At 41.7% G+C, this 101749-nt stretch overlaps 2 protein-coding genes and 1 pseudogene across 10 annotated transcripts; 2 read left to right on the forward strand and 1 right to left on the reverse strand.

Moving 5' to 3' along the window:
- Positions 1 to 11228: 11228 nt before the first annotated feature.
- On the forward strand, positions 11229 to 30407 carry LOC126077146 (zinc finger protein with KRAB and SCAN domains 4-like). 5 transcript variants are annotated; one of them, XR_007517663.1, is made up of 8 exons: positions 11229 to 11285; positions 11578 to 11693; positions 13652 to 14136; positions 15838 to 15985; positions 18063 to 18145; positions 20286 to 20409; positions 21384 to 27528; positions 29267 to 30407. XR_007517663.1 is itself a non-coding variant. In XM_049886189.1 (7 exons), the coding sequence occupies exons 3-7, from the start codon at positions 13714 to 13716 to the stop codon at positions 22247 to 22249; spliced, it is 1644 nt and encodes a 547-aa protein (XP_049742146.1). In that variant the 5' UTR covers positions 11229 to 11285; positions 11578 to 11693; positions 13652 to 13713; the 3' UTR covers positions 22250 to 27760. The 5 variants fall into 5 exon arrangements, 1 of the variants encoding a protein (XP_049742146.1); XR_007517669.1 differs by lacking the exon at positions 11578 to 11693; XM_049886189.1 differs by lacking the exon at positions 29267 to 30407 and having other exon boundaries at positions 21384 to 27760.
- A 9158-nt stretch (positions 30408 to 39565) lies between these two features.
- On the forward strand, positions 39566 to 46034 carry LOC126061982 (HLA class I histocompatibility antigen, alpha chain G-like; annotated as a pseudogene).
- A 7063-nt stretch (positions 46035 to 53097) lies between these two features.
- Positions 53098 to 83029, reverse strand: ZSCAN12 (zinc finger and SCAN domain containing 12). Of its 5 annotated transcripts, XM_049886735.1 has the most exons (5): positions 82724 to 83025; positions 81466 to 81951; positions 77663 to 77807; positions 66404 to 67550; positions 53098 to 58933 (listed from the first exon to the last, which is right to left on the reverse strand). In XM_049886735.1, exons 1-5 carry the CDS (start codon positions 82832 to 82834, stop codon positions 58813 to 58815), a joined length of 2010 nt encoding a protein of 669 aa, XP_049742692.1. In that variant the 5' UTR covers positions 82835 to 83025; the 3' UTR covers positions 53098 to 58812. The 5 variants fall into 5 exon arrangements, with proteins under 5 accessions (XP_049742692.1, XP_049742682.1, XP_049742703.1 ...); XM_049886725.1 differs by lacking the exon at positions 53098 to 58933 and having other exon boundaries at positions 58942 to 67550; positions 82724 to 83029; XM_049886746.1 differs by lacking the exon at positions 53098 to 58933 and having other exon boundaries at positions 58942 to 67550; positions 82873 to 83016.
- Between the last annotated feature and the right edge of the window lie 18720 nt (positions 83030 to 101749).

Here is a 101749-nt window from a genome sequence, read left to right on the forward strand (position 1 = left end):
TCTACGAGGAGATATGGACATGCAAACAAGTAATTACATGATTGACTTGGATGTGAAATGAAAGGAAATAAAGTTAATATTTGTAAATAGATTAGGGTCGTGTGTGGAACAAGGTAAATAAAGGCTTAGCTGCTAATCGAAAGGTTGGCAGTTCCAACCCACCTGTGGCAGTCGGCTTCTGTAAGGATTACAGCCTTGGAAGCTCTATGGGGGTAGTTCTACTCTGTCCTGTAGGGTCGCTGTGAGTCAGAATCGCCAGCAACGGGTTTATTAGACAGAATTGGTGGCAGAAAAGAGAGGAAAACTCCTAAGGAGCAGAATAAGGAGTAGGAGTTTAGCTTGTCAAACTCTAAGAGCCTATTCATTACTTTATTCAAAATTTAGCTTTTCCTTTTAATGCTTTTGTATATTCTGAAATTGTTTTCTTATAATTTTCTTCTTTACATCAGGATAATTTCTGTCGATTTTATTGATTATCTTTATTGCTTTTGTTTCTCATATACCATTCATTTTTTGTTTCTGACATTCCTAGCCTTCCACAAAGGGACCGCAGTCCAGGACATTTACTTGGTTAGATGTACACTGGGGAAAGGAGGAATACCCAAACATTTTTAGGACCGTTTCACACAAAGTCTGAGTTGATATTATACCGAGGTACCCAAAGGGTCACTGTGACTCCCCCTTAGAGTGCAGACATATGGGGGCCAGAAGAGATGAAGTCCTGGCCTTGATCAGGCTCATACTGAGTTCACGGACACCCCTGCCTTCACTGGTCATTTCTCTCATCTCTGAATGTAAAACTGGAATGGTTACACCTGAGAGTTGGAGTAACCCCACATTGATTCTTTGGGCTGGGGGATAACAGCTATCATACTGGAAAAAGCCGAGTGGCAGCTTCTGAAACTGCCACCCCTGCACCAGCCAAAATAGTAAATTAAAAAAATTGTTTTGCTTATTTATTTATTTATTTATTGTGCTTTAAGTGAAAGTTTACAAATCAAGTCATTTTCTCGTACAAAACCTTATGCACAGCTTTCTGTGTACTCCTAGGAAACCCTGGAGGCATAGTGGTTAAGTGGTACGGCTGCTAACCAAAAGGTTGGCAGTTCAAATCCACCAGGGGCTCCTTGGAAACTCTATGGGGCAGTTCTGCCCTGTCCTATAGGGTCACTATGAGTCGGAATTGACTCGATGGCAACACATTTTTTTTTTTTTTATGTACTCCTAGCTGCTTTCCCCCTAATGAGATAGCACACTCCTCTTTTCCACCCTGTATTCCCTATGTCCATTCAGCCAGCTCCTGTCTCCCTCTGCCTTCTCATCTCACCTCCAGACAGGAGCTGCCCACTTAGTCTTACGTGTCTACTTGAGCCAAGAAGCTCACTCCTCACCAGTATCATTTTCTGTCTTGTAGTCCAGTCCAATGCCCGTCTGATGAGTTGGCTTTGGGAACAGTTCCAGTCCTGGGCTAACAGAAGGTCTGGGGACCATGACCTCTGGGATCCCTCTTGTCTCAGTCAGACCATTAAGTCTGGTCTTTTTATGAGAATTTGAGGTCTGCATCCCACTGTTCTCCTGCTCCTTTAAGGATTCTCTGTTGTGTTCCCTGTCAGGGCAGTCATACGTTGTAGCTGGGCACCACCTAGTTCTTCCGGTCTCAGGCTGATGTAGTCTCTGGTTTATGTGGTCCTTTCTGTCTCTTGGGCTCATATTTACCTTGTGTCTTTGGTGTTCTTCATTCTTCTTTGCTCCAGGTGGGTTAGGGCCAATTGATGCATCTTAGATGGCCGCTTGCTAGTGTTTAAGGCCCCAGATGCCACTCACCAAAGTGGGATGCAGAACTCTTTCTTAATACATTTTGTTGTGCCTGTTGACCTAGATGTCCCCTAAAACCATGGTCCCCAGGCCCCTGTCCTTGCTACTCTGGCCTTTGAAGCATTCAACTGTATTCAGAAAATGTCTTTGCTTTTGGTTTAGTCCAGTTGTGCTGACCTTTCTTGTATTGTGTTGTCTTGCCCTACACCTAAAATAGTTCTTATCTACTATCTAATTAGTGAATACCCCTCTGCCTCCCTCCCCACCCTTGTAACCATCAAAGAATATTTTCTTCTGTGTTTAAACTATTTTTTGAGTTCTTATAATAGTGGTCTCATACAATATTTGTCCTTTTGCAACTGACTAATTTCACTCAACATAATGCCTTCCAGATTCCCCCATGTTATGAGATGTTTCACGGATTCATCATTGTTCTTAATTATTGTGTAGTATTCCATTATGTCAATATACCATAATTTATTTATCCATTCATCTGTTGATGGACACCTTGGTTGCTTCCCTCTTTTTGCTATTGTAAACAGTGCTGCGATGAACACGGGTGTGCATATATTCATTCATGGGAAGGCTCTTATTTCTTTAGGATATATTCCAAGGATTAGGATTGCTGGATCATATGGTACTTCTAGCTTTTTAAGGAAGCACCAAATCGATTTCCAAAGTGGTTGTATCATTTTACATTCCCACCAGCAGTGATTAAGTGTTCCAGTCTCTCCACATCCTCTCCAACGTTTATTATTTTGTGTTTTTTGGATTAGTGCCAGCCTCATTGGAGTGAGATGGTATCTCATTATAGTTTTGATTTGCATTTCTCTAATGTCTAATGATCGTGACCATTTCCCCATGTGAAGTGTCTGTTCATATCCTCTCCCCATTTTTTAGTTGGGTTGTCTTTTTGTTGTTGAGTTTTTGCAGTATCATGTAGATTTTAGAGATAAGACGCAGATTGGATTTGTCGTAGTCAAAAACTTTTTCCCAGTCTGTAGGTAATCTTTTTACTCTTTTGGCGAAGTCTTTGGATGAGCATAAGTGTTTGATTTTTAGGAGCTCCCAGTTATCTAGTTTCTCTTCTGGTGTTTGTGCATTGTTAGTAATGTTCTGTATACTGTTTATGCCATGTATTAGGGCTTCTAGCATTGTCCCTATTTTTTTCTTCCATGATCCTTATCGTTTTAGATTTTATATTTAGGTCTTCGATCCATTTTGAGTTAGTTTTTCTGCATGGAGTGAGCTATGGGTCTGGTTTCACTTTTTTGCAGATGGATATCCAATTATGCCAGCACCATTTGTTAAAGAGACTGTCTTATTCCCATTTAACAGACTTTGGGCCTTTGTCAAATATCAGCTGCTCATATGTGGATGAACTTACGTCTGAATTCTCAATTCTGTTCCACTGGTCTATGTATCTGTTGTTGTACCAGTAGCAGACTGTTTTGACTACTGTGGTGGTATAATATGTTCTAAAATCAGGTAGAGTGAGGCCTCCCACTTTGTTCTTCTTTTCAGTAATGTTTTACTTATCCAGGGCCTCTTTCCCTTCCACATGAAGTTGGCAATTTGTTTCTCTATCTCATTAAAAAACACCATTGGAATTTGGATCAGGATTGGCATTGTATCTATAGATCGCTTTGGGTAGAATAGATATTTTTTACAATGTTGAATCTTCCTATCCATGAGCAAGGTATGTTGTTCCACTTATATAGGTCTCTTTTACTTTCTTGCAGTAGTGTCTTGTAGTTTTCTTTGTAAAGGTCTTTTATGTCTCTGGTTAGATTTATTCCTAAGTATTTTATCTTCTTGGGGGCTATTGTAAGTGGCATTGATTTGGTGATTTCCTCTTCGAGGTTCTCTTTGTTCATGTAGAGGAATCCAACTGATTTTTGTATGTTTGTCTTGTATCTTGATACTCTGCTGAACTCTTCTTTAGTTTCAGTAGTTTTCTTGAATATTCTTTAGGGTTTTGTGTATAAGATCGTGTCATCTGCAAATAGAGATACTTTTACTTCTTTCCTACCAATTTGGATGCCTTTATTTCTTTATCGAGCCTAATTGTTCTGGCTAGGGCCTCCAGCACAATGCTGAGTAAGAGTGGTGATAAAGGGCGTCCTTATCTGGTTCCTGCTCTCAAGGGGAAGCTTTCAGACTCTCTCCATTTAGGATGATGTTGTCTACTGGCTTTGTATAAATGCCCTTTATAATGTTTAGGAATTTTCCTTCTATTCCTACTTGCTGAGAGTTTTTATCAGGAATGGGTGTTGGACTTTGTCAAATGCCTTTTCTGCATCAATTGATAAGATCATGAGGTTCTTGACTTTTGTTTTATTTATATGATGGATTACATTGATTGTTTCTCTAATGTTGATTTTGAGTCATCCCTGCACACCTGGTGTGAGTCCCACTTGGTCAAATATTTGGTGAATTATTTTTTTGGTATGTTGTTGAATACTATTGGCTAGAATTATGTTGAGGATTTTTGCATCCAAGTTCATGAGGGATATGGGTCTGTAATTTTCTTTTTTTGTGGTGTCTTCACCTGGTTTTGGCATCAGGGATATGCTGGCTTCATAGAACGAGTGTGGGAGTATTCCCTCCTTTTCTATGCTCTGAAATAGCTTTTGTAGTAGTTGTTAACTCTTCTCTGAAAGTTTGGTAGAATTCTCCAGTGAAGCCCTCCAGGCCAGGGCTTTTTTTGTTGTTGTCTTTGGGAGTTTTTTGATTACCTTTTCAATCTCTTCTTTTGTTATGGGTCTTTTGTTAGTTGTTTTACCTCTGTTTGTGTTGGTTTAGGTAGGTACTGTGTTTCTAGAAATTCGTTCATTTCTTCTAGATTTTCAAATTTATTAGAGTATAATTTTTCATAGTAATCTGATTCTTTTAGTTTCAGTTGGATCTGTTGTGATATCACCCATCTCATTTCTTATTCGGGTTATTTGCTTCCTCTTCTGTTTTTCTTTTGTCAGTTTGGCCAATGGTTTATCGGTTTTGTTAATTTTTTTCAAAGAACCTGATTTTCGTCTTGTTAGTTCTTTCAATTTTTTTTTTCTGTTCTCTATTTCATTTAATTTTGCTCTGATTTTTATTATTTGCTTTCTTCTGGTGCCTCAGGGTTTCTTTTGTTGCTCTCATTCTATTTGTTCAAGTTGTAGGGATAATTCTTTGATTTTGACCCTTTCTTCTTTTTGTATATTTGCATTTATTGGTATAAATTGACATCTAAGCACTGCTTTAGCTGTGTCCCAAAGGTTCTGGTAGAACGCGTTTTCATTCTCATTGAGTTCTATGAATTTCTTTATTCTGTCCTTAATTTCTTCTACAACCCAGTAGCTTTTGAGTAAGGTGTTGTTCAGTTTCCAATTATGCCTTTTAATTTTTTTTAATGGAGAGGTTAATGCCACCCTTAAAGATAAAAAGAATGCAGGGATGGTGATTCTCATCATCGCCTCCCTTTAATTCACCAATCTGGTCCCTACAAAAGTCAGATAGATCCTGGAGAATGATAGTTTACTGCAAACTCAACCAAGTATCAACCCAGTTGCAGCTGCAGTGCCAAATATGGTATATATTCTAGAGCATATTAACATGACCTCAGGTAGAAAACAGTCATTGATCTAATAAATGCATTCTTTTCTGTACCTTTCAGAAAAGAGGAACAGAAGCAGTTCATATTTGCATGGGATGGACAAAAGTTTACATTTTTGGTTGTTTCCTATGGGTTAAGGTAGCTCTCCTGACCTTGATCATATTATACTCAGAAGGGATCTGGACTATTTGGAAATCCTAAGGATATCATCTTGGTTCACTTTATTGATGATATGCTATTCAGACCACATGAGCAAAGCTTGATAATATGTTGGAGACCTTGATAAGGTACATGTGCTCCAGAGGGTGGAATATATACCAAATGAAGATTTGGGGACTAGACACATAAGTGAAGATTTTAGGTGTCTAGTTGTCTGGGAGGTCGTATGATAGAATTTTGCAAGACCAACAACTTATTCATTGCAAATACCTTTTTTTCAACAACATAGTGATTATACACATGGACCTTGCTGGATGGAATACACACACAGGAATGAAATCCACTATATCTGTGGAAAGAGACAATGGAGAAACTCAATATCATAGTTAGAACAAGGCCAGGGGCAACTGCAGAACAGACCATCAATTGCGCAAATACAAGTTCAAATTGAAAGTGAAGAAAATAAAAACGAGTCCACAAGAGTCAAAAGTATGGCCTTTAGTATATCCCACCTGAATTTAGAGAGTATCTCAAGAATATGTTTGATGCATTGAACACTAATAACTGGAGACCAGACAAGTTGTGGTATGACATCAAGGGCATGATAAATGAAGAAAGCAAAAGGTTATTAAAAAGACAGGAAAAAAAGAAAACACCAAAATGAATGTCAGAAAAGACTCTGAAACTTGCTCTTGAATGTAGAGTAGCTAAAGAGAAAGGAAGAAATGATGAAATAAAAGAGCTGATGGGAAGATTTCAAAGTGTAGCTTGAGAAGACAATTTATTATAATGAAATGTGCAAAGACCTGGAGTTAGAAAGCCAGAAGGGAAGACCACGCTTGGCATATTTCAAGATGAAAGAATTAAAAAAAAAATTAAACCTCGAGTTGCAATATTGAAGGATTCTATGGGTAACAATTGAATGGCACAGGAAGCATCAAAAGAAGGTGGAAGGAATACACAGAGTCACTGTACCAAATAGAATTGGCCAATGCTCAGCCATTTCAGAAGGTAGCATATGATCAAGTACTGACAGTATTGAGGGGAGAAGTCCAAGCTGCACTGAAGGCACTGCTGAAAAACACGGCTTCAGGAATTGGCAGAATACCAATTGAGATGTTTCAACAAAAAGATGCAATGCCGGAAGCGCTTACTCGTCTATGCAAAGAAAATTGGAAGACAGCTACCTGGCCAACCAACTGTAAGAGATCTATATACATGCCCATTCCAAAGAAAGGTGATCCAAAGGAATGTGGGAATTATCAAACAATATTATTAATATCACAGGCAATAAAATTTTGCTGAAAATAATTAAAAAACAGTTGCAGCAGTACATCAACAAGAAATAACCTGAAATTCAAGCCAGATACGGAAGAGGACATGGAACAAGGTATATCATTGCTGATGTCAGATGGATCTTGGCTGAGAGCAGAAACTACCAGAAAGATGTTTACTTGTATTTTATTGACTACACAAAGGCATTCAACTGTGTGAATCATAACAAATTAACATTGTGAAGAATGGGAATTCCAGAACACTTAATTGTGCTCATGCAGAACCTGTATCTAGATTAAGAGGCAGTCGTTCAAACAGAATAAGGGGATACTGCGTGGTTTAAGGAAACCCTGGTGGCATAGTGGTTAAGAGTTCGGCAGCTAACCAAAAGATCGGCAATTTGAATCCACTAGCTGCTCCTTGAAAACTCTATGGGGGCAGTTCTACTCTGTACTGTAGGGTCACTATGAGTCAGAATCAACTAGACTTGACAGCAATGTTTAGTTTGCTTTGGTGTGGTTTAAAATCAGAAAAGGTGTGTGTCAGGGTTGTATCCTTTCACCATACTTATTCAATCTGTATGCTGAGCAAATCTGAGAAGCTGGACTATATGAAGAACTCAGCATCAGGATTGGAGGAAGACCCATTAACAACCTGTGATATGTAGATGACACAACCTTGCTTATTGATGAAGATCAAAGACTACAGCCTTCAGTATGGATTACACCTCAACATCAAGAAAATAAAAATCCTTACAACTGGTCCAGTAAGCAATATTATGATAAAAGGAGAAAAGACTGACGTTGTCAAGGGTTTCATTTTACTTGGATCCACAATCAATGCCCATGGAAGCAGCAGTCAAGAAATCAAAAGGTGCATTGCATTGGGCAAATCTGCTGCAAAGACCTCTTTAAGTGTTAAAAAGCAAACCTGTCACCTTGAAGGTACGTCTGTCCCAAGCCATGGTATTTTCAATCACCTCATACTTATGTGAAAGCTGGACAGTGAATAAGGAAGGCTAAAGAAGAATTGATGCTTTTGAACTATGGTATCGGCCAAAAATACTAAATATACCATGGACTTACAGAAGAACAGACAAATCTATCTTGAAGAAGTATAGCCAGAATTCTCTTTTGAAGCGAGGATGGTGAAGACTTCATTTTTCTTATTTTGGTGTGTTATACAGAGGGACAAGTCCCTGGAGATCAGTGAAAAAGAGGACGACCCATGATGAGATGGACTGACACAGTGGCTGCAACAGTGAGCTCAAACGTAGCAATGATTATGAGGATGGTGCAGGACCAAGCAATGTTTCGTTCTATTGTACACATGGTCACCATGCAATGGAACTGACTCGGCACCTAACAACAACAACAGCTGTCTGGGACATGCCAGGCCATCTTCTCCAAACTAAAGAAGAAACTATTGCATCTCATACTTCCACCAATAAGAAGGAAGCATGATGCCTAGTTTGCTTCTTCAGGTTCTGTTGTTGTTGCTAGGTGTTGTCAAGTCAATTTCGACTCATAGGAACTGCATGTAATAGAGCAGAACTGCCCCATAGGGTTTTCTTGCTGTAATCTTTATGGAAGCAGATTGCCTGGTCTTTCTCCTGCAGATCTGCTGGGTGGACTCAAACTGCCAACTTTCCAGTTTGCAGGTGAGAACTTAACCATTTGCACCACAAGCGTTCCTTCTTTAGATTCTAGAAGCAGCATATTTCACCCTTGCGAAAAATTCTCTGAATCATTTACCAGGTGACAATGAAGCCTGCCAGATTTGAGTGGGTTCCAAGGCAGGAAAGGACTCTATGTGTGAGGTCCAGGCTGCAACACATATAGCATTGATGCTTTGGCTGTATGAGGGGGTATTGCTGGTGTTGCAGGTGTCCATTGTGGAAGTCATCTGTGTGGAGTTCATAGCAAGCCTGAATAAGAGAAACACAACATATACCACTATGGTTCTGGAGCAAGGCGATAGCATCCATAGTGAATTGTACACTTTTTGAAAAATAACTCCTCATGGCACAATGGTTAAACACTCTAGTGGAATAAGTTTGTCACTCAGGTGATCCACCAGGGGTCTCCTGGTTCTCCCCTGTACAATCTTTATATAAAATGGACAAATGCAACAGCCACATCCTGAGAGGACATTAGTGACCAGAGGATTAGACTTCTCAGGGATGAGTGTCTGGGTTACTCACCTAGACCATGAGAGACAATAGCCAGGAATGAGGGGAATATGGAATAGGTAGTATTGAAGGGAGACAGTGAATATTCTTTATGGATATGCTACAGCAGTGGGAGCTGTAAGTCTTTCTACTAGTCTACACTTATAAATTTCCACAGGAACAGAGCAGAATTCTGGAATAGCTGTACCTATTTCTAATTATACCACGCAAGTGATCAAGGGGTAAACTGTAGTGTACATTTTGATACCCCACTCATAACAGTCCCTTCAGAACTGAGGCACTCATTTCCCCAGCTGTCTGGAGAGTTGGTGGCTAATGGTTCTTAGTTGAACCTCTCTCTGGGAATTGACCTCAGCCAAAGAATTGCCTCACAAGAGGCCACACCCCTTCCATGCTGAACACCTTGCATTAAAGCAGGAAAATTTTAAAGGGCTGTTCTAGTTCTTGAGCTCCTGAAAGGATCACCAGGAGCCTCTCTTGTAACTGGAGTTCAACTGCTCAGTCTGGTCTTTTTTCCTTCCTCATGAGTGTAATTTCTGAGAGCACATCTCAGTAAAATTCCTGAATTCAAATCTCAGTCTTGAGTCACCTTCTTGGGAATGCAATCTAGAACAGTTCTCTTCCTCTGTGATTTCATTCACTTTCATAGGCTTAAATACTATTGCTCTGTTTCTAACCAGAGTTTTGAACCCATTCAAACCCCTGCTGAGAATTTTGCATTTCGACCCCAGATATACGGAATCAGAATCTACATTTTAACAAGATCCTCAGGTGAATTGTGTGTATAGTAAAAATTGAGCAGCCATAGCACTTAGCCACTACACCACCAGGGTTTCCGGTATATCATATACAAGGGATTTAATACAGGGATGGAGTTACAGGGTGATGGAGAGGCTGAGGAACCAGATAAACAATGGTGAGGCAACCCAGAGATCAGCAACAGTAGGAAACTGATATCTTAGAGCTGGAGGGACAAAGGCAGGCAGTGGCGGTTGAATCACCCAACAAAAGCTGGATCATGAAGAACATTTAGTGAGAATAATGGTCTCACTTTTAGTGATATCAAACAAGAGGAGTTTGAGGCACTGAAGAGACATAACCATTGAATTGATTCTGACTTATGGAGACCCCAAGTGCTTCAGAGCAGAACTATGATCTTCAGGGTTTTCTTGGCTATAATCTTATGGAAGCAGATTGCCAGGCATTTCTTCCATGGCACTGCTGGGTGGATTCGAACCACTGTCCTTTTCGTTAATAGCTGAGAGAGAACAGTTTGTACCCCCCCCATGAACCTATATCCACAAAACCCAATGCCGTCGTTATAATAAATCCTAACAACTGGTAGAGCAAGTTTTTGCACCTCCTTCAATTGACCAAAAATTCCTTCACTCTTTCATTAGTTCTTATAAATTTAGCATCAACTAGTCAAGTTCCATGGAACACACTATTGAGATTTTGATTGGCATTACAGTGAATTTGTTTATTTAGAAAGGAATGACATTGAGTCCCTCTATACTCAAACATGGTATGTTTCTCCATTACCTATCATTTCCTTAAGAAATAAGGCTTTGTAATGATTCCATTAAGGTATCTTATTATTTCTTTGCTCCTGGAATTGCTATCTTTAAAAAATTACATTTTTTCTTGTGATTGTGGGGAATGCAATTGTAAATATGAATGGTTTTATCTAGCAACATAACTAAACTCTCTTATTAATCATCATAACTCGAGTTCCGATTATCTTGGGTTTTTCTGTGTAAACAATTCAGAACGCTCTTTAAAACATGTATTTATATTCAGTGTTTTAATTAGGTAATGTAATCAGCTCTAAAATTAAACATATACTATAAACGCGTACAGTAGCACTCTTCCTCTCACACTTGTCCCCTGCTCACCCGGTTCCTAACCCTTCACCTCTCACAGCCCTCTTTTCTTATGTATTGCTGTACAGCTTCTTCGTGAATATGCAAACAAATATAATTTAAATTCTTATTCACTTCTCTCTTTTCGCAAATGTAGCAAACTATAAACAGAGTCATGCACCTAGCTTTTCTCTCTTTGCTATAGCTGGAAAAATCATTTTTTTAAAAAGTCTGTTTAACAGCAATAGACTAGGGGAGGAGACCGGGTGGTGAGCTAGCAAACGACAGAGTGTCAGTCAGGGCCGTGGCTAGAGAGGCCCGGAAGCGGCCTCCGTGCCCCGCCCCGCGGGTGGTTTGCTAGTTTTGGACACTTTGTGAGTATGGGGTGAGTGAGGGACCCTGGTTGGGCACCCGCTTACTGGTGTGGATTTAGGTCTCCTCGCGTGGCTCTCCTCTGGCGATGCGTGCAGTTCTTTGGGTCCCTGGGTGGAGTTGTGTTTACGGTTAGGGGAAACCCCTCCTTGGGGAAACCCCTCCGTCACCAGCGCTCTGCAGCCGGGACCCTTCGGGAGGGACACCCCGGCGAGGGGCGTGGAGGAAGGGAGTGCGCTGTGTGGCCGGACGGGGTTGGGCCTGGGGTCCCCGCGGGGAGCCCACTGTGGGTGCCCCTTGTCCAGGGTCTTTTCTAGGAGTCTGGGTCAGTGCCTCACGGCGTTTGGAGACTGGGGATTCTTGGGTCACACTCACAGACAAGCCTTGAAAATGGGAGCCGTTAAATTTTGCTGGAGACAAGGTCAGTACCAAGGTCTTAAAATTACTATTGAAGTACTGGAAAAGAGCTCGAACTTTGGCGTCAGACCGCCTGTTTCGAATCCTGCCTCTGCCACTTATTGGCTGTGTGACTTTTGGCCAGTCCTTTAACCTCTCTATGCCTCATTTTACTGCTTTGTAAAATGGGGATAATGATTATGACCTAATTCACTGGGTTGTTGTGAGAATTAAATGAGTAAATATGTGCAAAGCCCTTAAAATAGTATCAGGCACAGAGTAAGCACCATTTAAAGATTTGCTATAATTATTTCTAATTGTGGAATATTATCTTTATCATGGTATCTGGCTTTTGCTGCTGTTCCTTTGAATTTTAGTGCCATTTGTCAGTTTTTTTTGTAAGGCGATCACCTATATTTTAGTAGGGAAAAATGAGATATTCTTAAGAAGAGCCTCTCCCAAAGCAAAAACCCAAACTGATTTGTGTTGTGTGTTGTGATGCTCAAATTCACAGTGGCATCCAGGCTTGAAGGTGCCTTTTCCTTGGCTTTTTTTGATTCAAGAAGAGCAAGAGAGGTTTTTAACAGTTAAGAACTAGGACCCCTGGTGTGAGCAAACATCTTGGGTCCTTCACAGTCTAGAGATCTGCCAGCTCTTTAGGGAAGAATTGGAAGCACTTAATAGACTGGAGACAATAATGAAGGCCTGAGCCATGGAGATGGCAGTGAGAATGGAGAAAAGGGAACAGATCTGAGAGACATTACAGAGGTAGAAGAGATTGGACCAGGTGATCCAATGTGACAACTGAATGAGAAGAAAAGGTCAAAGATGATTCCGAGGAAACATGGTGGGTGGGTGGCACTGCTGTTTCTAGAGAATGCCACACTGGGGAAGGAGTAGATTAGGAGGGAAGAAAACCAGCGTGGCTTTGAACATATTCAAAGTAGGCTAAGCCCTACTTCCAAGCTAAGTGTAAATTTCGTGGCAAGCCTCACAACAGAGACAGATGGAAGCCTCACCAGTATGTAACCAGGGTTGAGAAATTCAGTTCTATTTCTTCTGATCCATGTCCTGCCTCTTTTCTTTGTCCTTTCCCTAACATTGGTGTCTTGACAGCAGGTAACTGGTTGCTTTCAGTTGTGACTGTTGGCAACCCCACATTGGCTGTAATCTTACGTTAAGTAGATCACTTTTTTTCTGGGGGGCTGCTGGGTGGATTTGAACCACCCACTTTTCACTTTGTAGCTGAGAGCAAACCATTTGTGCCACTCAGAGACCTTCTTGACAGCAGATAAGGACCCAGTATTAGTTTTCTATTGCTGCACAACAGCTTGCCACAAATCTATCAGCTTAAAACAATACCCATTTATTATTTCCCAGTTCTGTAGGCCAGAAGTTCAGGCAGGCTCAGCTGAGTTCTCTGCTTGGGGTTCTCCAAGGCTGAAATCAAGGTGTTGGTAGGGCTGAGCTCTTACCTGGAGGCACTGGGAGGGATCTGCTTTACAAGCTCATCGGGACGTTGGTAGAATTCAGTTCTTTGCAGCCTGAGGATGCTAATTCATCGTATTCAGAGTCTTAGGGATTAAGGCAAGAAATCTTTGGGAGACATCTTAGAATTCAGCCATCCACAGACCATGGTTGTTAATAGGACAGCTCCAAGCCAATCACTGTGAAGGGCTTCCTAGAGAACACAGGAAGTGGCCTGGGTCTCTGCCAAAGGTCTCCTAGCCCAATCTCAACTTCTCTCCCAATTAGTTCAGGAGTAGGGAGGAAGGGGAGCGGCCAGCCCACCCCCAGGACATCCTTTGAGATGTTTACTATGGGATTCAGGACTGGGGTAGTGCGCAGGCTGAAGCTGCAGAGGCATTTGAACAAGGGGAGAAAATCTCTGCAGTTGCTCCCCAAGGGTGTTGCGGGCCACTGGGCATGGAGGGAGGGGACCCTTGCAGTTTCACTAGTTAATAGCGATTTCCTCCTTTTCAGGAATCTTCTGCAGAAATACAGCTCCCAGCTAGAGTGAGGCCCGAGTACCACCTTGGCCCAGGATGGCAAGAGAATCGAGGCAACGCGCAGCCCTGGACGCCCAGTCTACAGAGGACCAGACGAGACTCCTGACCGTGAAGGTGGAGAAGGAGGAAGCCTCCGCCTTAGCAGAAGAGACCTGTTTGCCCGGCAGTCCGGCACCGGGCCGCGAGCGCTCCCGCCAGCGCTTCCGGGGCTTCCGCTACCCAGAGGCTGCAGCGCCCCGCGAGGTGCTGGACCGGCTCCGGGAGCTCTGCTGGCAGTGGCTGCAGCCTGAGATGCACAGCAAGGAACAGATCCTGGAGCTGCTGGTGCTGGAGCAGTTCCTGACCATCCTGCCGGGGGCGCTGCAGAGCTGGGTGCGGGAGCAGCATCCGGAGAGTGGGGAGGAGGTGGTGGTTCTGTTGGAGTATTTGGAGAGGCAGCTGGATGAGCCGAGGCAGCAGGTAGGGACAACTAGCTTAGTACCTGAGAGCTGTGTATTCTTTCTTCCTAAAATCTCAAGATTGGAGTGAGGGGCATTCCTTAAGATCCAGGGGTTCTGAATCTTTTTCTGTACCATGAACCTCTTTGGCAGTAAAGTTAAGTCCCTGGACTCCTTCTCAGAATAATATTTTTAAAGGCATAAAGGAAAATATAAAGGGCTACAAAGAAAATTAATTGTGCTGAAATACAGTTAGCAAAATATTAAATTTGTGATGCAGTTTTTTTTTATTAACACAGTAAAAAGATATAGGGCAGGTATAATGATTCTGGCAATTTCAAGGTGGTAATAAGCAAAATTACTTTGGAGATTATTTGCCTGGTTGTCATGTGATGTGAAAACATCTGCAGTTTCTATTGGTGACAAAGTCAGAGGTACAGCTCAGACTACCTTGGTTTGTTGCTTGCATTCATAATTGAAGGAAATGCTAAATTTCACTTAAAAAAACCAGTGCCATGGAGTCAATTCTGACTCATATTGACCCTATAGGACAGAGTAGAACTGCCCCATAGAGTTTCCAAGAAGCAGCTGGTGGATTTGAACTGCTGACGTTTTGGTTAGCAGACATAGCCCTTAACCACTACACCACCAGGGTTTCCAGATTTCACTTAGAGGTTAGTAAAATGAAAAATACATTTTTTCCTTCCTTTGTCATGGACCACTTGGGAAGGAGTCCATGGCCCACTGGTTAAGAACCCCTGGTAGAAATGGTTCATTTTTACCTGTATCTTCCTGCTTGTTGTAAGAGACTGTTTCCTCTTTGCATTTTCCTGTGTCCTTGTGCACATTCCTTCAGAGAATGAGACCAGAGTAAAGCCTTCTAATCCACGACCAGGAGTTCAAGGTTCTTGACTTGGACCTACTGCAGCTGAGCTGTGTAACAGTGAAAAGTCATTTCAAGTCTTTTAAGTTCAGGCTCTTCATTCTGTAGAAATTCTGAGCTGCATATGAATTAATGATCATGAAAGTGACTCAAAAACTGTAAATATATAACGTAATTTATAATTAAAAAATAATATTTAATTATAATTAAATGTAATTATATAATGTAATTTAACACAGGAGGCCCTGCGTTGGACAGTTTCACATAAAACCAAAACCAAACTGATGGCCGTCAAGTTGATTCCAATTCATAGCAACTCAATAGGACAGAGTAGAAATGCCCCCTAAGGTTTCCAAGGAGTGGCTGGTGTATCTGAACTGCCGACCTTTTGGCTAGCAGCCAAACTCTTAACCGCTACACCACCAGGGCTTCCACAGTTTCACGTACTGTGATCTTATATCAAGTCCCCCAAACCCTTTAAGTTAGAAACTTCTATTCTCATTTAGCACCATTTTCCAAAGGATTTTCATAAAAGCACAAATGTATATAATGATGGGGCGCAGAATAATTGTGAAAAGCATGGGCTCTGGAGTCATTTGGTCTGAGCTCCCCGTCTAGCATTGCCACTAACTAGCTGGGTGACCCTGGACAAACTTCTTAAACTCTGCTTTAGTTTCCCTATCAGTAAAATGGAGATCATAAAAGTTCCTACCTCCCTGGGTTGTTGTTCATGTTAGATGAGTTAATACTTGTAAAGCTCTGAGAAACAGTGCTAGGCACATAGAGAGCACTACAGAAGTGTTTGATGAATAAATGAAAATAAAAATTAATGACTTCTAGGTCCCAGGTGGTGACCGAGGGCAAGAACTGCTCTATTGCAAGATGGCACTGTTGACAGGAGCCCAGCGGTCACAAAGTAGCCAATTCCAGCCGATGAAGGCTCTGCTCAAGCATGAATCTTTGAGGTCCCAGCCCTTACAAGAAAGAGGTGAGGATTATCTTCTGGGCACTATGAATTCTACCGATTTCATCCAGTTTCCTGTCAGGGTCACCTAAAAGCTGGACCCATTGACAGTTACTTTATATGCCTATCACAGACTGACTTTTTTTTTTTTTTTGAGAATGAGACTAAAAGGGCAATTTCAAACACAGTGATGGAAAGCCTTCCTAACCAAGCCTGGACATAGTAAATAAGATTTTACTAAAGTTTGGGCTTGGAAAGAATTGATTTTTTTAAGAACACAGTGTCTCCATTCATTTAACACATCTTTATGGAGGTCTCCTATGTGGTAGCCAGTATTGTTGGCACTGGGGATAAAGCTGTCAGTGAGACAGATCCTTGCTCCAATGGAACTTATGTTTAGGGGAGACAGCAACTAACAAATTAATAATACAATTTCAGATAGTGGTTAAGTGCTATGAAGAAAATAAGGCAGAATCTGTAAAGCCAGCCAGAATACTCCACAGATCGTAGAACTATTGCAAAGTGAAGTGTGTAAATCTCCTAAACCATAGGCCTGTTATTAGAACAGCATGAAAATCCCTTCACAAGAAAAAGCTGTAAGTTCCAAGGTGTCCAGTCATATGCCCTGAACATGTGTGCAGGTTCCCAAGACACACAACACTGGGACAGGCCAGCCAATGTGTATTCTTCAACTGACCAACTTGCTTTCTGCCCCTTGCAAAGTTTGTCTCCTGTGGGGAAACCAGAACTTCTTTACATTTCTCTCTCTTTTGAATCTGAGAAAGTTCTATACAAGCAGACTCCCGTTTCCTTTTTTCTGGGCCCAGCCTTGTCTGACTTCGTAGTTTTTCAAAACCAAAGAAGAAAGTACCCTAACCAAAACTGAACCAGTTGCCTTCAATTTGATTCCAACTCATGGCGACCCCATGTGTTGCAGAGTAGAACCTGCACTCTGTGGAGTTTTCATGACTGTGGCCTTTTGAAAGCAAATGGCCAGGCCTTTCTTCTGAGGCACCTCTGGGTGGATCTGAACTGCCATCCTTTCTGTTAGTAGCTGAGTGCCTATCCAGTTGTGCCACCCAGAGGCTTCTAGAAAACACCCTGTTGTTATGTGCCTTCAAGTCAATTCCAACTCCTAGTGACCCTATAGGACAGAGTGGAACTGCCCCATAGGATTTCCAAGGATGTTTTCTTTTATGGGAGCATATTGCCAGGTATTTTCTCCCAAAGGGTGGTTGTGAATTTGAAACACTGACCTTTTACTTAGCCGCTGCGTGCTTAACCATTGTGCCACCAGGGCTCCTTAGAAAGCACCCTAATAGCTACTGAAGACATTTTAAGCAAACATCTTATTTTATCCCCCTGTTGTTAGTTCCCCTCGAGTTGATTCCAACTTGTGGCAAACCCGTGTATGCAGAGTAGAGCTAGTTTTTGAGGCTGTGACCTTAAGGAAGTAAATCATTAGGCCTGTTTTCCAAGGCACCTCTGGGTGAGTTCGAACCGCCAACCTTTTGGCTAGTAGCCAAGCACTTAACCATTTGTGCCACCTAAGGACCCCTATCTCAGCAAAATTCAAGACTAAAGGATCTTCAAACAGAGGGCTCTGTTTTCTTTTTTCTAATTTTTATTGTGCTTTAAGTGAGAGTTTACAAATCGTGTCAGTCTCTCATACAAAAACTTATATACACCTTGCTGTATGCTGCTAGTTGTTCTCCCCCTAGTGAAACAGCACACTTCTTCTCTCCACCCTCTATTTTCGTGTCCATTCAGCCAGCTTCAGACCCCTTCTGCCTTATCTCTCCTCCAGACGGGAGCTGCCCACATAGTCAGAGAGCTGTTTTTATTTTGTTTTGTTTTATGTTGCTTTCATTTCTCCATTCCTTCCAAGGATCCTGCCCATGGTTTGTGTCTCTGCAGGAGCACGCCTGCTCTCTTCAGGCCCTAGAAGTAGAGCTGGTAGGGATCAGGCATTTTGGAAAGAAACACTCTGTATAAATTTGTTTGGCAGGAATTTATTAACCCAGTTTTCGAACTTGGATTCCACAGGGCGGGGAGGCTGAATGCCAGGATAGATCTCACCCATAGCTTCTTTCCTTCTTAGTTCTCTGGGTTCCTGGTCTTGCCCAGGGTGGAAGCTGCAAAGAAGACACAGTGGTAGCTGCCAGGCTCATCCCAGAGTCCCAGGTGAGCTAGAGTCTCCCGTCTCTCCCCCAGAACTTTTCACTACTGTTGGTCTTCTCACCAAGGTCCCTCCCCACTCCTCCTCGACCCCAATCCGAGATTGTAAAAATGGCACAGGGATGTCTGACCTCATCTAACGGGGAGAGAATCCTTATCATCAGCAGCCCCAGGCTGATCCCCATGACGTAGAGGTCAGACACACCTCTCTTCTCCAATCTTTTTACCAATTCTGACACCAGCCGTCCCTCCCACGGCACTCTCTACTTCTCTCTTGGGTTTGATAATTCATTGCCACACAGAACTCACAGATCATACTCAACGGTTATGAGGTTTATTAGGGAAGTAACAGGTTATACCTCAGAACCAGGATCAACAGGCTACAACTCAGGATGAGGATCAGGAAGCCCGTAGGCAAAGTCTCCCTTCTTCAGTGCAGGACAGCTCTCTCCGCTCCTCTCCGTGCCCTGAGGACAGGCTCACTCAGCCCTCTGAGGAGAGGCTCCTCTCTTGGCCCTCAGTCCTTGGCCGCACTTGGGCCTGGCCTCTGCCCTGCTTGGGCAAGCCATACAAAGCTCTTTAGCTCTGCCAATAAGCTGCCAGATGCACCCTACTCTGCCAGTAAGCCTTGGCCCAAAGGCGCTTAGCTCTCTCTCGCTCCATGGATCCTCTGTGGGTTGGTGGGCCTTGCTCTGCCAAATGCCTGGAGGCACCCCACTCCACCAGCAAGCCTCCTGCCTGAAGGAGCTCAGCTCCCTCACTCCGTGGTTCAGCACAGCCTTTGTAGCCACCTTGTTCTGTGGGCTGGGAAGCCCACCGCGCCATCTTGCGCCGGTCTCCTGGTTCTGCTGCTCTGTCTCTGCTGCCGCTTCTTGTAGTCTCATACTGTCTCCTGTGTTATAGCTCTCTGTCTCCTGGATCTAGGAGGTTCTCAGCACAAAGACCCTGGGTCCTAAGGATGTGCCCCTTTCCTAGCTCTTTTTTCTTGGCGGTAGTGAGGTCCCCACCTCTGCTCTGGGATTGGCTCTCTTTTTAAGCCTAGTGGGGTGGCAGAACTGACCAATCCCCTTGTTAGGGTTCCATATACCTTATTTGCATGGTCCTAACCCTGCAAAGGTTCCATACACCTTATTTGCATTATTAGCAGGCTATCAAATCCCCTTGGTGGGCCACAGGCACATTATTTGCATAGTCCCTCCCACTCATTACAAAACTATGAATGGCTAAAAGGGCCATATTAAGTAATTGACGGCACTGCATAGATCCACCTGTGATTCAAGTTTTCCCGTCTATCCCAAGTTTGCTTATTACTGCCTGTCTTCGTTTTGGTGCCCATGTAAGAGGTATTTCCTGTTTTACTAATAGCTTGGAGGGCTGTCTGTGCTTCCCAGATCTTTTCTACTCCGTCTCTTTGGTCAGCCCCTTCATCTGTGGGATTTTCTTCTTGAACCAAGGGCGATTTAGCAAATGTTAACTGAGGATTTTTATGTGAAGCTGGTCTTGTTTTATTCCGTAAAAGTTTTTCAAACTCTTTGTTTTTAAAAAAGTTTTTACGGTAGTCATGTTAGTGAGGGACATAAAGACATGGACTCTGCCCTCAAGGAGCTCACACTTGAAGGGACACAGAAGGCCTGTCCTTTTGAGTCTGAAGTTATTTATGATACCACCTGAGCAATCTTTTCTTACCTGGATTTTCATTTCTCACCCAGTCTTGCTGGAAGATCTCAGTGTTTAAGGCACTTTAGTTCTCCATTTTTTTCCCACCTCAGACTTAGATTTCATTGTATCTTAAAAACTATTAATGTAAATAAGCCCCCACCTCTACCATGCCAAAAAAGCACAACATAAATCTTTTGAAAGTTTTGGATCTGGTCCACTCCTTTTACTTTGTTGGCCTTTATTTTCCAACTATTTTCACTTTCTAGACTGTTGTCTAGATATTTATATGAAAATACTTATCCTAATCTGTTTAATGTGGTTTTTGATAAAAATGTTACTAAAGATAGGGTTAAGTAGGTATGGTTGGAGAGGCCTCGCTCTCTTATTAAGTGGGACGTTCATTCTTTGCATATGCCCCTCAGGCAGTGTCCAGCTTTGTGAGTGACCTTGGGCAAGGGGAACTAGGTGGGATTACCTGTTGTTTCAGGGGTTGCTGAAAGTGGAAGATGTGGACCTGACCCTCTCCCCTGGGTGGCCACAGCTGGACTCATCTCAGGCAAACCTCTACAGAGACGAGAGGCAGGAGAACTGTGGCAGCCTCATCTCCCTGGGTAAGATGATGGGCACTCATTTCTCTTAAGCTTTCTTGGTGTTCTTTGTGTATTAGAACCTACTGGGCTATTAGATGCTTTGAAGCCCCATTATGTTTAGATTCAGAACTAACATTTCTGAAACCCAGCTACTAATCAGCTGTGTGACTAGTTCCTTAACCCTTCTGACCTTACCTTGTTCCTTGCCCTGGCACTTCTGTAGTCAGCTTAAGTGTGATATAGTAGATGCAGCCCCTTAGCACAGGCCTTACTCATAGTAAATGTTGACTTCCTTTCCTTCCCTTCTTAGGGCCTAACTGATGAGGAAGGCTGAGGGGTCTCTTCAGGAAATGGGCCATGAGACCATAGAGTGTAAGCACTAGAACGACCTTAGAGATGAGGGTGCAGAGGACAGAGGTTAGGTGACTTGTCTGAGTTCACATAGCTCATTGGTGGCACAGCAGGGGTTCCAACTCAGATCTCCCAACACCAAAACCAGTTCTGTTTTGCAGACCCTGCCATTTCCTGAGGCAAAGTAAAAAATGACTATCTTTTCATTGGTCAGTGACCAGTTCGAGTCATCACTTTTCCTGTTTCTTACAGAATGCTTCAGAAACCCTTTTACTTGCACTTTTTACTTTGGCCTTCTGCTCAGCCCTTTTAGTATCTAATCCTAGGGGTATGGCCCTGCCTTACTGTTCTTAGAGCTGAGAGCCTCTGCATGTATCCCCCCCACAGTTCTTCATCCTCACCACCCTCCTCCACTCCCTTCGCTCCCAGTTGTACCCTTCTTCCGATGCACCCATTCCCAGTCTCAGGTCTCCCTCCTCTACAGCACTTCTGTTCTCCCCTGTATTCCTGTCTGTACACTCGCACTCAAGTCCCCCTCCTTGGCATATGCAGACCTCCGGAAGTCTTGCCTCCCTGATACGCATCAAGAGCTTTCCTCCCATGACAGGGCATTATTGACAGTCACCCGTCATTTGTTGTTTCAGGTGGTGAAATACGGACTAAGATCAGCAACTTGCCTCCTGAAGATGAAAATCTAGTACGAGAGCCTCGGGAGCTCCCATGCCACCTGGGTGAAGACATTGCCAAGATTCCTCCATGTGCAGAAGCTGGTGAACAGGAGGCCAGGGTACACAGAAAGCAGAAAAATGCCACAGGAAGTAGGCGGCACTACTGCCATGAATGTGGAAAGAGTTTTGCTCAGAGTTCAGGCCTGAGTAAACACAGGAGAATCCACACTGGGGAGAAACCCTATGAATGTGAGGAGTGTGGCAAGGCCTTCATTGGGAGCTCTGCCCTTGTCATTCATCAGCGTGTCCACACTGGTGAGAAGCCATATGAATGTGAAGAATGTGGCAAGGCTTTCAGTCATAGCTCGGATCTTATCAAACACCAGAGAACCCACACTGGGGAGAAGCCCTATGAGTGTGATGACTGCGGAAAGACCTTTAGCCAGAGTTGCAGCCTCCTTGAACATCACAGAATCCACACTGGGGAGAAGCCCTACCGGTGCGACATGTGTGGCAAAGCCTTTAGGCGGAGTTCACATCTGCTGAGACATCAGAGGATCCATGGTGGGGATAAAAACATGCAGGATTCTGAACTTGGAGACACCTGGGAAAGTCAGGGCAGAATGGAAAACCAGTGGGAAAATGCTGAGGCTCCCATATCTTATAAATGTAATGAGTGTGACAGAAGTTTCACTCGGAATAGAAGCCTCATTGAACATCAAAAAATTCATACTGGTGAGAAACCCTATCAGTGCAATGCATGTGGAAAAGGCTTCACCCGAACATCATACCTTGTCCAACATCAGAGAAGCCACGTTGGGAAAAGAATTCTATCACAGTGAGCCATGTAGTACATGCCAAAGGTGGTGCTCATTCCCCATGGGACCGAAGCCACCCTGGAGCTCCTCCTGACTCCAGAAATTGTAGGCTGGGGCTTTGTTTACCACTGAATATAATCAGGTGTTAGACAATATAGAGTCTGATTAGGAAGAATTATCTCCTATAAGGTGATGGGAAAAAAAAGAAAAACTTGTTTAATAGGAGGCTATGAGACTGGTATCTCAAAGAGGTAGGACCTAAAATAGTTTGTTTTAATCCGGTGAACTTAAATGGGCTTCCATACTAGCTGCTCACTCTTAGCCAGTACTTTGTTATATCCCCTGGGTGGATGACTGTGATTAAGCTGTTCCGACCATTTCATCCCACCTGTACCTATAATGAGGAAACCCTGGTGGTGTAATGGTTAGGGGCTGTGGCTACTAACCAAATCCACCAGGTGCTGCTTGGAAACTGGGACAGCACTACTCTGTCCTATAGAGTCGCTATGAGTCAGAATTGACTTGACGGCAGTGGGTTTGGTTTTGGTTTATAATGAAGGAACGGTGGCACAGTGGTTAAGCACTCAGCTGTTAACCAAAAGGTTGATGGTTCGAACCCGCCAGCCATTCCGTGAGAGAAAAATGTGGCAGTCTGCTTCCATAAAAGATTACAGCCTTGGAAGCCCTGTGGGGCAGTTCTGCTCTGTCCTGTAGGGTTGCTATGAGTCGGAATCAACTCAGTAGCAACTGATTTGGTTTTTTGGTTTCTATACCTTGATGAATCCTCCAAAAGTTAGATTCATGAGGACTTATACTCCCCACTGTGCCTTGCACATAGGCGCTAATAAACCTTTGGTAAATGTATCAGAGAGATTACCTTCATAGATTTGAAAATCTGATGCTGTCTAGATTTCGGAGGAATTTCTCACTAAAGCCATTTGTGCTTGTATCTAATTCTTTGAAGTTCTAGGTTCTGGGTCAGTCTAGCCCCTGATGTAAATTCTGAGATGCTCAGTAGCTTGTTTCTCACTTTTTAGGCCTCTTTGGCCTAATCAGGTGCCCCTAAAGCTCCAGACACTACCCTTTCCTCTCCTCCCACTGTGTACAGACTACATCAAGGTTGTGTCCCCCAAGTGCAAACTTCCTTTGGATCAGTGAATTCACGCTAAATATTTATAACAAGTAGCACGTAAGGTTTCAAAACTGCCTTAGTAGTGTGTGACAGTGTTTATCTTCTTATATAATGATTCCTGCATCGCTTGTGTGGTGCTAGCTCCTCAATTATTCATGTGAGAACATTAGAAGTTCTTGTTACTGCCTCAGGCTAACTACTTTTCTCTAACACGCTTTTGTAGACCATCTTTTTTTCCTCATGGTAGTCAAAATTTCAGTCTTGTGAATTCAAGGGAGGAAACGTGATTGTTTAGTCAGCTCTATAAATAGCACTGGTTTTTTTTTTTTATATAAGTAGTATTTATTATGTATGTATTTCAAATGGAGTTGCTGCTACAGAAGTCTTTCAGGATAGCTGCTTTCCTGCAAACTTTTTTGTTAGTGTATCACTTCTTATTTATAGAAGTATGCTTTTGTTTTTGCATCTAGAAACCAAGTGAGAAACCAGCAATCCCTTCCCATTTACAGTATCAGTCTAAGACTCTGGGATTTGGATGTAGCAAGGTTTCTTGCTCACCTTTCACAATTAGTGGTTTAGCCATTGTGATATATTCCTGCATGCTGTTTTTTTTTTTTTTTAGGAGTTGAGTCATCACCCAAAATTACTTGCAGATTTATCCATGCCCCTGTTTTTATGCCAATTGCCAAGACTTGGTACTTCAAGGTTTTCAGGATCTAGGACAATGAAAACTCTAGGGATCACAATGAAATATTGTCCCATCTGCAACCAATTATGGGTATAGCGCAGGGCTGAGCAGCATTTTTTTCCATTGTGCATGGAGTCACCATGATTTAGGGATGACTTGATGGCAGCTAACAACAACAGGGGAAAGAAATCTAACAAATCCTAATGTATTTTTACATGCACCACAGATGGCATCCCATACTTGATACATTTTTTATTCCAGGTGGTTTCTTGTATATATTATCTATTCCCATGGGCATGAAATGTGCAGTGTAACTATTAAATTTGTGTGTACATTGCTTAATCTGCTTTTGTAAAGCCTTCACCATATGATGTGCCCTTCAAAATCTAATATTTAGAAGCCCAGTGGCCTGACCATCCAGCAGGCTCCTTAATGAGGGCCCATGAGTCTATGTGCTTTAGTCAATGTCAGGCTCTGTACCAAATTGATGTTCAGCTTAACTGCACAGTCTCCAGTGCTTTAGGCAGTTTACTAACATAACAGTGGATGACTTCATAATGTGGATTTACCACTAATGTAATGTGGATTTTCCACATTAGAGATGGACTGTTCCATCAGTGAACCATGCTTCATTATCGGGTTATACCTGTTGCCCAGTCCTCCATAGGCCAGTGGTTTGGGTAAAGCAGCAGATGATTACATCTCTCTGCCTACCATCTCTTGTGCTGTTTGTTAAGGCCTCTGCATCCAGATTTGGTCCTCAAATAAATGTGCTGTCTCTATTTCATATGGGGACTTTTTTGTACTTGCTTACTTTTTGGGATTTTGGTTCAGAAAAGACCCTTTACAGGATGAGAAGTCATCACTTTTTCTTTGGTTTGATGATCTCTATTTATTAGCGTTCAATAACAGCAATGCAGTTGCATCTCAAAGGGCTGTACTCTTCAGAGTTGGAGGAAAGCCTTAAGTGGAAAAGCCCAGGGCCCACTGAATAATCAGGGGGTTTCACTGCCAAAGGCTACAACCAGCTGTTGATTAATTGATTAAAAACACCTGCAATTTCATGTTTTTGATAGAGGAGAAAGGCAGTGCTTATTGCACACTTAAATGAACTGCTTCCAGGGCCTCCATTCAAACGTAGCTGCATTTTTGGTGACTTGATTCACAAACTGTAGGAAAATTCTCAGGTTTGAAATGTGTTGTCTCCAGTACTAAAGATGCCAATGAGATGTGGGGCATCCTTCTTTGTCACTGTGTGTCACATAAAGTCAGTGATTCTCCGGAGTTGTTTGTGGGCCCAGATCTCAGGCCTGATCTTTTTTTTTTTTTTTTTTTTAATCTGTCAAGGTATTTATTTGTGTAATGAAAAGCTTTTAAATTTCTCAAGTTCCAATGAATTATTGTAATTAAGGGTGCATTCATTAAAAAGTATCACTAATGAGAAATGTGGCATCCCTGGGTGGTACAAACTGTTAACATGCCCAGCTGCTAACCAAAAGGTTGAAGGTTTGAGTCCACCCAGAGGCCCTTGGAAGAAAGGCCTGCCAATGTATTCTGAAAAGCCAGCCATTAAAAACCCTGTGGAGCACAGTTCTATTCTGACACATATGAGGTTGCCATGAGTCAGTCAACTCGATGGCAGCTGGTTTTTAATGAGAAATGTGGGCAAAAAGAAAGAAGAGCATATAAAATTCTAGCAAAGCAAGTGATACCAGGTTAGACTTGCTTAAGGCAAGAGTCTGGCCCACTTTCATGGTTAGAACACCCCTTGATTTCTGGGTCTAGCCAGGCCTAATCTTATTTCAGTTTGAGAAACCTAAGTAGGGAGTCTCTGGTTCCTGTATCCATGTTATCACACAAGATGTAATTGGGGGCTATGATTTTTCCTCCCAAAAGTCTCTTCCAGGGTAGGACTTCTGGTACTGTCAGTATGAGGAGGGTAGGAAAGTCTTCCTGTAGAAAACAATTAGGAAAATGACAAAAATAATAAAAACAAATATTTGAAATCTGTGGGAAATAAAGACAAATTTGAGAAGAGCTTTAATCCTGAAAGACTACTACTACATTGGGTAAGAACTGCAATTTTGTGGCCTCCTCCTAGTGTGGACTCAACTCAGTGACTCATTTCTGATGAAACAAAGTAGAAATAATGGTGTGGGACTTCAATTATTAGGTCATAAAAGGCACTGTGTTTTTCTGCTTGGCGTCTCTCTCCCCCTTGAATTATTCGTTTTGGGAGAAGCAGCTGCCATGTCATAAACACATCCGCCTATGGAGGGGCCCACGTGGTGAGGAATTGACGCTTCTGGCTAACACCAAGTAAGGAACTGAAGCTTTCTGCCACCAACCACATGAGTGAGCTCGAACACAGGTCCTCCAGAATTAAACATTCAAATTATTACAGTTCCATCTGACATCTTGATTGAGAAACCTTTAGTGAGAACTACCTAGCTAACCTGGTCCTGGAGTTCTGGTCCTCAGAAACCATTGGGGATAATAAATGTTTGTTGTTTTAAACTGGTAAATTTGATATAATTTGTTACACAGCAATAGATGACTACTACAGACATTTGGTACCTGAAAATGTGATGCTGCCATAACAAAAACTTTAAAATGTGGAAATGGCTTTGGAACTAGTCAGTGGGCAGGAGCTGGAAGGGCTTTGATAAAAATATTAGTCAACACTGAAGAGTCTGGAGGAAACTATTTGTAAAAGCAAAATGTCTTTTGAGGAGGCTATCTGTAAGGGCTTAAAGTGAGGAAAACCTTACTGGAAACTGAAGGAAAGATGATTTTTGTTACATAGCGACAGAAAGTTAGCAACACTATTGCCTGCAGTAAAGTGGAAAGTAAAAAACGTGCCTAGTAAAGTGGATGACCTAAGAAGATTTCTAGGCAAAATGTTAAAGGTGCCACCAGTTTTTGCTGCTCAAAATAAATTGCTAAAGGAAGATTTATTAAACTAAAAGGTTCAGAATTCTGGCTTTAAAGATTCCCAGCCTCTCCAAATGGTGAATAATGCTAAAAATAAGAAATTACTTCCTAGCAAAGATCAAATCCAAGGCACTCTCAAGGAAGCAGTAGATGAAGCTGAGGGCAAGATACAAACTCCTTTGCCAAAACCTCAAGAGGATCAAGTTGGTGTCACAGAGTACAGTTTAATCAGACAACAGGCCTTCAAACGAGTTACGAGTGTGCCTCAGATTCTCTCAAACAATAAGCGTTCTAAGAAGTTTAAGGATGTTGATCCTTAGCAGTCTTAGCTGAAGCCTAAGGTACAGAAAGCCTTATCTCTAAGAAATTTGTGGGTGTGGATTTTGTCTAATGGAATGAATTCAACAAAGTTTTTCATAGATCAGCAGAAACATCACACATTTTGAATAAAAGGAACAGAGATGGTACTAAATGTGAAAAGCAGCCTATGGAGCCCTAAATTCTACTGGCAGGAAGCAGAATGAAAGAAGTATGCAACAACAAACACAGGTAAAAGGATGGATCACTCAGCATGTAGAACTAAGATTCCAGAGTATAGAGTCAAGAGCCATGGAGCATTATTCCCAGGCAGGGGTAGGGCTGGGTCCTAACCAAGGAATTTCGAACATTTGCCTGGATGGATTTTAGCATTGTTATGTGGCTCCTTTGTCCCCTCCCTTTTCCTGTTTTTAAATGTCCACAATGGTTATCCTATGCCTGTCCCACTGTGGTGTGTTGGGGCGGTGGGGGTGGGGGGTGGGGTGGCGTGGGGTGGAGGACAGGAGATAACTTGTTCTTTAGTTCACAGTACTTCAGATCATGGATAACTGTACTTGAAGCACTGTTGTTGTTGTTAGGTGTCATCGAGCTGGTTCTGACTCATAGCGACCCTATGCACAACAGAATGAAACACTGCCATGTCCTGCACCATCCTTACAATTGTTGCTATGCTTGAGCCCACTGTGTCAATCCATGTCGTTGAGGGTCTTTCCTCTTTTTCACTGACCCTCTACTTTATCAAGCATGATGTCCTTCTCAAGGGACTGATCCCTCCTGATAACATGTCCAAAGTATGTGAGGCAAAGTCTCACCATCCTTGCTTCTAAGGAGCATTCTGGTTGTACTTTAAGAAAGATTTGTTCGTTCTTTTGGCAGTCCATGGTATATTCAATATTCTTCACCAACACCGCAAGTCAAAGGTGTGAATTCTTCTTCAGTCTTCCTTTTTCATTGTCCAGCTTTCACATGCATAATGAGGCAATTGAAAACACCATGGCTTGGGTCAGGTGCACCTTAGTCCTCAAGGTGATATCTTTGCTTTTTTAACATGTTAAAGAGATCACTTGCAACCAGTTTGCCCAGTGCAGTGCCTCCTTTGATTTCTTGACTGCTTCTTCCATGGGCATTGAAGCAGTGTACCCAAATAAATATATTCCAGGAGCCTTATCACACTGGAACCTGGAGACTAGAATATCCATGAATCCTACAGATATACATAAGTGATTAAATAACTGGGGGAGGATATACAAATCTGTACAGAAAAATTCTAAATAATTTAGGTAGATATTCTGCCCTCAAGGAATTGGAGCATAATTTCTTACCCCTTAAGTGTGGACTTCGCATAGTGGCTACTTCCAAAGAGTACAGTACTAGCGGGGGGAGGTGGGAAGGGGAGGGGGTAAAAAAGTAATTTCACAGTGGAGACACCTAGGAAAAGGAAACTACTTTAGTCAGGTGATCAAGGTTAACCTCAACAGCGATGAATCAAGTAGGTATTATATACCCTTGATAGGTTGTTGAGATATCTCTGTGGACTTCCCAAAAACTCATATCCCCCATCTAACCATGAGAAAAACATCAAAATGAAATTGAGAAACATTCTACAATATATCTGACCAGTACTCCTTGAAATTATTAAAGGTCATCAAAAACAAGGAAAGTCTAAGAAACTGTCATAGCCAAGATGAGCCTAAGGAGACATAACAGCTAAATGTAATGTGATACCCTGGATGGGATCTTGGAACAACAACAACAAAAAAGACATTAGGGAAAAACTAATGAAATCTGAATAAAGTATTGTTTAGTTAATTACAATGTATCAGTATTGCTTCATTATCTGTGACAAATGTACTATAAGTAAGGTAAGATGTTAACAACATATAAATCTAAAATCATTCTAAAATTTATTTTAAAAGATATGCTCAGAAAAGGAATAGGGAGTACAAGGTAAAAATTACCTACGTTTTAGTTTTCCCAGGTGTTGCCATCAAGAGGGTAGAGAGACCGGTTATGTGAGAAGAGATGGAAACCTCAGAGATGGCACGAGGCTCCTGAGCTCTCCTCCAACGCCTCCTCCACCCAGGATCCTGGCCCCTGTGGAGTCCAGGGCTGTTGAAAGGAATCTTCATCGCCACATTGATGCCTAGACTCTGGGTCAGCTATCTCTGCCAGCCTTACCGCGCAAACCCCTCCAAAGCTACTCAGACTTCAAGAGAGCAGAGCGCATGCGCCCCCATATGGCCACAGGGCTAAGGACGGAAGACCACAGATTCATTTCGCCTCCCCACGTGATTCCCCCTTTTGGTTTTCTCCATCATTTTTGTTTCCCACTTGGTCTATTACTATCCCAAAGAAGGAAATATGGCAAGTAAAGTACTGAAAATCTAAATATCTGAAAACTTCTTCAGGCTACTTTGCCACTTATATTTCATTTACAATTCTGTGTCGGAAATAATTTTCCTCCGAATCTGGAAGGCATTTCTTCAATGTCTTCCAGCTTTCAGAGACATTGCTTTTTGTTCCCTCTTTTTATTTTCAGGATCTCTTCTTTTCCATCCTCTTTTTGAAATTTCATTGTAATGTATCTTAGTGTGGATCTCTTTTCATCTAATAAGAATTTGATTGGGCATATTTAAACTATAAACTTTTATCTGTAATTTGTAAGACACTTATTTTAATTATTTTAAATCATTTCCAACTCTCAATTCTTTTTGAAACTTATGTTACGAGGTTGTGTTGGAATTGCTTGATTTACAGTATAAGATTCTTGTAGTTTTCTCTCGTTTGCCATCAATTTTCCATTTTGTACTGCTCTGTCAAAGTGTGACATGTTGTAATTCATCTATTTTTTTTCATTTCTATGATCATATTTTAATTTCCAAGACCTCTTCATTGTTTTCTGTTTGTATTTGACTGTATTTTTTTAATTTGTTATTGTTTCATAAATGTCACATATTTTCTTACATCATTTAGAAATTAGTGATAATAGTGACAGGAGACCTGTGAGGTCTCATGGTCATCTGCTTTCATAATATCATGAACTTTTCCCTCTCAGCACTTAGCTCAGTAGTGATTTTACATTTATCTTTGTAATTTTTTTTTTTAATAAATGCTGGTTATGTATTAAATTGTGTCCTCCAAAATTATGTATTCCCAATCCTAACCTCTGTGCCTGTGGTTATAATTGTAATTCCTAAAAGAGAAATTTGTGTCAATATGCAAGCACATTGAAATTGTCTTTATTACATTAATGAGACAGGATTAGTGTATGGTCTATCTTGAGTCAATCTCTTACAAATATAAAGAGAGCAGATTAGGAGGCAAGGCCAAGACGGCAGCGTAGACAGATGCTTCTGGTGATCCCTCTTACAACAAAGACCTGAAAAGACAAGTGAAACAATTTTACTTATGACAAGCTAGGAGCCCTGAACATCAAAGGCAAAGTTAGAAAATGGACTGAGCAGCAGGCAGAGGGAGAGACGGTTCAGAAGTGGAGAGTTGCCAGAGCTGAATCGTCAGAAACCCTCAGGCACCATTCCTGAGACTGACTGCAAGGGGTTGGTGGTAGCGTTTGGCCAGAGTTTCCTCAGGGAGAAACTGGCAGCTGCACAGCCTACTTGCACCTCCAGAACCAGAAAAGAATGGCACTCTTGGCGAAAGCTAAGTACTTGAGTATATTTTACTGTGGCCCCAGCCCCCAAGCCAGTTCCAGTGGCTGTTGATTTCCCTGGGCCTGAGATAGGCTCTGCTGAGTGCTCTGAGCCATTCTCCCAGCCTTGGAGAAGGGATAAATTCACAACTGCGGGAAAAGATAATCTGCCAGGTCCACTAAACTGTGGACCTGAGGACAGAAGCGGCTCCTGTCAGGCATAAAGGGTCCATGGACTTTGAATACCTCCCCCCCCCTGCATGGACCTGTGTGGGCCTATTTCAGGAGAATAAGCCCTTATTGGCAGACTGCAACTCTTTCAGCTGTGTGGTAGTGAGGTGGGCATTTGAAATTTGACACTGCTTTGCCTATTAAACAGTGTCCTCGGCTACCCACATCAGGGGCCTAAGGACTGGTGTCTCCACTCAGGTCACCCAGCCACCTGCGACAGGGGTCCAAGGAAAACAGGTACCTCCCAGTCCTTACAACCAAAAGCACTGGGTGCCCATGGTCCATGTGCAGAACCGACCCACCTGTGGTTTCTAGGGAACAGGGACGTACTTTCCTCATAGACACTCAGGGGACAGCTGTCAGCCCTCTGCTTTGTTCAGGGTGTGACCCTGCTGCAATCAGATACCTATGCCTACACCAGTCACCCCTGCCCCTCTAAGACTGTAGGACAGAGCCTGTACCACACACTTGATGACCAACTACCTAGACACCTGAGCTAAATCCATACAAGAAAAGTGAATGGACTCCTAGGCTCATATACCTGGTAACAGCTCTAGCCATCTGGTGACAGGACATTAGAGCTTCAAACGTGAAAATAATCAAGCTGGCCCACTCAAACAAGCTGTTTGAACATATCGAAACTAAACAAAGCAAGAAGCTAGGATACAGTAAGCAAACATAAATAATGCAATAACTTATAGATGGCTCGGAAACAATGGTCAATATCAAATCACAAAAAGCATGATTGCTTCAACAAGCTCTCAAAACAAAGAATCAAGGGATCTTCTGGATGAAGGTGCCTTCCTGGAATTACCAGATGCAGAATACAAAAGATTAACATACAGAATTCTTCAACATAGCAGGAAGGAGATCAGGCAATATGCAGAACAAGCCAAAGAACATGAAAAGCAGTTGAAGAAATTAAAAAGGTTATTCAAGAACATAAGGAAAAATTTAATAAGCTGCAAGAATCCATAGAGAGACAAAAATCCATAGGGAGACAGCAATCAGAAATTCAGAAGATTAACAATAAAATTATAGAATCAGACAACTCAATAGAAACTCAGAGGAGCAGAATCGAGCAAGTGGAAGGCAGAATTGGTGACCTTGAAGATAAAGCACTTGGCACCAATATATTTGAAGAAAAATCAGATAAAAGAATTAAAAAAAAAATGAAGAAAACATAAGAATCATGTGAGACTCTATCAAGAGAAATAAACTACGAATGATCAGAGTACCAGAACAGGGAGGGATAACAGAAAATACAGAGACAATTGTTGAAGATTTGTTGGCAGAAAACTGCCCTGAAATAGTAAACGATGAAAAGATATCTAAGATACTCATCAAACTCCACAGAAGGTAGATCTTAAAAGAAAGTCACCAAGACGTATTATAATCAAACTTGCCAAAATCAAAGATAAAGAGAAAATTTTAAGAGCAGATGGGGGTAAATGAAAACACACCTACAATGGAAAGTCAATAAGAATAAGCTCGGACTACTCGGCAGAAACATGCAGGTGAGAAGGCAGTGGGGTGACTTATACAAAGCATTAAAGGAAAAAAATTGCCAACCAAGAATCATATATCCAGCAAAACTGTCTTTCAAATATGAAGGTGAAATTAGGACATTTCCAGATAAGCAGAAGCTTAGGGAATTTCTAAAAACCAAACAAAAACTATAAGAAATACTAAAGGAAGTTCTCTGGTTACAAAATCAATAATAACAGATATCAACCAAAGACTAGAACACAGGACAGAGCAAGCAGATGTCAACCCAGAGAGGGAAATCACAAAAAGAAATCAAAGGGAAAAAAAAAAAACACCCAAAACAGGGAAACAGTGGTGTCATTATGTAAAAGAAGACAACATCAAAACAATAAAGAGAGACTAAGAACTGTAGTCATAGATCTTTCATACAGAGAGGAAGACAAGGTAATACAAAGAAATAAACTTTTGGTTTAATCTTAGAAAAACAGGGGTAAATATTAAGGTAACCACGAAGAAGATGAACAATCCTACTCACCAAAATAAAATACAAGAAAAAAATAGAGACTCAGCAGAAACAAAATCAACAACAACGAATAAAATGAAAAGACAATGTATAAAGATAAACTACTCAGCACAAAAAATTAAGTGGGAAAAAGAAACTGTCAACAACACACAAAAAAAGACATCAAAGTGATAGCACTAAATTCATAACTATCCATAATTATGCTGAATGTAAATGGACTAAATGCACCAATAAAGAGACAGAGAGTGGCAAAATGGATAAAAAATACACAATCTGTCTATATGCTGCTTTCAAGAGACACACTTTAGACTTAGAGACACAAACTAAAACTCAAAGGACGGAAATAAATATATGAAGCAAACAACAATCAAAAAAGAGCAAGAGTGGCAATATTAATTTCTGACAAAATAGACTTTAAAGTTAAATCCACCACAAAGGATAAGGAAGGACACTATATAGTGATTAAAGGGACAATATACCAGGAGGATATAACCATATTGAATACTTATGCACCCAATGACAGGGCTGCAAGGTACATAAAACAAACTCTAACAGCACTGAAAAGTGAGACAGACAGCTTCACAGGTATAGTAGGAGACTTCAACACACGATTTTTGGTGAAGGACAGGACATCCAGAAAGAAGCTTAATAGAGGCACAGAAGATCTAAATGCCACAATCAACCAACTTGACCTCATAGACATATACAGAACACTCCACCCAACAGAAGCCAAGTATACTTTCTTTTCTAGTGCACATGGAACATTCTCTAGAATAGACCATATATTAGGTTATAAAGCAAGCCTTAGCAGAATCCAAAATATTGAAATATTACAAAGCATCTTCTCTGACCATAAGGCCATAAAAGTAGAAATCAATAACAGAAAAAGCAGGGAAAAGAAATCAAACACTTGGAAGCTGAACAATACCCTGCTGAAAAATGTCTGGGTTATAGAAGACATTAAGAATGGAATAAAGAAAATCATAGAATCCAATAAGAACGAAAACACTTCCTATCAGAACCTTTGGGACACAGCTAAAGCAGTGCTCAGACGTCAATTTATACCAATAAATGCACACATCCAAAAAGAAAAAAGGGCTAAAATCAAGGAATTATCCCTACAATTTGAACGAATAGAAAGAGAGCAACAAAAGAAACCCCCAGGCACCAGAAGAAAGAAAATAATAAAAATTAGAGCAGAATTAAATGAAATAGAAAACAGAAAAACAATTGTAAGAGTTAACAAGACTAAAAGCTGGTTCTTTGAAAAGATTCACAAAATTAATAAATCATTGGCCAAACTGACAAAAGAAAAACAGGAGAGGAAGCAAATAACCCACATAAGAAACAAGATGGGTGATATCACAACAGATCCAACTGAAATTAAAAGAATCATGCCAGATTACTATGAAAAATTGTACTCTAACAAATCTGAAAACCTAGAAGAAATGGATGAATTTCTAGAAATGCACTACCTACCTAAACTAATACAAACAGAGGTAGAACAACTAAATAGATGAATAACAAAAGGTAATCAAAACACTCCCAACAAAAAAAAGCCCTGGCTGGGATGGCTTCACTGCAGAGTTCTACCAAACTTTCAGAGAAGAGTTAACACCACTACTACTAAAGGTATTTCAGAGCATAGAAAAGGAAGGAACACTCCAAGACTCATTCCACAAAGCCAGCATATCCCTGATACCAAAACCAGGTAAAGACACCACAAAAAAAGAAAATTATAGACCCACATCCCTCATGAACTTGGATGCAAAAACCCTCAACAAAATTCTAGCCAATAGAATTCAACAACATATCAAAAAAATAATTCACCATGACCAAGTGGGATTCATACCATGTATGCAGGGATGGTTCAACATTAGAAAAACAATTAATGGAATCCATCATATAAATAAAACAAAAGACAGGAACCACATGATCTTATCAATTGATGCAGAAAAGGGATTTGACAGAGCTCAACACCCATTCATAATAAAAACTCTCAGCAAAATAGGAATAGAAGGAAAATTCCTCAGCATAATAAAGGGCATTTACACAAAGCCAACAGCCAACATCATCCTAAATGGAGAGAGTCTGAAAGCATTCCCCCTGAGATCGGGAACCAGATCCTTCCTTTATCACTACTCTCATTCAACATTGTGCTGGAGATCCTAGCCAGAGCAATTAGGCTAGATAAAGAAATAAAGGGCATCTGGATTTTTTTAGATTGGTAAGGAAGAAGTAAAAGTGTCTCTATTTGCAGATGACATGATGTTATACACAAAAAACCCTAAAGAATCCTCAAGAAAACTACTGAAACTGGTAAAAGAGTTCAGCAGAGTATCAGGAGACAAGATAAACTTACAAAAATCAGTTGGATTCCTCTACGCCAACAAAAAGAATATCAAAGAGGAAGTCATCAAATCAATACCATTTACAGTAGCCCCCAAGAAGATAAAATACTTAGGAATAAATCTTACCAAAGATGTAAAAGACCTATACAAAGAAAACTACAAGACACTACTGCAAGAAACCAAAGGATACCTACGTAAGTGGAAAAACTACCTTGCTCATGGATAGGAAGACTCAACATTGTAAAAATGTTTTCTACCAAAAGCAATCTATAGACACAATGCAATTCTGATCCGAGTTCCAATGACATTTTTTAATGAGATGGAGAAAGAAATCACCAACTTCATACGGAAGGGAAAGAGGCCCTGGATAAGTAAAAAGCGTTACTGAAAAAGAAGAAAAAACTGGGAGGCCTCATTCTATCTGATTTAAGAACCTATTGCACTGCCACAGTAGTCAACGCAGCCTGGTACTGGTACAACAGATACACAGACCAGTGGAACAGAATTGAGAATCTAGACATAAATCCATCCACATATGAGCAGCTGATACTTGACAAAGGCCCAAAGTCAGTTAAATGGGGAAACGACAGTCTGTTTAACAAATGGTACTGGCGTAACTGGATATCCCATCTGCAAAAAAATGAAAGAAGACCCATACCCCACACCATGCACAAAAACTAACTCAAAATGGGTCAAAGACCTAAATATAAAATCTAAAATTATAAAGATCATGGAAGAAAAAATAAGGACAACGCTAGGAGCCCTAATACATGGCATAAACAGTATACAAAACATCACTAACAATGCGGAAGAAAAACTAGATAACTGGGAGCTCCTAAAAATCAAATACCTATACCCATCCAAAGACTTCACCAAAAAAGTAAAAAGACTACCTACAGACTGGGAAAAACTTTTTAGCTATGACATTTCCAATCAGCACCTGATCTGTAAAATCTACATGATACTGCAAAAACTCAACTACAAAAAGACACATAACCCAATTAAAAAATGGGCAAAAGATGTGAACAGACACTTCACTAAAGAAGACATTCAGGTAGCTAACAGACACATGAGGAAATGCTGACTATCATTAGCCATTAGAGAAATGCAAATCAAAACTACAACGAGATTCCATCTCACTCCAACAAGGCTGGCACTAATCCAAAAAACACAAAATAATCAATGTTGGAGAGGTTGTGGAGAGACTGGAACACTTACACATTACTGGTGGGAATGTAAAATGGTACAACCACTTTGGAAATTGATTTGGCACTTTCTTAAAAAACTAGAAATAGAACTACCATATGATCCAGGAATTCCACTCCTTGGAATATATCCTAGAGAAATAAGAGCCTTTACATGAACAGATATATGCACACCCATGTTCACTGAAGTACTATGTACAATAGCAATAAGATGGAAACAACCAAGGTGCCCATCGACCGATGAATGGATAAACTATGGTATATTCACACAATGGAATACTACGCATCGATAAAGTACAATGATGAATCCGTGAAAGATTCCATAACATGGAGGAATCTGGAAGGCATTATGCTGAATGAATTTAGTCAGTTGCAAAAGGACAAATAATGTATGAGACCTCTATTATAAGAACTCGAAAAATAGTTTAAACAGAGAAGAAAATATTCTTTGATGGTTATGAGAGTGGGGAGAGAGAGGGGTATTTACTAATTAGATAGCAGACAAGAACTATTTTAGGTGAAAGGAAAGACAACACACAATACAGGAGAGGTCAGCACAACTGAACTAAACCAAAAGGAAAGATGTTTCCTGAGTAAACTGAACGCTTTGAAGGTCAGTGTAGCAGGGGCGGGGGTTTGGGGACCATGGTTTCAGGGGACATGTAATTCAATTGGCGTGATAAAATCTATTAAGAAAACATTTTGCCTCCCACTTTGGAGAGTGGCGTCTGGGGTCTTAAATGCTAGCAAGCGGCCATCTAACATGCATCAATTGGTCTCAACCCACCTGGAGCAAAGGAAAATGAAGAACACCAAAGACACAAGACAATTATGAGCCCAAGAGACGGAAAGGGTCACGTAAACCAGAGACTACAACAGCCTGAGACTGGAAGAACTAGATGGTGCCCGGCTACAACGTATGACTGCCCTGACAGGGAACACAACAAGGAACCCCTGAGGACGCAGGAGAGCAGTGGAATGCAGACCCCAAATTCTCATAAAAAGACCAGACTTAATGGTCTGACTGAGGACTAGAAGGACCCTAGAGATCATGGTCCCCAGACCTTCTGTTAGCCCAAGACAGGAACCATTCCCAAAGCCAACCCTTCAGACAGGGATTAGACTGGACTATGGGATAGAAAAAGATACTGGTGAGGAGTGAGCTTCTTGGATTAAGTAGACATATGAGACTATGGGGGTAGCTCCTGTCTGGAGCAGAGATGAGAGGGCAGAAGTGGTCAGAAGCTGGCCAAATGGACACCAAAATAGAGAGTGGAGAGAGGATTGTGTTGTCTCATTAGGGTGAGAGCAACTAGGGGTTTATAGCAAGGTGTATATAAGTTTTTGTATGGGAGACTGACTTGAATTGTAAACTCTCACTTAAAGCGCGCGCGCACACACACACACGAAGCAGATTAGGACAAGGAAACAAGCAGAGATGGGAGAAGATTGATGCCAAGGCACATGGAGATCGCCAAGGAACCAGGAAGCAGAAGCTGAAGAGACAAGGACCTTCCTCCAGAGCCAACACAGGGAGAAAACCTTCCCCTAGACCCAGCACTCTGGATTTGGACTTGTAGCCTCCTAAACTGTGGGAAAATATATTTTTTTTTTGGTTAAAGCCACCCACTTGTGGTATTTCTGTTATAGCAACACTAGATGGCCAAGACAATGCCTATCTGCCTCATATACGCAAGTCATCCTGCTTATCTGGGAATAGGGAATTGATGGAAGATGAGTTAACAAGGCCTCTAAGAGAAAATGCCCTGGGTTCAATTTCAGCTCCACCACCTCCTTAACCACTCTGAGTCTCCCTCTCCCTATCTGTAAAACTGAATAACATATAGGCTACCTTATGACTTTTACAGAGGATTAATTTGACGAATGCAATACGTCGTTTGATTTCTTGACTGCTGCTTCCTTGTAAAAAAAAAAAAATTTTTTTTTTTTTTTTTTGTAGATCCAAGTAAAATGAAATCCTTGACAACTTCAGTATTTTCTCTGTTTATCACGATGTTGCTTATTGGTCCTGTTTTGAGGATTTTTGTTTTATGTTGAGGTATAATAAAAAAAAAATTTTTTTTCTTTTTTATAATCCATATTGAAGGCTGTAGTCTTTGATCTTCCAAAAATGTAAAATGATCCTCCCTTTTCACTACATTGTTCTATTTGGGAAAACAAATATTTTTCATAAAAATAAATCATTTTTGCTAAAATGCTGTTGTTGGGTTATTAATATTATTCTAAATGAGTTAATAATTTTTTTTGTTTTAATTTTTAACACGGTAAATGCCGATTGGAGTCCATGGGTGGTGCAAATGGTTAACAAATTCAGCTGCAAAACTAAAGGTTGGAGGTTGAGGGTACCTAGAGGCAATTCAGAAAAAGGCCTGGCAACCTACTCACGAAAAATCAACCACTGAAAATCCTCTGGGGCACAGTTCTCTGATACACGTGGGGTTGCTGTGAGTATGGGTCCGCTAAAAAGCAACTGTGTTTTGTTTTGTTTTTCAATATCAACAGATACAAACCATATAAACAATATCTCTTTGTTGTAAGAGCGTACAAGATTGGAAAGCAAAAAGTTTTAAAACCACCGACATCTTCCTGGGCACATACTCGAGACAGTGTGACAAAGAGTGATCCGTGCAGGAGGAGGGGGTCAGGGCAAAGACCCAGGTCTCCGGGATTGGCTCTAGGGTCTCAGGCCGCGACGGCAGTGTCAGGGTGGGGAGGCCTACCATTGTGGTTTCTCCCTCCCACAACCTGCGTCGTCTCCTTCTGCCTGGACACACATGACGCGTCCCGGTTCTCCAATTGGGTCCCCAATTTCCGGAGCAGCCAGTCACAGTCTCCGCGATTCCCGTTACAAGGTCGGCTCGGACCCGCCGGAACGCAGACCCTCCCTAGAACCCCAGCACCTGGGTCATGGTGCCGGGGACCCTCCTGCTGCTGCTCTCAGGTGCCCTGACCCTGACCCAGATCCGGGCTGGTGAGTACAGGGTCGGAAGGGAAACCGCCTCTGGGAGGGAGAAGCGAGGGGACCGCCCGGCGGGGACGCAGGACCCTCGGGGAAACCCCCTCCCCCGCCCCGGTCCCCCCACACCTACGTCCGGGCGCTGCTCCTCCCACCGCCCCTTCTCGGTCCCCCATAGACCCCAGACCTGGGAGCCGCGCAGAGAGGGGTTTGCGCGGCTCAGGCGCTCTCTGCCCCCAGGCTCCCACTCCCTGAGGTATTTCCACACCGCTATATCCCGGCCCGACCACGGGGAGCCCCGGTACATCGAAGTCGGCTACGTGGACGACACACAGTTCGTGCGGATCGACAGCGACGCCGCGCATCCGCGGACGGAGCCGCGGGCGCCATGGATCGAACACGTGGGGCCGGGGTATTGGGAGCAGCAGACACGGAGAGCGAAGGGCAGTGCACAGTCTTTCCGAGGGAACTTGCTGACCTTGCGCAGCTACTACAACCAGAGCGACGCCGGTGAGTGACGCGGCCCTGGATCTCAGGTCACGGGTTCCCTCGTCCCAATGGACCGGCCGCCCCGAGGTGGCGGGGTCCGCCAACCTCTCGACTTGGGAAGGTTCGTGGGCATTCGCTCAGGTTGCGCTTTCAGTTTAGGGGGAGACGGGCTCTGGCAAATAACCGCCTGTCGGGGCCGCGGGGACGCGACTGACTGAGGAGGCGGGGCCGACCGCGGGGGCGGGGCCGACCGCGGGGTGGGGCCGACTGCGGGGGCGGGGCTAGGGCCTCACACCATCCAAGTGGTATTTGGCTGTGAGGTGGGTCCAGATGGGCGCCTCTTCCATCCGTACAATCGGCAGGCCTACGAGGGAGCTGATTACCTCGCCCTGAACGGGGACCTGCGCTTCTGGACCGCGGCGGACACGGCTGCTCAGATCACCCAGCGCAAGTGGGAGGCTGCTGGGTTTGCAGATCAGGTCAAGACCTACCTGGAGGATACGTGTGTGGAGTGGCTGCACAGATAGTTGGAAAGCGGGAAAGAGACACTGCAGCGCACAGGTAGGAGGGACTACGGAGCGCCTCCCTATTTCCCCGGGGGCTGGGGCCCTGTCCTCATCCGTTGTCCCACAAGGAGGGAAGGAAAATAAGATCAATGCCAGAGTAACAGCCCCGCCCCCCATCCCCCCTACCCACGCGCCGTGGGCCAGGAGACGGATGAGTTGGCCCCGTTTCCACCCGTTTCCAGATCCTGTGTTAGAGCTTGGAGGACCTCTCTCCTGGACTATTAAAGGATCCAGTCTCTCAGAACAGTGGGGGAGGGAGATGATCCTGGCTGCGGCCTTGGGACCCAGTGTATCTGGAGGTCTGACTCCAGTTTTTCCGCGTTTCTTAATCTCTACCCATATCAGGACTAAAAGTCCCCGTTCTTCCCTTCAGACACCTGGAGCCTCCTACCTTGGGCTGGCTCACCTTGATACTAGAAATTTCCAAGGAATAGGAGGTTCTCTCACACTCTCATCCCAGCTGGTGTCTGGGTTTTACACGCCCTCCCCCAACCCCAGTTGCCCTGTCCATTCTCAGGATGGTTCTTGAATTTTCTGTCTCATATCCTCAGACCTCTTAAAGACACACGTGACTCACCACCCCATCTCTGACTGTGAGGCCACACTGAGGTGCTGGGCCCTGGGATTCTACCCAGCGGAGATCACCCTGATCTGGCAGCGGGATGGAGAGGACCAGACCCAGGACATGGAGCTTTTAGAGACCAGGCCTGCAGGGGACGGGACCTTCCAGAAGTGGGCAGCTATGGTGGTGCCCTCTGGACAGGAACAGAGATACACGTGCTATGTGCAGCATGAGGGCTGCCTGAGCCCCTCACCCTGAGATGGGGTAAGGGGGTGATAAGCGCAGAGCCTCTTCTCAGGGAAAGCAGGGCCCCTTCTGGACATAGCAGCAGGGTCAGGGCCCCTCACCTTCCCTTTCCTCCCCTTCCCAGAGTCCCGTTCTCAGTCCCCCTCCCTCATTATGGGAATCATTGCTGGCCTGGCTCTCCTTGGAGCTGTGGTGGCTGGAGCTGTGATCTGGAGGAAGAAGAGCTCAGGTAAGGAAAGGGTGGGGCTTGAGTTTTTTTTTTTTTTTTTTGTCCCACTGCAGGCTTTCAAGCCCCAGGTGGGAGTTTGCTTGCCTTCTGCCTCTACTGTGAAGCACTATCTCCACACCCATGCATACCCAGTCTGGGCCCTGTGTGTTAACATTTACTCTTTTGTAAAACACATGTGAACATGAGGACAGATTTTTCACCTTGATTCTGGTGATGGGGACCTGATGCCCACAGTTGCAGGTCAGAGGGGAAGGTCCCTGCTGAGGACAGACCTCTAGGAGGGTGATGGGTCCAGTCCCTGCACGTTTCTTCTGTTGTTGCTTCCTGATCCTGCCCTGGATCTGCAGTCAGTGTTCAAGGGTCCAGGACTAGTCGACTCTTCTAGGACCTCATGGTCCTGCCTCTTCCCTGGTCTTTCAAAGGACATTTCCTTCCCACAGGTGGAGAAGGAGGGAACTATGCTCAGGCTGCAAGTGAGTATGAAGAGGTGTGATCCCTGAGACCTCTGGAATAATGTAGATGAGAGCGCATAGGGAGTTCACCTACCCCATAATTCCTCCTTTAGGCTGACTTCCTCCTATCGGCTCTGACCAGATTCTGTTTTTTTTTTCTTTTCCAGGCAGTGACAGTGCCTAGGGCTCTGATGTCTCTTGAGGCTTCTAAAGGTGAGACTCTGGGAGCCGGATATGGGGGAGGGGTTGGGGCAGAGGGGACACGACAGGGTTATGGGGATTCTTTGTTTTTGGACATTTTGAGCATGTGCTGGGCGGTTCAGCATATCAACACTGACCCAAGAAATCAGCTACTGACCCAAATTTGTTCATGATTACTTTCTTCTATAGCATGAGACAGTTGCCTTTTGTAGGACTGAGTGATACAAGATTTGTTCATCCCCCACTTTGTGACTTCAAGAACCCTTGGCTTTCCTTTCCACGACTGGCATCTGGATGCGTCTGTTCCTGTCAGCCTAATATGAAATTGGAGAGAGACCAGCCCAGTTCCGCCTACCAGACCCTCCTCACACTGACCTGTGTCCCTTTCCTGATCAGCATTCCTGTTCCAGCAGAGGCAGGGCTGATAAGTCTCCATCCCCGTTGTAGCCTCCTGTTGCTCTGAGCTGCAGTGTCTCACCTCCTTGTTGAAAATGAGAGTCTGGATATTAATTTGTTTTTTCAAAGTTTTGCCATGAGGTGTGGTTGATGGGTTAATTAAAGGAGAAGAAAATTCTGAAAATTTAAGAAAGGCGATAAATGAAGACCTGAGAACCTTTCAGAATCCGATGTTTGCTGTGCTGAGTCTGTTGCAGGCAGGACAGGAGAAGACTATGGAGTAGCTGAGCCTAGATGGGGCCTGTGCCCAGGTAGTACTCAGTACTTCATGGGCTTTGACATGGTCACTCCTCGGCTAGGTCATCTTCATTGCTCTGTTGTCCTTGTCCCCTTAATAGAACCTTGTCCCACCAGGACCTGTGATCACAGGGACTCAAACATCGTCTGGGTCTTGTCTGTCTGCAGAGCAGTGGGCAGCAAGGGCTAATGTCACTGTGTTAGCCAGGGCTGAGACCTGGCCCAACTCTCAACTCCCATGGTTTATGTTGTTTATTTTTTGTGTCTTGGTCTTTATGGAAGAGTGTGCTTGTTCTTCTTCTTGTGCATGAGTTTTTTGTTCTTGGTCCCATCCTCCTCTGGGTATCCCCATCTCTGACAGCACTAGGAGTTGTTTTCCTGTCATTGTCCCCACAAGGCCCAGGGCGGCCCCTGCACACAGGAGTCTCTGTGGTATCGAGAAACCAATTTTCAGGCTAGTTCAGCTCTCGTTCTCCTTCTAGGACTGTTCCTGGATTATTATTTCCATTTTCTCTGCAACCTTTTTTAAAAGAACCAGATTCTGGAATCAGCAGAAAGGAGGGATCTGATAGTTTCTCATCTTGATAAGTTCCTGTTGTGTTTCCATCCTCTGCTCACCCACCCTCTCTCCCTGCTCTTAGCTCTATAATCCTAGTGCTGGCTCCTTCCAGACTGATGACTATCAAAAGCAGACTCTCATTTACATTCGCAGTTGATTGGAAAATAGGGTCCATAAGCCTAGGATTATTCTTTTCTGAAAATAGAAATGAAATTGTGTGCTATAGTGGGCGGGGTGGCATGGAAGGGAGGGAGAGCAGCCCCTGTGAGAAAAGTCCAGGCGGCATTAACGTCAGTGTGAGTGGATGTTGTGCTGCAGCTGCCACAAAACAGCCTTTGGTCTGAGGCTGGATTAATAAAGACACTGTCTTTAGAATAGGAAGGCGCTCTACGCTACAGGATCATTCATTCTACTGATATTTATTGAGTGCAGGCTATGTAACACACTTTTTACATCTGGGAAACATCAGAGAACTAAAAATGCAAAAATCGTCTTGTGGAGCATGTGTTCAGGTGGGGAGAGATAGACTATTGACTGTAAGCATAGAAACAAGCAAAGTATTTACGTTAAAAGGAAGTAAGTGCAGTGGGGAAGGGGACCCAGAGGGTGGCTGTGTGGGGAGGGGGAAGGTGGCTATGGTAACTTGGGTGATCCTTGTGGGCTTCCTTGAGGAGGTGACCTTTGAGGAAAAATTTGAAGGAAATGAAGGAATTAGCCATGAGGATGTCTGGGGAAATTCTTTCCATGCTGGGGGAACATCCAGTGCAGACACACTAGGGCAGGAGGGTGTCTGTGTTCTGGGAGCAGCGAGGAAGGCAGTGTGGCTACAGCAGAGTCACTGAGTGAGGTCAGAGGTACAGCCAGACCATGCAGGCCTTGAGGATGTTGGAAGAGTTTTTGACTTTTCTCTAGGTTAGATGAGTTACAAGACAGTTTTGAGCAAAAGAGAGACATGTTGCAACTTCTCTTTTAAAAGGATCACTCTGGCTGTTGTGCTGAGAAGAGTTGAGAGGAAGAGCAAGGCAATAGGGAAAACTGGGAAATTTGGATAGTATTCCAGCTACAGATGTTGGTTGCTTAGACCTGGGTGTGAGCAGTGCAAATAGTGGGACATGATGGGATTCTTGATACATGTTGAAGATGGACTTTAAAGGACTTCATAATGGATTGAATTTGGGATATGAGAGAGAGGAGTCAAGGAGGACACCAAATATTTTGGACTGTGCAAATAGAAGTATGGTGCTGATGTCCACAGAGATGGGGAAGACTCTGGAAGGAGCCTCTTTGAGGAGGGGGCATCACAGTCTGTCTCATTTTCTGAATCTGAGATAGACCTACAAGTGACATTGTCAAAGTGGCAGTTGGATACACTAGTCTGCAGTTAAGGAGAAATGTCTGGGCCGGAGAAGTAGATGTTGGAAAGTGATGCCACATCAATGGTATTTAAAGCCTTGAGAATGGATGAGGTAACAAAGGGAGTGATTAGCTATAGAAGAGAAAGGAAAAAGGACTGAACCCTGGACCCTCCAGTGCTAAATGATCTGATTAGCCCACACACCAAGAGCAGACTGCACAGTTCTAGAAGCACATCCAGAAAGTACATAGACCAGGGAGTCCCAACCTTTACTATGCACAGGAATCACCTGGAAATCTCATTAAGATTCAGGAAGTTTGGAGAAGAACATGAGATTCTGTATTTATAATAAGGTTGATGCTTTTGCTGCTGGTCTTCAGGTCACACTTTTAGTAGCAAGAACATAGACCAGGAATTCCCACATGGCTGTGCATCAGGTTCTCCTGTATAGCTTAAATAAGGGATTTCTGGACCCTGGGCCCAATACTCTAAGACAGTGGGTCTGGGGAGAGGCTTGGGTATTCTGTAACAAGCCCCACGAACACTCCTTGTGCTCAGCCAGATTTGGAACCACTGATGCCAGTGATCAGAGTGGTGCTCAGGGGGATGGAGGTTCTTAAAACCACATTAAATGTACAATGGAATACAAATTTTTATAATTTTAACATAAAGGAATTTATCTATATAATATTGGGGGCTCATCTCATTTTGATGAAATCGATAGAACCAGGTCCGAGACTACACAGGCAGGAACAGAATCCACAATCCCACCCTCAGTCGGGTCTCATATAGAAACCACGGCCGCTGCTGCTGGGTCAGATGCCACTGCCCACACCATTGACACCCTGATGCTGGACACCGGGCTCTATGACCAGTACGACTCTCACTGCTGCTCCCAGCAACTGGATGTCACTACTGCCATTCACACCACCTTTGCCAAAGTGCATTCCGCACAGTCCTAGCTTCTCTGGCAGCACGTCCTGAGTCAGAATCTGGCATATGGGCATCTGACTGGTGAAGCCTAAGCCCCATGCCCGTGTCCAACTGCACGAATGTTTAGGAAAGTGAGTTTTCCTCTTTCATGGAAGGAGGTGGTCTTTGCCTCCTATCAAGATTTTAAGTGTGGAATTCTCCTAATGTAGGATGAGTGTTCAGGTGCTGGAGGGTGGGAGGATCGGGGATGGAGAAAGAATGACAAATGACAATTCCTGAAATAGTGTTCTGGGACTAGGACTTGATCTGGTACATTGTAGGTATTTGATGGTGTTGGTCGGATGAATGAGTGACTAATAAATGACATTTTTTCACTTATTCCTTTGACGGTCTGTTATGGGATCCTGCTTTTGTCTACTCTGGTTTGTATACACAAATATGGGGTGTGGTATTGTGGCCCGGTGAAATGATTACCCAAAACATTTCCTGTCTTTGTCTCCTACTAGGATTAAAATATGTACTGACATATTAATTCTTATAGTTCCTTGTACCTGCACTATTTCTGGGGAGACGATCCATAACATTTATCAGTTTTTATGTGATCCCTGCAAAAGTTTTTTAAAAAATCCAAGTTTAGACACTGTGCTACTTAGTCTGGTCCATGAACAGCTGATCACAAACTGTTTTTAGCAGCACCAGTGATGTGATATAAATGCTCATCTTTTGCTTGGCTGTTAACCAGTCTGGGGCAAGATATGACAGAGGTTTACTTGCTTCTTACTCTCAATTTCTGTCTGTACCTCCTTGTGAGCTAGTAACAAACAGTTCACAGAGCAGTGCTGGTACACAGACCACCTTTGAATAACACTGGTTTAGACAACTTGTATTCCAGCACCTAAGCCCAAACCAAAAAAAAACCAAACCCAGTGCCACTGGGATTTCCACACCTAAACCCATTGTCAGGTAAAAAGCAGGAATCAGTCAGTAGTTAATGGGGATTTCTACCACCTTTATGTCACCTTTATGGAAACCCTGGTGTCCTAGTGGTTAAGCACTACGGCTGCTAACCAAAGGTGCCAGCAGTTCGAATCCGCCAGGCACTCCTTGGAAACTCTATGGGGCAGTTCTACTCTGCCCTGTAGGGTTGCTATGGGTCAGAATCGACTCGACAGCACTGGGTTTGGTTTTTGGTTTTTTATGTCAATTTGTCATACTGTGGCAGCTTGTGTGTAACTGTGATTCTGGAAGCTATGCCACCAGTATTTCACATACCAGCAGTGTCACCCATGGTGGACAGGTTTCAGCAGAGCTTCCAGACTAAGACAGATAAGGAAGAAAGGCCTGGTATCTGCCTCTAAAAATTAGCCAATGAAAACCCCATGGATCACAGCAAAACATTGTCTCATTACCAACAATCATGAAGATTATTCAGGACCAAGCAACGTTTTGTTTTATTAGGCATAGGGTCACCATGAGTTGGAGCACACTCAACAGCAACTAACAACAATAGGGATTCCATTTCCAGTGTATGGTAGGCTAGCTTTTGAGGCTGTCTCTTTCACTGAAAACAACTAAAAATAATAGATAAATTATAAGAAGCATCTAAATGTATAGAACAAGCAAGAGAATAATCATGTAGGCCAAAATACATATGTGGGCAGGAACCCAGGGAGAATAGTTATGTTTATTCTGAGGGCATTTGCCAACTCTGGGAAATCATAGCTTTGGATTTCTCAGGCTCACAAGCTGTAGGAGGCAGGAGATGATGCCCAGAGCTTGTCAGTTGGGGCATGTAATAGGAGACACCTCCACCCTAGAAAATCCGGGAAACCAAAGATTCATATCCTTAGAGTAAAAAGAAGTAAACATTCTCAGAGTAAAAATCCAAAAGCCTTACAGGGAACAGTAAGTACTCCAGAGATGGGAATAGTGACTGTTCCCACCAGCCGGAGAGGAAAACTTAATAATTCACTGGGCATTGGGTAAAGTATTCAGGAAAGTCTGTCAGTAGTGGGAATAATTAGCACTGGCCTAAACACAGCTCTGGTTTCACCTGTTGTTAGTGTTGTTAGCTGCCATCAAGTCAGCCCCTGACTCATGGCAACCCCATGCACAAAGGAAGGAAACACTGCCCAGTCCTGCACAATCCCCAGGATCAGTTGTGGATCAGACTGCTGTGATCCATAGGGTTTTAACTGGCTGATTTTCAGAAGTAGATTGCTGGGCCATTTTTCCTAGCGTCTTCTTCTGGAAGCTTAGCTGAAACCTGTTCAGCACCATAGGAACACACAAGCCACTACCGACAGACGGGTGGTGCTGTGCATGAGGTCCACTGGCAGGAAATCAGACTCAGCTCTCCCGCATGGAAAACTAGAATTCTACCACTGAACAGGGAAAACCGTGGTTTCACCTAGGGAATATTAAAATCAAGTCTTAAAAGGATCAGATAGCTTCCAAGTAACTTATCATGTCCCAGAAATATAAGCTCAAGATCATTTAACCCACCCAACCTACTGCCGTCGAGTCGATTCCAACTCATAGCGACCCTAGAGGACACAATCATTTATAGACATAAAAAACAACTAGCACCTAACAAGGTAAAATTGTAATGCCTGGGGAGGAAGGAGGTGGGGCTGGGGGCGTAAATGGCGTTGAGGTGGTGCAGTCCCTGTTCAAACTCAGCGCTGACCACTCAGTGGCGCGAGCAGCGGTGCAGGAGGCTGCAGCCCCGAGGCCTAGTTCCGGCCAGGCCGGCGGTCAAGGCAGGGAGGATAGATGCGGGGATTTCCCTCCCCGCACCGGCCCCCCCCCCCCCCCCCCCCGCCGCAAGCCTCTGGCTTCCTCTTTACCAAACGCGGAGTGTCTGGTTTCGACGGTGGCTGAACTCCCTTCCTCACCCTTTCTCCCACGCAGGTTCGTGGGCCTTTGGGAGCAGGAGAGGCAGAGGCAGCCCGAGGCCAAAACACCTGCCAGGCGCCAAGGAGAATATGCAACAGGTGTCAAAATGACTCCAGACTTGGGAAAACATAGGAAGAAATGGCAGTTCAAAATTTGCTGAAGTCTTTTCCATCAAACGGACCACCCTTAGCACAAAATGGGGAGAGGCCACATTTAAAGCTAAATTAGGGCAGAAGAGGCCCAATTTCAAACCAGATATCCAAGGAATCCCAAAGAAACCCAAGGTGGAAGAAGAAAATACTGGGGATTCTTTTGGATTTGATAGTGGTGATGAAGAGAAACTAACAGCCTCATTATGGGGAACAGAGAGATGTTTATGAGTTTTAGAAAGTGTAACAGTGTATAATCCAGAAAATCAAAGCTACTTGATAGTATATAAAGATTCACAGCTCATTGTTTCATCAGCTTGATTACTAGCCAAAAAGTTGGTGGTTTGATAAAGAAAATGTTCTATATTTTACTTTGATGAGTAGCGTCTAGGGTCTTAAAAGCTTGTGAGCAGCCATCTAAGATACACCACTGGTCTCACCCGGTCTGCAGCAAGGGAGAATCAAGAAAACCAAAGATGTAAGAGAAAGATCAGTCCAAAGGACTAATAGACCACAACCACCACAGCCTTCACCAGACTGAGTCTAGATGGTGCCAGGCTTCCCCCACCGACTGCTCTGACAGGGATCACAATAGAGGGTCCTGAACAGGGCTGGAGAAAAATGTAGAACAAAATTCTAACTCACAAAAAAAAAAAAAAAAAGCCCAGACTTACTGGTCTGACAGAGACTGGAGAATTTCGAGACAGACACACTTTTAGCTTAGTAATGAAGTCACTCCTGAGATTCACTGTTCAGCCAAAGATTAGACAGGCCCGTAAAACAAAATGAGACTAAATGGACACATCACTCTAGGGGCAAGGACAAAAAGGTGGGAGGGGACAGGAAAGCTAGTAATGGGGAACCCGAGGTCAAGAAGGGGAGAGTGTTAACATGTTGTGGGGTTGGCAACCATATTGTCATAAAACAATATGTATATTGCTTAATGAGAAGCTAGTTTGCTCTATAAACCTTCATCTGAAGTGCAATAAAAAAAATGTTAGTGGTTCAGATTCACCCAGAGGCACCTAGGAAGACAGGCTTGGTGATCTGCTTCTGACAGGTCATAACCTTGAAAACCCTATGGATCAGTTCTATTCTGCAACATGTGGGGTCTCCATGAGTCATAACTGAATCGACCCAACAGCAACTAACAACACCAACAACATATCTTTTTGGAAGTGGGTTGCCAGGCCTTTGTTCTGAGGCACCTCTGGATGGACTGGAACCTCCAACTTTTTGACTAGCAGCTGAGTACATTAACCATTCCCAAACCCCTGGGTCAGACAACAGGGCCAGAAGTCAGATTTGGGGTCAGCGTTGTAGGACCTTTACATTTAGGGATAGTTGGTGGCAGGGAGGAAGGTCTGAGACAGCAGATCCCTGTCTACTCAAATCCATGAAGAAGAATAAAAGAGGCAGTATGTCAGGGTCCTCGGTTCTCAGGGCTGGGAGAGGAAGGGGCCACCCTCCGGGCTCCAAGAGGATCCACCCTTGGTATTCGGAAGGATGGTGGTGGGATGCCTGGGGTCTGGAGGTCTGGGGAGGTGCAGAAGGACTGCTCTGTCGGGTTCCTGGGAGATGTTGGGCAAACACCTGGGCCAGGTCTCATTGTTGATCTCATTGTAGCCCACTACAATCTCCAGCCTCCATGCCACATCCTGCCCTCAGTCCTCCAGGAACGCCACTTCCATGGCCACCAGCGGAGGCTGGGGGGCGGGCAGCTCCCTGCCCATGAAGGGCCACCTTCCAGGTTGCCAGGGCTGTGGCCTTAGGCAGGTTTGGCTCTAGAGGAAGGGGAATCCCCTTAATCACCTTCCCTATACTCATCTCTTTCCCTTTCTTTATGTGTGTGTGTGAATTATACCATACCTTAGGTACAGAAAAAAATGCATAAAACTTAAGTACAATTTACTGATTAGTTATAAAACACACCTGTGTAATTACCATCTGTGAAAAATAGAGACCTCTACAAGCACCCCAGCCAGCAACTCCCCGTACCTCTCACCTAACAGAACGCATCCCTCCCAGCACAGGTATCCACTAAGCTGACTCCTTCCAGTGCCCCTTTCTTCTCTGGTTCCTTCCCAACCACGACTTTTTGCCTCTATCTCCTTAATGTCCCTATTTCCTCCCTCTCTTTGCTTCTCCAGGAGCCTCCCCATCTTCCTAGGTCAGTGACCCAGCATGCACTCCCTCCCCTGGGTTGGGATTGATTCCTGAGATGAGATGCCTTCATCCCTGCAAGTAGCAGCAAAACAAGTGACAAGGACCTGGGGGTCCAAAATCCGATCCTGACAGGGGAAGTTAGAAGCAAGGTATTTGAGAATGAGCCATGTGATACTGGGTTAGAATTGGACACATCAGTATGAACTCATGATTAACTATCGATATGGGTGAATATATATATATATCCTCACATATATGTAATCATAGATATGTATTGTACGTGGTGAGTATACATGTATTTCCTTGTTCTGTCTGCTAAGGTGGCCTAGAAGCAATGAAATCCCAATAGCAATGAGGAAACCCAGTGCCCATACTTGGTTTCTAATACCATCCTCAAATAAAAGGACCCAAGGCACCTTGGAGAAATAACTGACTCGATGGCACTGGGTTTGGTTTGGTTTTGGTTTAGGGCCGGGGCAGGGAATATACAAGATGAGTCTGGTGTATCTCCAGGAAGTAACAAAGTGCTCAAATAACAAAATCATGGGAATTTGTCAAAGTGACTCAGGAGCCAACTGAAACAACTCCCAAAGGCCAAAGTTGGAACAGCTTGAGCAACAAATAACACAGAATTGGATTATAATCTGAAATATAATACGAATATCCACAAATCCATACTGATATATATATAAATGATTTAATAAATAAATGAATGACGAGGATAGACAAACCTAAAGAGAGATGACAACTAAATGTAATGTGGTATCCTGGATGGGATCCTGGAACAGAGAAAGGACACTAGGGAAAAACTAGTTAAATCTGAATGAAGTATGAAGTTTAATAATAATGTATCAACATTGCTTCATTAGCTGTGACAAATGTACAATAGTAATGTAAGATGTTAACAACATATAAATACAAAACTATTCTGTCTGAGTCATCTAGTGTTGCCATAACAGAAATACCACAAGTCGATGGCTTTAACGAAGAGAAATTTATTTCCTCACAGTAAAGTAGACTAAAAGTCCAAATTCAGAGCGTCTGCTCTAGAGGAAGGATTTCTGTCGGCTCTGGAAGGTCCTTATCCTCAATCTTCCCCTGGTTGAGGAGCTTCTCTACTCAGGGACCTGGGGTCCAAAGACTCGCACTGCTCCTGGTACTGCTTTCTTGGTGGTATGAGGTCTCCTGTCTCTCTCCTCACTTTTCTCTTTTATATCTCAGAAGAGATTGCCTCAAGGGACAATCCAATCTTGTAGATTGAGTCCTGCCTCACTAACACAATTGTTGACCATCCCCCTCATTAACATCACAGAGGCGGGATTTAAAACATATAGGAAAACCACACAATACTGGGAATCATGGCCTGGCCAAATTGATACACACATTTTTGGGGGGACATAATTCAATCCATGACATTTTCTAAAATTTATTTTAAAAGATGGTATTCAGAAAAGGAATGGGGAATACAGGCAGTCTCCAGGTTACAAACCTCTGAATTATGTATAATCTGTAATTATGAACCAACACCTGTAAAGCCTATTATAACAAAAATGTGGGGTATTTGGCAACCAGTGTCACAAAACAATTTCTGTATTGTTTAATGAGAAACTAATTTGCTCTGTAAACCTTCACCTAAAGCACAATTAAAAAAAAAAATGCGAGCTATATACGATGGTTTGTAATAACAAATTGGTACTACATTACTATTATTACTGTATTATGTTAAAGATGTTCTAATGTAACTGGAAGTGTTTCTTTAATGTTTTTTATGCATAGAAAGGTACACTATTTACTAAAACAAACATTTAACTAGCTGACGTTAGATATATCACTGAACTGTTCCTAACTATTCTGACTTACATACAAATTCGACTTAAAGACAGATTTATGAGCAGAATTCATTTGTAATCCGGGGACTACCTGTACAGAATAAACCAGATAGTTATTTCCTTTGTCTGAGTAAATTGTTAGATAAAAATGCATCGCATTATTTCCAAACTGTCTGAACATAACTGTAGTTTCAGGTATTAATTAAAGTGTTAAAACTTTTAACCATTCTTCCCCCTTTTGATCTCCCACCAGTTCTGCCCATTGGCAATAGGAGCCTAGGGAATTAAATTTATAGCCTCCCTTCCCTGCTTACAGACCAGTATAGAGAAGAGCTGGTGTGAAGCTATGAGATGAGAGAGAAATGATGGGCTCACTAGTTCAGGGTTGAGCATTTGACCCAAATGGAGCTAATTATAGTCCCTTTCCTAGGATTTTGGATTTGGAATAGACACTCTTAAACTGGGTAGAGCCACAGCAGTGCCTTGGAAAGACTGGAACCATATTTTCGCTGTCACATAGATTGTGAGGCATAGAAAGCCTGTTTGCATCAGGAATATTGAAGTGTCCCCCAAGAGATGGATAAAAATAAGATGGAGAACCAATGAGTCCCAGTGTGTTCTTGAGACCTTATAAGATATCTTAGTATCCTTATACTACATTCCCCCTTTTTTCCTTAGGATAGCTCCAGTGGGATTCTGCCCTTGCAACCAAGAGACCTCTTTATAACCTGTGTGGTGTCATATTATACGGCAGGCAGAATAAAGACTCCCATAAAGATATCAACATCTTAATCTTGCAACCTTTGGATATATTACATGGCAAAATGGACTTTGATGATGTAATTAAGGTCACATCATAAAATAGAAAGATTATACTGGATTATCTTGGTGGCCCCAATCTAATCACATGATCCTTTAAAAAACTGAGAGCTTTCTGGCTGTAAGCAGAAGAGAGATGTGGCAAAGCAGATGAGGAAGAAGGGAAGGTGAAAGAGATTTGAAGCATGAGACTCAACTTGCTGTTGTTGTTTTTGAAAATGAAGGGGCTATGAGCCAAGGAATGCATGTGGCCACTAAAGAGTGAAAATGACTTCTAGCCAACAGCCAACAAGGAAATGAGGCAGTCAGTCCTGTAAGAACACGGAACTGAATTCTGCCAACAGTCTGAATGAGCTTGGAATCAGACTCTTTCCACGAATTTCCCAATGGCAGGCCATCCAGCTGACACCTTGATTCTGGTCTTACGAAACCCAGGGTAGAGAAATTTGCTGAGTCAACCAGGGTTTCTGACTTACAGAACTGTGAGATAATAAATTTGTGTTGTTTTAAGCCACTCTGTGGGCACTTGTTATGGCAGCAATGGAAAATAAATACAAGCAGCGTAGCATCACCTGGAAGCTTATTAAAAATCAAAATTCAATCTACTGAATCTGAATCTATATTTAAGATTACCTAGGTTTTTAGGTTTCTCTGCATACACTCATTTTTGAGAATCACTGCTCTGTAATACTTGCCTGCTATGGAAGTAAAAAAGCTGAAAGACAGTTATATTCACATTTGTAGCAAAGAAAGAAAAAATCAGGAACCCTGAAGACCAGATATATATAGATTTATTAGAGGGAATAGGGTTACACATTTGTGGAGCTGGTTGAATAGTCTCCACAAAGCTCCAAAGTCTATAAGCAGGCTGGAAACTCATAAGCATTAGCTGGAACCTATTGTCCATTCTTGTTGCCTCTGATCTTGGTGACAAGGGTATCCTATAAGAGCTGGGACCCTTCATCTCAGATTTAAATACATGCACCTGGATCAAGAGGCAGACAAACTGAAGGAAGACTCAAGGGGAAAGGAGAGCAATTGTAGGCTGATGCTGCTTCACCTAAGGTCCGGGATTGTTGTTGTTAGCTCCCAGCGAGTAGACTCCCAACTCATGGCAACTCCATGTGTTACAGGGTAGAACTGCTCCATAGGGGTTTTCTGGCTGACATCTTTACAGAAGCAGTTCACAAAGACTTTTTTCCACAGAGTGGCTGGGTAGGTTCAAACCATCAACCTTTAGGTTAGTAGCTCATTGCAAACTGCTTGCACCATCCACGCTCCTCATAAGTTATTCTAGAACATTAAAAACTTAATTCTTTTTATGATGCAAGTAAAACATTGGAGCCTAAACCTTAATAATACAGTTAAAAAAAATTACAGACCAGTATCACTTTTTATTGAGGAAAAATGCACTGAATAAAATAGTAGCAAAATCCATTACCATATTAAAAAACTAACTGCTACTCACAGCAGATCCGACCATGGGGGTGATCACATTATACGCTGACTGCCGAAACACTGAGAATCATGGCCCAGCCAAGATGACACACAATCTTAACCATCACATACACCATGACTAAGGTTTATTCCAGGAATGCAAGGTTGGTTAGACATTAGGAAATCCTTTCAGAGAATACAAAATAATAATGGCGTTGAGGAAAATAACGTGATCTCTACAGACGCTGAAAAAGTCTTTAACTAGATGTAGTACATCTTTTTATATAGTAGCTGTAACACCTACCAAAACAAAAAAATATTAGGGATGTACAGCAGACACAAACCCAGGATCCTGAAATAATCACTGCGAAGTTTTAAAATATGTGGCTACTGTATTTAGTTGAGCTTGGCTGCTAACCAAAAGGTCGGCAGTTCAAATCCACCAGCGGCTCCTTGAAAACCCTCTAGTACAGTTCTGTTCTGTCCTATATGGTTGCTATGACTTGGAATCGACTCAATGGCAAGGGGTTTGGCTTTTTGTTTATATTTAGTGACCCACTATAAAATATATAAGCCTTGTTCTATGCATGGATAGAAATTTGGCTGTTACTACCTTGCTGAAGGAGAGCTTCTAAAGATTCTTTCCTCTTTAGCTTATAGGTTTTCGAAGTGAAATTAATATGTAACTGAAAGTATTGACCCTCACAATATTATATCACACGTTATCTACAAGGGAAACTACCTCTGTCATTATCTGTCAATAGGCTGTATATATCTTTTTGTTTCTTAAAAAATAATAAAGTTTAAGCTGAAAATAGATACTCTGAAGGACACCTACATGGCTTTGTGTGGGAGGATAGAGAGGTAGTCTCAAATGTTTGGAAGTGGCCAGCAATTCAATGATGTTGGTTGTTTTCACTCTATTGAAACAATTGTGTGATTTCTGTGTCCTGGGGTACCCATACATGCCTATCTAGCCTTTAAAGAAAATATTATATATTTACAACAAACAATAAACAACCAGTACTACTGTCTATACTCGTTGAGTGAATTAAAAACATGAGATTAGAGTAGGCGTGGGGGAAACAGCACATCCTGCAACACGTAACTGTCCAGAAGATAGTATCACAAGTCCAGGGATGCAGGTAAACAGCATATTTCAAAAGTCCTGGTTGCTCTGGGAAGGGAAAACGAACTTCTGACTTTTCCTTTTCTTGACCCAAGACATTCAATGAATATTTTTACTGGCTAAAATGGGCAATTTAGAATACTCATTCCCCATACAACTTGTCCATTTACCTTAATGATGTTAATTTTTGTGATGTTGAGGTTGGAGCTCCGTCTATATGACTTCCCACAAGTCTCTCATTTTTAAGTGTCCCTCTAATATGGACTCACTGATGTTTATCAAGGTGCAACCTCTGTCTGAAGACTTTTCCGTGCTCATCATGCTGGCAGGATTTCTCTTTAGTGTGAATTCTCCAATGCTGAATAAAGTTGGTGATTCCATGGAATACTTTCCCACATTTATCTCTCTCCAGTAGATTCCCTGGTATATAGTCGGTCCTGACTTCTCAGTGAAGGCCTTCCTACATTTTTCACACAAGGTCCTATAAGGTTTCTTTGCTGAATGAAGGCATCTTTACGGTCATTACATTTATGAGGTCTCTCTCTTACATGGACTCTCTGATATCAAATAAGGCCACTAAGGCTGAAAGCATTCTCACATTCCTTACACTCATAGTATTTTTCCTTGTGGCGGATCTCCTGTTGAGAAAGGAGGGTCCCATTATATAAAAATAGCCTTTCCACACTTGTTGCTCTCAAACAGATTCTCTTCAGTGTGGACTCCTGATGCTGTGTAATGACCCACTAGTAACTAAAGCGCTTACTACACTTACTGCATTCATTGTTCTGTTCTATAGAGATCCCCCCACGTGATTCAGCATCTTAAGATTTTTTGTGTGTGTTACAGCCAAGTCCTTATTTCAATCTCAGTAACACACCTAAAAAAAAAAAAAAAAAAAAAAGCACAGACAATTCAGATGTCAGTTGTCTCTTCTGCAGACATAATGAGACTTGTGATGAAGAAGAGAGAGAGAAAAATAAAACCTAGTTTTACCTTAAGTATGCAGCCTATATCTCTAAACTGGCATCCCAACTTTGTCAAGTGCAAAGGAGGGCAGGGTTCAGTTTCAATGACAAGAGAGACAGCTGGGCAGAAAGAGTTTGGAAGAACATGGGAGATATTCTCACAAAATATGACAAGCAAAGAATCAGTAAGGAGTAATCCAAAGGTTAAGAAGTCAGTTTGAATCCAGAGCTGAGAAACAGGGAGTATCATGAAACCAAGACAGAGTTTAATATGCTAAGGATAGTTAAAAGGACCACTTACACTTAGTCTACTGCTGTAGACATAGGAAATGCTCAATAAATGTTTGTTGAGTGGATCATTAAACCAGGGGATATTCTTAAAGTTAACTTGAAGCGGTAGCTAGACTGGTTTCAAAATACATACTAATTTTATATGGGGGAATCAGTAAAGTGAAAAATTATGGGGGGGGGGTGGGGAAATAACTTTTCCAGGTAGTGTTCAGGACTAAAAAATAAGCACGCAACATTTTGAAGCTAAGGGAGTTGAACAGGCTGAGGAAAAAATGTTACAAATATGGCTGAACATTTCTCCTCAGGAATCAGGTAGATAACAAGGAGGTAGGCAGGGGTGAAGTTTCAAGGAAGCGGACACTACTAGTAAGCGTTCTTCAGAGTTTCCCTTGAGAGGCTCCTGTCTTCTGCCATTCTCTCCAGAGATCCTTTCTCATCAGCTTTCTGTTTTAAAAGGCAATAATGCTGAGAGTTACCCTGAGACAGGGTCTGAACAGGTTGAACCTGAATCCTTTGTGATTCCTGGGTACTATTCTGCCATAAGCAGAATAGCCTGGGACCTAAGGCAATGGGATAAAGTTGGTCTTAGAAAACCAAACTTAAAGCTAAACTCTTAGTAAAAATGCCCCCCCACACAAAAGTCTCCCAATATAGAAAGAGAAGGTTCCAGAAGTGTACATAAATAGCAGGGGGAATTAAAGCCTATGAGGGAAATGCTGGGTGACGGCTCCAGACACATCTGGTGGATTCTAAAGTTCAGTTTTGCTGTTTTCTGGGCTATTCCCAAAGCCTTTCAGTAGCAAAGCCTAAGTGATGATCCCAACCCTTCCCACCTGATGGCTTGTCCTTCGAGCTGTTTCTTCAATGTCTCCAGCATAATCTCTCCACATTCTGGATGGCATTATCCTACCCAGGTCGGCAGGCCCCTAATCAGGGTCAGGACCTGCTCCAACACCTGTTTCTGGGTATGTATTTTTGGTCTCAGCAACCCCTGAGCCAGCTGAGAGCTGCATGGGCTCCATCCATCTATCTCCAGGTGGTAACAACATTTGTCGAAATATTTGTGTTTTCTTTGCCAGCATCATTCTTGGTCCAGGCACAGTCCTCTTCCCCTAATGTCATTATTAGAGACCCTTCCTGCAAGAGGACTGCCATTCTGGAATTACAGAGCTCAGGAGAAGGTTCACTCCAGCTTGGGGTCCACACTGACTTTTCAGTAGTACTTCCTCATAGCTAGTCTTCTTCCTGAGGCATAAAACAATACTGTTAACAGAAACTTTAAATTTTGCTTAGCTTTTCTACCCAAGAACTCACTTACCTAGACAGTGCACAGAATGAAGGAACTGTGTCAGGAAGCTAAATAAGTTAAGAGAGAAAGTGGGAGTGGCTTACCAAAGTCGCTTTTACTTCTTGAATGTGCATTGGTTCCCAAGGCAAGAAAGTAAAGGCAGATCTGGGTAGGAGCTTTTATCCAAGGCTGGATGGACAAAGCAGTAGGGAAACTTTCAGCCTGGTTACAGGTAACTTCTGGCCCGGGGCTGGGGCATCTTGAGCCCAAACCATTTGAGAGCACGAAGAGTAGTAATCAAAACCATAGCAAACAATTATAAAGCACTTAACAGGTACAAAGCACTGTTCTAAGCACTTTACGTATACTGTAAAACCGGTGAAAGCCAGAACCTGTGTAAGGCGGAAGCCTCCAGAAAAGAAAACTCCAATATTTTCCACTGAACTGAGCAACAGAAATGTGGTAAGACCGCACCCTGTCAAAGGCAGAAAACTTGCAAAACCTGGAAAAACAAGGTGGTTCTGTGGAGTTCCAGCTTTCACAGTTTTCACTGTATTACAGAACTCATTTAATCCATATTATTGCTCAATGAGGTAGGTACTATTATTACCACCACTTTATATACGAGGACACCAAGGCAAAAGTTTACCTTGCTCGCCCAAAGTCACTCAGCTAGTAGTGGCGAAGCTGAGATTCGAATCCAGCAAATCTGTCTCAGGAAGACATGTTCCTAAACTCTACCTCAGGAATCCATAAGCAACCTGACAATTTCCAGAATCTACAGGAAGCTATTTTTTTTATTTTTTATTTTACAGGAAGCTATAAAGAATCCCTAAATTGCTTCTTCATTCTTTATTGGGGATGAAATGGGGAGATACCTACTCCTAAATCCTTCATTGATGTGGGCAGAACTGAGGCACTAGATCAAGGTGTAGGGCATGCATAGCTAGCTGGGAGAGGAATAATGAAGATCTAACCAGAAGTCAGAGGTTCCTAATGGTCTCCACTTAGGAATTCTTCTCAGGACACCCAAGACCAGGCCATTTGGGCTTAGGAAGATGATGGCAAACAAACATATCCCCCAAAGATCACCTTGAACTCTGGTAGGTGAAAGTTCTGGGTGTCTTGACTGATGAATTTTCAGACCCAGAATCCTTCTTCTTGAATGTGTGAAGAGAATCAGCTGTTTCCATGAAATCATGGGAAAACTGCTGGCTCTCAATGATGATCTTACAATGTAAACTAGGGAGCTAATCAACTGAGAAGTGAAAAAATGCTCATCATAGTTGGCTTTGTAAAATTCAAATTATATATATACATATATATAATAGAAATTGTATATACAACATACATAATACTATCAATATACATATCTATACATATAGATAAACGTATTAAAATATTATGTATGTATAGAGATAATGTGTGCAAACTCCTTATAGATTATACCCACAAACATTTGGAACTAGAGAGGAACCAAAGAAATTCATTTAAAATGATGAACTGCAGGAGCGGCTGTGCTATGAGAACTTTTCAGTGTGGACAGATATAAGTTGAGAAGGGATACAATAAGGTTACCAAATAACTATCCCTAAGTTGAACAAGGACTCACTGTTCAGATAAATTCTGGCCTTGTGAAGTCTGGAGGGGCACCATTTGAGCCATAAAAGAGGCAAATCTTAAGCAAATTAAACCACTATTTTACATAATATATAGTTATGTTTTGTTTTTAACCCAAGAAGTGGTACTGGCTGCAAATGTAAAATCACTTTTAAAAACTCGTTGAAGATATATAATGGGTTATTAACACTTGGGGACATATCTCTAAATCGTTGACTTGTATTAGAAAAGTCAAATATCTATGACAGCCAAAATAATGCAGAGAGTGGATTGTCATTCTAAGACTGGAGGATGATCCTTTCATATAAAGAGCCCATTTTTAAAGTAAAATGTCTGCTGAGGACACCCTCATTGTGCAGAGAACAAGAATTAGGGCTGATGTTTACAATGGCTAATCCTCATTCAAGATTTGGTAGGCAGAGAGGGTGATGATACCTTTGGTATTTTGACCCCAGAGCTTTGGGGTTTCTAAAATATTTTCGAGAATAGTGATAGGAGTTGAAAACTTTCTACAGGTAAGTACTCAAGACACTAAATACCACTGCAACACATGGTTTGTTCAACTGGAATAAATAATTAGAGGAAGTGTGTTACAGATGTTAAAAGCATGGACTCTGGAATCAGGCTGTTTGGCTTGAAATCTTGGCTCTACCACATACTTGTGACCTTGAGGAGCTTTAATTCATTGATTTCAGTTTCTCTAGCTGAAAATGAAATAATTTAAGGAAAATAAATTAAGTAAAGCATTTAGTTATGTCTGGCCCTTCGTAAGCAGTTAATAAATATATTATTAACAAATCCTTCACCATTCCAAAAGATGACCAGTAGTGGTGGCTTTGTTCTTACTGTTAACAACAATCAATAATCTACTGGCTATTAACAAAAGAGGATACTTCTGTACCAAGTACAGGAGTGCAGAGCTTTTCAAGTTTTTCTATCTGTGCTCTCCACATCTGTTCTACCCCACAGTTCAGATCTCTGCTCTATCCCATTCTCTTTCTCCATCACAAATTTCAGCAACTTTTTAATTCAATTTTTTGGGGGCCCATCTTTCATTAGTCCCTTTCTACTGCATGCTCTGGAACCTGTTTTCATCCAAAGCCTGTGTTTAAGCTCACTTCACTTTTCACTGCTTTTAAAAACTTGGGTCTCCCCCAACTTCATCAGGTGCTTTTTGCCTTAAAAACCCAGTGTCTTGTTTAACCTGAATCAATTAGAAAACAGAAGCCAGTCAACCTTATTCTCATTCTTAATGCTATTTTTGAGCTGCTGCTTTATGATTCATCATTTGAATGTTACACCGGTATGACTTCTCCTCACTTATTATCTTGTTATTCGACATTTTGCATTTACGGCTATAGTAAAAAATCTACTAGATGACTACTTTGTGCATTAACGATGTACATCTGGCAGTAACAGATGCCAAGGTGCGAGGCTAAAGTTATGTTTTGATGGTTAAGGTTGTCAGCTTGGCTGCGCCATGATTCTTAGTGGTTTGGCAGTTATGTAATGATGAAGTCATCATCCATTTTCACACACTAATCTGCATAATAACCTGGTCTTTGGAACCTAACCATATTGATAAGTGAGGTTTACTCCCATCTGGCTGCTGTGTTAATATTGACTGCCGTTACTTCTACATTAAACCTGCTTCACTTTCATACTCTCTTTCCATTCAGCCTCCTGTCATCACTGATGATTTCAAAATTCATGTAGATAAGCTGCTTCAAAGGTCCCAGATTCCTAGATCCTGTCATAGCACGTCTTTTATCCATAAAGGCTTACACTTGACTTCATTGCAAGGCATTCCTCTGTTCACTACACTCCCCAATGTAGCACTCTTATCCCATATCGAACATCTATCATGTCCTCTACTTGCCCCTCTGGGCCTTCAGTTTTTCTGTCCCCAATTTAGCCCCAATTAGTAACTTTACTTCACTATATGTTGTTGTTGCGTGCTGTCAATTCCAACTCCTACTCACCCTACATAAGTAATCCTTATTCTGGGTAACTAGTTTGATCTTTTTTGATGTCTACCTGAAAATTCCATGCCCCTCTACCTTTTTTTGGTATTGCAACTGTATTTAAACACAAGAAACACCCAGAATAAAATCCCCACATTTTAACAAGTTATGAATTATATCCTTATATATAATAGGCATATTTCATTGTTCTGGGTCTTTGTTTTATGGTCCTTTTGTAATATTAGGTATTAAGAGAATTAGATTAGGTAGGCAAATGGAGGTACATGTATGTGTTGAGAGAATATGTTAAGCAGAAGATGAACTGGAGAGACTCCAAGTCAAGACATGCAGAGGAATAGAAAGCAAGGTTAAGATAAGGTTTGCATTCCAGTGAGCAATCAGATTAAAAGGGGAGACTCTGAGGTTACTATGAAGAGTAATTTTAGTTTGGGTAACAGGTTTGAGAAATCTGATAAGCCGGGGAGTATGGAGAGCATCGATTTGGTAAGGTGGACATTCGCATGAAGGGTCTCGTCACTAAGTAAAGTCCCCTTCAATAAGAATTTGCATGAGAGTAAGCAGTGGGAGTAGGACAAGTAGGGAACAAGCCTCACATAGATGTAGCTACAGAGCTTTAGGCTCTCTTTAGGATTATTATGGATTGAATTATGTCCTCCAAAAATATGTGCTGTAAATCCTAACCTCTATGTCTGTGGTTATCTCATTTGGGAATGGGTTGTCTTTGTTATGTTAATGAGACAGTGTAGGGTGTATCTTGAGTCAATCTCTTTTGAGATATAAAAGAGATTAAACAAGTAAGTAGAAGCAAAGATGGGGGAAGAGAGATGTCCAGCCACATTGAAGATCTCCCAGGAGCAGAAGCCCACAGAGATAAGGACCTTCTTCCAGAGCTCAGAAAGAAAGCCTTCCCCTAGAGCCAGCACCCTGAATTCGGACTTCTAGCCTCCTAAACTGTGGGAAAAATAAATAGCCATCTATTTATGGTAGTACTGTTATAGCAGTATTAGATAACTAAGACAGGGATCCTTGTTTTCTCCAGGTAAAAGATGCCTTATGTGTGCAACCCCAATGTTGGTCTTATGATAAAGTCTAAATAAGCAGTTCTCAATTTATAAATGAGTTATTTTTCAATTGTTCATCTGCTTTTCCACGCTATCAACTCAGTGTTTTTCCATATAGAAAACAGTCATATCAATTTCAACTCCAAAAGCCAATTTGATACATAAACCAAAAAAAAAATCCACTGTCATCAAGTTGATTTCAAGTAAACTGTCCCATAGGATTTCCAAGGTGGTAAATCTTTATGCATGCAGACTGCCACATCTTTCTTCTGCAGAGCAGCTCGTGGGTTTGAACTGCTGACCTTTCGGTTAGTAGCTAAGTGCTTTAACCACTATGCCACCAGGGCTCTGAAATTTGACACACAGTATGTCTAAATTATAAAGCTAATAATATTATCATTTATATGGGAAAATATGTTCATACTTACTAATTAGAAAGTTGGGAACTAATCTATTCCTATAGCACTAGAGACTCTTAGTTCTAAGCCAGTGATGACATTCTGATGCTCTGTATGGAGGTTATGGATAGAGGGGTAACAGACAGAGATACTAGGGAAATACGGTACAGTATGTCACAAAGGTGGGAAAAAAGATGGAATAAAGATGCAGGGCTGGATAAAAAGGTAGTTATGAATGGGACTTATATAGCAGAATGGAAATCACCCTTTTTTTCTTTCTCCCCATCCCCTTTTGTCACTGTCTCACCACTTCAAACCCACTGATCAGAAAGAGGTGAGGGAAAAGGGGCTGGAGTTGGGTGAAAGCAGGGTTGAGGAGGTAGTCCCAGAAATTGAGGAGTTTGCTGTGGCAAGATAGCATGGGAAGGAAATAAGAGAACATCTCAGAAGGGATTAGGAATGATTTATGTAAATAAAAGATACACAAACCATGTGTACTTCTTTCTATGTGGCTTGCCTATTAAACACTGAAATAACCATCATCCAAAGAGGAAATTTTTACTCAGTAAGACAGGAAAAGTCGATCAGTTGTTGGTTAACTTGTTTTTCAGAAGCTGCAAGGGGTAGAATCATTAACCTCTGGGATATTTTACATACTCCAGAAGGTATGTGAACCAAAAATTTAAAGCAGTCCTCAATAGCAGTTATTAGAAAATTCAGAACACAATGATAACTATAAGGAAAGAGTTGAGGAACAAAGGTAGGGTAAGAGTATAACTGGTAAGACCACCAGCATTCCTCCAACTAAATAAACAAGGCCTGCACTGAGAAGACCTTTGAGAATCCTGGAATGTAGGTCAGTCTGTTTTTGGAAACACTTAAACCTGAGTAGGTCAAAAGACCATCTTGAAGCCCTAGTTTTCAGGCATGACGCTTATCTAATTCCCTGCTTCATTCTAAAAAGCTGGTGGCACATGTCCCCCGGTAGGGCTTTCCTTGTGCTAAGATCTGTAGTGGTTCCTTGTTTACAGGACTGTGCTCCGGCTTCCTTCACAGACAACAGCGAAAGCAGCTGTGATTCAATGCAATGTTTCTCAAATTTCAGAGTACATCAGGTGACTGTGGAGTTATGAAAATGAAGATTCTTACACATACCTTCCACTCACACCTATCGAAGCAGAGTGTCTGTGAGTGAGACTCAGGCATTTTACACAAGCTCCACAGATGATGTGGATGGTCATTAAAGTTAGGGAATCACTGGTTTAATGGACAGGACTTGAAGTTAAAACCAAAAAACAAACCCACTGCCGTCGAGTTGATTCCGACTAATAGCGACCCTACAGGACAGAGTAGAACTGTCCCACAGAGTTTCCAAGGAGCACCTGGTGGACTTGAACTGCCAACCTTTTGGTTAGGAGCCATAGCTCTTAACCACTACACCACCAGGGTTTCCAAGACCTGAAGTTAGAGACTTCCATTTCAGTTGCTGGTCTCTTCCTTTGTGTGACAGCTATAAAGCCATGTCACCATCTCCATAAGTATCTTCATTTGTCAGTGAAGAATAATTTCAAGTTACAGAGGCATTTTAGGAATTAAATGAGCAAAATACTTTATAACTGTCAAAGCTCTTTACAGTATTGAAGGAAATTATTGACCTCCCACAGTCTGTCCTCAAGCTATGTTTCCAACTTTAATGGTATCAATTTCCCAATTTGCAATCTCTACTTTAGGTAGATTAATCTTGTCACTGATGCTTCCAAACCACATTGCACTTTTGCCACTGGTTATATTTCATCCTAATGTTTTCTCCCTTTTGCCTTCCAAATCTGCCCATTAAACTCTTTTCTTTAATACAATCTTTCCTGACTACCCTGGGCAAAATTGGTGTCTGTCCTGTAGAATGTATAGCACTTACTGCCCATCAAGTGCCCTTTAATCCTATACTACTTTGAGCATCACCTGTATTGTCCTTTATTCTCATTTAACTAAATATGTGGAGCTTATATATTTTAAACTAGGTTGCAAACTGTGTCAGAAAAGGAATCTGGTGTTATGCTTCTGGTTCCCCACAGCACTAATAAAATGAGCAGCATGTAGTGGTTCTTTATGAAATATCTGAGGTTTCCTTATAGCAAAAATGACTGATGTTTTGCTCCAAATCATTACAAGGCTAGTATTTTCTCTCCAGCCTGCCCTGTGTGAGACAGCTTCCCTGCAATCATCACATAGGAACAGATTTCTCTCCTTTGTGGATAGCCTGATGTTGAATAAGAGTTGAGTTCTGCCTGAAGGATTTCCCACACTCTTTACATTTACATGGACCACCCCTACTATGGATTCTCTGGTGTTTACTAAGATCTGACCTCTGTCTGAAGACTTTGCCACAGTCTTCACATTGGTATGGTTTCTCCCCGGTGTGGATTCTCTGATGCTGAATGAGGCTGGTGATTCCTTGGAAGGCATTCCCACACTCATAACACTTGTAAGGCCTCTTTCCAGTGTGGATTCTCTGGTGTTCAGTGAGGACTGATCTTTGAGCGAAAGACTTCCCACACTTAACACATTTATAGGGTCTCTCTCCAGTGTGAATTTGTGGATGTTCTATAAGGCTTGTCCTCCGAATAAAGGCTTTCCCGCATACGTCACATTTGTAGGGTTTCTCCCCAGTGTGGATTCTCTGATGCTGAATAAGGCCACTCTGGCTGAAGGATTTCCCACATTCCTTACACTGACAGCATTTTTCCTTATGGTGGACCTCCTGATGGGAAACAAGAGATGAGTTATAAACAAAGGCTTTCCCACACTCACTGCACTCATAGGGTTTTGCCCCCGTGTGAACTCCTTGATGCTGAATAAGTACTGAACGCCGACTAAAACTTTTATTACAATGAGTACACTGATAAGGTTTGTCTCTTGTGTGGATCTTGAGATGGTGAAAGAGGCCTGCTTTCTGGCTAAAGGCTTTGCCACACTCATTACAGTGGCAGTGTTTCTCTCCTGTGTGAAGTCTCTGATGTTGATTAAGAGCTGACCAACGGCCAAAAACTTTGCCACACTCATTACATTTATACGGTTTCTCTCCAGTATGTATTATTTTGTGCTGAACAAGCACAGTTCTGCCACGAAAAGTTTTTCCACATTCTTCACATTTGTAGGGTCTGTCTCCAGTATGGATCCTCTGATGTTCTATGAGGCGTGAGTGCTCACTGAAGGCTTTTCCACAACTGTCACACTCATAACGTTTTTCTCCTGGACAGATTCTCTGTTGTTCAGTAAGATCTGAGTTCTCAGTCAAATTTACTCCATTCTCATCACATGTGGGCTGTTCATCTTCCTGCGAGTATCCAGAAGGATTTTCTAGTTTTTCTTCAGGTTCATGGGTTTCCCCGAACCCAGCAGCCATCTCACTTTCAAATCTGTTTGATATATCCCCATACGGTTCCACTTCTTCAGAAACTTCATGCTTTAGAATTAAATTCCTGTACTCATTTTCAGTCTCAACATCTGAAACTACAAAGGAATCACAAATGTTACCCAGCTGCCTGTGACAGCAAACAGCAGCCTCATTAGAGAACGATGAAAATTTTCAAATGAAAAACATAAAGTAATAACCTAGACTTTCTGTATGACTATAAAAGTGGACCTAATATATACAGTACTCCAACAATTGTTAAGGAATAGATCAACAACCCAAGAGAAAGTGGGCAAAGGAAAAATTGACAGTTTCCAGGAAAGGAAATACAAAAGCTCTTAAACATCAGATGCTCCATGTCACCACAAGGGAAAATTTAAACAATACTGAGATATAATTTTTCACCATTGGATTTGCATAATTAATTTGATATTACATTGTATATATGAAATGGATATAGTTGGTAGGAATATACATTATAAATCTCTATGGGGGTAATTTGACAATATCTATCAAATTACAAACGTATACATTCTTTGACCTAATAATTCCACTATAGGAATTTATGCTACAGATATACTCACATACATGGTTATTCACAGAAGTACTATTTATAATAGGAAAACACTTTAGACAAATGTCACTGCAGGGGACTGGCTAAGGTAATTGTGTTGTACATCCAAACACTTTAATACTAAGAAAGCTGTTAAAAATAAAATGTGCTACCAGACTGAGCCCAGCACAACTAGATGGTGTCTGGCTACTGCCACTGACTGTCCTGACAAGGATCAAAATAGAGGGTCTCAGGCAGTGCTGGAGAAAAATGTAGAACAAAATTCAAACACACAAAAAGACCAAACTTACTGGTATGACAGAGACTGGAGAAACCCTGAGAGTATACCCCCCTAATACCCTTTTAACTCAGTACTGAAGTTACTCCTGAGGGTCACCCTTCAGCCAAAGACTGGACAGGCCCATAAAACAAACAATAGTACATGTAACTCAACCACTAAACGGGCATACCAGTGCAAAGGCAAGGATGAGGAGGCAGGAGAGGACAGGAAAGCTGGATGAATGGAAATGGGGAACCCAGGGTCAAGAAGGGGAGAGTGTTGACATGTCATGGGGTTGACAACTAATGTCACAAAACAATATGTGTATTGTTTAATGAGAAGCTAATTTGCTCTGTAAACCTTCATTTAAAACACAATTTAAGGAGGTGGGGCCAAGATGGTGGAATAGACAGACGCTCCTGGTGAGTCCTCTTAGAATAAAGACCTGAAAAAACAAGTGAAACGGATATATTTATGACAAGCTAGGAGCCCTGGACATCAAAGGCAAGGTTAGAAAATGAACTGAGGGGCAGAAAGAGGAACAGATGGTTCAGAAGCAGAGAGGAGTTACGGGACCTGAATCGCTGGGAGCCCTCAGGCACCATTCCTGGGAGGGGCTGCAGCAGGCTGATACTAGCGTTCGGCTGCAGCTTCCTCAGGGAGAAGCAGCCAGCCACACAGCCTACTCACACCTCTGGAACCAGAAAAGAATGGCACTCTCAGCAAAAGCTAAGTAAAAAAAAAAAAAAAAAGTACCTGTGTATATTTTAGTGTACCCCCCACCCCCAAGCCGGCTTCAGCAGCTCTTGATTTTCCCAGGCCTGAGATAGGCCCTGTTGAGTGCCTAGAGTCATCCTCCAGGCCCTGGAGAAGGAATAAATTCGTAATTGGGGGAAAAGAAAATTTGCCAGGTCTACTAACCTGGGGAGCTTAGGACAGAAGCGGCTCCTGTCCAGGCATAAACAGTCCATGGACTTTCAGTACCTTTACTTCTGCATGGACTTCTGTGGGCCTATTTCAGGAGAATAGGCCATTGTTGGTAGACTATAACTGTTTCACCTGTGCAGTGGAGAGGTGGGTGTTTGATGTGTGACACTGTTTTGCCTATTAAACAGGGTCCTCACCTACCTACATCAGGGGCCTAAGGACTGGTGGCTCTACTCAGGTCACCCAGCCACCTGCGACAGGGGTCCAAGGATAACTGGTACCTCCCAGTCCTTACAACCAGAAACACTGGGTGCCCATGGTCCGTCTGCAGAACACGCTTTCCTCAGAGACACTTGGGGGGCAATTCTCAGCCCCCTGCCTTGTTCAGAGTGTGACCCCCTGCTGCAACCAGATACCAGTACCTACACGAAACACCCCTGCTCTCTAAGGCTGTAGGAGAGAGCCTGTACTGCATACTTGATGATCAGCTACCTGGACACCTGAGCTGAATTCATACAAGAAAAGTGAATGGACTCCTAGACTGATATACCTGATAATAGCTCTAGGCACCTGGGGACAGGATGTCAGAGCTCCAAAGGCGAAAATAATCAAGCTAGCTCACTCAAGCAACCCATTCGGGCATATCAAAACAAAACAGAAGTTATGATACAGTAAGCAACATAAAATAAACTAATACAGCAACTTATAGATGGTTCAGAGACAACAGTCAATATCAACTCACAGAAAGAAACAGATCATGATTGCCTCAACAAGCACTCAGAACAAGGAATCAAGGGATCTTCTAGATGAAACTGCCTTCCTGGAATTACCAGAGGCAGAATACAAAGGATTAATATACAGAACCCTTCAAGACATCAGGAAAGAAATCAGGCAATATGCAGAACAAGCCAAGGAACACATAGATAAAGCACTTGAAGAAATTAGAAAGGTTATTCAGGAACATAATGGAAAATTTAATAAGATGGAAACATCCATAGACAGACAGCATTCAGAATTCAGAAGATTAACAATAAAATTACAGACGTAGACAACTCAACAGAAAGTCAGAGGAGCAGAACTGAGCAAGTGAAAGGTGGAATTTCTGAAGATAAAGCACTTGGCACCAATATATTTGAAGAAAAATCAGATAGAAGAATTTAAAAAGATGAAGAAACCTTAAAAACCATGTGGGACTCTATCAAGAGAAATAACTGACGAGTGATTGAAGTACCAGAACAGGGAGGGATAACGGAAAATACAGAGAGAATTCTTGAAGATTTATTGGCAGAAAACTTCCCTGATATTATGAAGGATGAGAAGATATCTATCCAAGATGCTCCTTGAACTCCACATAAGGTAGATTTTAAGAGAAAGTCACCAAGACATATTATAATCAAACTTACCAAAACCAAACACAGAGAATTTTAAGAGCAGATAGGGATAAACGAAAAGTAACCTAAAAAGGACAATCAATAAGAATAAGCTCGGACTACTCAGCAGAAAAAAACTTAGCAGAAACCACGCAGGCAGGAAGGCAATGGGATGACTTATACACAACATTGAAGGAAAAAAATTGCCAGCCAAGAAACATCGAGCAAAACTGTCTCTCAAATATGAAGGTGAAATTAGGACATTTCCAGATAAACAGTAGTTTAGGGAATTCGTAAAAACCAAACCAAAACTAAAAGAAATACTAAAGAGAGTTCTTCGGTTAGAAACTCAATAATATCAGGTATCAACCCAAGACTAGAACACTGCGGAGAGCAATCAGATGTTGACCCAGACAGGGAAATCACAAAAATAAATCAAGATTAAAAAAACACTCAGAACAGGGAAACAGCGATGTTATTATGTAAAAGAAGACAACATTAAAACAATAAAGAGGGACTAAGAAATATAGTCATAGATCTTTCATATGGAGAGGAAGACAAGGCGATACAAAGAAATAAAAGTTAGGTTTAAATTTAGAAAAACAGGGGTAAATAATAAGGTAACCACAAAGGGACAAACTATCCTACACATCAAAATAAAATACAAGAAAAAACTAGAGACTCAGCAGAAACAAAATCAACAACAACGAATATGAGGAAAAGACAATATATAAAGATAATCTACTCAGCACAAAAAATTAAGAGGGGAAAAGAAACTGTCAACAACACACAAAAAAAGACATCAAAATGACAGCACTAAATTCATACCTATCCATAATTACACTGAACGGAAATGAACTAAATGCACCAAGAAAGAGACAGAGTGGCAGAATGATTAAAAAACACCATCTGTCTATATGCTGCCTATAAGAGACACACCTTAAACTTGAGAGACACAAAGAAACTAAAACTCAAATGGTGGAAAAAAATATATCAAGCAAACAACAATCAAAAAAGAGCAGGAGTGGTAGTATTAGTTTCTGAAAAAATAGACTTTAAAGTTAAATCCATCATAAAGGATAAGGAAGAATGCTATATAATGATTAAAGGCACAATATACCAGAAGGATATAACCATATTAAATATTTATGCACCCAGTGACAGGGCTGCAAGATACATAAGACAAACTCTATCAGCATTGAAAAGTGAGCTAGACAGCTCCACAATAATAGTAGGAGACTTCAACACACCACTTTCTGTGAAGGACAGGACATCCAGAAAGAAGCTCAGTAAAGACACAGAAGATCTAAATGCCACAACCAACTTGACCTCATAGACATGTACAGAACACTCCACCCAACAGCAGTCAAGTATACTTTCTTTTGTAGTGCACATGGAACATTCTCTAGAATAGACCACATATTTGGTCATAAAGCAAGCCTTAGCAGAATCCAAAACATTAAATATTACAAAACATCTTCTCTGACCATAAGGCCATAAAAGTGGAAATCAATAACAGAAAAAGCAGGGAAAAGAAACCAAACACTTGGAAACTGAACAATACCCTGCTGAAAAAAGACTGGATTAGAGAAGACACAAAGGATGGAATAAAGAAATTCATAGAATCCAATGAGAATGAAAACACTTCCTATCAGAATCTTTGGGACACAGCGAAAGCAGTGCTCAGGGGTCAATTTGTAAAAATAAAAGCACATATACAAAAAGAAGAAAGGGCCAAAATCAAAGAATTATCCCTACAACTTGAACAAATAGAAAGAGAGCAACAAAAACCCTCAGGCACCAGAAGAAAACAAATTAAAAAAATTAGAGCAGAACTAAATGAAATAGAAAACAGAAAAACAATTGAAAGAATTAATAAGACAAAAAGCTGGCTCTTTGGAAAAAAACAACAAAGGTGATAAACTATTGGGCAAGCTGACGAAAGAAAAACAGGAGAGGAAGCAAATAACCCAAATAAGAAATGAGATGGGTGATATGACAACAGATCCAACTGAAATTAAAAGAATCTTATCAGATTACTATGAAAAATTGTACCGTAACACTTTTGAAAACCTAGAAGAAATGGATGAACTCCTAGAAACACACTACCTACCTAAACTAACACAAACAGAAGTAGAACAACTAAATGATCCATAACAAAAGAATAGATTGAAAAGGTAATCAAAAAACTCCCCCGCCAAAGAGCCCTGGTCCGGACGGCTTCTCTGCAGAGTTCTACCAAGCTTTCAGAGAAGAATTAACACCACTACTACTAAAGGTATTCCAGAGCACAGAAAAGGACGGAATACTAACTCATTCTATGAAGCCACCATATCCCTGATACCAAAACCAGGTAAAAAAAAAAAAAAAGACACCACAAAAAAAGAAAATTACAGACCTATTTATCCCTCAAGAATTTAGATGCAAAAATCCTCAACAAAATTCTAGCCAATAGAATTCAACAACATATCAAAAAAATAATTCACCATGACCAAGTGGGATTCATACCAGGTATGCAGGGATGGTTTAACACTAGAAAAACAATTAATGTAATCAATCTGTAAATAAAACAAAAGACAAGAATCACATCATTTTATCAATTGATGCAGAAGAGGCATTTGACAAAGTTCAACACCCATTCCTGATAAAAACTCTCAGCAAAATAGGAATAGAAGCAAAATCCCTCAAGATAATAAAGTGCATTTATACAAAGCCAATAGCCAACATCACCCTAAATGGAGAGAGCCTCAAAGCATTCCCCTTGAGATCAGGAACCAGACAAGCATGCCCTTTATTACCACTTTTATTCAACATTGTGCTGGAGGTCCTAGCCAGAGCAATTCAGCTACATAAATAAAGGGCATCCAGGCTGGCAAGGAAAAAGTAGAAGTATCTCTATTTGCATATGACATAATCTTATACACAGAAAACCCTAAGGAATCCTCAAGAAAACTACTGAAACTAATAGAAGAGTTCACCAGAGTATCAGGATATACAATAAATATACAAATAGATTCCTCTACACCAACAAATAGAACACCGAAGACGAAATCACCTAATCAATACCATTTACAGTAGCCCACAAGAAGATAAAATATTTAGGAATAAATCTTACCAGAGATGTAAAAGGCTTATACAAGGAAAACTAAAAACACTTCTGCAAGACACCAAAAGAGACTTACATAAGCGGAAAAACATACCTTGCTCATGCATAGGAAGACTTAACATTGTAAAAATGTCTATTCTACCAAAAGTGATCTATAGATACAATGCAATTCTGATCCAAATTCCAACAACATTTTTTAATGAGATGGAGAAACAAATCAACAACTTCATGTGGAAGGGAAAGAGGCCCCGGACAAGCAAAGCATTGCTGAAAAAGAAAGTGGGAGGCCTCGCTCTACCTGATTTTCAAACCTATTATACTGCCACAGTAGTCAAAACGGCTTGGTACTGGTCCAACAACAGATACATAGACCAATGGAACAGAATTGAGAATTCAGACATAAATCCATCCACATATGAGCAGCTGATATTTGACAAAGTCCCCAAAGCAGTTAAATGGGGAAAAGATAGTCTTTTTAACAAACAGTGCTGGCATAACTGGATATCCATCTGCAAAAAAATGAAACAAGACCCACACCTCACACCATGCACAAAAACGAACTGAAAACAGATCAAAGACCTAAATATAAAATCTAGAATGATAAAGATCATGGAAAAAAAATAGGGAGAACATTATGAGCCCTAATACATGGCACAAAGAGTATACAAAACATTACTAACAATGCAGAAGAAAAACTAGGTAACTGGGAGCTCCTAAAAATCAAACACCTATGCTCATCCAAAGACTTCACCAAAAAAGTAAAAGATTACCTAGAGACTGAGAAAAAGCTTTTAGCTATGACATTTCCGATCAGCACCTGATCTCTAATATCTACATGATACTGCAAAAACTCAACTACAAAAAGACAAACAGCCCAATTAAATAATAGGCAAAAGATATGAACAGACACTTCACTAAAGAAGACATTCAGGTAGCTAACATATACGTACGGAAATGCTCATGATCATTAGCCATTAGAGAAATACAAATCAAAACTACAATGAGACTCCATCTCTCTCCAACAGGGCTGGCATTACTCCAAAAATACAAAATAATAAATGCTGGAGAGGTTGTCGAGAGACTGGAACACTTATACACCGCTGGTGGAAACATAAAATGGTATAACCACTTTGGAAATCAATTTGGCACTTCCTTAAAAAGCTAAAAATAGAACTACCATAGGATCCAGCAATCCCATTCCTTGGAATATATCCTAGAGAAATAAGAGCCTTTACATGAACAGATGTACGCACACCCATGTTCACTGCAGCACTGTTTGCAAAAGCAAAAGGATGGAAGCAACCAAGGTGCCCATCAATGGATGAATAGATAAATAAATTATGGTATGTTCACACAATGGAATACTACACATAGATAAAGAACAGTGATGAATCTGTGAAACATTTCATAACATGGAGGAACCTGGAAGGCATTATGCTGAGTGAAATTAGTCAGTAGCAAAAGGACAAATATTGTATAAGACCACTATTACAATAATTCAAGAAACAGTTTAAACATAGAAGAAAATATTCTTTGATGGTTACGAGAGGGGGAGGGAAGAAGGGAGGGAAAGAGAAGGGTATTCACTAATTAGATAGCAGATAAGAACTACTTTAGGTGAGGGGAAAGAGAACACACAATACAGGAGAGGTCAGCACAACTGGACTAAACCAGAAGCAAAGAAGTTTCCTGAATAAAATGAATGCTTTGAAGACCAGCGTAGCAGGGGTGGGGGTTTGGGGACCATGGTTTCAGGGGACATCCAAGTCAATTGGCATAATAAAATCTATCAAGAAAACATTTTGCATCCCACTTTGGAGAGCAGCGTCTGGGGTCTTAAACACTAGCAAGTGGCCATCTAAGATGCATCAATTGGTCTCAACCGACCTGGACCAAAGGAGAATGAAGAACACTAAGGACACAAGGTAATTACGAGCCCAAGAGAGCAACATCATGATAAACGGAGAAAAAAGTGAAGTTGTCAAGGATTTCATTTTACTTGGATCCACAATCAACAGCCATGGAAGCAGCAGTCAAGAAATCAAAAGGCACATTGCATTGGGTAAATCTGCTGCAAAAGACCTCTTCAAAGTGTTGAAGAGCAAAGATGTCACTTTGAAGACTAAGGTGCGCCTGATCCAAGCCATGGTCTTTTCAATTGCATCGTATGTATGTGAAAGCTGGACAATGAATAAGGGAAGACCAAAGAAGAACTGACGCCTTTGAATTGTGGTGCTGGTGAAGAATATTGAACATATCATGGACTGCCAAAAGAACGAACAAATCTGTCTCAGAAGTACAGCCAGAATGCTCCTTGGAGGCAAGGATGGCAAAACTGCGTCTTACATACTTTGGACATGTTGTCAGAAGAGATCAGTCCCTGGAGAAGGACATCGTGCTTGGCAGAGTACAGGGTCAGTGGAAAAGCGGGAGACACTCAACGAGGTGGACTGACACAGTGGCTGCAACAATGAGCTCGTGCATAACAACACTTTTAAGGATGGCTCAGGACCGGGCAGTATTTTGTTCTGTTGTGCATAGGGTCGCTATGAGTCGGAACTTGACGGTACCTAGCAACAACAACAAAAGACAGAATCCAAAATAAAAGACAGAAAGGGCCCCCTAAACCAGAGACTACATCAGCCTGAGACCAGAAGAACTAGATGGTGTCCAGTTACAACCGATGACTGCCCTGACAGGGAACGTAACAGAGAACCTCTGAAAGAGCCCGAGAGCAATGGGATGCAGACCCCAAATTCTCATACAAAGACCACACTTAATGGTCTGACTGAGACTAGAAGCACCCCAGTGGTCATGGCCCCCGGACCTTCTGTTAGCCCAGGACAGGAACCATTCCCGAAGCCAACTCTTCAGACAGGGATAGGCCTGGACAACGGGATAGAAAAAGATGCTGGTGAAGAATGAGCTTCTAGGATCAAGTAGACACTTGAGACTATGTGGACATCTCCTATCTGGTGGGGAGATAACAGGGTAGAGGGGTTTAGAAGCTGGTGGAACGGACATGAATAGAGAGAGTGGAGGGAAGCAGCGGGCTGTCTTATTAGGGGGAGAGCAATCAGGAGTATATAGCAAGGTGCATATAAATTTTTGTATGAGAGACTGACTTGATTTGTAAACTTTCACTTAAAGCACAAAATTAAAAAAAAAAAATTTAATAAATAAAAGAGTTACCGTCTGAGTGAAAAAGAGAAGAAAAATATGTCTCTGAATATGGAAAATGTATTTACATTAAAAAAAATCTCTGGAAGAACACACAAGAAACTAATAATAGTGACAACCTGTTTCACAGTAGGGGGATGAAAGCAGATGGCTGGGGAATTGTATGAAATGGAAATTTTTCACTGGATAACATAAATTTTTGTTTTTGAACCATTGAATGTATACCTATGTAAATAAACTAAATGAAAAAGAAAAAAAAAATAGAGAAAATAGTGATAAGGAAGGTACAGGGTCTTTACCCATTCACTACCTTTCAGAGTTTTGCCATATCTATTTTATTATTCCTTCTCTTTATAGGTGTACACAATTTTTTCCCCCTACGCCATCTGAGAGTTAGTTGCATATATCATGGGCAAAGGCTTTTTAATTGAGGAGGAGGGATATAGTCAAAGGGGAAGATAGTGGTAATGTCTGGTAGGATAAGGGCTAGCAATAGCAGGGAGGTCAGTGCAAAGGAAGATAACAGTAACAGGAATTAATATTAAATCAAACAAAACACAATCACTATTTGGAAAACTGTAAGTACAAAGAGAAAGAAGAATATAGTCTTTTTGAAGAATATTTTAAGAGTGGCACACCAGGCTGAGAATCTAAAAAACACCAAACCAACCCCAGTGCCGTGAGAATCTAGAGAGGTCTTTAATGATCAGAGAGAGTGTTGGCTACAAAAGAGCCCAAAATGCCCCGTTAACCCTGTCTTCCCCTTCTTCTCAAGATACATCTTTCTTCTTTACCTTGTTCCTGTTGGACTTCAGGGTCTGGACAGTCACACTTTAGTTTAGCTTTCATGGACTGAAGGGACATGCTGGGTTCTTGTTCTGTTCCTGGAGGTGCCATCTCCTGCAAGAACATTTCCTGTTCCTCCATGTGGACTGAGACCTGAGGAAAATGAGATATAACTGAGAGAGTCCCCTGGATAACAGAAAAGAAAAGGTATCCTATTCATGGCAGTGGGGAGAAAGGCCCATACCCAGCTCTCTGAAGCTTGGAATGATCTCCCTCCCAGAAATCAGCCTGTCATAATCCTACTCATACTTCAAGGTCAACATAAAAGCTGCCTCCTCTGAAGAATCTTCCCTTCCCTAGCTGGAAGCAAGTTCTCCTATTCTTATATTCTAACGTATGTTAGTTGTCCCACTTTTATATGTTTGTCTTATGCTCATAGAAGTGGAGAAAGCAAAGGGAAAAAGAAGGAAAAGGAGGTAAAAACAGGCAGAAAGAAGGGAAAAATAAAATTGAAAGAACAGGGAAGGGGATAAGTAAAGGGAAAAGATGGAGAAATGATAAAGAAGGAGAAGGGAACAAAGGAGAAAGAAAAAGAAAAGAAAGAGGTTGAAGAAGAAAGGAAACATGAAGGAGAGAAATCTCTTCTTTATTCACTCCCAGAAACTATTCCCAATGTCTCCACTCTTCTGAGGCCCTCATCCCACTTTTCTCTGGGAAAATGATCTTATTTCTTACTTATCTGACCTAACAATTGCCCAGAGTTTACTTCTTCATTCATTCTTCACTTTACCCATCACTACCTTCATCTCCTTTCCTTCCCTTCTTATTTTCAAGGCTCACTTTACATGTGCCTTCAATCCCACCCCTTTCAACTTCCCTCTGACTCTTGTTCCCGCAATAAACTCTTTATTCAGCAATTTCAGCCCCTCTGTGACTCCCATTCCTCCATGGGCCCATTCCCTCTTCCATTTAAAAATAATAGGTCTCCCCAGAATGGCACTGTGAAAAGCTGGGATCTGGATTCACTCTAGTTACTTTGTCTCTTAGTTTAGTAGTTCTGGACTAGTTACATAATCTGTCTGACATTTTAACACACCATGTATGTGAAGCATGAAGAACAGGGCCTTAGCATACAGCAGGCCCTCCAAATGACTCCTCCCCCCGACCCACTCAATGGCTAAATGTTTAAGCCAGAGGTCATTGCCATACACTGCCTCTATGTCCTTGACACATTTTCACTTTTTAACCTCTGCTTTTTTTTTTTTTTTCCAGACTAGGAAACAGAATCAGCAGAATGTTATCTCAGATGTACAGAAATAGATGTTTTGATACCTCAAGGAAAAAAAAAAAAAAAAAAAAGCCAGTACAGTGAGCCGTGCCTTTTATCCCTGAATCTCTGGCTGGGCCTTAGAAATCAAGCTGTCAACTCTATTAGCTGCCCCTGGCATGCTTCAAAGAGATGGCAGGTTGGCAATATAAACTCAACGTTTTTGCCTGCACCTGAGTCTCTTCAGTTTGCATTGCTGGTTACTCTGATGATCTCATCCTGGGTCATGGCTTTAATGCAGTTCCCAATTTTATATTTTTAGCGCAGACATCTCCATTGAATTCTAACTCATAATACCTACTTGCTTGCTCAACTTTTCCACTTGGATTTAAAAAAAAAAAAAAAAGCCCACTGCCATCAAGTCGATTCCGACTCATAGCGACCCCATAGAGTTTCCAAGGCTGTAAATCTCTACGGAAGCCAAATGCCACAACATTCTCCCATGGAGCTGCTCGTGGTTTCAAACTGCTGGCCTTTCAGTTAGCAGTCGATCATTTTTAACCACTGCAAAACCAGGGCTCCTTTGAGTTCTAATGGACCTCTCAAAATTAACTTATCTGAAACCCAACTCTTGATTCCAGTCCCTCCACCCCAAGCCTACTTCTCTCCCAATCTGTGAATGACAAATCCATTCTACCTGATGTCGAGACCAAAAAGTTTGGCATAATCCTTAACCGCTCACTTTCTCTCACATCCAGGAACTACATACTACATAAAAGCAAATGCTGTCAAGCTCTACCTTCAAAATACATCCACAATCCAATCACAACTCACCACTTCCACTGCTACTATTCTAAAAAAAAAAAAAAGCCACCAATATCTCTTCCCTGGATTACTGGTTATGGCTCTATCCTCCCAAACTGCTCTCCCTGCTTCTACATTTGACCCTATATTTCCCTGCCCTCCCCTTCCCCACTATAGAACTTCCTCAGCATAGCATTGAGGATGATTATTTTAAAACTTAAGTCAGATTCTCTCTCTTCTCCTCTCAAAACTCTCCAATGACTTTCCACTTTACTCAGAATAAAATTCAACATCTTTATAATGGCCGAAAATTCCTACATGATTTGATTCCAATACCTATTTGACTCCATCTCCTCCTTGCTGTTCTACCATGACAAGCAAATCTTCACCTTCAGACCTTTCCATTTACTATTCTCTCTGCCTGAATGCTCTTATCCTAGACCACTGCATGGCTTGCTCTTTTAATTCAGACACTACTGCAAGTGTCACCTTACCTGCCCCAAATGTCAAGCCTTCCCTGAACGTTCTATCAAAAATAGTATAACCTGTCCTATGGTCACTATTTCTTTACCCTGCTTTATTGTTGTCGTTTTCATAGAATTTATTACCACTGACATATTGTATGTTTGTTATTTTGTTTCCTATCTGTCTCTCCTCAGTAGACTATACAGGAGAGCTGAAACCTTCTATGCTTGGTTCACTGTTGCATCCCCAGTGCCTACATGGATGACTGGTGCAAAACAGACTTTAAGTGAATATTTGCTGAATGAACGAACTGTTCCCCAATCCATCTTCCCCTACAGTCTTTGTTAGGAGTGTCTCCATTACACTAGTCTTTCAAACTTGAAATCTCTGATGCTTAGCCCAAAAAAGATTTTGCTCAGTAATGAATTCTCCGTTTATTCTTTCTTTATTATACCTCTAATCTGTCATCATTTCTAGTTAATTTACCACCTAAGACATGTCTCATCCTTTGTAGTTACTCTTTCATGGCTCTATTTCAAACTTAGAAATTCTTGCCACATACACCTTCTTTCTGCAGTCTATTTTGTACCCCAATGCTAGATTACACATCCTATCTTACTGTTTTTTATTTAACTGTTTCATATGCCTTATGCCAATATTTCCTAATCTTGGTTCTATCCACACTCTGGGTTGGATAATTCTTTGTTGTATGGGACTGTCCTGTGTGCACTGTAGGATGTTTGGCAGCATCCCTGGCCTCTACATGCTAGATGCCAATAGCACCTCTCACTTATGACAACCAAAAATATCTTAGGACATTGCCATATGCCCTGAGGGGTAAAAAACTGTCACTGTTTGAGAACCACTGTCTTTTACCAATGTTAAAACAAAAAAAGGTCCTACATAATTTGGTTCTCTTTTACATCTTGGAGTTAGTAAAGCTTATTTACATGCAAGGAGAAAGGTTAAGAACCTCTTTCCTACAGAATAAAATCTAAATTCCAGAGGCTGATATTCAAGGTCCTGGACTCTACTTTCAACTCTTCTACTCACAACTCAGCTTTCCAACCTAACTAGGCCTCTGCTACGCAAAGAAGCATGAGTCCCCCACCCTGCCCCTCTCCACCAACTTTCCCCTCTGCTGCTACATCTCAGCCCCCAGAAATAGTGACTTTAACTTCATCATCTTTTAATCCTTTAATGGAGTTGAGGCTCTGTGAAATAGATGTCCACAATTTATCTTTTCTCAAACAGAAACCACATCTTATTTCTCACCTGCTCTCCTGGCTCATCCAGCTCTCTCTCTAAATCCTCCAGCACAATCACTGCCTCCTCTCCACTCTCCGGATGCTGCTCCCGCACCCAGGCCTGGAGCTCCTCAGGCAGGATGCTCAGGAACTGCTCCAACACCAGCAACTCCAGAATCTGCTCTTTGGTGTGGGTCTCTGGCCTCAGCCACTGATGGCAAAGTTCTTGGAGCTGGCACAAAGCCTCACGGGGTCCAGATGTTTCCTGGTAGCAGAACTGCCTAAAGTACTGTCGGAAGACCTCTCTGCTATGGGAGTTGTTCTTTTTCAGCCTCTGATCCTTTCTGGTGGTATACTTATATTCTTCCTTCTCCTCCTTCTCTATCTTTACTTCCAAAACTTCATCCTGGTCTGCAGGGGCCGGGACAGTCCACGTAGCTGCCATCATAGCCATGTCAAAGCTGTACCAGTGTTTTAAGCAATATATTCCCTGGAAAATTTCTTCCTGGGTGAACTGGAGAAACAAGCCATCATTATTAACACAAACTACATCATAAGCAAACATTGCTAGTTCTAAGAATTTAAATATGAACCTTGAAAATCTGCCTCTAGGTTAATTGATTATACTCAGGGAAATACTATGATAGAAAAGACTTCCAAATACCATAGGCTAACCTAAAGAGACTAAGTAAAAAGCTCCAAGAGCCAAGTTATTTCACCCCTTTTCAAGATGGAAGAGTGAGAAGGAAACCTATTTCCACTTAGTTCTAAAATAAAGAACAACGAATTGGTATAAAATAAACATTTAGGGCAAGTACATAACCACAATAAAAGGCTGGTGCAACGCTGGTTTGTTGCCTTTTTTATTTTTTTAATGCCCAGACGTCTGTCTGGGGGAAACCATGAAGCTCCAAAAGCTGAAGAGTCACACGAACTTATTTCTTTGTAACTTAGTCTCTATGCTCCTCTCTTCATTCTTCATTGATAAAGTGAAAAGGCTGGAAATGTTGCTCTTTAAGGCCTTCTTCTGCCGTCGCGCTCTATGATTCTAAACGTAAATAAAGGCTGCCAGGCAGGCCCAGGGCAGGTTCCCTAGGACACCGGTCAGTGTCTGTGAGCTAGGAATGTTAGAAACGTCTAGAGAAGCCGAAGAGTACACGGCCCAAGGCAAATCTAGAGGCAATGGGGCGCACAACCCGTAATGTCCGCGGAGACCCGGGGCGGACCCCTCATGAATACACTATTCTGATATGGTTTGCGGGGAGGGGAGCGTCCTGCGGCCCCACCTGGGCGGGGGAAGACCGGAGCCCACCCCGCACCGGCCTCAGCTGAGTTGAGGGGCCCAGGCCGTGGGAACGCAGCAACCCGTCGCCAGGCAACCGCAGTCCCACCGCCATTTACCCCTCCTCTTGGCCCGGAACACGGGCTGGCTCACCCGCGGCCCCAGGGAGGGCGAAGGGCTGAGGTCTACCGCCCCTACGGACCCCGGAACCCTCCAAGAGACACCCACAAAGGCCGGAAGCGACCGGTCGGTGCGGAGGACATGGTCGCTCAGCCTGCGCACAACGCACTTCCGCGGGAGCTCTAGGAAGTGGGGCTTGAGGGCGGCTTTTCCACTCGGTGGTTTTCCTTCGCGTCCACCGGGAAGAGCCACTGGGGTTTCTTACGACCCTGGTTAGAGGGAATTCTTTTTTCCCTTGTTTACCCCGCCATTTTCCCGGAGCTCCCCAACCCGATTGGTGGTGGACGCTTGCAGAGAGGATCTGAAGATAAGGAAATCCTTTACTCTTCGTTGTCACTTTCATTTGGGTTTTTTCATCTATAAAGTTTGGTCTGGACTACTTTCTTCCGTGGTAGTGCGACGGAATAAAAGTCCTGGCGACAAGATTACAGCCAACAAAACCCTATGAAGCAGTTCTACTGTGTAACACGCGGCATCACCTTGTGTCCCCATCCACTGGAAGCAACAGGATGTTTGTCTCAGTCATCATGTTGGCCGATGGAAACCCCAGGTTTTGCTATGTGGGACTGTCACAGTCAATAAACAGTAGGCAGAGGTGGGAGATCAGAAAGGTGCCTTTATTTCGTTGCTCAAGGAAAGGAAAGTTGGGGCTGGTGTCTCCAACACTGCTTGCAGGCAGCTTGAGGAAGTGGGCTTTTACAGAGAGCAGACGAGGAAATGTGAATTTATCATGAATATTCACGATGGACCTTAGTGCAGGCTTCCGGAGCTTGTAGACGATTGGATTTTCTTTAGACAAGGGTTCAGTTCTGTGGGATGGAGGAAGAGTTTGATTTTCTTTCATTAGCATGTTTAATCTCCACCCAGAGGCAGGGTGCTTATATATATTTTGCACTTGATGCACTTCTTTTGAGCTAAAAAAAACCCCGTAAACTCATTGCTGTTGAGTACAGTCCAACTCACAGTGACCGTATAGGATAGAGTAGAACTGCCCTATAGGGTTTCCAAGGAGTGGCTGGTGGATTTAAACTGCTGACCCTTTGGTTAGTAGCCTAATGCTTAAAAAAAAAAAAAAAAAACTTAACCATGTTAAATTGTCAAGATGGCATTGAAAACCTTCTAAAACCAGTTGAGGCCGGCTATGGCTCATTCTGTGGTTATCTTGTCAAGGAAATTACAGAAAAAAATGTGTATCCTTTTCCGCCCTGTGTAGGAAGATAAGCCTGAGCAGGCCATTAGAAGGGCTGAGTTCTGAGGCTGCCTGTCTCATTCACTCTCACCTTTATTTGGGTTTATGCATCTGTGACGTTGCAGTGCCTCAAAGGTATGGTTTTCTGACACCTTCCCTACTCAACAGTGCTTCATGGCTTAAAGGACATGGCCTCTTCTACATACACTCCTCAAGGGGCAACCTGCTGGTTTGTGCCTGCTTTTCTCACCTTCAACAATGCTCTTGGGGTCCATTTTTATGCTCTGAAAACCAACGGAATTCAATGGGGAAGAAGCCATATAAAAAAGATAATTTAGTAAGTAACAGGATATAAAATTAACACAATTGATAGCCCTTATGTATACACATAACCAGTGATAACCAGCTACAAGATAAAATGGAAGATCGTATTTCCAATAACAACAATAAAAGAAAGATAAAATACTTAGGAATAAACTTGAGAAATGTGTAAAGCCTGTGTAAGAAAACCTTAAAACACTCCTTAAAGACTAAGTGTAATTTTAAATAGAAAGCCATATACAGTTCTTAGAAAGACTCAATAAAGATGTCAACCTTTCTTAAATATATTTGTAATGATATTATTCCAATAAAAATACCAGCACATACTGTTTTGGAGTTAGATAGGTTGATTATAAAATTCAAATGGGAAGGTAAGAATAGCCAGGAAATCCCTGAAATAACAATGGTGAGGGGCAGCCTTATCCATTATTAGAACATATTATAAAACGAATACAATTGAAAGAATATGGTATCTATGCATAAACAGACCAAAAAATGTTCATAAATGGACCCAGGTATATATGGATATTTCATAAATGATGAAGGTGGCATCTAAAATCAATGGGGGAAATGAGGGCTTATAAGTCAGTTTTATTGGGACAACTCATAGTCATTTAGTGAAAGATAAAATTGTATCCATATTGCTCACCATGTACTACAATCAGGATAAATTCCAAATGGATCCTAAATCTAAATGTAAAAAATGCACCCATACACGTTTAGAAGAAACCAGGAGTAATTCTAACACTTGGGAGTGAAGAAACCTAACCACGACCCAAAATCCAAAAAATAAAAGATAAATCTGACTACATAAAAATAAAATATATTGCTTGTCAGGACACATTAAAAAAGTCAGAAGGTAAATGATACGCTGAAAAAAGTTTGCAACATATCACAAAAGGCTAACATCCCTAAAATATAAAGATTTCCTAAAAACTGAGAAGAAAATAATAACCCGGTAGAGAAAATTGGCAAAAAAAAGGAACAGTTGACAGAGTAGAAATGCTAGCAACCCTCAGACATCTGCAAAGCTGTTCAACTTCACTCAAAATACAAACATACAAGCTAAAAACTACACTGAGGTACCATTATTAATGGGAATTATAATGTATAATCTTTTATGAACTATGGTTGCTAATCAGTTTCTTTAAAAGTGATCACACTGGGCATCAAAGCAGATCAGAGCCAGACATGAAAGCACTAAAAAATCAAACTGTGGGACCCTGACGTAACTGTACTGATAAAATTGTTGTCGAATGACGTTTTTGTATTTTGAATCCATATTTCTCATCTGGAAAAATGTTAATACCTAAACTCAATGTAATAGCACGTAATACGTTGTTGTTGTTTTTGTTGGGTGCCAACAAGGTGATTCTGGCTCATAACAAGCCCATGCAACAGAGTGGAACTGTCCCGTAGAGTTTTCTAGGCTGTAACGTTGTTGTTGTTTTTGTTGGGTGCCAACGAGGTGATTCTGGCTCATAACAAGCCCATGCAACAGAGTGGAACTGTCCCGTAGGGTTTTCTAGGCTGTAACTTTTACAGGAATAGATTGCCGGGTCTTTGTGCTGAAGAGCAGCTTGTAGGTTTGAACCACCAGCCTTTTGGTTAACAGTCAAGCACTTAACCATGGTGCCACCAGAGCTACTTATTTAACACATAGTCAATTTTTTAATTCTCATGTAGGAAAGAAATGACTAATTTTTAAACTCTAGATTATTATTAGTGATAATAAAACCAGAAGCCAAAAACAAACCAAGGTTTTGTGATATGAATTATGTGAGCTTCTAGAAAATATATGGCAGAAAACACAGGTACCATATGTCAATAAAGGAAGGACTTTCAGAGTTCACATGGAGACAGTGGATTTTTTTATTTCCTGTTCACAGTTCTAATGGGAGAGTCCACAACCAGCTGTTTTAAAGAATCAATTTGCATCTAATTCATGAATGCTGATATAGTTCTTTGCTCAGGTCAAGAAGCTGATCTATCTTTAAGGTATGTGGCATAGACTGAGGAAAAGGCTCAAGAATATTTAGATATGTCCATGCTGTTAAACATAAACTGAGTCATGCAACTAGGCATATACTATGATTTTGCCAGAGTACATGTTGAATAAACCCTTGTTTACAAAAATGATCAAAAATTTAATCTCACCCAGGTGACAAAAGGAGGAACTGAGACTAGTAATATAAATATACTGTGGGGACTGTACGTGACTTAAATTCCACCCTAATGTAGCAAGAATTCAGTGGACAATGTCTACATAAAGTAAACGAGCGAATAGTAACAGGCATGTTGTTTAGTGATATGGAGATGACCACTAGGAGAACCAGGAACAGAAAAGGTGACCCTCAGGAATATCACAGTATTAAGTCATATAACAGGGTTTGTTGCTTTTCATCATAATACCTGGCATGATACTTAGACTTTTTTTTTAATTATAAGCCTAATTAATTAAAAAAAAATACAATAGAAAAAATTAACATTTTGAGTATTGGTCAAAATTTGGTTGCTACTGCCCAACATGAACATATTAACAAAAAATAGAATATTCCTATCTTAGATACATCAGTTAGGCTGTTCTGTTGTTTACCACAGTGGTTTCTTTGGGAGGGCTGGATGTTACTGTGGGTTACAGGTCCTCATTTCTTGGATCCACTGATCACTAAGATTTTATGGCCCATTTACCATATTTGCTCATATTTTATATGTATAGAGGTTCATTCTGTGCTTCTAAATGCAGACTCCAGTCTTTGGTTAAAACTGAGATTTTTTACATAACCACCTGGAGGCCCTGTAGGAAGCGATGGCCACTTGCAGACTACTGCTCTTATGTTCCATCTTGGATCAGATTGAAGCATTCAGAGTATGAGGATGAATAAATGAAAAAAGAGAGAATGAAAAGGGAGAAAAGTGGGGGAAGGGTATAATCCATATTCCCACAATGACGAAAAGAACACTGTTGGGTACTAGAGGCCAGTTGCCAAGTTTTGTAACATAAGTAGGACAGCAGCATGCTGCAGAGGCAGAGCACCATTTAAGAGAAAGGGTATGAACTTGAGAGATTTAGATCTGGGTCTCTTCTGGCACTTAATAACTGAGTGACTTTGAGCAAATGACTTTACTGAGCCTCAGTTGTCTCACCTATAAAACATGCCATGTGTAAAGAGTATACTATAAATAGTCGATCCTCACTGATTGTGGATTCTGTATTTTTGAATTTGTCTACTTGTAAAATTTATTTTGTAGCCCCACAATCAATACTCATGGTGCTTCAATGCCCATTGCCAGACACGCGCACAGTGGTAAACACTTGAGTTGAGTGACACACACGTTTCCAGCTGAGGTTGAACAAGGTGGTGCTCTGCCCTCTCATTTGAGCTGTCATGCATAAACATACAGTCCACTTAGTGCCTTGTCTCTCGAATTTTTGTGCTTTTTTGTTCATGATTTTGCTGCTTAAAAGGGTCCCCAAGCTTAGTGCTAAAATGCTCTAATATTCCTAAATACAGGAGGCTGTGATGTGCCTTAGAGAGAAACTATGTGTGTTAGGTAAGCTTTTTTCAGACATGAGCAATAGTGCTGTTGACTGTGTGATTACTGTTAATCAATCAATATGGTGCATCTAGGAAAAAGAAGAGGAAACTCACCAATCTGTACTTGAGGCTGCTTCAGAAAGTGTTAGAGTAACATCTATATTACATGACAAAGTGATGGAAAAGAGGCTAAATTTGTAGATTCAATGAGATGATGACAGATTAAAAAAGCATGGTGGAACGCCTTGTGGGAATGAAAGCCAAAGAAATTTACAGTCACATTACTCAGGGTTCGGAAAATGTTAAACCTCCTCATCTAGTGTTCTATTTTGAAGAAATTACATGTAGTTAATTATTTGTAAATATATATATATTAAGTAAGGTGTCTTTAAACGGAAACACATATAACATGATTATGTATTGGTTGATTGATGAAAATGTACTGAGGCTTATAGGAAACTAAACCTGTATTTCTGCTGGGAGCAATGACTTAGGATTCACAAATTACGTCCTCACGATGATTTAACAGACCATAACTTCCACGAATAATGAGAAGCAACTATGTTTAGTATATACTAGTACGTAGTCTATAATAGATTCCCAATAAATCACATTATTAACAATAATATATTATTACAGACAATTTGCTCTGTTGTCTGATACCAGCTTACTCAATTCCTTTGGCAATATCTGGGTGCTAGATAAGGAATTAACAGTAGAAGGAAGTTTTCCTACTCTTACCGCAATCATGAGGTCTTTCACCAGTAGATTTTCCAATGTTTAGTTAATATTATGCATCTAATAAACTATTTACTCCACAGATTATACTGGAAAGGCATTTTCCCCCAATGTGTGCTCAGTTGGGCCTGTGTTCTGACTGAAGGCTTTGCCACACTCATTGTAATAACAACACTTCTCTCCAGTGTGGACAGACTGGTACTGGGTAAGCACTGACAACTGGCAAAAGGTTTCCCCACACCACGTTATAGGGCCTCCCTCCAATGTAGATTTTCTAATGTCTAATAAGGCATCAGGATTGGAGGAAGACTCATTAACAACCTGCAATATGCAGATGGCACAACCTTGCTTGCTAAAGTGAAGAGGACTAGAAGCATCTACTGATGAAGATCAAAGACTACAGCCTTTAGTATGGATTACATCTCAACATAAAAAAACAAAAATCCTCACAACTGGACCAATAAGCAACATCATGATAAATAGAGAAAAGATTGGCGTTGTCAAGGATTTCATTTTACTTGAATTCACAATGAATGCCCACATGCAGTCAGGAAATCAAACAACATATTGCATTTGGGCAAATTTGCTGCAAAAGACCTCTATAAAGTGTTAAAAAGAAGAGATATCACTTTAAGGACTAAGGTGTGCCTGACCCAAGCCATGATATTTTTCAATTGCTTCATATGCATGTAAAAGTGGACAATGAATAAGGAAGACCGAAGAAGAATTGGTGGTTCTGCATTACGGTGTTGGCCAAAAATATTGAATATACCATGGACTGCCAGAAAAACAAAGAAGTCTGTCTTGGAAGAAATACAGCCAGAGTGCTCCTTGGAAGCGAGGATGGCAAGATTCTTCTCATGTACTTTGGACATGTTATCAGGAGGGACCAGTCCCTGGAGAAGGACATCATCCTTGGTAAAGTAGAGGGTCAGCAAAAAAGAGAAAGACCCTCAACAAGATGGATTGACACAGTGGCTGCAACGATGGGCTCAAGCGTAGCAAAACTATGAGGGTGGTGCAGGACCAGACAGTGTTTCGTTCTGTTGTACGTAGGTCGCTATGAGTTGGAATCGACTTGATGACACCTAACAGCAACAACAAGGCCAGCTTTTGCACTTAAAGTCTTTCTACGTTCTTCACATTTGTAGCATTGTTCTCCTGTGTAACTTTTCTAATGTTCAGTAAACCCTGGACTGAACCATATCCTGCAATTGTTACCTCCAAGCATTTCTATCCTGAGGGGTGTGTGTTGTGATGTTGGACAAGTCATTTACTGGGTCTCTGATTTCTCTCAGCCTTGTTCTGCTCACAGAGGTTCCCCTCATTAACTAATTTTCAACGAGGCCCACAATTGTGACTTTCAGTCTCTTTCTGGGTTGCTTAGTTCTTCCCTGAGTGAACATTATAATTCTCAGTGCAGGCTGCCCTCTGATTGATGGGTTTCCCACGATCTTCCTGCTTACAGGGTTTCTCCCATAATGGATTCTCTGATGCTCAGTGAGGCTTATTCTCTAACTGAAGGCTTTCCTATAGTCATTACATTTTACACACTGATGTCAAAAGGAGGATGAGTTGCACTCATAATGTTTCTCTACTGTCTGAGCCCCCCGATGGCTGAATCAATATAGACTGGCAAGTAAAGTTTTTACTACACTGATTACAAAGAAAGCTTTTTTTCTCCAGTGTGTTTTTTGAGATGATTAAAGACTTCCATTCTGAGTAAAGGCTTTTCAAAAGTAGTGTTTCTTGCCTGTGTGAAGTCTCCAATGTTGATTAAAGATTGATCTTCATTAGTCAGTTGCAAAAGGACAAATATTGTATAAGACCACTATTATAAGATCTTGAGAAACAGTTTAAACTGAGAAGAACATACTCTCTTGTGGTTACGAGAGGGGGGAGGGAGGGAGGGTGGGAGAAAGGTACAAGAACTACTTTAGGTGAAGGCAAGGACAACACTCAACACAGTGGAGGTCAGCACAACTGGACTAAACCAAAGCAAAGAAGTTTCCTGAATAAAATGAATGCTTCGAAGGTCAGCAAAGCAGGGGCAGGGCTTTGGGGACCATGGTTTCAGGGGGCATCTAAGTCAATTGAAATAATAAAATCTATTAAGAAAACATTCTGCATCCCACTTTATAAGAGTGGTGTCTAGGGTCTTAAAAGCTAGCAAGCCGCCATCTAAGATGCACCAATGTGTCTCAACCCACCTGGATCAAAGGAGAATGAAGAACACCAAGGACACAAGGTAATAACGAGCCCAAGAGACAGAAAGGGCTATATGAACCAGAGACGACATCATCCGGAGACCGGAAGAACTAGATGGTTCCCAGCCACAACTGATGACTGCCCTGACAGGGAACAAAACAGAGAACCCCTGAGGGAACAGGAGAACAAATTCTCATAAAAAGACCAGACTTAATGGTCTGACTGAGACTAGAAGGACCCCAGTGGTCATGGCCCCCAGACCTTCTGTTGGCCCACGACAGGAACCATTCCCGAAGCTAACTCGTCAGACATGGATTGGACTGGACAGTGGGTTGGAGAGGGATGCTGGTGAGGAGTGAGCTGCTTGAATCAGGTGGACACTTGAGACTATGTTGGCATCTCCTGCCTGGAGAGGAGATGGGAGGGTAGACAGGCTTAGAAGCTGGCAAAATGGACACGAAAAGAGAGAGTGGAAGGAGGGAGCGGGCTGTCTCATGGGGGGCGGGGGGAGAGAAATTGGGAATATGTAGCAAGGTGTATGTAAGTTTTTATGTGAGAGACTGACTTGATTTGTAAACTTTCACTTAAAGCACAATAAAAATTATTTATAAAAAAATGAATATTACCTGTCAGTACTGTGTTTCTTTAAAAAAAATTAACTATATGAGACCAAACAGTCAACAATTACTTTAAAACTGAGAATGTATGGGGGAAATTATATTAATGTATGGGGAAATTAGATTAATGGAAAAGAAACAACCAGAACAAAAACAATGAGAACATTCATGCATTGTAAAGAATATAACCAATGTCACTGAACAATTTGTATAGAAATTGTCAAATGGGAACCTAAACTGCTGTGTAAACCTTCATCGAAAACATAATGAAATATTCTTCAAAAAAAAAATTGATCTTTGACAAAGATTTCACACTCATCCCATTTACAGGGTCTAGTTCCAGTTTAGACTTCCATATGTTGAATAGGCCATTGCTTGAGCTAAAGGTTTTCCCACACTCTTCACATACAGCTGGTGGGTCTAGAGTGTAACTTCTTAGGTGTTCAGTGAGCTCTGTATTTAAAATGAGGACTGTCATGCTCACCCTCCTACAAGGATTTCTCTGTGAGGTAGAGACTGATTTTGTGGATTATGTACAAGTTAGAGACCTTAAGCTTGACTTGTTTCTCAACTGTGAACGTACCGACAGCTTTCCTAACCTTTCCTCCAACAGGATGTTCCACTCTTGGGGCCCTGAGAAATTTCACTGTTGGATGTGTCCCCATGGAGTTTCCTTTCTTCAGAAAATATTTGTTTTGGACACAAATCTCTGTATTTGCTTCTGAAAATCACCACTACAAACTATAAATAGACTATCTAAGGAATAGCATGAATTCAATGAAATGAGTATGATTCCAATTTGAGGCAACTGTTTCAATACATGGGTAACAGAGCTTCTTCACACAGGAGAGGGAAGTGGTTAGCATGAGACAAGCAAGCCAGCAGCAGGGTGAGAAGACTTAGGTGAATGTCACGGAAAGAAGGCAAAGCACAATAAAAAGTCAGTTGAGATGAGTGGGAGCGACAGTATTTGAGGATAAGAATACACTGTCTTAAGCCTTTGCAATGTCAAAGTGATGCAAATACATAGTGTAGAAATGTGAAATAAGTACAAAAATTTTGGATATGTATCAACCAGAATTAAGAAGACAGGAAAGGAAAGTTGAAGACAATGATTCTGAGGTTGATTTATAATTACAAGAAATGAAGAATCATAAGACAGGGATCATGGTAAATATGAGAGTATGTCCCAGAGACATTTCTCTCAAAAGCAATTCAAGAGACAGTAAGTAAAGGTACAGTAGAAGCCTTGTTTCATTTGAGGTGCTTATTCTAAGTCAGGAATTTATGGTCTCCTGAAGTCTCTTATTTTTTTTTTTTTCTGGGACTTCTTAAATTGATCCCTCTTTTGAGCTTTGCTGCTAGGTATAAAAGCAAAAGAGAATTAAGTATGGCGGATTGGGGGAAGTATAGCATGTTTTTGACATATAAAATCAAAGGTATACAAAAAAGTAAAGAATATTTTATTCTCTAAAGATAGTTAGGAAAGGCAGAATACTCTTACATTGAATGCACAGGGTTGGCTTTCTGGAAGATGTATCTTTAAGGAGCGGGGAAGGAATGCCGAAAGTATGATAAGGAAAGAAGATGTCAGTGGCAGAGGTATTCAGCCTTTAAGGCCAACTGGAAACAAGGGAAGCCAGAGGAGGAAGAAAACAATGGGAGAGATGGTAGAAGAACTTGAGACTTAAAAAAAAATTTTTTTTGGATGGGTGGACTGCTGGGGGAAATTAAATGTTATTATGGAATTATTGTTATTAAGTGTGATGTTACTGTATTATACACAAAATATCATTATTCTTAGGAAACATATTAAAGTGTTTAGAGGTAAAGTATTATGGTGGTTCAAATACTTGTCAAAAATTTTTTGAAAAGAAAATGAAAGGGAGTGTGCCTATAAACCCAAAAAACCAAACCCAGTGCCGTCGAGTCGATTCCGACTCATAGCGACCCTATAGGACAGAGTAGAACTGCCCCATTGAACTTCCGAGGAGCGCCTGGCGAATTTGAACTGCCGACCCTCTGGTTAGCAGCTGTAGCACTTAACCACTATGCCACCAGGGTTTCCAGTGTGCCTATATATATGAGATAAAGCAAATGTGGCAAAATGTTTTTTAAAATGTTACTTCACCAAAATAAAAAAAGAGTTTATTAAGAAGAGGAAAGAAATCATACATGCAAAGCAATAGGAACCCATCAGGTTTTACATGAGAGGAGTCTTTGTGATTGATGGCTATAGAGGCAGATGTTGAGGAATGTGCACCAGATTGGGAATCAAAGGGCATCAGTTTTTGCCTCATTTTGTCTCTAACTAGAAATTGACCTTGAGCAAGTCTGGTTTGTAACCTATAAAACATGGGGTTGGATCAGTAGATTTCAGTCCTCCTCTCACTTTTTTTTTAAATCACTAGAAGAACTCTTTTTAGGAGTTTCAGTATAGAAAATGGATCAAAGAAAAGCTGTTCCAGCTGAAGTAAAGAGGATAGTCAGCCCTGCCTGACTAACCTGGTCCTACTCATGGCTGACAGCCAGGTAGTATACGAGGAGCCACCTAGTATTCCAGGGAACGCGGTTTGAAAACCAGTGGATTTGCTGCTTTTGGAAGGCCTTTATACAATTTCAATCAACTGCTTCTTAAAGTTGTGTGTACTTGTAACATATACGTTTGTGAGGCAATTAGCAAACTAAGAAGCTCTGAGGTTCTTATAGCGAGAAGAAATCAACTAACTGAAAAGCTATTGGAATTATTTAAAGATGAAATATTAAAGAACCGAGGAGTAAAAGAGGCCAGTGTTCCGTATCTGGTGTCCTCCTACATCACAGGATTAAATAGGATGATATGTGAAAACACTGTATAGTGTCTAATACAAAATAAACATACAATAAATGTTAGCTGAATCTGGATCTAGAAAGTGACACCTCCTCTTAAATGTAAGAGATAAAAAAAAAAAAAGAGAGATAGGAGAGGAAAAATTACAAAAGGACCAAAATGACCCCAGGAGAATCCATCTCCTCATCTCTTTTAGGGAATTGCGTTCTGGAGAGTTACATTTGAGCTGAATTTCCACTGGTTGGAGCTGGATATTCTTTGAATCCTGTGAGGTCCCTAGAGATGTCCTTTCCTCCAGGAACTTTCTCTGTCCCTTGTTACAGGTTGAGGCCTGAGAATGGGTGAAGGAGGAACAAGTGGGTCATATGTTATTTAGGGCAGCAGTTTAGAAGTAAGATGAGGCACAGCTAAAGCCTGATAGCGATTTTGCCCTCCTTGTACCTAACCATCTGTGGTGGAGATTTAAGTCCCAGTTCTCCCATGGCAGGTCTTTTCTGTTTGCTTCTCCAGACCTACTTTATTATTATTTTTTTTAACTGAAATTTAGATGAAGGTTTACAGAACAAACTAGTTGCTCTTCAAACAGTTAGTACACACACTGTTGTATGACATTGGTTAACAAACCCACGACATGTCAACACTCTCCCTTCTCAACCCTGGGTTCCTTATTACCACCTTTCCTGTTCCCTCCTACTTTCCAGTCCCTGTTCCGGGGCTGGTGCACACCCCCTTTAGTCCTGTTTTGTTCCATAGGCCTGTTCAATCTTTGGCTGAAGGGTGAACCTCAGGAGTGGCCTCATTACTGAGCTGAAAGGGTGTCCGGGGTACATACTCTCAGGGTTTCTCCAGTCTCTGTCAGGCCAGGAAGTCTGGTCTTTCTTTTTGAATCAGAATTTTGTTCTACATTTTTCTCTAGCTCTGTCTGGGACCCTCTATTGTGATCCCTGTCAGAGCAGTCAGTGGTGGTAGCTGGGCACTGTCTTGTTGTACTGGACTCAGTCTGGTGGAGGTCATGGTAGTTGTGGCCCATTAGTCCTTTGGACAAATCTTTCCCTTATGTCTTTAGTTTTCTTCCTTCTTCCTTGCTCCCGAAGTGGTGAGACCAGTGGAGTGTCCTAGATGGCCGCTCACAGGCTTTTAAGACGGCAGATGCTACTCACCAAAGTAGAATGTAGAACATGTTCTTTATAAACTCTGTTATGCCAGTTGAGCTAGATGTTCCCTGAGACCATGGTCCCCACAGCCCTCAGCCCAGCAATTCGATCCCTCAGGGAGTTTGGGTGTGTCTTTGGAGCTACCATGGCCCTGCCTTGTGCAGGCTGTGCTGGCGTCCCCAGTATTGTGTGCTGTCTTACCCTGCACCAAAGTTACTGCTTATCTATTGTCTATTAAGTGTTTTTCCATCCCCACACTTGTAACCATCAAAAATTGTTTCTTTTTGTATGTAAACCTTTTCATGAGTTTTTACAGTAGTGGTCTCATACAATATTTGTACTTTTATGATTGACTTACTTCACTCAGCATAATGCCCTCCAGATGCATCCATGTTATGTGATGCTTCACAGATTCATCGTTGTTCTTTAACATTGTGTAATGCTCTGTTGTGTGTACACACCACAGTTTGTTTATCCATTCATCTGTTGATGGGCATCTAGGTTGTTTCCATCTTTTTGCTATTGTGAACAATGCTGCAATGAACATGGGTGTTCTATTCTGGAGAACATTCCATGTATGTTGGAAAAGAATGTGTACTTTGCAGCTTTGGGGTGGAGTGTTCTGTATATGTCTATTAGGTCAAGTTGGTTGATTTTGCTCTTTAGCTCTTCTGTATCTTTATTGAGTTTCTTTCTAGATGTTCTGTCCTTTACTGACAGGGGTGTGTTGAAGTCTCCTACTATTATTGTGGAACTGTCAATTTCTGTTTTCAGTGCTGTGGAGCCTTGTCATTGGGTGCGTACATGTTTATTATAGTCAAGTCTTCATGACGGATCATTCCTTTAATCATTATATAGTGCCCTTCTTTGTCTTTTATGGTGGATTTTGTTTTGAAGTCTATCATGTCTGAGATTAGTATTGCCACTCCTGCTCTTTTCTGGTAATTATTTGCTTGATATATTTTTTTCCATCCTTTGATTTTTAATAAATTTACATCTTTGTTTCTAAGGTGTGTCTCTTGTAGACAGCATACTGATGGATCCTGTTTTTTATCCATTTGGTCACTTTGCGTCTCTTTATGGGTGCATTTAGGCAATTTACATTCAGTGTAATTATTGACAGGTGTGAGTTTGTTGCTGTCATTTTGTAGGGCTTTTTTGTTTTTTTCGTGGTGCTAACATTTTCTTTGTTCCTCTAACTCTCCTGTGCTGAGTTCCTTTTGTTTGTGGATTTCTTTTTCATTTCTTTTGTTTTCATAGATGTTGTTTTTTGTTGAGACATTATGTTTTTCTTCTTTATTTTGATGAGCAGGTTTGTTAACCTTCTTTGTGGTTACCTTGAAATTTATCCTTATCTTCCTAGGTTTGATCTAGTCTATTATTACTTGGTATCACCTTGCCTTCCTCTCCATTAGAAAGTTCTATACCTATACTGTTTGTTCCTTCTTTTATAGTTCTGACATTGTTGTCAATTACAGATTAACTTCTCTGGTTCCCTGTTGCAATTGTTTTGGTTTTGGATAGTCCTAGGTTGGTATCTGGCTGGTACAATCTTGCCTCCTAGATTCAGGCTGTGGTCTGATGTTTTATCTCAGGCCAAAGGACTCCCTTTAATAATTCTTGTAAGTTTGGCTTGGTTTTTACATATCCCCTTAATTTCTCTTTATCTGAAAAGGTCCTAATTTCACCATCATATTTGAACAAAAGCTTTGCAGGATATATTATTCTTGACTGGCAATTTTTGTCTTTCAAGGCTTTATATATGCCATCCTATTTATTGCCTTCTTGCCTGCATGGTTTCTGCCAAATAATCAAAGCTTGATCTTATTGTTTCTCCTCTGTATGTGACTTTTTTTTTTTTTTTTCTCAAGCTGCACGCAGGATTTTTTTTGTCTTTGGTTTAAGTAAGTGTGATTATGATATGCCTTGGTGGTTTTTTTGGGGGTCTATCCTATCTGGGGTTCATTGAGCTTTTTGGATGGTCAGCTTTTCATCATTCATGATATTAAGGAAGTTTTCTGTCAGCAATTCTTCGATGATCTTCTCTGTGTTTTCCATTTTCTCTCCCTGTTCTGGAACTCTGACTCACAAATTTTTGCTTTTGATTGTATCCCACGTATTTCTCTGGGTTTCTTCATTTTTCTTTTTTCTGATTTTCCCTCAAACAGAGTGGTATCCAGGTGTTTTTCTTCAATTTTGCTGATTCTGTCTTCCATCGTTTCAAACCCTCTCCTTAGACCTTCTGTGACACTGTCCATTTCTGAAATCTTCTTATTTATCTTTTGGATTTTTAATTGTCGTTTCTGTGTGATTTCTAGTTGTGAGTTAATTTTGGCATTTTGTTCCTGTATTACTTTCCTGAATTGTTCCATTTTTTGTCTGTATTTTACATGAATTTGTCCACCTTTTCCATAAATTTGTCTATTTTTTCCTCATTTTTGTCTGCTTTTTGCTTCAACTCTTGGATTGCTCTGAATATTAGAGATTTGAATTCCCTTTCAGGTAGTTCTAGTCCCTTTTCTTCTACTGGAAAGTCATCTGGTGTTTTATTTTGGATGCTTACTGGAACCATCTTGTCCTTTTTTTTTCAATATGTTTTGATACTGTCTGTTGTCTTCAGAACATTCAGTAGTTATTTTCTTCATTTCTCGATTGTAGATTTGTTTGTTTTGTCCTGCTTTTTTGTTTTGTTTAGTTATGTCTGACCAGGCAGGCTGTGCATCCTCTGTTGTTTGCTCATCTCTAGTCACAGCACTTTTTACCTCCTTGTCCAATGGCAGGGCCAGTCAATCAGCTAGGGTGCAGCAGGGCAGGTACAGCTGAAGGGGAGGGGCTGGGATGGGCTATTTGTGGCACTACTAGGGCGACAGGGCAGGGCAGGAATCAGTGCTGGGCAGGTTCCAGTAGGCTGTGCCTGTGCTGCTCAGGGGTGTGATGTTCAGTGCACTGTGCACATAGGCAGGAAAGATGTGGGAGGTTGTGATGTGTGGAGCTAATAGGGGTATGGGAAAGAGGAGAAACAGGAGCTAAAAACAAACAAGCAAAGAAAGAAAGACAAAGACTGCTAAGGGAGATTGCCTGTGGAGGGGAGAGAAAAGAAACCAAAAAATGGAGAAAAGCAAAGAAGAAAAAAAAGAAAAAGGGAAAAAGAAAGAAAAAAAATAACTAGATGAAATTTGGAAAAGAAAAAAACATGAGAAAAGCCCCCAGGAGTCCCAGATTCCCACCAGTGGGGCTGCTAAGATGGGGGAAGTGGCTCCCTGGCTGTGCAGTATAGCCTGGCTAGAGGGGGTATAGATGTTACACAGCACCAGGTATTCAGGGGATGGGAAAAGAAGACAACTGTAGAGAGACGAGAACTTAGAAATGAGGAAAGACAGAAAGGGAAAAAGAGAGAAAAGAGAAAAAAAAAAAGAAAGAAAGAAAGAAAGAAAAGAAATGCCCCTAGGGATCCCACCTACCTGGCTGCATAGATTCGGTGGTGGCTCCTAAGCCGTGCAGTGCAGCCCGCTAGAAGGGGCTCCCAAGCTGCGAAAAGAAAAGAAACAAAACGAAGCAAAACAAGGCAAAAAGAAAGAAAGAAAGAAAAACCTCAGGGATCCCACCAGCATGGTGTCCCGGGCCGGGGGAGTGATTCCCCAGTTGAGTGTGGTTTCACAGCCTTTCAAGAAGAAGCAAAGATGGCACTTGGAGCCAGGTGTTCCCGAGAAAGGAGGGCGAGGTGGTAGGAGGCACAGAAGAAACCAAAAGAGAAAGAACCAACAGCTCAGGAGCCTGGCCAGTGTGGCAGGGCGAATCCAAGCAGCCTAAGGCCAAAGCAGCTGGCTCCCAGCCAAGGCATTGTGACTGGCGGGAAGCAGAGGAGGCCGAAGAGGGGAGGAAGAAGGGCGGTTATGACAGTGTATATCGCTCCTTACTGGGTGCTCTGTCTCCTGCTGGGAACTTCATGAAGCTGCTTTCCCCTACTCTCTGTCTGTTGATCTCTGATGTGGGTGGGGCTAATCCAAGTGGCATGGATGCTGCACTTCCTGGCTGGCAGAGCCACCGCAGCCAGCCAGGAAGCTCGGAGGTAGAGCAGCGGGCAGAGAATAGGGGGTGGGAAAGCATGTGTCGCTGGTTACTGGGTGCTCTGGAAGTTCCAAGAAGCTGGTTTACCGTGCTCCCTGTCTGCTGATCCCCAACAAGAGTCCAAGATGGTCGATCTATGCTGCATTAGGGATGGGGCCCTCTGCAGGTATCTCTCCTCACTCGCTGTCCTCTGTCAGTTTCTTATTCCATTCAGTGCTTGGTTGAGTTCTTTATCTCTTCATTTGACACTTCAGGTTCCAGGAATGATGTTTGTCTCTGCTTTACTTAGTTTTTCTGGTCTTTGCTGTAGAGGTATGGTGTGGTGCTTCTGTCTATGGCACCATGTTGGCCGAAAGTCTCGATCTACTTTCTACTGTGGTCTGGACCCCCAGAGAGTTACCTGCATGGACAGCATCAATGGATTCTGTTGTCCTCTGCCTTCTGGTTTTGTTTTTTCCAATAGGAGGCACTGGCAGATCAGAAGGCAGCTGAACAGTGAAGTTGGAGTGTTTATTTTCCTGGTCCTCTCTATACGGTCTATATGAGTTGAAATTGACTCAGTGGCAATGGGTTTGGTTGGTTTAATGGGCTTCCTGTCAGGTGCCATGGCTAACTTTGATCCTTTGCCCAAGGCCATAGCTTTGCCCAAGGTGCCCCTCTCCCTTTAGGGCTAGCAGTGGTAATGACTCCCTGCTGTTGATAGTCCTGGAAGACTTCATGTACTTTATTGATTTCTTTAGACTTTACCCATCCCTTTGTAATTATTCCTTTTAACATTAAATGACCCATTTTGAGTGTCTCATCTGTTTCCTGCCTAAACCTTGAATGAATAATTTCCCTCTCCTCATTTTTCACCTGCCATCTGGCTTATCAAACTCTGTTATGGATTGAACTGTGTCCCCCCAAAATATGTGTTGTAAACCCTAACCCCTATGTCCGTGATTATTATTCCATTCGGGAGTGGGTTGTCTTTGTTATGTTAATGAGACAAGATTAGCGTAGGGTGTATCTTAAGTCAATCTCTTTTGAGATATAAAAGAGATTAAACAAGCCAGCAGAGCAGGGATGTGGGAAGACACATGCCAAGCCACATGAAGATTGCCCAGGAACAGAAGCTCCAAGAGACAAAGACCTTCCTCCAGAGCTGACAGACAAAGCCTTCCCCTAGAGCTGGCACCCTCAGTTCAGACTTCTATCTTCCTAAACTGTGAGAAAATAAATTTCTATTTATTAAAGCCTTCCACTTATCATATTTCTGTTATACCGGCACTAGATAACTAAGAATTTGGTACCAGAAGAGTGAGGTATTGCTCTAACAGATACCTAAAATGTGGAAGCAATTTTGGAATTGGGTAATTGGGAATTGGCTGGATGGCAATGGGTTTGGTTTTGGTTTAAAAGTAAAAGCCTAGGTTGCCTTGAACAGACCGTTGGTAGAATTATGGACATCAAAGGCAATTCTGGTGAGGGCTCAGAAGGAAGTGAGAAGAGCTATACAGAAGGTCTTGTTGCTAGAAATATGGACATGAAATGTGTTTCTGGTGAGGCTTTAAAAGAAAATGATGAACATGTGATTGGACAATGGAGGAAGGGCGGTACTTTTTATGGAGTGGCAAAGAACTTGCCAGAATTATGTTCAAAAGTTTGGTGGAAGGTAGAACTTGTGAATGATAAACTTAGATACCTGGCTGATGAGATTTCTAAGCAAGATCTTAAAGGGGCCACATGGTTTATTCTTAGAGTAAAATGTGAGAGGAAAGAGATGGACTTAAAAATGAACTATGTGAAATGAAAACAGAACTGAGAGATTTGGAAAATTCTGTTGTACAGACTAAGGACACACATCCTAGAATGTTCACCAAGGACATGGCTATACATTCTTTTGTTAAAGAGATTAAGCCTGTGACTGATGGATCTAACAACCACCACAGCAGAAAAACCATTAGTTTAGACTGAACGGGACAGAGAAAGAAGGAACAGAAAAAACGCAGTCTGCTTCTTGGAATTCTACAGGCAAGAAACAGGCCAATGGCATTACATCTGTTGTCTTCCAAGAAAAGAAAAGGACCTTCCTGGGAACAGCTTGGAGATCAGCAGAACTGTTGGCAGGAGCATGGGAAGCAGAACCTTCTAGATTTCAAAGAGTGGGTCCATGGCCTCTGGGGTCTCAAAGGTTAGAGCCAAAG

Source organism: Elephas maximus, chromosome 1, assembly GCF_024166365.1.
Source record: "Elephas maximus indicus isolate mEleMax1 chromosome 1, mEleMax1 primary haplotype, whole genome shotgun sequence".
NCBI classification, from domain to species: Eukaryota; Metazoa; Chordata; class Mammalia; order Proboscidea; family Elephantidae; genus Elephas; species Elephas maximus.

Excerpts from the sequence above, each read along its gene's own strand:
- LOC126077146 (XM_049886189.1), top strand. The coding sequence starts at position 13,714 with ATGGCAAGAGAATCGAGGCAACGCGCAGCCCTGGACGCCCAGTCTACA. Across the intron at positions 15,986-18,062 it reads CCAGCCCTTACAAGAAAGAG|TTCTCTGGGTTCCTGGTCTT; the intron begins GTGAGGATTATC and ends TTTCCTTCTTAG. Across the intron at positions 20,410-21,383 it reads TGGCAGCCTCATCTCCCTGG|GTGGTGAAATACGGACTAAG; the intron begins GTAAGATGATGG and ends TTGTTGTTTCAG.
- ZSCAN12 (XM_049886725.1), bottom strand. The coding sequence starts at position 82,834 with ATGGCGGTGGGACTGCGGTTGCCTGGCGACGGGTTGCTGCGTTCCCAC. Across the intron at positions 81,952-82,723 it reads TCCGGTCTTCCCCCGCCCAG|TTCACCCAGGAAGAAATTTT; the intron begins GTGGGGCCGCAG and ends TTGTTTCTCCAG. Across the intron at positions 77,808-81,465 it reads TGGATGAGCCAGGAGAGCAG|GTCTCAGTCCACATGGAGGA; the intron begins GTGAGAAATAAG and ends CATTTTCCTCAG.